Source organism: Pithys albifrons, chromosome 1, assembly GCF_047495875.1.
Source record: "Pithys albifrons albifrons isolate INPA30051 chromosome 1, PitAlb_v1, whole genome shotgun sequence".
In the NCBI taxonomy this organism is placed as follows: Eukaryota; Metazoa; Chordata; class Aves; order Passeriformes; family Thamnophilidae; genus Pithys; species Pithys albifrons.
In genome coordinates, this window is record NC_092458.1 from 118,049,140 (window position 1) to 118,167,864 (window position 118,725).

The 118,725-nt window shown below is 39.7% G+C and overlaps 2 protein-coding genes across 2 annotated transcripts; one reads left to right on the forward strand and one right to left on the reverse strand.

The window, feature by feature from the left end:
* Positions 1-264: 264 nt before the first annotated feature.
* On the reverse strand, positions 265-45,460 carry RPGR (retinitis pigmentosa GTPase regulator). Its single transcript, XM_071568862.1, has 15 exons — positions 45,254-45,460; positions 44,817-44,964; positions 42,516-42,641; positions 36,469-36,561; positions 33,598-33,660; positions 31,926-32,084; positions 29,683-29,832; positions 21,886-22,044; positions 13,957-14,112; positions 13,344-13,468; positions 12,059-12,241; positions 11,019-11,184; positions 9,581-9,687; positions 7,776-7,841; positions 265-6,764 (listed from the first exon to the last, which is right to left on the reverse strand). Exons 1-15 carry the CDS (start codon positions 45,458-45,460, stop codon positions 4,041-4,043), a joined length of 4,632 nt encoding a protein of 1,543 aa, XP_071424963.1. The 3' UTR covers positions 265-4,040.
* Positions 45,461-48,352: 2,892 nt separating this feature from the next.
* OTC (ornithine transcarbamylase) lies at positions 48,353-78,053 on the forward strand. The gene is made up of 10 exons (XM_071565426.1): positions 48,353-48,429; positions 52,550-52,688; positions 53,276-53,357; positions 60,947-61,034; positions 66,340-66,493; positions 73,677-73,799; positions 74,469-74,522; positions 74,634-74,783; positions 75,835-75,972; positions 77,948-78,053. The coding sequence occupies exons 1-10, from the start codon at positions 48,353-48,355 to the stop codon at positions 78,005-78,007; spliced, it is 1,065 nt and encodes a 354-aa protein (XP_071421527.1). The 3' UTR covers positions 78,008-78,053.
* The last annotated feature ends 40,672 nt before the right edge of the window (positions 78,054-118,725 follow it).

Here is a 118,725-nt window from a genome sequence, read left to right on the forward strand (position 1 = left end):
GAAATTAGTTGAAAATTTGCCTTTTTACATATACCTTGCCCTTTTTTTTTAGCTTTTTTCCAGATCTGTAGTCCCTGTTATTTCTGAGTTTGATTCTGCTTCCCATAATGCCATTTGAGAGGTAAGATCTCAAAGGCAGTGTCATGGTAGGAGAAAATATGTTAAAATTTATCTTAAAAAAATCCTAAAGCTAACAAAAACAAGGGGGAAAAAAGCCCCCAAAAGAATGAAAACAAGAACTAGATGTCCTTTTCTGTATGATTCTGAAAGGCCTCATTTTAAAGACTATCCATGTAGTTATTCAGGTAAGAACCAGGAACAAAAAGAAGTGAATGAAATTCAAACATTTTCTGTAGTTTGGGGAAGGACATTTTTGTCATTCAGCACCAATTATGCAAAGGAACTATTATCTGAATAAATGGTTTGATATTTTCAGATATAATGGAGAAACTTACCTGCTGAAATTTTGCAGGGTAAGAGAGGAGTTGTGCTACAGCACATTCCAGAGTCACCTGGAGCACCCTCACCTCCAACAAGAGCTGAGAGGCAGGAGCAGACTTGCACCCTGCCCCACTGAAGTGCCACAGATGTTTGTAATTCATGCCTGCCGTAAAAGGCAGTGTGTGCACCTGAAATGCTGTGAACATGTCTGTGAAAGTGTGCAGGGGAATTAAAAGTTCTAGATGAGCTGCAGAGGAGTGCTTTGAAATTCCTGCTTGCTTATTAATATTTTATGGAGGTCTAATGTTGCTGTTACCTACTGTATTGCTGTTCTTGAATTGAATGTACAGCTGGTTGATTGCTGGTTAATTGTAATTAATAAATCAATAAACCACTAATTATTTACTTGATTTAAACCACATAGCTGAACAGTTTTTCCGTGTGACAATCATTAGGAAATAAATTATGAAGAGAAAGTAAATGCTTTTTTTCCCCTAAGAATACAAAGACATCAAATGATGGTATCAAAAGATGGGTTCAAATAAAAAAACCAAGTTACTTCTTCAAACAATGTGTAAAGAAATGTAAGAATTATTTTTCAAAATACATATTGGATGTTAAGCTGGTTAAAATCAATTGGAAGAAATTCATGGAAGGAAAATGGCTGTTAACTGCAACTTACATCTGCTGAACCACAAATTATTGAATATACTGAATGTATCTGGTATACTGAATAATTACACAGGAGAAGTAACACTAGATGTTTGTGCTATTCTAATGGGTTTTTTTCAAGGCATTCACCAGTAGCTACTGGCAGAAATAATGATGTTAGGCTAATCCTAACCTTTGTCTGTTGCTTTCTCTACAGCATAATTTTTTTTCTCTAATAAAAACAAGTTCAGGAGCATTTCTGCCATGTTTCTTCAGTGCTGCACATAAATGTTTTTTGTATGGCATAATAAATACCAAGGACATACTGAATTTTTACAAAACCACACATAGCAACCTTTATAAACCCGTATGAGTTAAACTACATACAATTCCACTCATTACACTAATAGAGTTCCAAAGTCCCCTCAAAGCCCAGAAACATTGGCATGGTGTACAATTTATGTAACTATTCTGGGAAAACCCTTTTAGAAGTGCTGGAGCAATGCTCTGCTTTTCCCCCACCACAGGAATGATCCAAAAAACTACATAAAATCAATTCTCAAATCAATGAATTTTCATCCAGACAAAACAAAGAAGAGGAGATGCCCACGAGTTGGATTCCTTCACTCTTTCAGAAAGCTTTATGCTAACAGCTTGTGTTATGAGAGGAACAACAAATGGTCTTCATTTCCCTACGAATTTAGACTAAAAGCTACAGCCAAAGCATCAATGAAGAGATATTCCTATGTGGAATTGGAAATTACTTGTTTTAAAGTGCTCTCACTTTTTTCTCCCTGTCTCTAGGAAATATTTTTCACAAGAAATTACAGATTTTTTTCACAGCACAGTTTTCTGCCAAAGATGAACTCTAGAATCACAAAGAAGTAGATGACATATCCAAGAAACCCAGTTTTAGACCTATAAAAATACTTTTCAATATTACTTCAAGTTTAATCACAGTGACATCCTAATATTTCCTAAGAAAGACTGATTAACACATCATAGCTCCGCTTATTTTCAGAAGGAAGTATTTTCACAGGACTTCCATGATAAAGCAGCACTTCTGTGCAATAACTGACAGCTGTATTCCGAGAGCTGTTTATATGGGAAGTGCTAAAATATTGCATTCTATCAGAATATGAGCATACTTACCCTGTTCCAAAGACAAGTGCTGATGTCAAGACAATGTGTTCCAGAGAATTCCAAAGTTTGAAACAAATTTCACAGGGACAAAATCACTGGATTAACTTTTTCTTGTTAGGCACAGCACATGACCAAAGTGATCTTACCTTCAAATGCCGTATATGGATGGGGTGAGTAAGGCAGGAAGGATCAAAATGGACTAGAATCTACTGGCAAACTACTAATCTACTATAGGCTCTTTAGAAAATAAATTCTGGAGACATTGTGTCAAAGATAGTTTAATGCCAGTATCTTATAAAACAGTATTAAAAATGTTTCATAATCTCAACATAAGTATTGATTCCATTAACACTTTTATTGAAAGACATTTACTCATTTTGGTTTCTTCTCTCTCCTCATTTTCCCTCATTTTCAAAGAGGATTTAAGGAATTGTTTATCTAGAAAATTAATGTCAATACTGAGTTCTGTTTACAAAAATTTCCCAAACCACCCATTAGCATAGTATTTAGTTAACAATGCTGTATAATGATTCCCTATCTCTTCAGTTGCCAGTTCAACCCCTAACAGTCAAAACAGTAATGCAATACCTTACAAAAATAACTTGCCAGATTTGTGTATTTTTAAGGAAACTGCAGAAGTATTAACCTTGTCTTTTCCAAAAAGATTTCAGACTTTCTTGCCACTTTCTTTACTATTTCATCTGCCTTGGAGCTCTACCTCTTTTGAGAGACCACAGATGGAATTTTTTAGGAAGGAATAGCACAGATCTCCTCCACTGGGGAGAAGCTTTGGCTGATACCGAAAACATATATAAGCTTCACACACCAACAGAATATTCCCCTCCTTGAGAACCTTAGAGTTAGATGACTAATGTAATGTAGCATTTTGTAGGCAGATATAATATAGAAACTTTTGTGTACTGCACAGTATAAAAACGTAAAAACTGTTGTACAAATGTATTTTCAAATTTTTGTCACCAAGGGTGACAGTCAAAAATTATCCCTGAACAGATGTATTCTGACTCTAATGTAATCTAGGCCAGATTCTAAGACTTGTGCCTTTGCATATAATTGTGTGCTGAACACTAATATAAGAAGTCAATCTTAAGGCCTTTGAAAAAGCCCAGGCCACCACTCACCCAGGCCTGCATTTCCATTTACCTCCCATCAACTGACCTATGTAAATTTGGCAACTTGCCCTTTCTTTAATTTATGCTGAGTACTCAAACATTTTACCAATGTATGAACAGAAGAAAAATAGGGGGAATGAATATGGACTGACACTAAAATTTAAAAATATGTATATTTCCTAATTTAGTGACACTCCTTTCATATAAGGCACATTAACAAGTAAGCTGTCCTGCACCTATTATTGATGTATTGCTGATTCAAAGGCAAAGAAGATTACACTGTTACAATGTATAATTGATGTTGCAGCACGACATTACAATTTATTTAAAAGGCAATCACAGTTTATTGCCTCAGCAATTATTTTTTAAATCTGTGTCATACATGATAAATGTGACTGTGAAAGTGACTGTATCAAAAACTTATGATTTTTCTTATAAAAGCTTCGCAAATCTGAACATTTTCTTCAGTCTCTTTCAAGAAATTGGCACTTAAAGTATATCATATACATAATAATGTATATATATTATAGTGTATTATATATATTAAACATATATATAATATACATAATAATGTATATTGACTACATTGAAAGCTTCTTTTAAGTAATAAAAGTCAGTCTGCCACAGTTCCAAAGTATCCTGAACAGGCTTAAAATGCATGTCCAGTAGTCTATGCTACTTTAGTGTTAAATAATGAGGTAGCACATTGTTCCAAAATTGTTCTGATTTATGTAAACCATTTGCTATATGCTGTTTGGATTTCATGCTTTGTTTAGAGCTGTTTGGTAAAGCAGTACTTTGTGTCTTTTCTGGCTTCCTGGGCTTGCTTTTCTTTTGTGGAATCTTATTACTATAATTTTTTCTTTTATCTTTTGCTTTTTCCTCTTCCTCTTCTTCTTCATCCTCTTCCTCATCCTCTTCTTCATCCTCTCCCTCATCCTCTTCTTCCTCCTCTCCTACATCCATTTCCTCCTCTTCTTCTCCCTCTCCCTCATCACCTTCTTCCTCACCCTGTTCTCCTTCTTCTTCTCCCTCTTCTCCTTCTTCTTCTCCCTCTTCCCCTTCTTCTGCTTCTTCTTCTTCCTGCCCTCCATCTTCTCCCTCCTCTCCCTCTTCTTCCTCCACTCCTTCTTCCTCCTCTCCCTCTTCTTCCTCCACTCCCTCTTCCTCATCTCCCTCTTCTTCCTCCACTCCTTCTTCCTCATCTCCCTCTTCTTCCCCTTCCTCTTCCTCATCTCCCTCTTCTTCCACTCCCTCTTCTTCCTCATCTCCCTCTTCTTCCACTCCCTCTTCTTCCTCATCTCCCTCTTCTTCCACTCCCTCTTCTTTTTCATATCCCTCTTCCTCTTCCACTGCCTCTTCTCCCTCACCTTCTCCAACTCCCTCTTCTTCCTCACCCACTGCCTCATCTTCTTCCTCCTCCAGTCTCTCATCTTCTTCCAGCCCTTCTCCCTTTTCTTCATCTTCCCCTTCCTCTTCATTTTCTCCCTCCTCTTCTTGCTTTTCATCTTCATCCTCCTTCTCTTTTACTTCTGCCTCTGTTCCTTCTTCTTTCTCATCTTTTCTTTTGTCTTCCACTTCATCCTCCCCCTCTTTTTCTTCCGCTCCATCCTCCTCCCCTTCTGCTTCTGCCTCTGTTCCTTCTTTCTCCTCATCTTTTCTTTCCTCTTCTACTTCACCCTCCCCCTCTTCTCCTTCTTCTGCTCCATCCTCCTTCCCTTCTGCTTCTGCCTCTGTTCCTTCTTTCTCCTCATCTTTTCTTTCCTCTTCCACTTCACCCTCTCCCTCTTCTCCTTCTTCTACTTCATCCTCTTCCACCTCCTTAGTCCTCATATTTGCATCTTCTTCTACCTGTTCTTCTTCAGATACCTTTTCTTCCCTCCCTGCCAATGCTTCTCTTAACTTCTCCTCTTCACCCTCTTTGTCTTTTTCATTCTCCTTTTCTTCATTTTCTTCTTCATCTTCCTTCTCATCTTCTCCTTCCTCTTCTGCCTCTCCCTCTTTTTCTTCCTCCCCCTCTCTATCTTCACCTCCTTCCTCACTCCCATTTCTTCCCTCACTTTTAACCTGTTCCTCCTTTTCTTTTTCAGTGCTTTCCTCTTTTGCATACTTCTCCTCCATATCCTCCTTTTCCCCCTCACTCAGCATTTTTTCTTCCTCCATAGGCCTGCCTTGCTCATCTCCTTGATCTTTGCCATCTTCCTGATTAACCTCTTCAATCTCCTCTGCAGTCTCATTCTCACTGTCCTGCTCAGCCTGCGATTCCTCTCTTTCATCTTCTTCCTCATTATCTTTTTCCTCTTCATCTTTTTCTACTGAAACTTCATCTCTCTCATTCTTACTGTCACTCTCTTCTTTCTCCCCCAGTTTACCTTCACTGTCAATTGTTTCATCTAGTTTTTCTTTTTCACTTTCACCCTTTTCACTGCCTTCACTCTCTTCCTCTTGATCAGATTCCTCCACATTCTTACTTTCTAACTGCCCACCTTCATCAGATTTAGCATCAGAGTTTGTTTCTTCCTCATTCTGGCTTTTTAAATCAATCTCTTCTACACATTCTTTGTTATTGTTTGTAATTTGCATCTCCTCAATCTCACTGTCTCCTTTTTCCAAGTCCCTATCTTCCACTTTTTCTATTGTTCTGACTGCCTTCTGGATGTCTCTGCCTTCATAGTAGTCCTCTGCTTTTTTCCTACGCTTAAGCACATATTTTTCAAGATCATAACTACTTTCCTCAGTTGAAGATGATGACATACTTACAGATATTTTAAACCCTTTCTGCTTTGCACTACTTTCTTCTCCTTTGACGTGTATTCTTTCACACTTCTCAGATTTTTCAACAACATCCTTTATTTTGTTTTGAATTTCTATTGCTTCTTGACTTTCTTGCTTTCTAACAGGACTGAATTTTTCAACAATTAAGGAGTCATCAGTCTGGGGCTGACCCCTGGATGCAGAAGGAAGTACCTCTATTTTAAGGGATTGTTTAGATTTAATGGCTTTTGACTTTTTATTGGAAGAATTTGGTTTTTCAGACAGAATTTGTTTTTCAGTTGGAAGATTATAAGTGACATCCTCACTGAAAACTTCAGGATTATCCACATATTCCACTTCCCTTTTCTCTAATCTGGTTTTGTCCCCAGTCACTTGTTTAACACCCCTTTTCAAAATACTAACACTTTGTGCATGCTCAGATTTACCTTTGGTTGCAGATTTTTTGGCCACAGGCTTCCCTACAAAGGCACTGCTCTTTTCTAAATCTTGTCCTGGTGACTCTGAAAGTGAGGACTGCTTTTTTAAAGAGCCAGAGTCTAATTCTGAGTCCTTTGTAAAATCAGAATCCTTGTTTTTCAGCCCACCCTTACCATCTCTTTTCAGTTTCACATTTTTATTGTTCTTCTATTTCCACGCAAGAAGCAGAAAATTAAAAAGAAAGAAAAAAAAGTTAAAGACAAATGACAGCAAAAGAAAAAGGTTACAAAAGCATCTGAACAAGAAAAGGCACAATTTGTGGGAGGGGATTAAAAGATAGCATAGAAAGTAGAGTATTTCACATGAAATGAATTTAAGAGTGCACACATGAGAAGAATGTAACATTCTGTTAATGATCAATGTGCTAATTACACCTTTCTCACTATCCCAGCCCTCCAAGGGAATGCAGTAAGGACTGTGCATCCAGTACTACATCCCATTAGGCAGAGCAGATGTAATGCATGAGGCTGATGTGAACAGAAGGAAGTAAGTACAGTTCTCTTACACCTTCCTCCACTTTCCCCTGAAAAATCTGATGCATTCACTGCTATGCTGTTTCTAAGCAGTTTGAAAATCTGCTTTCTGCTTTAAATTTTATAATTATTTAATAAATTCTGCAGAACAATTTTTAAAATCTAAATGAAAGCTATAAAGAAATATAATAAAACGCTGAAAAGCTTGAATCCCTTTAGGAGTCAAATAAGAAGGTAATACAAAAGTATTTTAACTTCACAATTAAAATCAGCATTATTGCTCCTTTAAATATACTCTATGGTAAATATCTGTCAATAAAATTTTTATGTACACTATGTCCCAAAAGCCAATTGAAGTATTTTCACACCAACAAACCAGTAGAAATGTACTTTATCAGCTGAAGTTACACTGTGTATATGACAGTCTCTCGCTTTTTCAACTGGTGAAATATTATACACTCTTATCACAAACCACCCTGGATATGAGGAGTTCTATGTGCTTGCACAAATTGTCTCTGACATCAGCCAGCTTCTTAGAATTTCAGTTCATCGATATTCAGAAAATTAGCAAGAGGAGGCCTATCAAATTTGCCTAGCAAAAACAGTGAAGTGCTAGGATCATATAAGAATTCCAGATTTTTTGAACATCAATATGAGTATTCATGTATATAATTAGTTACAGTACCTTCTGTTTTTGGAGAGGTGATAATTCTACGGACCAGTCACTGGGATTCAATTTCATTGCATGTGTCTGCAAAAAAGTAAGATCTCTATTAAAAAATTGAATATAATTAACAGGCAAAGCAGCATCAAAGGCCAGTTCTACTAAACACAGCTATTTTATGAACATTTTATTATTATTGCACAGTTAGGTTTAGACAAATCTGTATGATCATTCCACTATTCACTTCTACTCCCTCATTTGCTTCTTATAAAGACAGAGAGTGGTAACCAGCTTAGATGGTCTGTAGAGACTGAAAGCCCTTTCTTACAGCCCACAAGCACATTTGAGATCCACCTTCCACTCATCAAGACATTGTGGCTACAAATATAACACCTTACTCCCTTATCATCACAACCTTCAACTCAGCATCCAGTTTGATACCACAGCTTTGAAAGAACATGTTCAAAGAAACATTGCACAGCAGAAATTTTCCTTGGAATCTCTTCTACATAAAGCAAAAAACCAAAAGGCAAGGCAAGGCAGAGTATTACTAGGTGGGCATGTATAGGGAGATTTTAGTTATCCCCTCCCATATATTTCAAATGACCAAATGTTCTTTGCTGTTGTTTCCTAACTGCTTATGGCTTAATCACCATATTCTTTTTCAACACAGTGAGCAAAAGTTATGATTTCAGACTCCCAAGCGTTTGTATTATCAATATGACATTAAAGGTTTTTCCTCCTCCTGTCACACTCATCAATATGATATGTTGCCACAGTGTAGAAAAATTGAGGCACTATGCTGTATCATATTATTTTCATTTTGATTTAAGAAGAGCACTCAATTTATTTTGCATTTTGACAAGTTTGCCTGATGGGCTTTTTTCAAATTTACTGTTTCATTATGGTAAATGTTTTGAAATTGATTCATGATAAGTACAAAACCAAAAAGGAGAGGGAAGTCTAGCACATAAAGTGTGCAACATGTAAATAAGGTCATGCTGTACATTGTATCTGAAAACATTTTTTTCTTGTAAATCAGGTTTTATAACTTTGAAATAAATGGTATGCACAAAAAGACTGCTAAATTACTAAGTACTTTTAAGTACAAGCAAATAATAATTCCAGTAAAATGTGCAATCCCTCCAGTATAACTGACAACATACTCTAAGCTGAACCCACAGCAAGTTGGCATTCCATCAAAGTTTAAAAAAAGGCAAAACCCAACACCACAGTGCACTGCATTAAGGCCAGGACATGTTCTTTCTGCTGAGAGAACAAAATATTTTGGACAAGTGTACAAGTGATAAGGTGAACATGTTTTTTAAGTAAAGGAGGTATGCAGGAACAAGCTTGGAGATCACCAAGTAATCAAAAGGTCTGCATTTTGGTCTTCTCTTTAATATGCTCCACCTGTACTAGACCTCTCTCAAAACAGGAAAAGAAAGCTCTTCTGCTTCATTTCCTGCAATTCTCTCTTGGAAATCATCAAGAAAATCAAGGACAGAGATAAAGATCATCATGTGGTATCCAGCATCCTTTTTCTTTCTTTCTGATTTCAGAGTTGAAGTGTGGGGAGGGACTGCATTACTTGGACTGCTTCAATCTAACACTACAACACTACTTAGGAAATTCAACATATTTTAGCGCTGTCTAATGAATATATGAAATGTATGCTCATTTTACGGTATTTCAGTACTTCTTGGTGTCACACAGGACATTGTGGGCTAGTCAGGAGTCCTGTACTAGAACCTGAAACATGATTTCACCTCTTTGTCTTCCCATGCATAAAAGGGATTGAATTACAGATTATTAGACTATATTACCATATTTAGGGTGTCTGTTGTGTCTCCAAGGTTTCTGTCAGTACTGTCATTATCTGAATCTTCTTCTGCAGAGACTTCACCAGGTTTGTCTTTTTGATGAGCATTTTCTACAAGGTAAAATAGGGGGAAATAAAAAAATGCCACTGGAAAATGCAATATATAGCAAACAGAATATGCCACTCTTATAAAATAGAGATTATTTCCAATTTACTGACATAGAACTAAAGTCTACAGATTCCTCATCCCCCAGCCTAAGGCACAGAAGAAACACTCTCATCTCCTTTTCATCTGTATTAACACTAGAGAGAGTTCAGCAATCTGATCTCAGTGCACTGTAGATCTCTAACCATTTATGCAGGCTTTCAAAGGATAAACATTATATGGGACATAGATTCTTTTGGATAATCTCTTTAATAACAGTATAACAACTAGACCAAATTAGTTGCAGTCTTGCTACCTACATTGCACATTATCTGTGTAATAGATGGAGAGACAGTGAATTTAACTCCAGTGCACCATCATAAAAATGCCCTCACATCATATTCAGGTTCACTTCAAATTTATCAGGTAATATGGTCATTTCATACAGAAAAAATCTGAAGTTTTAGACCTAGGAAGACTCTAAAGGCAACTCAAATTTCACTGCATTGATTTCCTGGAACCAGAAATACTAATGGACATGCTGGCTGCCTTATGAATAATCATCTTAATTCTAACTGAATTAATTACTTTCAAATTAGAATTGACTATCCAATAAATCTGAGCTAACCTTTACACAGACATACTGCACTTTTTCTGCATTGCTCTTCCCAGGAAATCACACATGCCCTGGAACCCAGAAAAGTCCAGAACGGGTCTAGGGCATCTGTGCAAAAGTCCAGCACTGTCTCAGTACTATGGTTATTCAGGCTTTTGCATTAGCTAAAATACAGCAAATCCTTATAATCTTAGATAACAGAGAGCGAAGAGTACTCTTGCATTTCCAAGTGAAGAGGAAAGGTCCTGTAAGAATTAGTAGGTCTCTTATCTTATTGAAGTTCTCTTGTAGGTCTTCCTGTCTTTAAGATTGATCCTAATAACATTTTTTTCTGTAATTCCGTTTTTTTGTTTAAAATGGAGAGAGCAGTTAATATTCTTACTTTTTTTGTATGAAGTCCTATTTCTAAAGGCTTAAGAAACCAGAAGTGCAATTTAGAAGTTGTTTTTTTTCTTTTACTCAAGCCTCCCCCAGATCTTTAAGCATGTTTGCCAAACATGAACAGTGGGAGGCAATTTCTCATCTGCATTTCTCAGCTTTCATGTCTTTATGCTGTCAGACCCTCCTGAGGTAAGACTGAGCTTAAACCTCCTTTCACGTTCACACTGAGCATTTGTTTACGAATGATGAGAGCCAAACCAGACTTATCAGAAAACAGCAGCAAATATGGGGACACTTCACCTTTTTCACTGTCTCTGTCTGTCACAGGTTCAGCTTTAGGAAGACTTGTTGCAGAAAAACTGAATGGGGTAGTGTTGCTTGTCACAGGCAATGAAGGTTTTAAGAAGCTTTCTCCCAGTGGTGGAAGAGTTTTTGCCATTCGAATAAACTGTTCTGGTGACCTTTCCTTCAGAAGATTAAAAAAACCCATTGAGAATAAGGGTAGAACAACAAAATGTAAGCAATCTTTCATACTGGACAGTGGTATTTTCTTTTAGTTGCTGATACAGTGTTGTAACTTTGTATACATTACAGAAACAAATTCTTCAATTATTCATAGTCCTAGAAAGTTGACAGCTACATAGGGAAACTTTTTTAGGTTGTTTCTACACAATAATTTCAAGAACTCTGAAAATATAGGCAAAGGAGAAAAGAGAACTTTAAGATTTCTGTTTAAAATAAAAAACTAGTCTCTCAAAAAACCCTGAGATATTTAATCCACAACATCAATACATTATTACAAAATAAATGCAGTTTTCAGAGAGAAAAGTGAAATACTCCAACTGATTGTGCTATTTAAGGAAATCACATGGAATGTGTAGAGGGGATAAAGGTGTAAAATCTACTATTTCAAGTAGCTACAGGATTTAGGGATATTTTAAGCTCATTGTGAAATGTTCTTATGTATTTTATAAACTATGAACTTGTTTAATATATTCAAGGACTCAGAGGGAACAATAAAAGAGTCAGGTTCTTGTCATCATTTAAAATATTTATAAGATTTTTTTAAAATGCAAAGGAACAGCTTCTACATTTTAAGAAAGAAAAAAATTGATTTTAATTTCACAGAAATAAACAAGCAAATCTGAGTAATGCATATTTTTTCCTGTATCAACTTTTGGGATCAAGGTAAATATTAATTTTTCATTTTATACATTAAAATTAAACACTTATTTTAAGAAGATATATTTATCTGCTGGTTAATATGCCATGATTTTAGCTTTAAAAGTGATTCTGTTTCCTAAAACAAGTATGGCAGCTCTAAACAGCTCTGAACTTACCCTCTGACGCCGCCGCATTCGTGCTGCTGACAGTTGTAAGGTGTTTGCTAGTACAAAGTCCCCACTCATTTTAGGGATAGTAGCAGTCAAAGGATTCTCAGATAAATTTTCTAGGAGTATTTCTTCAGATCCTTTAGGTCTTGGAGCAGCAAAAACCAGCATGTGACAACCACCACAAGCAACCTACAGCTCAAAACAAGGTCTGATTATTTCATTTGCAAGTATCAGTACAAGGTGTAATTTTCTTACATGCACTTCAAGGGGTTTAGATTGTAAGAAAAATGTAATCAAAATAAGAGATACCAAAATGCTTCAAATTTAGTTCCTAAATTACACCAGCAAGACAAAGGTACTTATGTTTTTAATGACTAGTGATCTATTTTGACTTCTTAGCTAAATACAATATATTTATACTGAACAGAACAAAAGATATGTCTATCAAATTATTGACACAGAAGACAGCAAAGATATTTCCACTCATTTTTAAGAGATTTGAGCTAATTATTTTGATGCAATTCAAAGGTGGACAACACTGATAGTTTCATTTACATACATCTAGATGCACAAAATGTAAAAAAAAACATATACTCTCCAATATACACAGGATAAAGATCAGAAGTTTCACTTTTTAAAAAGTTAAAAACTTTCACCACTTCTGATTAAACTTCCTTAAACTAATTCCAGTAAACAAACTGAAGTGATTAGCAGACTTTAGGCCCAAATTTTCCTCAATTCTGACTCATGTTAGAATTTTTCAAGTTGACAATTCTGTGGCATTTATTTCTTCTATACCTCCAAAAATAGATTAAATCAATTTCCTTAAAATAAAAGAGTATTCCTGCTTTCTCATCCCATTTGGATTCAAAAAAGGAACACCTCAAATTTTCTCAAGGTTTAAAAACATCCCACTGTACAAAAATTGTGAAGATTGAAAAAGGTGACACTGATGTTTTCAGAAAAGGTATCAATTTCCCCCTATTCCAACAATCTAAGAGCAATAAATGTCTCATTTTATAGGTTACCACAGCTCTACAGACCAAAACGCCATAGCACAAGACTACTGAATAAGACCCTAAAAAAGAGTCTATATGTGTAGACCAAGCCAAAGAAATTCTAAACTAAATGAACACTGTGGTAAATATATATAATTTCCACTTTTCTTCAATTTGTGTTGTCCACTAATTAAATATTATAATTCTATCATAATATTTTGATTCTGATTAATAATGTGTTTCCTAAAAGGGTAAGTATTTTTGTGTCTGAGAAGCATGAAAACAAGTTTTACCAAAAGGACTGTGAACTTCAAGAAATTATAACAGAGAGTGGGATCAAACAGATTTGTAAAACTCTCTTCTCCAAAGCCTAACTTGCCATGTCGTCCGTCTCCAAAGGTAAACATCAGGCCATTCTCTGTATGTGGAAAAAAAGAGTCAATACAAAACCAGGACAGAACCATTATAAACAAAGTCAGAAATAATTTTCTTCCAAACCCCAAAACTGAACAAGTATTTTTAGAATTTCAGCAGATGAATATGATTTAAAAAATATGTATATTTCAGGCAAAGTACTGTCTGAAATGTAAGTTAGTCTAGACAATCCACAAAAACCCCCATCCCAACAAAACAATAATATTTAAACTACAGAAAAACAAAGACCTCTAAACATGAATACTTGTTAGCAAGGCATGCTTAGGAGGCTGCAAGTCCCCAGGAGATACAGGGCACAGAGTTATGCTTGGCACGGATGTGAATCAGGAACTCCTATCGAATCTGGCTTCCTCAGTGGCTCATTTAACCTTTAGAATAGTACACATGTCTTCTGCTAGTGCTCATTTTATAGCAAAAGCTTTTAAGAGTACAATAGCTAGAAGTTCATTTCAGAAGTCTGCACCTACATACCTGCTATTACAGCAGTGTGATTTTCCCCACATGCAACGTTACGTATTTTATGCTTCCTCAAGTGTTTCACAGACTTCGGTACTGAAGATTCAAATACAGAAGTACCATGACCCAGCTGCCCATATTGTCCAAGTCCAAAAGTATATACATCTGTCTCTGAAATTGTACAGGCAAAGTTAATAAGAAATATGCTTATATATATATATTTATATAGCAACCTGCTTTCTATGAGTCAAATGGAAGGTAACTGACATCAGCATCAAAAAAGCAATGTTTAATCACTTTAAAATGTACCAACTAATCAATTACATTTATTAATAACAAGATACCACAAAATAAAAAAAAAGGAATCAAAGCATTAAAATATATATAGAAAAAAAATTTTTGAATTATTCATTAGGCAATATATTTTCAAACATTGACTGTGAAATAATCCACTGATCACATGCACACAAAGTATTAGTTAACAAAAAAATTAATGAAATTTACCTACTGCAATCAATTCAAGACCACAATGTTTACATATATGTGCATTTTCAAGTGCAATAGTCTCATCTTACTCTCTCACTACATGCATGTACACTGTATGACCCTAAATTTAATAGACAAGATCTCTTTAAACCAATGCTAATTTGAATGTAAGAAGAGACTGGAACAGTAATAGGAGAGGTTTCAGTATTCTGTTCAGCTACCAAATCAGCCCTGCACTCAATGAGAACACTATAATTGTGTTATCTTGTGACAGAATAATCATCTTTCCACATTTATATTTTGTCTGTTCAATGGTTTGCCTGTGCCAGGAAAAAGAATAAAAGCTTCTCCAAAGCAATAAAGATTCTTGGTGTGTCCATCCTTGGCACTCCATCACAACAGGGAAAGACTTGAGGCTTGGAAATCTTGATGAGGTCATGCTTGAAAAGAGAAGGTTTTTTGGGAAAAAGGAGAGGTTTTCCTAGAATTTTTTTCCATGCTCTTTTTTTCTTTTGCATGTGGGCAACAAAGGAAAAGCTAGAGAACTGCTATTTAAAGTACTTAAAAAATTAGTATGAGAACCTAGGAAAGATTGTAAAGGACAAAAAATATTCTATGTTAAGAAAAAAGAACTTGGGAGCAAGATATTGTTACATCATTCTTATGAATTTGATGCAGAATATGCCCACTTTGGCACCAGAGATGCCATGAGATAAAAAATGTCACCATTTTCAAAGGCAAGAGAGCAACAGCCATCTGCAGTGAAATGTGTGGAACACCAATGGACAGAGAATCTTTGCTTTTCGAGCACTTCTCTGTGGCCACTGGAACAGCAAATTAAGTTTCAGTGCCACAAAAGTAGTTTAAACTGTGCAATTCAATTCTCACAGCAACAACAAACTGGAGAAATATTAAAAACTAAGTATGTTACCATTCCCTCAAACTAGTCCTTCACTGCTGTCAGGGAGAGAGAAAGCAGATTACAAATCACTAACACAGTACACTTACTAAGTTATGGCAAACTTTCCAGTTTCAAAGGAAGCTCGATGAAATAGTGTAACACTACATATGGAAATGTTCTTTCTAGGAAAAGCTTTGCCCTTTCTATTCCTTTAAAACTGTGCTATATGAAGATGTCATGAATTCACACTCTAAAAAACCCAAAGTCTTTTTTTTCCAGATTGTGGATGAAAAATATTGAGTAAACCTGAGGCTTTTTTACAAAACGTTATGGTAAAGCTCCCTCTGCTGGAAATTTTAGTGCAAGAAAGCAACACCTTCTAAGGAGGTTTAGAAAGTAAAACAAGGAGAAATTTCCTGTAACATTGAGACTTTGTACTTGAGAACCAAGAAACCGCACCTGAAAGTCAGGAGTTTTCTCTAAGCAAACCAAAGTCTCATCTTCATTTTAGCAAATTACTTTCTCAGGATGGCTGATTTCATAAATTCTGTTTAGAAGCATTGCATTTTTCTTAATGTTTCTTTGGAAACTCGCAGATCTTATAATTTTCAAACTATATAGCTTTATCTGACTAACATAATTATTTTGAGTGAAGCTGAAGGTTTTTTTCACATTGTCTTTAATCCTAGCATGAAACTTGCAATGTCTTCTGCATTTGTGTTGAGGGAGATGTTCTCAAATGTTAACTTTAAAAGTGCAGGAAATATTTTCTTCCCTCTGTTTCTACTGCCAATGAGGAGAAAGGAGCAATCCTAAGCCGGGCTGGAGTGCCTTTGTAAGAACAATGATTTTTTCTCCTGCTCTTATAGAATAGGAGCACCTATATGTTGCTCCTTCTAAACTTGCTCCTTAGTCAATTCACAGGACACAGGAAGAGAAAAACCTTTCTTAAGTGATTTACTGCTCTGGTGCAGCAGTGAGGTCAAACTTCAGTAATAACCTTATTTAGCAGAAATGAGGTATTTCCTCTAATCTGTCTTTACAAATACGTGGAAAGAGAAGTGTATGGCAAAGCAATCTCATAAACTTAGTGATAAAATGACAGTGGTGAATCTCACCATTCTGAACTTGGATTTGTAAATAAATTTGCCTACAGTGTGAATCCCAATTCTTTTTCCTGTCCTCAGCCCCAGTAAGGATACGGTTGAATGAGACAGACCAAATGTAAAAGGGCAGATTTTGCTCCCTCATTCTCTGTCCTCAGTTCCCACCTGCACTTTGAGGCATGCAAACTTGTTTATGTGGTGAGCCTGCCCTGCTCAGCAAGCCAGGTTTTGGAAGGGTTTGCTGATACAGTTTCCTGTGGAACAGTCATGGCAGCACCAGTGGTACAAGGGGAGAGAGAGGACGGACAGTCACAGGAGAATGAGAGAAGCAGTGCTGCCTCCAGTGCATCTGTGAATCACAAGGCAGGCTTGGACACAGAAACAGCACTCAGAAGGAACAGAGCACAAATCGTGTCTTGGCCTCAAGGAAGGAACTGCTGCCTCCACAGCAGCAGGCCATGAGAGGCCCTTCAAAGACAAAGAGAAACAGTTTCAGAGCTTGCACAAAAGTCAATGGCTTTGCTGTCCCAAGTGACCTCCAGCACGCGAGTGCTGGGACTGCTTCTCCCTTTCTTCCTACATGTCCTTTTTTTGGAAGAACAAGGGTATTTCCCTGTATTTGTGTAACTTCCAACTTTGCAGGCATCTTTAGCAATCTCCAGGATCATTGGCAGTATCAATAAAACAGTTCTAGGCAAAACTCTATATAGGTTTTATAAATTTTTAAAGCCATATCACTGGCTGAAAGAACTGTGTGTTCAACACTCTGAGAATGTTTTTAAGAATCATGTATTCATGCTATGTATTTAAAGCTACAGATCAATTAAAAAAGTCCACAGACTAAAACAGAGCAGACAGGTATTCTTGTATCATAGAATTATAGAATAGCCTGGGTTGGAAGGGACCTTAAAGATCATCTAGTTTCAACCCTCCCTGCCATGGACAGGGACATCTTTCACTGAACCAGGTTGCTCAAAGCCCCATCCAATCTGGTCTTGAACACTTCCAGGGATGGGGCATCCACAGTTTCTCTGGGCAACCTGTCCCAGTGCCTCACCACACTCATAGTAAAGAATTTCTTCCTAATCCCTAATTTAAACCTACTCTCTTTCAGTTTGAAGCCACTCCCCCTTGTCCTGTCACTACATGCTCCTGTAAACAGTCCCTCTCCATTTTTCCTGCAGGCTCCCTTCAGGTACTGCAAGGCCACAATTAGATCACCTTGAAGCCTTCTCTTTTCCAGGCTGAACAACCACAATTCTCTCAGCCTTTCCTCATAGGAGAGGTGATCTATCCCTCTAATCATCTTGGTGGCCTCTCCACATAGATTCATTTCCCTTGAACATTATTATTATTATTATTATTATTATTATTATTATTATTATTATTGTCATCATCATCATCATCATTATTATCATTATTATAATTATTACCATTATTACTATAACTATTATTCCAATGGGCTACTCACTCTTATAATAGATTTATTTTTAAACATCTCATGCTAAAAAATATTACTGCAAAAAATCAGCTGTCAACACAATATTCAGTATTAACAGAGCTAGTAATTGGATTTGGAGATTTCAGTACAAATAGTATACAGACTTAAGAATGGTTTGAAAAATCTAGATAATCCTATGTGGTTTGAACAGTGGGTTCTGTCAGGAAAAGGTAGAGCTTTTTCATCCTTTTTATCCTCTTTCAAAAGGGTGCTGTGACTTTCTTTTCTTTTTAAAAGACCTTGAGACAGAAGACAAAAAATCCAACATTTTACATACTAACGCACTAATGTGCTGTATTGTTTTGTCAAACATTCTATTCTCAAAGGACTGCTTCACTTTTTCCTTTGAAGAGCTATCTCTGCTTTCTCTCCTTTCAGAGAATCAAAGGAGGTAATATATCCTTCTACAGGCAAGATTATTCCCAGAGGATCTGCTGTTATCTGAAAAAGACTGGAAGATATTAAGGCCACTCCAAATCATCTGTTTCTTCTTCTCCAATTTCCAGATTCACATTTATTATTATTCTACCTTTAAAAACACTTTAATGAAAAAGTACACAAATTGAGATGGCTGCTTTCTCATATTTCCTTTGAAAGTTACGACACCAACAGCTTTCATTTCCAGTAGGAAACATCTGCAAACACTGGGGTAGGGGGTGCATTTATTTCAGTCTCTGAGAGAACTCAAGTGGAATGAGGGACGATCTTCTCAGACTGGCTGACTGACTGCCATGCAATGACTAGGTTTGTGCTACCTCAAGGTGAGAAAGCTTTTGAGTGATAGAATTTTTAACTGCAATTCTGTTTATACTCTAGAACAAGTGCAAATATTAAAGGTAGAAGTAACACAAAGGTATGTAAAGAATATGGTTTTCAATATCATACTCAATATTCCTAAAACTTCTCTTTAAAATATTTTTTGTTCCTAAATGTTGCTCTCAACAATTTAATTTTTGTTCTCTGTGAAAAATAACTGAGTTTCCTAGTTTGGAATTTCAGACCAAAAAAAAGAATTATTTTAGTATATACTTTTTACCATTTACTGTGATACTTGTTGGAAAGATTCCAAACAGTAGCTTGATTTAATAACTCAGATAACAGTGGTTCTTACTATACAAAATTTCCAATAGTATAGATAACGGTCATAAAAAAGAAAGCAAATGAAGTGCTTTGGAACAGACTAATTACACGTAAGAGTCAGGAAGAAACTTGCCTTGTACTCTGTAAGATAACTGGATTACACTTTCTTCTAATTTGATAAACTCTAAGAAGAAATGATGGCAAGAAACGAGCCAAGACGTGCAACAGTTTCTCCACATGACATTTTTTCCTATCCTATTGCTGTGTTAAATGAGAGAGATGAAGTAGTGGAACATTCAATAGTCAGACACTCCTTATTTTTTTAGAGTGAAATGTCACATCCTTAAAAATTGGGAAGACCCTGAAAGGCTGAGAACCACATCAGTAATTATTGTGTTAGTAAAACCAAGCAGCAGAAGATGACATGTGAAATTCAGAATTTCTTCAAAATTCTACTAATTTCTTAATTTATGAAAATGAGCTTAAAACAGGTATAAATGTTTCATTCCTTTTTAAAGATATATCATCAGAATTGTCAATTTGTGGTCACAACACTTTATCTCAAGATGCAATTCAAGACTGCTTTCAAGTTGAGTTTCTAGTGCTAAGTCTATAATGTATGTATGTATGTCACACTCAGTTTTAAAATGTCCATATCTATCCCTTATGACAATTTTTTTTCTGTATTTTACTTTGAGTCAGAAATTTTTTATGATAACATTCTTTATTAAGTATCTCTCCCTTGAGAGTATTTCCACTATCCTTTACTCTTCACTCAAAGGGTCCTAGGCACAATTCACAGCTGTAACCTGTTTAATAAGAGCTGAATCACATTAAAAAACATTGATCTGACTTTTCATTCTTATCACAACTATTAATCTTTAGGAAATGTATTTTGTTAAAGGTTATTGTGTTCCTCTTCTGGTGACTCAACTAGATCTTCTGGCACTCAATACTTTGCTCATCAGCTGACAGCTAACCCAGCACTGAATTCCTTCTCTGCTTTCTACTACAAAATATATTTCCATAAGCAACTAAATCTTACCTACTAAGATGCTGGCTTACTATGGTATTTTTTTCTACTGCATTTGTTTTTTTGGCATTTATATTTTGCCTCTTCTAGCTCTTGTACAAATTACACGATAGTGATGATGGCATTCAGGTCTGCATCCTTCTACCAGATCTCTTTGTTTGTTATGATGAATTTTTATCACATGAAATACCATAAGAATGAAATATCTATTGCTTGAATTCAGATTTATGGTTAAAAAACAATCAATAATAATTGTTAATCTTTTTGTGCAGAACTTTGTAACACATAAAATAATGCTGCAATTTACACATTTGTTGGCCTTAAATTTATGGCAATTTTTTCACTAATAATAATAATCCAAATCACATAAAGAAATTTATTTTGTGACATAGAATACTGCCAGGGTAAGACTGTATGTTGGTGGAAGATGAGAGACAAAGTCATTGAAATGGAGACATAAATTTGCTTTATTCCCTGGATTGGCTATTGCTATTTCCTCTTCATAGTTTTCCCAAAGGAATTTTAACCTATCCAGAACCTTGGAGCCTGATTCATTACACACAACCTTTCCTAGAACTTCACTTCCACCTTTACTCTCTCCAATGGCTTACAGTACAATTACCACATCATATTACTTGACTACCTCCCTCAGTTAGGTTTTCAGTTTATATTCTAGAAATTTTAGTTACAGAATCTTGAAGGCACATCACAGGATTGATAAGAGATTATGCAGAATTTTCAGAATACAGATTTAAGGACTGATATCTATACATTCCACTTGTTTTTCCAGCTTTTTTATTTTGGTAGGAGAATAATTATAGGCTATACAGCCTTACAGATACTACATTCATTACAAGCCAAAGCTGGTATTTTTCAAACCATCTGCAGGCAAAGTCAAACTTACCTTTCCTGCTTCTCTACCACCATAGTTCAGGGTAGAACTTGTGGAGATAAACAGCTAGCAATGCTCTGCACAGATCTTTTGGAAAAGCTGAGTCACACCTGGCAGACAACTATTTAACAGTTCAGCAATACACACCTTCTTCCAAGTACTATACATGTGGCCCTGTGAACTAATATGTAACAGCTGTATTTGTTGATTTTTCATAACTTGTACATTATGTCAAATGCCTATATCTGTACTTGTTTCATATGTGTGCTAAAGATTCTGCTCAAAGGCACAAGCAAATTCTGTACCACAATGAGAGCTATTTAATCCACTTAGGAATCCAGTAAATAGTGACTTCCTAAATATTCAAGGTCATTTAAATTTCCCACAGAATGGAAACTTTCCTCTAAAATTTCCCCCCTCACTGCAATACCACTTTCAAGCTCCTTAGAGGAAAGAAACATTCATCATCTGTGTGGCACTAGGAGGTGCTGGCTTACTACAATTCCAGTAAGAAATGCCCTCGGACTACGTAGAGTTCTCTTAAAATGCTATTTATTGGAGCTAAGACTATTAAAAAAAACAAGAGAGTATCAATAACCTCCCATCCCTTCAGATGCTGAGAATCCCAAGCTGTGTGGAACTGAACAGGTTCAGCATGCTGTGCAGAGCTCATCTGTGGAAGGTTACCTCATTTTGGTCATTTGAGCTCTTAAAGGATTTTCATACAAGCAAAACAAGTCTATACATCATTTATACTGTCAAATAAAAAGGACATTTACATGGGAACCTGTTTGATAAAGGCAAGGTCAAGCAAGTGGTAGAACTAGTGGTATCAAGCAGAATCCCATTTACATCCCATTTCAGTGGGATATGAATTCTTTAGAGTAAATTGAATTTGAGACTAAATTATAGGGTTGTAAAAGAAAGACCAGTTAAATTACATACCTGTCAGTACCACTGTGTGCTCTCCACCACAAGCAACCATATTAACTTCTTCCATAATTCCCAGTACAGGCTGTGGGACTCTATTGTTCTTCAGCTGTTTGGGAAATAAACCCAATTTCCCATTTGCAGGCTCTCCAAAAGTATAGAGCTCACCATCTCCTGTGAAAATATGGAAGAGGGCATGGTTTCCAGCATGCACTCAGACTGCTACAGACACAAAACTATAAGACAGAAAAGGGTCTGAACATTACAGGATAACTGAACATATTTCTATAATGCCCCAACAGCTGTGCAAAGCACTCTGCTTTGATGGGACATGAAGGCACTACATTTCGGCTCCCTCTAGAACCACAATGTTTAGCCTGCAAGAAATGTAGCCAAGGGAAAACAAAAACACATACACCCTGCTTCAGAGAGGTTACAATTCCCTCTGTAACTGGTATTTATGTAAACTGAAGTTGCTTGTAAGAATCTGAATTAAAACAGAAAATAATTTTGCATGGAATTTGGATGGAAAATCCACACTTTCTTCTAAAAGATATAGAAAATTGCAGTAAAAGAAATTGTGTGTAGGAAAGTAAGAAAAGAACTGTATAACCAACAACATGAATATGGTAGTGGTTCCATACCATAACTTGACCAGAATTAAGTTTTTTAAAAAAAGGTTACTACTCTTCCTGTAACTTCATTCTAATCTGGACATTTGGAACGATGGCATTTGTCTTCCCAAGTCACTGTTATCTATAATGGAGCCCTACTCACCTGGGAATGGCTAAACACCTGCCATGGGAAACAGTAAATAAATTCCATATTTTGCTTTGCTGGCACACACGGTTGTTGTTTTACCTGTTAAAATGTCTTTACCTCGATCCACGATTTTTTTTCACTTTAACTCTTCTGATTCTCTGCCTGATCCCATTGGTGGGGTCCAGTGAGTGAATGGATGTGTGGTGCTTAGTTGCTGGAGTTAAATTAGGACACTATTTTACATGGTTTCTCTATTTTCCAAGACCTATTCTGCCTCTCACAAGAGAAAAGATTCTTCAAGTACCATGATCCTGGCCCACTAAGGCTAGTAGAAGGACTTACTACCTTTACTGAATGCTCTAACTGCAGAGGGAGGCACTCAGGGTATAACACCATCGTTGAGCTTTCATCAAGGTTTGATGGGACTCAGGCTATTGAGTCTATCTATTGAGTCTATCTATTCACAGAGCTCCATTCTCCTCAGCAAGACAATGAAACAGGATAGCAGTTGTATTTCCTAACCCTCTGTCAGAGACTGAAACGGTTAATGACTTATGGATTCTAAGAGACTTTTCAGGCTTTTGACTTTTGCATTATACCCCTGAGGGACAGTTGGGCCCATGCCTCTAGCCCTGAAGAGGCAAGAAGAGCCGTTGCCCTGCCCTCCACATGAACCTGGCGAATACTGGGGGTTCCCAGCCCGGCTGGCGACATTGCTTCATGGAAAACCACCCCCTGCCTTGGGGGAGGTGCAAAAGGCATGCTGAGGGTATAAGATGGACTGGTGACTTTGGGAATTTGGGTTCTGTTCCTTGCCCCCACTGTCTGCAGGACTGCTGAGATGCAACGCTGGATCCCAGGGCGGTGACTATATAACATTCTCATCTCTTCTTTTTCCTTGCTGTCCTGGACTCTTCTCCTGTCTTTCTTCCCCCTATGCATCTTTCCCCCCCCCACTAAGGTTATTTTCTATGTCACATTAAACGGAATTGTTAAATAAACACGGATTATATGGTGTCGTTTAACTTTAATCCACTCCAAAGGGAATGATTAATAATAACCTAGGTTTTACCCTCATCTCCTCCCAGGAGCGGGTTGTAACACCCTCATGATCAGAGGTGTAACTCCATCCTCCCAGCTGTCCTTATTTTTGTCATTCTGACATTTTCTTTCCTGCACACACAAACTAGCCCAATAATATCATAACACTTGGGTTACCTGCATTTGTCTGTGGAAAAATACCTTTCACAGAATCACAGAACCATAGGAAAGAACCACAGTGGATCATCTGTTCCAACCTGCCTGCTCAAGCAGGGTCATCTTAGAGCACGTGGCATTGTATCCAGATGGTTCTGGAATATCTCCAGTGAGAGCGACTCCACACCCTCTCTGGGCAACCTGTTCCAGTGATCGGTCACTGTATGGGAAAGAAGACCTTCCTCATGTTCAGGTGGAACTTCTGTGCATCACTTTCCACCCACTGCCTCTTGTCCTATTGCTTGGTATCACCAAGCAAAGCCTGGCCCATCCTCTGACACCTCCCTGCAGATACTGACTGACATTGTAAGGTCACCTCTCAGTCATCTCTTCTCGAGGCTTTCTTACATTCTTCTACATTTTTTTTCCTAGGAGTTGTTTTGCAGTCATTTCAATCTGTCTGTGTTTTTTAAGTATCACCAAATTATCTCAACTGCAAAAAAGTGTATTTAATTTAATTTCCAATGTATGGACCATGGTTAGGCTTTTCTGTTCAGTTTGATTTTCTGCTTTTATTCTGATCTTTATTCTTCTATCTACATGCAGAAATACTCTGCACAGGCTGATACTTTGCAATTACTTGCAGCAGCATAAATTTTCTATTCTAAAACAGCAGCCCAATTAAAAGGAGAAAAATTGACTGCAATGTGAGGTTTTTTGTAATCAAAGCATTCTGCTGACAGAGATATTTTATTAGGGATTCTAAGTGAAAAGAAAGGAAAAAACCTCAAACCAAAAAGAACCCTGCATTTTTTGGAAGGTAAGTATTGTTTTAATACTCGGATCAGGCATATATTTTTAGAAATGAATTGATAAACTCCCAAAAGCACTTGGGAGATAACTGCTTATGCAGTTCTCTTTGAAGAGACCCAGCAGTTCTTTTTAGAGACTACTGCACTGAAAAAATTAATCCAATCACAATCTAATTAATAGGATTAGAGATTCAAATGGCCAAGCTTCCATTGACTTCCCAAACTAATCAAGTTTGTTACATTTTTTCAACTTAATAATCAAGCTAACAAAGATAAAACCATTTACTAAAGCAATTTTTGAATCCATTATACATCCCTTTAAGCCAAATAGTAGTCTAAAAGCTATGAAGAATTTCAATAAGGCATAAAAAGAATCCAGTTAAATCCAGATACATTTTGAGAGCAGCACATGTGCCGTAAATCTGCTAAGGACATGACATTCTGTGTGCAGTACACCTGCATTTTAAGGACATTCTGTTCACAACAGAACCTGGTTATTTAGTTTTCTTTTCTCATATGAGTCACATTCTCAGGTGTTGAACTTTTCCTAACATGGCACATTTTCTGTATCACTAAACTTTAGGTCACAGGAGCATGTCAAGGAAACGGGCAAGCACACGGAAAATGTCTCTCAAAGGCAAATATGCATCCTCCAGATGGGAGCAGACAGGAGACCTGGTCGGTGGCAAATGAGGGGAGTGGACAAAAGAACTGGATCACTCTGTGATTCCTTGAACAAATGAACAACAAGAAAAACTATTTGTTCATGACAAAACTGGTTAAAACCATCTCAAATGCTGAAATACAGAGCATGGAAGTGGTGGTGGAATGAATGATCTTTGAAGCCACTCCTTAAAAATAATGACAAAATACATTGAAAAAATGAATTCAAGGAACCTGCAAAGGTCTCCATGAAAAGACATCATTTCAATGAGAATTTATCTTGACCTTGATTACAGTAGCAATTCAGGCAGGGGAAACACCAGAAGAGGTCTAATATATTCAATACCTTTCTGGCTCCACAAGTCTAATTCTGCTGTAGACACCAGAGCAGTGGTTAGATACACTGGCTTTTCCTGCTCTCCATCTCCTCCAGTGGACAAATGAGCTACACATGCTTGCCAAGCTTACTGCTTTCTGTTAAACTGTGTCCTACTAAGGGAGTGTGGTCAAAAGCACATCAAGTAAGGATCTGTGTAAGGCTTCTACACTCTTCCAAATGTCCTTCACTCTTACAAATGTCATTAATCAAGAAGTAAGAAGAAACAAAATTAATCTCATCTGTTTATGAGTTTCCAGCAACCTACCCTAGTGCAGCTCATTCCTGTGCTTTCTGATGCCCTTTCTTTATGTTAACAGTTCATCTCATGGGGAAGAAGTTGTATATATTGGCACCCATTCTGTACTATCAAACCTTTGCTCCAGTGTTTGTAAAACTTACAACAGAATCTGTTTTGTTTTCAATGTCTTATGAATTTTGCACAGTGAGAGGAAGGAAGTGACATTCCAAATAGTCAACTTAAACAGCGATAATTTCTAAAAATCCCTGTTGAAGCTAAATTTGGTAGTGTTTTCATCTTGTAGTCTTCTGTTTGGAATCTGGACTTTCAGGTAATCTAAGCTGATGCTTTTTTTTAGCATGGTAGGACACCTAATCAACTTGGTATTTGTCTGCAGAAATTATTTTAGGGAGCAGAAGTGTTTGATTATACTTCTCCAAAGTAAATGGCTCTGCTTTCTTCCCATTCTTTCCTGATAAAGCTGTAATTTTAGTACCTCATTTGTGACTCCTAAATTAGATACATGTTTGTATGTATCTGAAAACAAGAATCTTATGTTTTGATTTGACCATTTTCAGGGTTTTTTTAACTGATTATGTTACAGTGAATATTACGTTACAGGTGTACAGGGCTGCAGAAGATTCTGACTTGGGTCTATGAGCACAGATATTGATTCAGAAGCTTTAAATTTGTTTATATTAGACAAGAATTTCAGCTAATTGAAATTAAGGTCATTTAAATTAAGGATGATGTATGTAAATAATGAGTTTGTACAAAAGCTAAAAAAAAAAAAAAAGAGGAGGCCCAGAGGTGACCTCATCACTCTCTACAACTATCTGAAAGGAGGCTGTGGCCAGGTGGGGGTTGTTCTCTTCTCCCAGGCAACCAGCAGTAGAACAAGAGGGCACTGGCTTGAGCTCTGTCAGGGGAGGTTTAGGTTGGATATTAGAAAGAAATTCTTTACAGAGAGAGCGGTCAGGCATTGGAATGGCCTGCCCAGAGAGGTGGTGGATTCACTATCCCTGCAGGATTTTAAGATGAGACTGGATATGGCACTTAGTGCCATGATCTAGTAATCACAGTGGTGTTGGATCAAGAGCTGGACTTGATGATCTCTCATAGGTCTACTTCAATCCAGTTGATTCTATGATTCTATGATTCCAGCTCTTTGTTTCTATGTTGCTTTGTTTGAGACATAGCTCAAATACTGGGACCCAGCGTCCCAAGTCTGCAAAGAGAAAGGAAAGGAAACATACTGTGAAAAAGTCCTGAAGAGGGCTGGAGGTATTAAAAACTTCTATTCAGTGGAACTCTTTGAAGAATGCAAAGGAGAGGGAAAGCGAGCAAACAATTATCTTTCAAACACGAACTGTTTCCTAATTTGCGTATGGAAAGGAGTATAACATTCTAAATTTCAGAAGTTCTCTTTTATTAAAATACTCGGGATATATGCTGTTCTTCTATTCTACAACTACTTTGGTGCCAGTGGGACTCACATGTACATGGCAGAATACAGATGACTGACATGTTAGTAACAGAATTAACACTAGTAGAAGTAGAATTACTGTCTGAAAAGAAGGCCTTCTAAAAGCAAAAGTAAGGAAGGTGATAAACCTTTTTGGAACTACGAGGTGACATTAAACTTTGCTTTACAGTAGTTAAACACCCTAAAGACAAGAGCCTACTAAAAATCTTTTTAAAACTGTTTCAATGAAATAACAATTTCAGTTAAAAAAAAAAAGCTGAAATCTATACTTTACCACTGTTTTTATCTCAACAATCTCTTAATAATGAACATCCTGCCCTGGAGAGGGCACTCTGTGTCCACACTATGTGTTCTAGTATCTGTGTTAACGACCTTTTAGTTTTAAGCCAGATATGCCTGTGATCCTACCTGTTTGCTTAGCTTCTGGACATCTTATGTCTAACATAAGCATAGTAAGAAAGGGAACCACTTGGTGCCATGCTCATCAGTGAGGCCTGACAGCATGGAGTAGGTCTTACATCCTGCAACTATGCTGTATTATTAAACAGAGTATATTACTTGATGTTTAAATGTCAAAATGTAGTTCCATGGTATATAATAACTGGCAGTGAACACATTGTGTGACTATGGTACACTCAGGTTAAATGCAAAAAGTTTGTTAAACACTGGATACACATTGACACTAGTGCACCACAGGATCAATTCAGCAAAAGTACCTGGATGTCCAATACTAAATTTTTATGGTAGCTGAAGTATCAGTCAAATAAAACTGTCGGCAAGGGCCCAAAGGAGTAATAAAAAAAAATTTATACTTTCACCACATAAAAGGCCATGTGTGTGTCAGTAGTTTCAGTGAGATACACTGAAGGCCAGTTCAGGTAGGATTTGCAGATACTAAGGCTCTAAATTAAGATTTTCCATCTCATATTCAGGCCTTCTTAAGTAGTAACAGGTTCAACAACTCCTCATTTTCACAGGTGATAATCAGTTCATTTTCCTATTAATATTTTGAGAGGCTCCATTTTTCTTCACCAACCTTTTTTTTAATCCCCTTTCATTAAAAGTTTCCACTTCCTCAGAGCACTTGGCACACGCTGTTCTCTCTTTACTTAGATGCTTGTCCTCAACCCTTCTACTAATGGGAGCTTTTGTAACATTCCACTGCAGTCTCAGAGCTGCAGCTCTTGGCTCTAAGGCAGAGATACACACCTTCTTACTGCACCATTCTTACTCCCCCCATTTATTCTGAGTTCAGGAAGCTGCAGATTTCCTAACAGGTGCTGAGCACCTCATCAGTCCCAGACACTTAATTCATTTACTGTAATAAAGGATCTGTAATAAAAGTTGCACACTACCAGCATAATATCTAATTAATATTTGTCCACCATAGCAAGCTCTCATTCTCCTAACAGCATGTTCTCAGAAAGCAATGTAATACCGTATGTGGAAAAGTAACATTTATCAAGGGGTCTGAGAAAGGTATCTGATAGAATAGCTCCTGGGTACCCATTAAAAGCTTTACAATCAAAACTATTGATCCTTTGAAATCTTTAATTACTCTGAGGGGACCAAACTGTAAATTTTAATAATGTAAATCTATGTGGCTAAGAGGAATTCATGGCTCCTCATACCTAATACTATCAATACTGGCTGGTAAATTCAACCACGCTGTTGTTATTAAAAAAAGAGAGGAATCTTCACTTTGGAAACCAACAGACTGTTGGGAAGACAGAAGGGGAAAGAAACAGAGAGGTGTGTTGGTTTGGAGATCAGATAGCTCACTGTAGCATGTGCTTCTCCTCATACCATTCCTGTTTAACTGACTTCAAAACCTAAAAATTAACTTTGACAACAATCATGCACTGCTAGGCAATGAGATTAATTTTTCCTCATAACATAGTAACTCTATTCAGTGTTTATATTTCTAGAGAAGATTGAGATTATTTCATCATCACAAAAAAATGAATAATCTCAAAAAAAAAGACTTTTGAAACCGTAGTATTAAACCACAATATATGTCACAACCTTCATGAAGATATAATACAATAACACACTCATTCTAATATACTTTTGCACAGCAATGTGCAAATGCAGGAAATTAACTGCAGCTTTTTGCTCCCAATGTGATACAAAACTACAACCATGACTTTCTGCCACATGGCAGTTTTTAACAACTACAGCATATCTAGTTTCAAAAGTAATAAATGCCTTTACACAGGCACCAATTTGAAAACCACTGTCCTGTCTCCACTAACCTCTATTCCCATTCTCTTACCTGTTATGAAGGCAGAGTGATAGTATCCACAGGATACAGAAGAAACAGGTTTTCCAACATCCACTCGACAAGGGACACTGACACAGGATTCATTGGCCAAGCCAATCTGACCTTCTGAATTATCACCCCACACAAAAAGCTGCCCGTCCTCTGAAATGAAGACAGATAGTTAACAGATTTAAAACAAAACCTAATAAAAAGTTAATCTACCTACAGAAGAGTAGTTCAGAAACTGTGTATGATACTACTAAATGTCATGATCTCAGAGACATAAATATTTAGCACAATGCAACAAAGTAGTCTTAAGTAAGAGGGAATCCCTTAAGCTTGTCAAAAGTGATACAGAACTCTTACTCATCAACTGGTGTTAGGCTATAAATAGCAACAGAAAGAGTACTATGTACAAACATTCCTTCAGAAAGAGGATGTCTTGGGTTGAGCTGGCAAAACACCAAGTGTCCAAGACAGAGAGAAAGGGTTCCTCCTCCCCCCAGCCAGCTAAGGGAAAAAGAAGAGGGAGAGGAAAAAAAAACCCTCTGAACCAGGTTTATGCTGAAACTAACTACATGTATTTATACAGAAAAGAGAAAATTAAGAGGAAAAACTACAATATAACACACACTTACACAAGTTTTATATATATATAACAAGAAATAACTTCCCACTCCCCAATTAATACAAAGTGTATCACTCTAGATCTATAAGTACTCTGAAAGACACCCTGCAAGAAAGAGAAAGAGTAACAAAATATTTCTACTTCCCTGAACTCAAACAAAATGCAAGTAGCAGCAGCTGGTGCAGGGCCCAGCACAATAGAGGAGCTGCAAGACGTTCTCCTCTTAATTCAGCCATGATGGAACTGACCAAGCCACTCCCACACCAGCTCCTATCCCTTCTGAGATGGTGTCGTAATATGGTATGGAATACAACATTACTGGCTAGAAGTCAGCTGTTAGCTAGCTCAGCCCAGCTCAAGTCAGCTGACAATTCTAGGCCTAGTCTGAACTTTAAAACCTAATTTTTTGGCCTACTTGGCTAAACCCTAACAGAGGAAGATTGAGAGTGTAAGACTGTTCAGTTGCCAGAGGTCCATATGAAAATATTACCAGGAATTTAAGGCATCTTCAAATATCTAGGTGTGAGTCACCCCTTTCTCATTCTTTCAAACTTACTCTCTGTTCTGGCTTTCATCCCACTTATTCATGCCTTATCTTTCAGTTCTCTTCACAGGTGATTATATTGCCCAGCTTAATTTTGCTTCCCTTAAACTACCACAATACCTGCTGCAGGTTAATTAAGACCAGCCTCTGTTGATACAAAGACCAATAGGAGCAGTGAAAAAAAACAACCAAAAAACAACAAAAAAAGGTAGCAAACAACACGAAAAATCTCTTCCAGAAGAGATCAGATCTTCTCTCTGCATATTTCTTATTGACCGGAAGTAAGTTGTGAATAGAAAAATGTACCATCTACAGTGCTACTGAGACAGTGTTAGGAACTAAAATCGTTCAAAATTGTCTCAAAAGTATGAGGAGAATGTTAGCAATTGTTATAAAAAAGCAAAAACCAACCATGACTAGCATTCTGAAATTACAGCCTCAATAACTTACCCCAAATATGTACACAAACAGCTCCTCTTTATCAAGACTTTGAGAAAGTACATTATAGGGTAATAAAGGACCACCATCCAACAACTGAAAATATTATAACAGGGTGGATTTCAACATAATGGGATGGTATAATTTTGCCACCTGAGAAATAGGTAATGGGTTTGGACTCCCTCAGAATTAGTAAGGAATGACACAGCTGTGTGACCTGTACCAACAGGCCTGTACTTTGGTATATTGACAAAAATAGTTGCAGCTTAGTTTTCACAGGATTCATGCTTTGTAGATGGTGTCTGTGGAAATAAACTGAAGACTTTTTGCATTTTGAGGGTATTCATACTTTTTCTCTTTTGTAAGGATTTCTACTTAACTAGTCCAGGCTGAGCTCCCACTGCAGGCAATTACTCATGGAAAAGGTCTACTTTCACTAATATGGTACAAAGTTAATAAGACTTCCACTCCCTACCAGACTGTGTTAAAATAAGCAAGTGGTTATCAAAAAATGACTATGGTTACCACGAAAAGAAGACAGGGAGGATAGAAAATACACCCACATATGCAGACAGAATGCTGGAACAAGTGTTGGAACACCAGGCTGGACACACATAAGTAGATTTTACCAGCAGTTGCTCTTACCAGTTACTGCTGCTGAAGTGTATGATCCAGCTGCCAGCTGCTTGATCTTGTGCTGGTTGGTAAAAAAACTTACTAAATGAAATGTGGTCCTTTCCTCTGTGTCACCTAATCCCAGCTGACCTTCACTGTTACCTCCAGCAGCATACACATTTCCTTTTTCTGCATACAGAAAAGCACATGTAATACAAAGAATGAAGAACCTGGAGAAAGTAATTTAATTTTCAATGGAAAAACAACACAGAAATGTTGGGTCCACTGCCCTAAATTACCCTTGAGTTGACATGAGTAGTTTTTTTGTAGGAGGCATTCCTGCACATGCCTGGATCAGAGCTTCCTAAAAGCTTTACATGCACTTACACTGCATTCCCCAGTATTCTGAAGACTGATCTATAAAATAAATATAATTTGAAATTCTGCAAGAGTTTTAAGAAAATTACCAGCCCTGGCAGCTAGAAACAGTTCCTTCCACAAATAATGTGTATTTTGAGGAAAATAGTGAATTATGTCAGAGACAAAAAAACTGAAGCTGTATTAGTATGTAAGAGATTAATAAACTGATACTTTTGAGTACTGTGAATGAAATATATTTTTACCTAGTTTATTATTAGAAAATTTTACTCATTTTAATATTAAAATAACTTTCAATTTAGTTAACTATGTATTTGTTTCAGAATCTTAAAATTGAAGTTAATGCTGACAACTGGTATCTTTAACTTAAGAGAACTTTAAGGTTTATGTCTTTAATTTTAGTATGTTTCATATCTAAAGTGCTTATCTATGATGAAAAAGATAAGGCCTATTATTCACACAAATCCAGACAGAAATCTGATAAGCAACTGGCATACAATTTATAAATGGTCCTTGCTATATAAATGGCCACAAATGATCTAGTCAGTGTGTACACCAAAAGTGACCAATATTTACCCTGTACAGTCTTGCACAGTGACTGCTCTTAAAATGTTCTGGTTTTTTCTAATAATCTTATTTATAATGCTCAGGGTCTCCACATATATAAACTTTCTAATAATCAAACAATCCTCTTTATAACATTACTGAAACCTAAAGGACTGCAACCACAAAGATGGCTATACCATTACATAAATTACAGAAACATGGCAAGAATTTGCATAAATTCCTTGGATACTGTCTCTCTACAAATTTATTTTTACGTTTAAATTTCCAGTTTATTTATTTATAGCTTAATAAAGCAACTTGTCATTGAAATAGCAGGCTATGTTGTCTAAACAAAAATGCAACAAAATTTAAAGACTTGAAAACATGCAGTTCTACTATATTTACTCAAATATACAACTTCACACTAATAAATATTACTTGTCAAAGGTAAATTTGAGTACAGATGTATATAAAAACAATAATATACCTTCACAGGGCTTAAATGAAATATTGATAACTGTTAACCACACCACAAATGCCAGCAAGAAATTTTTCCCTATGTCTATTGCTGGCAAACTGCTATATAACATTAGTTTATAAATGCATTGGCTCAGAATAAATCAAATATTCTATAAACTGGATATGAAACTCCACGTTTTAGCAGTCCCATTTTCATTTATTTTTGTTTCCGCAACAGTCCTGGGCTTCCTGATGTAATTTTGCATGAAAGCAAAGGAAGAAATCTATTTCTAATATGTATATAATATAGGTTACATACCTGTGTAAACTAAAGTGTGGTTTCTTCCACAAACAGCAAATTTTGGTTTCTCTGGTTTTAAAGCTATGAATAAAAGTGAAAGGGGGGAAGGGAAAGTTATAAACAAGTCAGTAGCTGGTTCGACAACAGAATGCTCTGCTCTCCAGAGGGAGCTCTGAATGAGAATTTGTTGACTATTTGAACCTAGCACCCTAAGATAAAAAAAAGATCGGACCTTAAAAACTTAAGACACTCAACCTGATGATGGTTCAACACAATGCCACAACTCCTGGAATTCACCATTTATGGGATGTATGGCCAGACTTTGCGGACAAAGATTTGGGCAGGGCTCTCCCCACGTGGGTGTGCCCTTCCAGCCTGCGCAGTGGATTTTTAGGTGAGGCTCAGCGTGCGCAGAACTGGCCCCACCGTTTAAGTCCTGAGGTTCATCTGCCACGGCCGAGCGAGCTTGGACAGTGACAGGGAAGTCCTTAGGACTGTCACAGTACCTGGTACTAACCGGGGCTGACCCTGCTGAGCATCCGAGATCTGACGGGATGGGATGGCAGGGAGGCTTTGAACTGCCAGTGGATGGTCCACACTGAGACTCGGAACTCAGGACCTTGGGATTCAGAGTCCAGAGTGCTCTCCTTTACACCACAGGACCATCCTGTATTTATGGGATATGACTCAAATAATATATCAAGTTGCAGGATAAAATGCATTAGTTCCCTCTTATTCTCTTCCCACTATCTTAAATTGTTAAAACCATACCAATTCTTTTGTCTTACCATCCCTATCTCCGTTCACTATGCACACATTCCTTTTTTGCTAGACTTTTACTCTGTGCTGCCTTCTTACTGAATTCCTAAGGACAGGCCTATCTGGTCCAGTGCCTACATTTTTTACATTTACCATCCAGTCTCAATTTCAACTCAGTTACCATTCACCCATTGCAAATGCTTCTCTGCAGTCTGGTCGCTTTGAAAGACTGGGAATGCATGTGAGAGGAGTCAAGAATTATTTTGCTGGGAAAGAAAGAACACAGAGGTGCCTCTTCTCCCATAGCAAGTGCACTCCCATTTCAGAAACAAAAGAAAAAACAATCTGTCTTTTCCATCCTCTTTCCACTTACTGATCATTGCCAACAATTTATCTTCTCGCAGTCTTCTCCGTGTATCCTATACAATGCCCTTAAAACAGCATTATTTTTACATAATATATATTTGATTGCTTTTCCATTGCACTTGCCCACGACAAAGGCAACAACTATACCTTTTACAAATCCTTTTTCAGTCCCTCCAAATCAACTTCCATTAGCTCCATAACGTTCAGATTAAGGTCCCTTCTATCACCTACCACTTCATCAAATGAATGTATCTACTTACACATGAACTGCCTCTGGTCTATCACACAGACACAACCACAAATTGTCCAAATTCAGGTTCCTGTCTGTCCTATCTTACCTACCACCACCATCAGGCTGAAAACATAACACTTCCAATTCTGGCTTCGTCCTACAATATGAATTTGCTGCTTTATATGTCAAAACTCTGTCCCCAATTTCAGAGACAATCTTAAATCAGCTCTTCAGAACCCTCTGCTTCCCAACCTTCCTCCTACTTAGGCTAATCAATTGTATTTGATGAAAAATGCTGTATTTACAATGTTGCTGGTGATTTTTCATAACCAATTTCATTAGTCTCAAGTCAAATCCCAGGGGGTATTTGCTCAGAAAACATGCGCTCAAAACCACTTGGCTCCAAACAGAAATTGAAGTGTGTCCTTGCAACCCCATTCCCAAAGCCAAGTGATGACCACAAGCTAGTGAAAAAGTTCCAGAACTTTCTCCTGCTATCACCAAGAGAAGAAAGATACCCTCCTTGTGACTTTTTTCAAGGGATGCCAGATCTGCTTTCAATTGCTGTCATCTTCTCTTCATCTTTTATTCTCCATTGCAATTGGACAATAAAAACAAAACTTGACACCCAATCCATTTAAGCCAAGGTAAGAATCAATCTCTCACACGGCTGACAGAACATGTGAACCTGACAGTAGCTGCATTCTCCCTCTGAAGTGAAATAGAGACAGGAGCAAATAAAGGACAGTAGAATAAACTAAATCAGGAAGAACAGAGTTTGAACAAGAAGGATAATTTGTTTTTAACAATAAGCTAACAGATCGATCTGCTGGCGGAAAGGATGAAGATAAACATCTAATGGTGAAAAGAAATGTGTTAATGGGATAGATCTGTCTTGACATAAGTAGGGGGATAGGGAAAAGTATTGACTTAGTTTTGTTTGACAAGATAAAACCAGCTAGGAAAGATCAAGAAGATCACAGTGCAATGAAAATGTATTTTACAACACCTAAAAGAATATAGGCATTTATTTTACTGCTTCATACAAAGGTATTAACATTTATGCCCCCTTGGGCATTTCTTTTACTTGCTAAAAACGTGGCAGTACTTGTAAAAAGTTTCTGACAGACTTTTTTCATTTACAAACAGAAAAAGAGACATAAGGGTTACACAATGCTGTTGGAACTCTAACACATAGACAACAGTGCAGAAACCAAGTATCTCATTATTGTCTTTGCAGTAACAGTGAAGATGTGGTTTGTCAGAAAAGGCTAATAATACATTTTTAGCCCTCAAAAATAACAGGATTCTATATATCTGAAATAACCTTCAGATGCAAAAGGACTCAGAATCTGGAAGTGATGGAAAACTGATCAGGGATCCTTTTAAGCTACTTTATGATCTTGTGCAGTAATTATTACACGTGATAAGTAAAGATGGCATAATCAGTTATTTTGGAATTGCAACTTATGAAGTACCTTTTCACAAGGGTCTCCTTTCAAAAAGACAAAAAAAAGAAAAGTTAAACAAACCTTTAACGCACGTTGGTTTGCTGACAGTGGTCTTTGATCCTAGTCCTAACTGGCCCCAGTCGTTACTGCCAAACATGTAGAGTTTACCTTTCTCTGAAAAAGAAAAAGCACAGACAGAACCCATACAAGTGTTAGAACACCTCATTCAAGACAAGCTGGTCATTTACACTGTGGTATTAGTTACTTCCTTTTTAATGTGAAGTTTAAGATTAGGCAATTCAATACTTAAGTATAAACATTAATTAATAGCCTTGTGATTTTTCATTTCAAAAATATTAATTGGATTATTTAAGTCAGGAATCTCCAGTCAGAAGAAGGGACAAGAAGAGAATAAACATCCTCTCCTTTAATTGTAACACAGATAAAAGTGCTCTTCAGAAAACAAGATGTTGTACTCTTGGACAGACCCTGCAGTTCAGAAACCACAGTATCTATAGGCCTTCTTATAAAATACCGTGACATTTAACTGAGCACACACATCTTTTACTGCAAAGACAGGAATGAGGAATGCAGCTTTATGACTAATACAAGAACAAATTTGTAATATTCAGCTTGATTTTTAGGGTGAGATATTTCTTTTACTGCTAAATGTTTTCTCTTAAAATGTCTTAATTTTTAAATCTGCATATAAAGAAGGAAAGCAAAAATCCACCACGCAGTCAGGGAGTTTTGCAAACCTAAATGCAAACAGTAGGTTACAAATCTTCAACACAAGCAATGCCAGAATTCTTTCAGAAGTTCATGTGACCTGTCATTGAACTTCCAGGTTTGACCACGGCAAACAATGAACTACTGTAATTCTAAATAACCAGAAGATTCTGAGGATGATATACAAACAGATGAAAATTGTGTCATCAGGCATGCAAATTAAACAGACAAAACTGACTGCTAAAACAATACCTTAAAATTAATGCATTTAATTTCATTTTTTATACTATTACCTCTGTAAAGCTGTAAAATTCCCATTGAAAGATAAACCCCTTGTTCCAATGAAATCCTTGCAAAACAATACAAACTGATTTGTCAAAATAAAACAAAACCAAAACAAATACAAAAACCAAACAAAAACAAAAAACACAAAACAAAAACAAACGAAAACCCCAAACAGAACCAAACCACAACCAACCCCAAAAAACCCCCTTTTACCACTGATAAAAGGAGTTTACTTTTAATGAAGTTCTGCAGAGCTTTGTGAGTTAGGACTCCATCATATTGTCACTCTAGTCATCAACAATTATCACATGATCACAATGCACAACAGCAATTCCATGTAGTAATGGCAAAATAATATGTTTGTAATTTCAGTAGTGAAGATGCTCCATGAAAATTCTGATTGTGATTTACAAAGACTTTGAAATACGATATTGAAATGTTTAAAATAGAACAAAAAATTCTGTCTTGTAACATTATTCGAATCCAACTATTTTCTTAAATATAACCACACAGTTTGAAAAAAATAAGAAACACCACCCCCCACCAACAATTGGCAATAACTACTATCTAAAGTCCCAATAAAATTGTTAGATTTGACAATTCTTGGCATAATATGTGTCAATATTACATCTTTCCAAGAAAAGGGAAGGAAGTCTGAGGTCAAGTCTGTGCTCAGAGTGTTCTACTAATAGCATTTATAGCACCATCTCAATTTTTATAATGCAATCATGTCAAAGCACATGCAGAGCTGTCTGTCACTGAGAGCAAACGCACCTTAACAGAAAGAATTTTTATTAGCAAATGGCATCTGTCCTACATTGGTATTGCTTCCTCATATCCTTGCTTTATACTGTCTAACTGCCTTTATAGAACGGCAGTACTTCTGTGGAGTATGATCCCAAGCTGCCCTAATTCAATTTAAGCACATTCTCTTTTATACATGCAAAATTCAAACAGGTCATACTTTTCATCCTATAATCTGCTGTTTCTTATACCAGTCTTTAAATTCTCAGTCAAGAGGCTTAATAGATGAGAAGAATCTTTTTACATTCTTTTACAATTGAGTGACAGTCTTTTATAAATTCAGGCTTCCTAGCAGTATAACAGAAAATAAAAAAATATGGGAGGCAGGTAATTCAAACATTGAATGAAAACTAATAGGCACTACAGAGGAACCTGAGATTAGCTCAGTTGGCTAAAACTTGGTGCTAATAATGCCATTCACTGAAGAGTTGTATTTGATGATCCTCATGAGTTCCTTTCAACTCAGAATGTTCTGTGATTCACAATTCTGATTCAGTAACAGTGATAAGAAACCTAAACAAATGCCTGTAATGAAGCAACATTTCTGGGTCTCTACAGCAAATCAGGCTTTGGAACAGATATGATGCAATCTAAACTGGACAAGAAATATGACATAATTTTGCATGCAAAAGGCACTGTTTTCGTAACTGCACACTGAGATATCTCCAGTCATCACAACAGATGCACTGAAGTGAGAATTAATCCAACAGTAGATAAAAAGGCAAGGACTTTATTTCAAAACTGTAAATTCAGATTGCTCTTGGTATTTTTTATTTCCACTTTAGTGCTCTCACCCAGAGATTGTGGCCACTGGCCAGCTGGAACGGCTGATACAAGGCAGGTCCAGCAGAGTGAGATTATGACTCTGAGCAGACATGAAACAACAGGATATAATGAAAAGGGCAACTCAAACTGTTTTGGTGATGAAAACTCACTTCCAACACCAGTTTCCATCTTAGTACTGATGCAAAACTGGAGTGTTTCTCCAAAATATTTATGCACTGGCAGGTACACCAGCAGATGTCTCACCAACATCAATTCACGGATTTTAGGGAAACCACTTATAAACAGTTTTTGTGAGAGACTTCAGGAAGAGAGTGTCTCTTAACCAGTACATTTCTCATGAGTAGCTGCTACCACAAGTGTTTGATGGGAACCCCATTGGTCATGTGATTCTCATGGTTCATGAAGTGCTAATACAGGCCCCGATTTGGCAGCTGGGGAGAAAACACCAGCTGAAATCCCATATGCTTCATCATAGCAGGCAGCCAAGTATACCCATCACCTATGCTTAAAGGTATGTTTTACATATTCCCCCCTTTGCTTTCTGAATCATATTCGTGTGGGAGAGAAATAAAATGGGGAGACAATGTACAGACATTGAGCATTTACTGAAAGATTGTATTGAGAAACTCTATCTGAATAAGATATAAAAAGTAATATTTTGAACAGAGTATCATATGTCAGGCACCATGATTTTTTCTGTCCTATTTTCTTTTATTTTGTGGTATTTTTTATGCTATTTTGCAAATAAACTATTTTAACAGTTCATTAAAAATTCATATACAATTCAAATAGCTCTCAGAAAAATGGGAATGACATCAGCTTTGTCAGGCAAGTTGTGATATTCTCAAAATAAAAACTTTATTGAGCAACAAGAACAGTCATGCTTAGGACATTTCGTGTCACATAAAAAACCCCAGTGCATCAACACAAATGTGTACTAATCTTTCTCATTCTCCCTTTGCAGTTGATGCAAAAGATACTGTGCCATGTTCTGATGACCTGCTGCTAAGCAGAATGACCAGAAGAAACATGGTGTCAAAAATGCTGGAGAGATTCCAAGGTCTCTTTGTTGAATGTCTAATGCCTTTCTAAACCCCAAATTATGAGTATACTATCTTCCTGTGGTTCCATATGCACCTCTTTTCACTCCTACTTTCACAATTGATACTTCTTTCTTTCCTTTTACCCTCTTGCATTGGGTGCTTCAATTCTTTCCAGAGCATTAAGTTCAGAAAACGTGTCTTCACTCATCACCATTTTCCCCCTTGTGAACAGGATCAGTCTCTGATCAAATGAGGGCAAGCTGCCTAGGATACTCTAATCAAGGCAAATAAACAATAAGACAGTTGTTAAGAGTTCTGTAGGAAACACAATTTAATAAACAGGTATTGGAAGGAGATTCCTACAAATATGCATATCATCACTTCTTCACACCCGCTCCCAAGAGGTTGAATAAATTTCTTTACAGAGTGCAGTTACAGAAGATGCAGGGGATGGACTGTCAGTAGTCCTGGCCCAAAAAGTATAGAAAGGGAGGAAGAACTACTATTAAACATGTTACAAGTGATACTGGAAGATATACTGCTCATGGCTGTGTTAAAGACCTAAAGACCAATGCTTAAAAAAATTCCTGCTTGAACATTTTATTGGCATTTATGCAAATAGTAGACAGCAAATGAATAAAGAAACACAAATGCCAATCTCAAACTCCAGAACTGGAGAAGGAAATGTTTCTTCAAGCAGCTCAGCAAACCAACTCAAAGCCAGCAAGTAACCATCACTGGGCCTTTCTATTCCAACATACAGCCACAGCAGGTACATAAAATTCTGGACTCTCAACTCCTGACCTAGCAAGCCAAAGGACAGAATGTCTTGTATTTATTTTATGCTTTTCTTCATCAGAGTCAAATGAGAATATTGATGCTAGATTAGATGAAAGAAATATTTGAAAGGTTCTGAATATTTTGTTTGAATGCTAAATACTAGTTATTTTCATTAGTATTCAGTCAAGATTCAGTGTTAGATATAGCTGTTTCTCTTGGCCAAATCCAGCATTAAGGAATGTCTTGTATCAGTTTGTGTGATTGCTTTACTTATGATTGTTGAGATAGGTTAGTGTAAAATTGATATATTTCCATTAGATTTGAATCTACCTTGTATTTGCACTGATCCCTACAAACACAGGACCCACTCCCTCTTCCAAGAAGCAGAAAAAACAGAGGGAGAATTTTGTGACCTGTAAATAATGGCTAAAATGAAGCATGCACTCACACACCTGCTTGAGATACCTTTCCTTCCTCGGTGATGTTTGTCTCCTATCTCTTCCAGGTCAGATTCAGCTGAAGAAGCTCCTGGTTTCCCACAAGCTCTGTACCCTTCTTAGCAAACTCATTATCATCACGCACCTCTGGAGCGTTTATGTAGTTCAGTGTCAGTCACCAAGGGCTGTAATTCCACTGTATCATCCAACTCCATCTAACAGCAGAAATGTGAGGTGCACGTGGGCATGCACAGGTTTGAAGAACAAATGAGGGACAACAGTTTTCTTTTTCCTTCTTCATTTTTTTGTGTGACTCTTGCAGTTTCTCTACCTTTGCCTGTCATTGTTCCATAATTTACCTTCACTTTTCCCTCTACAACAACCTAAAAACCATTTTGGCACCAAAAAAGCTTTTTACTCATGCTTCTACAGTTCTTTCTTCTCAAAAACTTGGAGAAAATAAAGAGCCAGTTATCTAGAAGCTTCCCTGGTGATGTATCTGCCCACTACAACACCTAAGGAGAGCTACAGAGACATTTTTAAACAAGCTGCACATATTAAAATAACAAAGGCAAAGACTGGTGCTGCATGAAAATCTATGCAAGCTGACTTCTTCAAAGCTTTATCTAAGTAGTCACTATTACAGTGGCATGGGAATTAGGGGATTGTTGCTGATCAGGGTAACAGGGCTGGCACAGGCACATGCCAGGAGGCAATTTAGATCAACTAGTTTAAACAGAGAACTACACTGGTGTTCCTTTAAACTGTGTGCAGGCATATAAGTGTACATTTAAAGATAAAAATCAACAGGAAAATGTCCAAATATATAACCTTTTATCACACTGATCACCCTCACTACAAGAAAGGTTCTTTAGTGTGTCCAAAGAACAACAGAACTGGTGAAGGAGTACAGTCCTGTGAGAAGGGCAGAAGGAGCTGGGGTTGCTTAGCCTGGCAAAAAGGACTCTCAGTGGACATCTCATGGCTCTCTACAGCCTGGAAGGAAGTTGTAGTGAGGTGGAGGTTGGTCTCTTCTCCCAGGTAACAAGTGACAGGAGGAGAGGAAATGGCCTCAAGTTGTGCTAGAAAAGGTTTAGGTTGGATATTGAGGAAAATTTCTTTGTGCAAAGGTTTGTCAAGCATTAGAATAGGCAGCTCATGGAAGTGGTGGAGTGCTGGTGTAATGGCTGGGCTTGGTGATCTTAAAAGTCTTTTCCAACCTAAAATATTCTATGATTCTGTAAACTCCATTTGCAATACTGACCTGTAATAATAGCAGTATGTTCATCTCCACATGATATAAGTACAGGCTTGTCATTTTTGAACCAGAACTTGCTAGGAATATCTTCTGCAAATTTGCTCTTCCCAAATGTGAAAACAGCACCTGATTCTAAAACACAAAAAGATAATGTCAATTCTACTGAAAGCAAACTTTGTCTCAAATTTTGTAACAGTCATGTTCTATCAACTGAACATTTTATTTTCCTATCTTTCTCTCCTCCCTTCTCTCAGCCTTCAAAACATGGGTTTAGTACAACTATTGTTTTATCCGAACATGAGGAAGAACTTCTTACCTGTGAGTGTGACAGAGCACTGGGACAGGCTGCCCAGAGAGTTTATGGAGTCTCCATTTCTGGAGATATTCAAAACTGCCTGGACACAATCCTGTGTAACCTTCTCTAGGTGACCCTGCTTTAGCAGGGGGGTGGACTAGATGATCTCCAGAGGTTCCTTCCAACCCCAGCCATTCTGTGATTTTGTGATAAGACCATGATCAATAAACCTCTAACAATATCACCCCAAAATAAAGTCCAGGCCCTTGTAATCTGTCTGGTTTTCTCAATTCTTCCCACATTCAAAAGTGCCAGCAATGTTATTTCAAAACACAGAATGTTAACTCTTCATTCGTGTTTTGGTTAAGCATGTGGCTTGATACAGAAAACACTAATTTTATAGAAAAATGAATGAACTTGCAAGTTAAATAAATTTGCCAGACAATGTGGCAAAGCATATGTAGACCTACTATTTTAAAATGCCAAAGCCTCTGCTACAGGTATACATTTTTTTTGAAAACAAAACAAAGAATAAAACAAACATTTTCCTTGTACATTTTTGTCAACATGTAACAAATGTTAATAAATACACAAAGTAACAGTAGACTCCTTCTGAAAACATGGAGGCATCTTAATGTATTAAATTTCAATGAAAACAATTTCATCAATAACATACACCTCAGCTCCAAAATCCCAGAGTTCTCTCTTAAACTGTAAATTTGATACAATTTAAAAATAATTATTTTATGCAGAAGTTTTCTCTCTTTCCAAAGACATGTTATTTTATGTATTAGATGCAGGAGACGTGTGTAAATTGTATTTATTACCTCACTAGATGTTTTTCACTTTCACTTGCTTACTTACTCAACAAGCTTCTGTGCAGGCAAACTCAAGCTTTTCAAATTAAGAGTTGAGTTTTCCTTATTTTATCTAGACACACCTGTAACCACAGACATACTAAAATTAATCTGAAAACTCTGGTTTCTGTTTTAATCATCAGCCAGACAGCCATGCAGCACATCTGAACATGCTTAGTGATCTATTTGGCACTTGTGCCAGAGCTCTCTGTTTCATTTCTTTTCCCTTCAGAATATACATATGTATATTCTTTATCAATGTATACAAAAAGCTGTCAAATTCACAAATCTTGTTTGTATCTTGTTTGTTTCACAACTAAGTCACAACATTTCACAACTGGACATAACTATTGTGTGCAGTTGTGGGCTCCTCAGTCAAACAGGGACATGGTTTAATGAAGGGCAACGAGGATGATTTGGGAACTGGAGCATCCCACTTATGAGAAAAGGCTGATAGTGCTTGGCCTGTTCAGCCTCGAGAAGAGATAGCTGAGAGGGGACCTCATCAATGTGTATAAATACCTAAAAGGAGGTGTCAGAGGATGGACCAGGCTCTTGGTGGTAGCAAGCAATACAAGAGGTAATGGGCAGAACGTGATGCACAGGAAGTTCCACCTGAACACGAGAAAGAACTTTCCCATGCAGTGCCCGAGCACTGGGACAGATTGCCCAGAGAGTGTGTGGACTCTCCCTCACTGGGGATATTCCAGCACCGCCTGGGGCGACCCTGTGGAATGTGCTCTGGGATGAGCAGGGAGGTCGGACCAGATGACCCACAACGGCCCCTTCCAACCCGACCCATTCTGTGCAGTCACCGGTTTGGTAACTGCGCCCCATCAACTCTGAGAATTAAATCCCACAGGACATAACCGAGGCGGTGGTTGTCCTGGGCAACCAGCGAATGTTTGAACACCGCCCTGGGCCAAACCACGACACCAATTAATCACCAATACTCGGTACTAGCCTAGCCCCCCGGGTGATGCCCCCCTCCCACGCCGGGCTCTGAGGACGCCGAAGGCACCGGCCCTGCTCGGCCCCGGGGTCACCCTTGGCTCCCCCCGGCTGCGGGAGGCAGGCAGGGCCGGCCACGGGGCAGGGGCGGCCACGGGCAGCCGAGTTCCCCCGCCAGGCCGGGCCCGGCCGGGCCGCACTCACCGGGCACGGGCAGCTCGTCCCCCGCGGCGGGCGCGGCCATGGCGGCCGGGGCGGGCCGGGCCGGGCGGGCAGCGCCGCCTGGCGGCCCCTGAGAACGGCATCGAGCGGGGAGCGCCGGGATGGGATCGGGGACAGCATCACTGTCAGACTGGGATCAGGGAGAGCATCACTGCCAGGCTGGGATCAAGGAGACCATCACAGCCAGGCTGGGATCAGGGAGAGCATCACTGCCAGGCTGGGATCAAGGAGAGCATCATAGCCAGGCTGGGGGTCAGGGACGGCATCACAACCGGGCTGGGGGTCAGGGAGAGCATCACAGCCAGGCTGGGATCAAGGAGAGCATCACTGCCAGGCTGGGATCAGGGAGAGCATCACAGCCAGGCTGGAATCAAGGAGAGCATCATAGCCAGGCTGGGGGTCAGGGACGGCATCACAACCGGGCTGGGGGTCAGGGAGAGCATCACAGCCAGGCTGGGGATCGGGGACAGTATCACAGCTGGGCTGGGATCAGGGATAGGATCATAGCCAGGCTGGGGGGCAGGGAGACCATCCCAGGCAGGCTGGGCATCAGGGATGGCATCACAGCCAGGCTGGGGAGTCAGGGACAGCATCACAGCCAGGCTGGAAAAGACCTCAGAGGCCATCGAGCTCAATCAATGAGCCAACACCACCTTGTCAAGTAGGCCATGGCACTGAGTGCCCCATCCAGCCTGTCCTTAAACACCTTCGGGGGTGGTGACAATGCCACCTGCCTGGGCAGACCGTTCCAAAGTCTAATCATCCATAATGGGAATAAATTCTTCCTAATGTGCAATTTAAATCTCCCCTGCTGCAGCTTAAGATGGTGTCCTCTTGTCCTGTTGCCGGTTGCCTGGGAGAAAGAGGCCAACCCGCATGGGGCTGCAACCTTCTTTGGGCAGTGATAGAGAGGGATGGGGCAGGAGGCAATGGCTTCAAACTGAAAGAGGGATGACTAAGATTGGATAAATGGAAGAAATTCTTTGCTATGATGAGGCATTGGAAAAGGTTGCCCAGAGAAGTTGTGGATGCCCCATCCCTGGAAATGTTCAAGGCCGGGTTGAACCCTGAACAACCTGGTCTTGTGGAAGGTGTTCCTGCCCATGACAGGGGGTTGGAACTAGATGAGCTTCCAAATTATTCCATTCTGTGACTTAATGATAAGAACCACCTCCCTTGAAGGTCCCTGGTGAGTATCATCTCTATCAGAAGGTTGCTTTCTTGTCAGCATCCCTACATGCCTGGACATCATTTTTGTCTCCCTCCTCTGTAGCCTGACCCTGCCTGCAGCTCCCCAAGGAGCCATCTCTCACAGGGGCTCTGTTGCTTCACTGGGCTGCTGGTTCTGTTGCTTGTTTGCTGAGTGATTGGAGGGGCTTCAGCTGGGAAGAGTAGGAAATGGCTCTGAAACTTTGTTTTGTTAACACTGTGGTTCTGTGGTCCTAAAAGACAAGTTTCCTCTGTATGATGATCTCTTACAAGGAAATTGCTCTGTATGGTAACAGGATCAGGCAGTCCTTGTACAGGTAAGTGATGGGTTGACCTTCAGTGGACACCCAGGTCCCCACCAAGCCACTCTATCACTCCCCCTTCTCAGCTGGACAGGGAAGAGAAAATAAGATGGAAAACAATTCATAGGTTGAAGTAAGGCAGTTTCCTAAAGTGAAAATGAAAGGTTGAGTGCACTGAAGCAAAGGAAAAGAATTATTCTTTTTCTTTACTTCAAATAGCAAACAATGCTTGGCCGCTTCCTGGGATGCAGGGCTTCAGCACATGTAGTGATTGCTCCAGAAGGCAAACATGGGAAATCACAAATGCCTACCCTTCCTCCTCCTTGTTTTAGTTTTTTTATCTGAGTTGACTTCATATGTTATGGAATGTCCCTTTAGTCAGTTTGGGTGAGCTGTCTTAATTATGTCCCCTTCCAGGATCTTGCTCACCCTCAGCCTACTGATTGGGGGGAAAGTTCAAGAAACAGCACTGATGCTGTGCTAGCACTGCTCAGCACTAACCAAAAAATTTGTTCTGTTATCAGCACCTCTCTATCTGCCAGTGCAAAGCATAGCACTGCAAGGGCTGCTGTGGGAACAATGAACTCCATATCAGCCAGACCCAATGCAAGGAGTGACTTGACAAAGGCGCACTGGCACTGTCCCCTCCCTGTAGGGAATGTGAAGTAAGACTGAAGGCCTTGGCACCTTGACCACATTTCCTTTCTCTGCTGTTTTCTCTCCTGGGTGTCAATAATGACACATGAACAGTCCCCAGGGGGTGGGCTTGAAGGTCGTGGGAGTCATTTTCCAGATGACAACCAAGAGGGAAAACATGGCCCAGCTTTCTTCTCTTTCTATTCTTTCATTTCCTTCTTATTAATTTCTGTTGGATTTTGCTTCTGCCTGACATTTCCCATGGCAACTGCTGCATTTTCCAGGCATCTCAGGGTTGGTTCAGGTGTGAGGGGTCCTGAACAAATCCCACCAGGACCTATCACCATGCATGACTTTTTCACAGCAGCTCTCTTTCTGGGGGAAGTAATATGTGTTAATTATATGTTCTTCATATTGCAATTTCGTCATATCACTCTCCCTGACAGAAACACCATCACCTTGATTTACATTACTATGCCTCTCCTTACACTGAGGAGGAAATGAGAAAGTAATGAGGAAATGAGAAAGTAATGGTCATGTTTCAAAACCACCTACAGTGCAGGTGGCATAAAGTCTTGTCTGACAATTATATTTGAAGGTAGAAATGTAAATGAAATCACTTTAGTATTTAGCAATTGACCAACTTCAGATTATACAGCAAGCAATTTAGCATAAGGAGGAAAGCAGGCTGCAATATTTCAGTTTCTGGGCCCCAATGAGGGCTGGTTAACTCTACCATAGCATAACTGAAAATCTGGTAAAAAAACCAAACAAAACCCAGAAAAATGTACATTTTTTACTGTAGTGGTTCTTCATTCTCATCCGGGTCCTGAGGCATGAATAAGCCTTTATGCCCTTTCCAGCCCCACATCTGTGGACCCAAACCCCTCATTTCGGTTCAGTGTAGGGCCATCAGTCCCTGCCTGGGCTGTGCTAGAGCCAAGGAGCCCCTCATGGCCACAGTCTCATCCCTAGGGGAGCTGCCCTGCTCATGCTGCACCCTGCAAGTCTTCTTTTGCTTTTTTCTATTAGCACATGCTCCTGAACAAATGTTTAACAAAGATGAAATAGCTGCAAAGTGGTGTTGACACAGGTATGATATGATGGGCTCACACAGAAGAGCACAGAGGACAAACTGCAAGTGGTGCAATGGGCTTTGTGAGAAATCTCTGTATCTTTAGGATTTGACCAAGAAAAAGGTTCAGGTCAGGCCCTGCCTGGCCCAGCCCTGGCTGGAACAACCAAAGTGAAGACCTTGGTTCTTGGTTTCCCCTCTTTTTCACAGCAGCACAGCTCACTTTCTGCTTCATACACCTTTCTTTCTCATAACTTGATTTGTGGGACCCAGAGAAGTCTTAATGCAAATGGAAGATGTTGTTTAATGTGAGAAAATTTTTCAACATTGCAAAACTAACAGGAACCATGAAGCAGATACAGCAACAGTTCTGGTAAGCTTATCCTTTAATTTTATCTGGTGTTCTGTGACATTTGGTCGGAAAGCTAGAGACTAAAACAGCTGAATCCTGTGAAGGAGTGAGTGTTTTAGAGAAAGGTGCTGAGGTTTTGCTCTACATTTTTAGTGCCAATTTGCCCCTCAAGGCAGCAAGCTCTGTGGCTTCAGGAGACTGAAGAATTATCCCTTTTAATTTTTGTGGAATACCATTAATACTTTTTGTGGGATTTAGCAGCAAAGTCATGAAGGAATGTTTCTTCTTGAGGTCAGTGTATGCTGCAGGTACCGTAACCAATAAATAACAACCTGAATAAATAACAGGAAATTCTTCTGTATTTAGACAATTATCATGGTCAGTACAGGGGGAGAATTCTTACCTTGAAGCTACAAGCTGAATCTCTCTCTCAGTATGTTTTTGTCTGTTATACACTGGAGGCATACAGGAAAGGCATGAGGTGATACAAGGTTCACAGTTAAGCAGGTAGACCTGCTTCTGTGGCCTGACTCTGGGTTCTTTCTTCGGTCTCATAGCTGTGCCTGTCCCCTGTGATATAAGAAAAGTACCTTTATGACAGAGGTTCAGAAAGTTGCTTCTCATGCTTGTCACATCTCCAGAATCAGATTAAAATTTTAGACATGAAACTTAATTCCACATCTTATGTTTTCAGGTCAGCGTCAACAAGAATAACATTAACAGGTTATGTAACAAGTGATTAATGCTAGAAAACAATGTACAGGAATGTCATATCCACAGGAATTCTACTATGCAATAACTAATTTTTATTTATCCTTTCTACTTTGCAGTAGATGAAATACAAATGTTTTCCTAGTTCTGTAATTTATTTGCTACAGTTTTATGTAGTCCTGAAGCCTGCATGACAATTTGTTTCTTATGAATTTTGGATTTTTCACTGCTGGCAGTGTGTGAAAACTTTCTCTGGTTAGCAGAGGTGATGAAAAAGCAAGTTTGGAAGACAACTGCATTCAAGCTGGTTTTCCGAGAAAGTAATCCAATTTGTTTTGTTCCCCACATAACATTGTTTGTTATTTTCAGGTTTTTTTAACATATCATACCATTGGCATAAGCCATCACGACTGTCTGAGAGCATTACTAGGTAAACACATTATGGTTGATACTGCAGGACAACTTAATATGTATCTCTCTGTGCTAAGAGTCCAAAGTTACTGCTGTTCCTGCTCAGAAAGGAAGAAGCCAAAACTGCTTGACCTCGCAATTCTGCCTGTTGCATTTTAACTCTGTTATGTTGTCTCTTGCTTCTTCTCTGGAATTTATTTTTCTACTTCTGACTCTCTTTCAGAGGGTATGGACAACAGGGAGGAGAACACATTTCTTGAAGGTCATAGCAATAAAACAGAATCATGGGAATATAGACAGCAGGAGCAGATCTCTAGTCCAGCTTTCTGCTTGTAGTCTATCAAACAGCATAAGAGATGAGCTATGTCTTTGCTTAACCACATATTGAAATTCCTCAAGGGTGATATTTTCAAATCCTCTCTGGGTAACCCATTTTAGTGCTTCACTACCTACCAGTGGAGAAATTAGTGGTGAATATTTCTCAATCATGCTAATTGAAACATACCAATGAACAGAAGTCCCTGCTTGGCAGGTTGAGATTAGACAATCTGTAAGTCCCTGGAAAAAAACATAGGTTACAATTAGAAATATAAGGAGCAGCTCTGGAAACAATGCAGCAAACAAGAGTAGGGTGACCAAGCAACAAGCATTGAACCAATTTTAAAACAGGACAAGTATTTTTTTGTTCCCACCAACTGGATAAAACAGCAGAACCTGGTTCCATAAAATAATAGTTATAAAGTCAAAATTATAAAACTAATTTCCTTCAGAATATACACAGTTAATTTAGAGCCAATCCCTTGAATATCAAGTATAAGCCTTGGTCTTCAAGACTGGATTTCGGTAGCTTATCTTGGTTGTTGTTTTTCATGCTGTGGTGGAAACTACCCGACCCATGAATGCCCAGTCATTCTTATAATGTCAGGTATATTCTATTCTGCAGCGGATGAGCACTGAAGTACAGAACAAAATTTTACTAGATCTGTAACACTTGCTTCAAATTAAAAAAAAAATGGGGCATCTGTGTGTTTCCTAATGTTTGGAAGTTCTTTCCTTCACGTTCAAAACAAGCATGAGGACCAAAGGATAACACTGACACGAAATATTAACTTGACTTTCCCAATGATTGTAATGCTAATGTAGATAGGTCTTTCTGGCTTGGAAATGTACATTATTTTAAATGGTACTGCCACAAATATTTATTACTTCAGTCACACGCTTTAGATTGTATTTCACTTAGGGGTCACTTTTCAGAGACACTCCGAAAATATGCAGGAAACATTAATCTAAACCTAGGAAACCAGAAATCCACTTGATTGTCTGCATGGTACTACAGAAAAGTCCATCCCTACTGCAGTCTGTGGGCCTGTGCAGAGACCAGGTTCTGATGGTGCACATTGACAGAAATCTTTGTGGTGCTTTGTGCTTAGCTTAGTGGTATATCCTCTGGAAGTCTGCATAATCTCTGGAGCACATTGCCCTAGTATATGACAGTATATACTGAATTCCAGCAATATTAATCTGCAGGGCACATGCATGGGATACTTCTTCATACATTCTCCATGTTTCTGCTTTTACTCATATTTCTTTTCACTGTGAAAAAAAATTAGTAATGAGAGTGGTATAATGCGTATCTAATGCACTTTAAAGGTATTCAGAAGGAAAACACACAGGATTTAGATATCTTAGTTTAGGAAGGAATTCTGCTACATTATTTGATAATTCATGCAGCTTGTACTGTGATGTCAAACAGAGAGTAATAGTGTGTGGTACCATTCTCTCAAGAGCTGCTCTCTTCCTCCAGTTTCAGTTGGAGTCTATGTCACAAAATTCTGCAAACAAAGACTTTCCCTTCAGGTTTAACTAATATATGAACCCCAAATCTTTGGAAATTTTAATAGACCTATCCACTACCAGGGCTTCTATTCATTGGGATTAACAGAAGAATGAACAGAAATTCAATGTTTTTCCCCCTGAATTTTCCTAGCTGTGGACTCCAGGGCCTGGCAATTGGCAGGTGCTGTAACTGAACCCAGTCTCAGTGGTGAGCTATGGGGAAGCCTATTTGGAAATCCAAAAGCAATAGCTGCACTCAGTCCACTTGTTTGCATTGTTTTGGTCTCCATTTCATTAGATCAATCTAAAAATGCTGCCTTTAATTAAAAAGGCATGTTTTGTTCATACCCATTCAAACCATAGCAAGGGTGCAGTGCAGGCTGTGTAATGCTAAAGAGTCTCTAAGTACAGTCAGTGCCAGAGAAAGGCCTAAGTTGCCACGCTGTCTTATTAATCTTAAGCCTGTGGAAATATGGGCTTGGATGTGACTTTCATTAAGATACTTCATCTAAGCTAGAGGAAATTTGATTGTGGAACTTCTCTGGGTGATTATCAGCATCCAATTTCATGCGATTCTGAAGTCATAAACATGGCTGGAGGCCAGAATGTACTGAATAAACATACTGTACATGCCTGGAACGTCGCTTGTGTGTTACAAGAAAGACCACAGTACGTGGCTATTTGTTGGGGCTTTTTACCCTCTTCCCTAGTGTAATCAACAGATTTCATACACATTTACAGAAACGCCACCATTTGTGGTGGTGAGGATGGAATGTGGCAAGAATCTATTCAACTAGAAAGCACAAAGGGAATAACAGCACTACCATCCATTTCTGTTTTTCTGTCCCTCCAAAGGGCATTTTTGTGGTCGACATGTTCTCAATGTCTTTATTTGATAGGCAGCATGCAGTTGCCATGCTCATCTCAGAAGACAAAAGAAACTCTGTCTAATCTACAGTTTATATTACAATTTGAAACACTGTTACAGAGGTGGTTGATATAGTGCAGAAGGGCATGTTTTGCTTCTGTCTGGCAGTAGGAGTTATTCAAACTAATTAACACAGTCCATCAGTTTGACAGGCTGGGCCAAATGAGGGGAGTGGGAGACACTTTATGTTCTTGCTTACTGGTTTCAGTATAAGTGCAATTTAGTATTGAATGACAAAAAGCTGTTTTGACACAGGTATGGGCCACCAGCTCAAATGAATGTTCATCTGAAAGGTCGAGACCTTCTTACTTTGCAAAACTACACAGCAGAGGAGCTGAAGTATTTGCTGTGGATGGCTTCAGATTTGAAACAAAGGATAAAGCACAGAGGAGAGGTAAAATGCTCTAACTGTCATTTAAGTCACTGAGATGTTGAAATAAGTATTGTTCTGAAGAGTATTGGGAATGAGCCATTCGGCTGTCTTGTCCTAAACAAAACCACCTGAGTTCTTAAATACTGTAAATCATGTGCTACAAATCAAAGAGCCTTCCTGTGAAGTGTTCAGATATATTATTTAAATACTTCAGAGGACTTCATCAATGGAAAGGTTAAACAGCTTTGTGCAGCTAAATCCCTGTTGTCAGCTAACCTCATCCATCCACACATGGTGTACATGCAGCACTAAATGTAGGAAATGGAAGACACTTCCCTGCGTGGAATTAAATTAGTATCTGAGTTTTCCTTAATGCTAGTTCAAATTGAGTGCCAAAATGCAGTTGATTTTGCCCCTAGAACTACTTCTTTCTCTTTACCCTTTCCACTGCTAATAAACTTATTGAAAGGCAGGAGAACACAGCTATGATTTAAAAAACACCTTTGCAACTTTTCTAATGCTGAATTACATTGCAAAAGAAAAAGTATTTCATGTTATTGGTGTATAATGACTATAAAATTGAAACACCTTCATTTTTCATGTTTCAGTATTTGCCTTTGATGCAAGGAAAATCTTTGGCCATGATTTTTGAGAAGAGAAGCACAAGAACAAGATTATCTGCAGAAACAGGTTGGTCTGAGCAATGGCACAGTCAGATTTTGTATGTGACTATTTATGGTGAATATGTACTGAAAAACACTGCATAATTTTGTATTTAGCAATTCTACTCAGGAGAAACCTAAAGTCTGAAAGCAAAAATGGAGAAAAAATGGTACCTAATTGGGTTGCACCTTGCATATTAATGTCACAAACACATTGTTTCGATCTCTGAAATTTTGCCAAATTATTCCAAAAAATGACAGTTCAGAAATAAAATAGCAGGCAGAAGTAAGCATTTCTGGTGTAAGCTCCTTGTTGTACTGGCAAAATACAGATTTCCTAACACGTGTTTCAGTAAGCATCACAAATTTAATTCTGTGCAATCTCTAATAAATGTTTTTCTAATGCATTATGCATTACCATTGTCACATTTCAAAGTATGTGTTTAGGCTGGGATTCACAGTAATGCCTTGATATAAATTAGGGGGAAAAATTAATATGATTACCTACAGGGGAAGATAACTTGATGGAGACTTCAGGGTATTAGCCTAATAAGATCTGGCACTGGAATATTATTCTTTTAGGGTACAGTCCTGGAAATACTGAAACATGTACATATGATGTCTTTATTTATATGGTAGTTCTGAATTCAATAGGACTGCTGAAATAAATCATTCATTGGTTTACATGTTAGCAAACAATAACTATAAATTGGTGATGCATCAAGGAAGAGGCTTGTGCATTTCACATTTAAGTTGACCTGGCATTCCATAGGCTGACCCATCTCTAGTGAAGGGACAGGGAACTTGTTGAGTATTCGCATTTCTTTACAAGGTATAAAGGAGAAGGTAAAAATAATGGAAGGAAGAAGCAGATACAGTTAACTGTAAGGATTTCTGAATTTGCCTGCTAATTCATGCTCTTTAAGTAGGCTTGTTGCTTGCTGTTTTCTCCAGATAATCAGTACTTTATAAATGTGCATTCCCTCTCTGTGAAGACCACCCACCTTTTAAATCCTGAGTTTTAGTCCAGTTTGTAGTTGCCTGCCTTAATGGTACATGGGTAGGTAATGAATTCTCTGAATCTGTTTATCCTTTATTCTTCTGTATTCCAAGGGAAGTACTACTTAGTCCTTGGCTTTTGAAGGCTTCTGGAAGGAGGAAGCTCAGGAAAGTTCAAATGAATTAACTTAAGGATGGGAGTTAATGCACATAAATTCATCCGAGAGGGATTAAGCTCCAGTGAAATAAAACCAATTTATTTCTAAGTGAGAGCTTCCACAAGGGAGTTTAATGCAGTTTAACTTCTGTGCATTAACTTCACACCTTAAGTTAATTGGTCTTAAGTCCCTTAAGCTTAAGACTTTGTTTCAAAAGCAGACTCTGTCTATGAAAACTCTACACATTTCAGATGCTTTTTTAACATAAATGACTTCTCCTTTGGAATTACTAACTCAAAACAAATGTGAGGCCACATGTGTTCCTTTTAGCTATATAAGCTAATTTAAAACCAATTTTCTAATAGCCTGTGAAAGTAGACATTGAAATGGAGTGGAGTGCTTATATATAAAATTATTGAGGTATCTCAAATAACACTTCCCACAAGTTACACCTTCAATATCTTGAAGAAGGTCACTTGCGGTAAAAGGTTCTAGTGATGAGATTAAACAAACTTTGTAACTCTCAGGAACAGGCAAATGGAACTCAGTGGGGTTTGTTATAAAGAAGTAGAGACTTGGAAAGCACTGATTAAAAAAACTCCTCTGTGCAGTGTCTAGGAGATTGTTGAAACATTTTAACACTGTGGAAGTCTGTTCTGAATTCTTTCTGACGCTATGTCTGTAAAGAAAACCATTATTGAAAAATAAATAAACAGAATCACAGAATTATTAGGATTGGAAGTGTCCTCTGAAGGTTGTCTGGTCCAAATCCCTGCTCAGGCAGGGTCATCTAGAGCCATTTGTCTGGGACTATGCCAGAAGGCTTTTGAATAGCTCCAAGGATGAAGATTCCACAACCTTCTGGGGCAATGTGTGCCAGCACTCAATCAATCTTTCAGTAAAAAAGCTTTCTGATGTTCAGAGGGATCTTCCCATGCTTCAGTTTGTGCCCATTGCACTACTGAAAAGCACCTGGCTCTGTCCTCTTTACATCCTCTCTTCTGGTATTCATATACATTAGTAATATTTTCTCTGAACCTTCTCTTCTCTAGGTTGTGCAGCCCTCTCAGCTTTTCCTCATTTTAAAGGTGCTTTAGTCCCTTAGTAATCTTGGTGACCCTTTGCTACCATGGACCTTCTGACTCTGTCCGTTAAGTCCATGTTTCTCATACTGAGGAGCCCAAAGCCAAACACTTCACGTTTGGCCTCAGCAGTGCTGAATAAAGAGGAAAGATAATTTCCCTCCACCTGCTGGCAGTAATTTGTCTATGCAGCTGGAAAGACACACTGCTGCCTCATGTTCAATTTTCTGTCCACCAGGATCCCCAGGTCCTTTTCTGCCAAGCTGCTTCCCAGATGGGTGGCCGCATCATGCCTTGGTGCATGGATTTGTTCTTCCTCAGGTGCAGGACTTTGCACTTCTCCTTGCCAAATTTCATGGGGTTCCTGTTGGACCATTTCTCCTGCCTGTCATGATCCCTCTGGATGGCAGCATGACCCCTTGGTGTATCAGCTGCTCCTCCCAGTTTTGGGTCATCAGCAGACTTGCTGAAGTCACACCCTATCATCCAGATCATTAATGCAGATGTTAAACAAGACTGGACCCAGCACTGACCCCTGGGGTACCACTAGTCACTGGCCTTCAGTTTGACTTTGCACCACTGATCACCACCTCAGGCCTGGCCATTCAGACAGATTTCAACCCACCACACTCTCCACTCCTCCAGTCCAGACATTAACAGCTCGTCTATGAAGATCTTATGGGAGACACTGTCAAGGGACATAATGAAGTCCAGGCAGACAATACCCACTGCACTCTCATCTACCTGTCCGGTCATAGAATCATAGAAGTTTGTCAAGTCAGTCAAGCAAAACCTCCTCTTTGTGAAGCCATGCTAACTACTGATGATTTCCTTGCCCTTAATCTGCCTAGAAATGGTGTCCAGGATTAGCTGCTCCTTCACTTTCCCATGGATTGAGGTGAGGTTGGATGGCTTGTATTCTCTGGGTTCTCCTTCTTGCCCCTCTTTAACTTAGGGGTGACATTTGCTTTCCTCTAATCTTTGAGCATTTCTCCTAGTCATGATTGATCAAAGATTATGAAAACATTAATTGTAAGAGAGCAGTTGACATTTGTGTTTTTTTCAACATTCTGTGCCTCTGAACTGTTTTATTCTGATGACATTGTAACTGTATTGAATATTGTACAGCTCCTTGGGGTATAATACATTGCCTTTTTAATCTTGTCCAAATATGTATTTCTGAAACCCTTATTATTTTACCATTTCTAAGAGTAGTACTGATGTTGTAAGTTTACTGCAGAACTACAAGTAACTTTCATAGAGCAGTGACAAAGTAAATCCAGTTTCATGGAGCCAACTAGATTTATTGCTATCACTGGCTGCTATATTGGAAAGTGTGACATCTCTGCTATTGTACTGGAAAATGTCACCTCTTCGCAGTCAGAATCCCATACTCATTCTGCATAAAATCTTATGTACTTTTTGAAAACAGAAATATTTCACTTCGTCATATATTGCTTTTAAAATAAACATCCTCAGGCATGGCATAAAGGTGAATGCCCTGTTTTTGTTGTAACCTTGGTGTAAAATATTCTAATTGTCACTGTTGCTCTTAAAATATACAGCTGCAGTTATGTTTTAGTGAATGTCATAAATAAATCCAACTGTTTCACAATATGTCACAAGGCAGAAATGGAGAGGAAACAGTACAGGCAGGAAAGCTCAGTGTACCTTGTCTAGTTGTGCCCTGGAATATACAAGATCTTAACAGCTTTACAGAGGTTCACTGCCCCTGGCTGTGGTGGGATTACTCCCAACTCACTCCTGTTACACAGGGGGGTGAGAGGAACATGTTGTCCATGCCTGAAGATTACTACATACAGCCACAGAAATGATTGTATCATTCCATATGTACTAATATAGTGGGGAAGGTATTACATGGCAGGAATACAGGGTCTATTTTCTTTTGGAATGTCTAAGTATTGTTTAGCTTGACCATGGGACAAAGAGGGCAAGCACACTCTTTTAGCTTACTCTCCATTTAGAGGGGTAGCTTTAAAAGACTTCTAAAAACTGCTTATCAGTGTTTAGGCTTCTGTTTTAGGAATATTTTGTAGTTGCTGCTTGGAATAGTTCTTTTTTTATCAGTCTAAACTGAAAAATACTTTCTGTTTTATAAGTCTTGGCAGGCAATGAGGATATTAATAAATGCAAATCCATACATCTTAAAATAATAGAAAAGATCCTTCATTTGAGAAGATGACTGTGTATGTCTCCAGGTTACAGCAAGGCAGCCCCACAACTGTGTATCCAACATGTGAATTAGAGAATTCATTTTGGCCCCCTTGTCCCAGGTACCAGGGGCGGACTGGGATGGAGATTTCACCTATGTCTGTACAACAACCAGCACTTGTGTCATACATTAAGGAGTCTGCATAAGTGAACTCCATAATGTGCCACAGCATGAAGCATAAAACTGTGTATTTTGAAAACTCACGGTAGTGAGGAGTGTGGACATGAGATAATAATCTATTTGGTATGCACACTTAGTAGTTTGTTGAAGATACTACAGTTCATACAAGCATTTAGCACATGGCTTTGGATATGACCAGGTGACAACAAAGAGGATTAGATCTCCCTGTTTAACACAGCACTCTGCTCTATGTTTATTTGCTGAATTGGTGCCTGCATATCTTCAAAAGTCATCATTTTTTATTTTCTACTACTAGTTTGGATGAAAGAATCTGAAGCAAAGGTTCTGTCTCTGCAACTATATACAAAGCTAGTGCACAGAATTCCTGTATTTCCAGATGGAAAGTTTTGGATGGAAATATGTTCTCAGGCCCTGCACAGATGGCCGGTTCACGAGCAGAAAGCCCAACACATTAGGACTCTGCTATGTACACAGACTCCAGGTGGCAGCTCCAACCAGGCTGCCTGACGTCTGGCAATTTTGAGTAAATGGCCAGATTCCTATTTTTCTACCTGGGCATCACTTATAGAAAACACAACATGTCTGTGGGAGCCTGCCTGGACTGTGAATAATCTATCAAAATGAATGCATTTAAAGCCTAAAATGCCTAGCTGTTATATTGTGTGGAACTTGCAGGGATAAATCACTGACACAGTTGTATATGATTTCAAAAAATCCCCAAGAAGCCGGGAAGGAAAAGTTACTGCAAATAACATTTCATCCTTGAGGTCTTGATTTAAAAACTTGCATTCAATAGGTAAGATGTAATGTCTAGGCAACAGTTTGCATACACATTCCCATAAATACAGTGTTTGTATCTGAGCTTCAGAGAGGAGATGAAAGCAGCAAACCAACCTATAGATAGTATATTTATGGCAGCAGAAAGTAATAGTAGAATAAAAGATTTTTCGTTCTTAAAGGTTTGCTACATCTGATTGTAATCTTGTCAAGATTTGGAACAATCCTTAATGACAGCAACAGGAAGGCAAAAATGGGCCCATTCAATAAAATGAATATACACTGGCAGGATGGAGCAGAAATTTGTCCTTCATGTGGAAGTTGGAGCATCATTATTTTTAATTGGACTTCTAAGGAATTGAGGCAGTTAAAGGCAATGATTTGCCAGTTTTGTTTTAATCTATTGCATTTTAAACTCTAGAGACTGATTGAACTGATGTAAAGGGGAAGACCTCACCTCAACCCTGCAGCCCACATAAGATAGAAGTTAACAAGGGTTGCTCTGTGTAAGGAGCCCAGCTGTGGGGCCCAGACCTGCTGCCTGTATCTAGTTGTTTTTTCTGTGAAAGATTTCAGTGTTCAGTCCTGATTTAATCCTTTTTTGAAGAGTAGCTGTGAGATCAAGTTTTCAATCTTTGACACCCCTGTACATCCATCATGCTGAAGCTGCAGTGCTGAAGATGCCTCCAGTGCCATCTAACGGCTACAATCAGCCCCAGCAGCCTTTAACAATTTCTTCCCGCCCCCCGCCCCTCTCCCTCCCCCCTTCCCTCATTCTTTGGGGTTTTCCCTCCTTTTTTGCTTTTTCTTTTTTTTTTTTTTCAACAACACAAAATTTGTCAGCACCTCCAAGACATCACAGTATGGTAGAGAAAGGTCTCTTGTGCTGCATGCAGCCTTTCTCTTCCTGGCAATATAAACAAGACGTGTTTCTTTCCAGATTTTTGTCATGATAAGAGACTCTCTCCCACAGTGTACTCTCAACATGGTTGGTTTGTCCACACTAAGATTCTCTGGAAATTTCTTCCTTCATGAATATTAGCAACAGGACAAGATCTCCCTGACAATTTCTGTACTAGAAGCAAGTCTTTCTTACGTGGAAAATCTTCCCCAGCCCACGGAAAATGCTTTACAGGGCTACCTACAGCCCAGTTCAAATCCTACACTTTGTACATCCCCAGCTGTAGGATGCTGTGTCCTGTGCTAGGCTTATGCTAAACCATCTGTGACAATTCATAAAACCACCCTCCTCGAGCCCCATCCTCCCAATATGTGGCCACAATGGACTTTACACTGAGATTCAGCAGAAGGAGAATGTAGACTTGAACCAGGCAAAGGCAGGAAGACTCAAATGCTGGGAGAAAAAAGCTGTTTTCTTTCCTGTGTCAGCCGATTGCTTGTGATAGCTTTCTACTGGTGATGCAACTAAAATCTGGCAGAAGAGGACCTGAGAGTTGCCCTTAGAATGTAATTTATCATTGTCTGAAGCATTGTCAAGACACCTTTGAAGTTCCCCAAATTATTTTATATTCTTAAATGATCTCAAGTCTTTCTATGGTTTCCTATTCAGGAATGGATTTTTGGCCCTAATCCATCTGGTTTCTTGGATTACCGTGTAAACTCCTAACCATTGCAGGGTAGAGGGATGCTGTCTTTGTCTGAGATCGTTGCTTTTCTCTCTGTTACGTTATTATTTTTAAGGAGTTTGGTCATTTGTGCCCAAACTCAAGTTTGTTACAGGGTTTGAGGAGTCTTAGGGTTTTCTGTCTGAGTGACTACACATGAAAGATAGTCTACATTTGTGCAAGGATATGGAATTGCATGTAGTGACTCAAATGACCCTTCTAGGATGTAAAGTCCCTCCCTTGAAATAGAAATGCAACATGATGAATGGATTACCTGGCTTATAACAGGGAGCCAAAGTGTTGCTTCTGGCAGTGTGTAGCCTTGGAGTCTGCATGACTGTTCCTATGATCACAGATCAGAACTCATGCCTAAGGATTTCAGCAAGGTATCAAATTTGAATGGTTTTATTCCAAAGTACATTTATTTGTATCTTGTGTGTCAGATGCTAATTATTTTAGCATGGATATTATTAGCTATTTGAAACATTTGGGCATCCTGCTGAGCTTTGCTTTTATTGCTCTGAGTGTATTTTAGATCTTGGCTGCAAATATGAGGTGCTGGTATTAAATTCCGTATTTTTTTTAATTTGTCCTCACTATAGGATTTTCTCTCCTTGGAGGACATCCTTCCTTCCTTACAACACAAGACATTCATCTGGGCATTAATGAGAGTCTCACCGATACAGTGAGGTTAGTAAAATGTTGCTTGATTGATGTTTGTGGGTTTGGTAATTGATTAGGGTGAAACTGGTCTTACAGAATTTTGGGAGTTTTTTCTTTCTGGAAAATGTCAGAGGGTAGTTCAAGTTTCTTAAATATTTATAGATCACCTTATACAATATGTAGTTCAGTACACCATTATTCCATCCATTCTAACTGTCCATTGTCACAATGAGAATTATTTTGCATATAGAGTGTTGATCAGGGTTTCATTTACAAATAGAAACATTTTATGAACCTCACTAGTAAACCTCAACTGATGATAGCCCATGTACTCAATCAAGACTCAGATCTTCTGGTTCTGCTGTTCATGGAGCAAAATCAAAAAGAAAAGACATTATTTATGTTAGTTAGGCTGGCTGCTGCTGGGCCTTAGCCTGCACTGAAGGCCATTCTGACCCACCTGTTTCAGAAGCACCAAACTTGACTAACACTTTGCAGACAGTTTCTGATCTCATGTGTTCTCCTTCACAACTGTACGCACTGTCAGGACTGCTGTGGAGACTGGGCTATGGCTTTTTTCTCTTGTTTGCATCCTTGGAAGATCTTAATCATGCCCAGTGCCACATGCATGCAGGTATGGGTAGCAGTCTAACTCCTTGCTGTAGCAGGCAAGAACTCAGCTCAGGGTTTTTCTCCAGTGGATTCCCTCTGATGTTGCAGAAAGCAGGCAGAACATGAGGTCATATTTTGCAGATGCTCCTGCTCTTTCTCATAGCACCCCATTTATTAAAGACTCATCCTACCTCAGCATTGTTCTGCTTTCTAGGCAGACCTTTTGCAACCTGAGGTCAGCTCAGTCAGGCTCAGCTGTTGGAAGGTTAGTAGTGTCTGAATGAACAGTCCTTTTTTTCTCATGAAAGACATGCAGTGTCAAGCTCATCAGGCTCGATTCAAAATATGCAATTAAGCAGCTGAGTTCCATGGCCTCTGCTGAATACCCCAGTTTTCAGCCAGTGGGAGAGATTGTTTGAGAACTACATTGCTATTCTCTGTGATGAAATCCAAGAAAAATTGAAGAAAAAAGAGCAAACATTTAAACATTTTAAATTTTCCTTTCTTGTTTTTTTAACTACTGAAGTGGAAGGCATAAGGGTGTTGACAGTAGCAACTGAAAATTTCAGTCCCTTGAGACTTGAAAGTACTTAACTCTCACTCCCTGCTAGACACAGAACTGCCAGTATCAAAGTAAGCTCCAATGATAGAACCACAGAAAGATTTGGGTTGAAAGGAACCTTACAGATCATCCAGTTCCAATTCCGCTGCCATAGACAGGGACACCTTCAACTAGACCAGGTTATTCAAAGCCCCATCCAACCTGGTCTTGAACTCTTCCATGGATGGGACATACACAATTTCTCTGGGCAACCTGTCCCACTACCTCACCACTCTCACAGTAAAGATTTTTTTTCCTAATATCTGATCTAAACCTACTCTCTTTCAGTTTGAATCCATTCCCCCTTGTCCTGTCAGTACATGCTCTTGTAAATAGTCCCTCTTCATCCTTTTTGTGGGCTCCCATCAGGTATTGAAAGGTCACAGTTAAGTCAGCCCAAAGCCTTCTCTTTTACAGGCTCAACAATCCCAAAGCTCTCAGCCTTTCCTCATAGGAGAGGTGCTCCATCCCTCTAATCACCTTGGTGGCCTCCTCCATACTTGCCCTAAGAAGTCTATGTTGATAGTGTTCAGATGTTTGAACATAAGCCTGGTTTTAGTACGTATAAGTTTAAAAGATTCAAAAATTGCCTAAGTTTGTGGGCCTGCAAAGGAAACAGATTAATCTGAGATTTCAGTCAAGACTGAGGTATATTAGGCCTCTGTGTCCAGTTCAGCAGAGCTTATGTACTGCTACAAGATTCAAATACCTCCCTTCAAAAGAAATTCTTCATACATCTTGGGACATACTCAAAGCAGGACAGTTCTGACACAGAAACACATGTGCTCTGTATAAGTCAGTTTTAATTTCTTCTTCTTCCTAAATGGGATAATAAAGGCATGCTAAACCTTTCATTCACAGTCTCCTGAATGATCTTTTTTTGCACAAGCAAAGGGGGAAAGGTGGACAAGAAATAAGGCAGTAAATAGAAGTAAGCAAATCTTTCAGCCATTCTGAAGGCAACCTCGTTCTATGTAGAAAGTTCCCACAATATTCATTTCCTATGCAAGCCTTCAGCCCCATTTCCTCTGTCACTGCTTGCTCTTCCAGCACAAATCCCCATTTGTGATTCTGACCTGGGTATTTTGCTCCTGTGCTGAGTCACGGCACTCTGCTGTTAGAGTGGACTGGGGACTTTCCCAAGTCCTTACACAGTCCCACGTGTCCTGCTTCATTCCTGCTCTCACAAGGAGGAGTATTATTGACTTTGCATAATCAGGGTTGAGCAGTTTACCCAAAAGAACAACTTGAGTTTTAATTCCCTGGCGTTTCTTATGAATGAAAGATAACATCCCAGCATCATTCAGTTAATGTAAGAATAAAAAAAAAGAATGCCTGCAGTAGACCCAGAGGGTATTTCAAATATTTACAGCCATGTGTCTAAGGCTCTGAAGGCCTTAGAAGTACTTGAGGCTGAGACTTAAAGCAAAAGGAGCACAGACCTATAAAATTCACAGTTTTTATTAGAGTTGCTGCAAGTAGGGTTTGAAAGCATTGCTGCTGTGAACATATTTTTAGTGACTTACTACCTGCTCATAAATCAGTTCTTCCATGTTTCACAAGACATTTACATTTATGCTGACACGGGAACACAAAGTTACTGCCCATTAAGGAGCCCTCAACCTTTCAGAGCTGTTTAGCATGTCTGATACATTGTATGAAATGAAATACAAGTACTATATCTGTATTTTGCACTGTAGAGCAGTTCCACTGTGCACCACCAAAGCCTGGTGGCCATAAGGTTAGGTGACAGCACTGAAGAACTCATAGGATGACTTTATCAGTCCACTGAAGTTGCTAGAGGATGAATCTATGCATTTATGGGGAATGGGTTTACTTCTCAATGCTTGCTGAGAGCACATCCACCAAATGCCTTGTAAGACTATGAGTGACAGAGAACTAGTCTTGTCAGAATTTTAAACCTTTTAAATGGATATATATTTTCAAAATAAAAGCAGAACTGACCTGAATAACAGTATTCTATGCAAAATAAATGCAAATACCTCATTTTCAAATTCAGAGATCTGCTGAACCCAAAAAGGCATACTTTTTTGTTTGTTTTTGGATTCCTCAGAAAACATGCTTGAGAAAAAAAATCTGTAGATATAAAAGTTACTTTGAAAGGAGAGGTGTGCAGCATTCCAACACGCTTAATATTCCAATATAATATATTGCTAGGCTCTGGGATTTTTAAGTTCATAGTTTCACAGTCTTGCAGAAAGAATGAAAAGAGAGAAAGACCTTTTAGTTGATGATAGAATAAGAAGCTTAAATGTAAGGTCATCTGATGAGTCTGTGCTTACTCCTGCTCACCTTCCAGAACTTCACCTTTCCTTAAGATTCATATCTTTCAAGTTGTTTTTCCAATGCAATTCCAGCCTTATACGGTTCCCTTTAAACTTCAAACTACTCCTGTAATGAGAGACCTCCAGGTAAAGTCTGTTGGGTTTTTTTGCCATGAGTTTAATTTTTGTTTTGATTTCATGAAGAATAAACTCAGTTTTAACCTGGGTTTCTTAACATAAGATATGGTATCTAGGAATCCTGGCAGAAGAACTGTCTGATCTCTTGTTGGGAATTATCTCCTAAGTGTAGTATCTACTTTCTACAGACTAAAGATGAAACACCAGCACTTTTCACTAGCTGGTGATTATGACTGAGTTTCCTCTAATGGCATACCCTATAAAGGAACCATCTTCTTTAAATTCTTTATCAATTGTGTCAATAGGAATCAGCTGTCCTGACATCCTAAAAAGAAAAGAGTCTGAAGAAAATGGGCAATTTTCCAGTGCGATTGTCTCTTTTCATTGACTGGTGAAACTGGCTGTGTCTTGTTTGGGGTGGACACCTGTGAGATGTCTAACAAAAGGGACCATGCATCCCATTCCTGATGACTGGTTCAGAATAGAACAGATTTTCCATGATGTGAGCTAGCAAGAAATAATGGCAACACAGCAACTGTTCCAGTACATTGTAATCAGTAAATACTTTGCTCAGTTCCTCCTTTTCACTGGTAGCTGCTATTGGCAGTCTTTTCTTCACAGAGAGCTCTACAGGCAGTCTTGTAACATTTTACAAGAGTTTTGATTGGTGTCAGTAGAAAATATTTGTGACTGACTTCATCAGGAGACCTCACTGATCATGGCAATAGCAGCATTATTTCCACAAGAAGAGATACAAGAATTCTTCATGGTTAATCAGGAAGGCAGATATGCAAGGATTTTTTTCACACTCTTCTAATTCAGTCTCTTCCTTGTTTTGTTTTAATGTCATATTATAGATAACATGAAAACACACAAAATGCTACTTCAAAGTCATGCTTCAGGGCCTGATTAAAACATAGAAATGCAGGGAAATGAAGATCTTTAATCCATATTTAATTTAGCTTAAAAATTCAGAGTATACGATACTAATCCACTTTGCTAATCTCTATCTTTCACACTTTGGCAAATGAGGTTGAGGCCACAGTGGCACAGGGGTTCCTGCTTCCCCCTGTCCTTATACAGAGTTTCAAATTTGGACATACTTGAATGCTGATACTATGTGTATCACTACAAAGGTCTGCAGGTAGGAGAAACAATAGCCTGGTGTTGTTGGCCTGCTATTTCTGCGTTCATTAAGGTCAGTAAATAATTGTGCTAATCTAAGACAAATCTGTATTCTAATCCTCACAAAGGTCAGGCTACCACGCAGAGTCTGTAACATTCAGTGAATGCTGCATTTGTTCTTTTCTAAAAGACTGAAGAGATCTCATACCTTATCTCTTCTGAAGTTATCAAATTCTTCAAAAGTTACAGTTTATACAATCTCTTATCTTAGTTCAGATAGCTTAATGTGTATTGATGTTCCATCTGCAGGAAAATGCTAAAGAGAAAAAAACATAAAATAACAACAGCAGTTTTCGTTTACTTAGTATAGTCTGTTAATAAGTGAAACCACTTACTTATTAGCAGCTTGTTAAATTATTACATTTGAGTCTGTTCTGCAGGCATGATAAATTATTCAGATAGCTGAAATATATTGATTCATTATCATTTCTCATTAATATTTATGTATTGCATGCTGAAGAGTGCAACTGGGATATATTTATTATGTTTGACTATTTTCTACCATCTCTAGGGTTCTGTCCAGCATGACAAATGCAATCTTGGCTCGAGTTTATAAGCATAATGATCTGGACCTAATGGCAAAACAAGCCACGATCCCAATAATCAATGGACTGTCCGATTTATACCATCCTCTCCAGATTTTAGCTGATTACCTAACTCTTCAGGTAACAACATAAACAGCTTTTCTTTTTTGTTAAGTCTTGGTAAGTATTTGGGGAAGTCAGGTTCAAAACCATTCATTCTTTGGTTTTTTCGAAGTGCTAATTGCATGGCAGTGGTTACTTAAAGATATCTTTTCCCAGCAATATATTTAAGGACCTTTTTAATTTAAAACAATTACATAGTCCTATCAGCTGTAGTGGAACTGAAACTAAGCATTAAATGAAGTTTTTCATTGGAATTAGGCTGCAATTCCACACACACAAGAGATTTTCAGGGGCCTTTACATATTAAGAAAAAGGTGCTCAGCCAAAGCCAGTGGAAGTTCTTCCACTGACTTGAAAAAAGTCAGGAGTTCACTTTTGATGCCTCACTAATCGATGAACAGCTTGAAAGGAATCAGTATCCATATATTAGGAAATTGATTGAACAAATTTGTTTTGAAAAGCCAGTTAATCCTACCAGTGTGAATGCTTAGTGTTCTGGCACTGAAACCAATTTAAACTTTGCTCGCATCAAAGAGTACTCAAAAAAAGATTGCATTTTGTAGTTTTATCTAATGCAATAGTTGAATTGACAGCAGGATAACATTTTGCACATAGAATACCAGATGTTTATCTGTGAACAGAAGGACTGTGGTTTTACAATCAATTGAGGATCTGGCTTATAAAAGAGATTATTATTTTACTGCAGTGCTGGTTGAAAATTATGATGAGCTCCTCTGATCTTGTTTATTTTCTGAATGAATAAAAATCCCACTGCTTGAAAACAGGAAGGTAGAATAACTTCTTGACTCATTTGGCTGTGTTTCTCAGCTGTTGAAGACTTTTGCTATGGGACATACAGTATGTGGAAAAGATCTAGTGAGAGTAATATTAAATCATTTATGTTTTAAACTTTAAATACTGAAAGACCTGTGCATTTAGTAAAAATTACTTTTTTTTCTAATTTTATTTTTTTAATTGTAATACTCAAAGTGAAGAGGCCAGCAAAAATTGATGAACTTGAGAGTCAGATGCTTTGTACACCTCATGATAAGGGAAATCTTTGACATCACATTGAGCCAACCAGACATCAATCATTGTCATCAATTAATTGTCAGTACTGTGCACAACTGTAAAACAGGAGAATCTTATGGTTCTGTTTTGCAGTTTGTTCTGTCTTGCAAACACCCTATTAATCAGCATTTTATCACTTGTAAATAACAGGCTTTAGGAATAATCTGTGACTCGTAATCTACACAACTATGGATATCTCTGCCTCCAAACCTGATTTTATCCAGGCCACTGACTACAGCACGCAGGGTCAGAATGCTGTTGTCCTCTGCTCCATCTGCAGTCGATGAAGACTGAGCTTCTCAGTCACCTTCTAGAGATGCAGCTGTTTCTCCACTGATCTTAAGGGGGAAACCTCTGCTGAGTAGTAGAATAAATACATGCCGTGTTGCTCACTTTCTTCTCCCTCCCCTTTGTTGTGTCCATGCATAGGGCAGGCATGGTAGAAGCTCCAGGGGAACATGAGCCCACAAACCCATTCCTTGGTTTGAATACCCTGGGCAGCAGCAGCAGCAGGTGGGTAGGTGTTCTTGCTGCATCAAGCACCGAGGCAGATGCCTTTGGAAAGAGTGTCCCCTGCCCATTTTATCTGATGAGGAAACTGGACCATAACAGTCGGGGTGCAAACAGAAATGTGACAAAGTGAGCCCTTACAGAGATCACAAGGAATGGCTCAGCTTTTGGAGAGCCGTGGAAGTTGGTTTTCTGGTTTTTTATGTTGGTTTTTTTTTTTTTTTGTTTATTTGGTTTTTTGTGGGTTTTTTTGGGTTTTTTTGTTGTTGTTTGTTTTTTTTTTTTAATTAGCTGCACTTTCACAGTCAGCTTGATAAGCAGAGCACTGTTTCTTTCAACTGGTGCACATTTCTCCCTGTTTCCTTCCATCATGTTCCTTAGCCCCGGGTTTGTCAGGAGGTCTTTAGAGGGCAGCTGGGTGGCTCCCCCACTTTGCCAAGGGCATGTTGCTCTGCTGGTTTCTGACACACTTCCCATTCTTGCTTTCTTACTGAGGAGCGAGGGGCAGGCAGGGGTGAGCTCTCAGCAGCTCGCTGTGAGTGGTGGCCCAGCCTGCACTTTCCCTTTCTGACCTGCTGGTCTACTCCTTCTTTTCCTGCTTGCACTGTACAGCGAGGTGAATAAGACTGATCTTACAGTTAGAGGCATGTACTAAAATAGAATTTTAATCATATCATGAACTTTACCAGGTCACAGAAGTAAGATAGACACTTGAAGAAATGTAAGCCACAGGGTCTAGTTGCTACTTACTGCAATTAAATTCTCATAGGATCTTCAGCAAGATGTTATCCAAGTACTGCCTGCAAGATTAATACAGGGATGTGGAATAGTACCACTGATTATTTAAATGTGTTGAAAGTCCATATATAACACTTGGACTGTCTTCTGCAATGCAAAGGCAATTTATTTGATTTATACATATATGCAAAATACGATAGTGGCGCAGACTGCTAGCCTTATATTTAAATGTAACTACAGATGTTGTGCAGCTTATTTAAAAAAAAATCTGTTCCCTATCCCTGTAAATACTTTACTGGTCCTCTCTGCTGCCACTAAATACCCAAAATGGACCTTTTATTTTTGTTTTTTGTTCCTAATGCATTTGACAGTGGAGTACTACATGCATTCCTCATACTTAGCACATTTTTATTTTTTCATTTTCTATATCCTATTACTTTTTTTCATGTGCCCTCTTGAAACACCTTCAAGCACTTTTTCTTTGGTCTGAAACCGCATAATTGCCTGGTTTGTTGTGTCAAAATGTTTTCTTGCTTACAGCTTCTGATTCCCTTTTCACAGGAGCATCTTAGTGTAGTTATGTTAGTATAGTCCATTGCATTCCCCAAACAATGCAGCTTGTTTATTTTCAGGGCTGTCAATTCTCATTCTGTATTCAGGGTGTTTTCTGATCACAGAGTGTGCTCTTGTCATGAGTGTTGGGTGAGACTCCTCATGTTCAGCATTCTTTTGTCCAGTCCTTCCTCCTGGGCAACCTAGAGTCCCTCACATAATGGATGTATAAGGTGGCTCTGCCCTTTAATACCATGATCAGGGTTAATGCCCTCTATTATGCCAAGAGAATCATTTTTCTTAGCATATATGCTACTTTTTTTTCTGAAAAGTTGGACTGAACTGAGTTTGCTCTTGAGTTATACCCCACTAAAACCAGCTGCAAACATGTAAACAACCTAATTTTGAGGGTTTGGGGATTGGGTCTTTAAAGGCTATTGGTTTGTGTGCACACACTGAGCCACTTTACTTCTCTGTTTGTGCTGAAGACATGTAACAGCCATTGCAGATTGCACCTGGTGGTTCTCAGTGTCCTGGGCACAAGCTGACTCACAACTTCTGCTCTGCTCAGCTTGTCTGGAGGGCAGCATTGCAATTTGTATTCCAGACACAAGCTGTGTATTGACATTGATTCAATTGATACTAATGTCACTGGCAAAATCAGCTAACTTGTAGCTGACTGCAGGATGGCCAGACTGATAATTAAAGTGGATCCATATGCCACTAGCTTTTTATGTCACTGGTCTGAAGGGAATTTTCTTTTTCAGAAAGCAATGGTTAGCATAAGAAATGCATCAGGGGTTTCTTTTTAAGCAGCATAACATATAGTGTCATCCAGCTTGAAGAGGGTTGCCATATATTTTCAAGTTCTCCTCAATGTGTGACCCAAAGACTTCAAATTATTATAATCTTCAAATTCATCACCATCATCATCATTATAATTCTAAAAATTAGAGAGTCCAACTAAGATTTGGACTGATCCTCTAGAACATTCTGTTTCAATAGCCATGACAAAAAAAGTGTGGGAGTAAGAAAGATAACTGGCCCAGCATCTGCCTTAAGCCCAGTTTGAGAGCTGGTAGATCCAAGTCTGCCCAGTTTCTTATTTACTGGACTGCACTGTCTCCCATATGGCTGAAGCTTTGATTAGTCCCTGGCTTTCCGTTTTAAAACTTGACAGATTATTGATTCATTATTCTAAAGCTTGTTTTAATTGAGGACTGTTATGACAGTTGCGGTCAAACATTTCAGAATTAATCTATAACGGTGTCAGAGTTTCAGCCTCACTGGAAGCAAGTCCAGGCAGAGGCAGACACATGTCCCTAATTAGTTAACACAGTCTTCTCCATACATACAGCAGTGCCAAAACACTGAGCATGCTTACTTTTTCCCAGGGTTCAATAAACTGACACACTGCAGCCATGGATTAGAACAGAACAAAACATTGTAAAAGCAACATGAGGATGGGAAAGTTGAATGTAAAATAAGCATTAATTATTTAGCAGGGATTTTTCATGAGACTAGCAAAGCCAGGTTTTGTGGCACTACACAGCAATCACTATTTGGCCAAAAAGGAATCCGTAATGGAGAAGGGCTCTAGGCATTCTTAATATTTTTGGGGTTTGGTTTTGTTTGTTTGTTTGGGGTTTTTTTGGGGTTTTTTGTTTGTTTGGTTTGGTTTTGGTTTTTGGTTTGTTGTTTTTTTGTTGGTTTTTTTTTGAAGTCATGTTCCAAATGTGAAGAGAAACTGCAGAATGCCCAAGCAGGTATAAATCCTACATCAATACAACAGAGTATGGAAAAACCGGGGAGGAATGTGAGGGGGAAAATATCTTTAGAGGCTCTGGTGATCAACAGCTATTGTAAAAGTTCTGACAACCTGAAGTGTTGCCATCACAGCAAAACACTTCTAACAGGATTTTATCTGTTGTGGTTTTATAAGAAGATACTTGGGCATAGGGGTGAAATAAGTCTCATATGCAATAGCTTTTGTATTGCCTCAAAGCTTTTTGGTTCTGACCAATACAGTCATCTCACCTTCCATGCAATCTGAGGATGTGCAAGCAGTACCGTCAGTTACAGTGAGCTTCTCTTAGGTGAAGAGGTTTACTGCAGCAGAGCATCAGTGGCAGCAGTAAGCATAGGATATAAAATAGGCTTCACTAGCACACACAGAGCTTGATTCTGCCTTGTGTATGACTCCTGTCATTAGCAAAACATTAAGATCAGTTCAGTTATGTCCACTCTATAGAGTAGTCACTGCAGATATGGCTTTACAATTTGCAGGGCATACCAGTGATTATTATGCAGACATCTCCAGTACTTCATATTTTATCTGTAACAGCTAGTAGCTCGGGAAAACAGACAAAAGTATTGAGTATGCACTGTGCTTCTTTTAATGCAAAGTAGCAGCTGGCAATAAGGTAGAAGTTGTTTAACATAGCAGTATATTTGTGACTTTAGTCAATACTTGGAGCATTACAGTCTGTGATGTATATTTTTAACCAGTAAGATAAAAAGAAGTCCAGACCGTCTCATTTACTCCTGTCTGAGGGTTCATGTCTCAGCTATCACTGAGCCCTAAATTGGAACAACACCTTAAATAAATGCTTCAGTTTAGCCTTCTCCTAGGAGCACTATTGCTAGATGTGGAAGGACTCTGAAAGATCCTTGGAGACATGTAAAACTGTTAGACAGAAATAACTTCCATGTCCTCAAAGTTCTGATGTGGTAAATGCCCTTGCATCAAACCTTTGTCAATGAGCTAATGTTCCTAATAAACTTCAACTGAAAAAGTGATAGTTTTACAATACCACATGTTTAATTCTTAAACCTAGCCAGCCTAGGACTACTATGTTTAGAGTTTTGCAGTATTTTAATATAATTCAGAGTTTCAACTACAAATATTTTTGATTACAAATTGTGAACCCTGGCAGAAATGCTCATAACTTTTTTTCTGGACCAGCTTCACAACTATTTGTTTAGGAGCAGCTGCTGCCAGGAGAGGAGGTAGTCCCTGTCCTTTTCTTGTTCAGTTTTGTGGCATCTTTTCTGCAACTCCTTCAAGGTTCCCAGTTAGTACAGCTCTACAGTGTGGGTTCTTATCCTCTCTGACAAGCATTGAATCACATCACACAAAGTGTTGAAACACTGTCTGGCTTCCAGCTACTACATTGCGATTGTACCATGGCCCAGTTTGGAACTAAGAATAAAAGGATCTCCAAAAAGCCTTTGAAGCCATGAGGTGGAGTTGTACAGAACAGGCATAGAGAAGTGTTTGGTTATGTCTCCACAAACTTTTTGGTATCAACTTAAGTACCTCCAAACATGCATATTTAACACAAAGCCTGCTAAAGAGCCTCAAATTGTCCTGCTCTGGAATATGAAACTCCTATTACTCTTGATCCTCCTTAGGCCTTATCTGTAGTTGAGGGTCAGAGTAACTGCACATGAACAGGCTGTAAGTATCATCAGGCAAACCTATAGTTAACTCTGTAATGCTGTTTCAAGTTTGGGCAATCCACACTTATAAACAAATCCCTGCCCTCTTTGTCTGTGCAGGAGAATAAACGCTGCGGGCCATGAGTGGCACAGCTGCTTTCAGAGTGCTGCTCTTTTCTGTCCTGTGCAGCTGTGATGGTGCAAATGCACTCCAAAGGCGAGGCCACTGCCATGGCCACGGGGAACATCATGTAGAGACAAACAAGCCAGAGCAAACATGAATAGAGATATTTGTACAGTCTGGGGGAAAGTTGGAAGGAGTTCTATTCTAGGTATTGGGACTGTCTTTACATTAAGAATGTCTACCACTCACTGATGTTTATGAGCATCAAGGAATGGCGGTACAGCTTTGGTGCTAAAGGTACTCTCTGTGTGGGGCTGTATTTCTCAGCCTGTGCCTCACCATATGGCATATGTGCCAATGTGTCACAGAATCACAGAATATGCCAAAAGGATGATCCAAAAGGATCATCAAGTCCAACTCCCAGCCCTGCCCAGGAACCTCTCTAAGAGTCACACCATCTGCCTGACGGTATCATCTAAATGCTTCTTGAACTCTGTCAGGCTTGGTGCTGTGACCTGGGGAGCCTGTTCCAGTGCCCAGCACTGGAGGAAGCAGAAGCACTTGGGCCTTCATGTAAGACACAGAGGGGCTTTCCCTCCCTGACCATCCTGTAGGTACAGTAAATTCCATGCATGGTTCAGTTCAGGCAGCGTTTGAAAGTAGCCAGCTGCCTTTTCACCAGACCAGTCTCATCAATCCCTCTTGCCCAACAGCTTGCTCAGCTCATCTGGAACATAATGCCAGAGCTTCTGATTCCTTTGGCAGGAGTACTATGGTGGGCTGAATGGGCTCACTATCTCCTGGATCGGGGATGGAAACAATGTCCTCCACTCCATCATGACAAGTGCTGCAAAGCTGGGCATGCACCTGCATATTGCGACTCCCAAGGTAAGGAAGACATGCACATAGAGAGAGGAAGGCTAATTTTGCCCATTCTTGTCTCAGCCACTCAGGTATTTGCCAAGCGCCTTAGTTGGTGTTGCTTGCATATATTTTGAGTGCCAGTTTTCAGAATCAAGATTCAAAATCCTGATCCAGTTATTTTGATGCAAAGCAGGGGTAGTTCTACCAAATCCAGCTTCAGAAAGGCTGAGGGGAATTTGTGGTAGCAGTATAAATCAATTCCATTTGATAAAGTGTTACAAAATCATCCAATTTCGTCTCTCCCCCACCAAAAAAAAAAAATAGTTTCAGATTGATGGAAGTGTTGCATCTTGGTTGGTTCAGATTGATGGTGTAGCATTTTAGAATGTTGCATTGTAATACAATATAAAATATAAAACAAATAGTTTAGAAAAAAATTAACAACATATTGGTATTTCATTCTGTAACTGTTGAAATACATTTTTCTTACCTTATCAGAACACTTTCCACCCCTTTATCTCCAAAATAAACTTTCAACAAAATCAACATATTTTCCCCAGGCTTTTCAGTTCTGAAGGATGTTCTTCTTCCCATGACAAAATAGTTCAATCAGTACTTTTCTAACCAGTGTTAATAATCTGTAAAGATCTTATTCATTTTCCATGGTATGTTACCTATCATCTCTTATTGCAGGGCTTTGAACCAGACCTCAGAATAACCAAAATAACTGAACACAACTCCAAAAAGGTAGGAGCCTAAGAAATAGCCTAGTAGAAGAGTTTGAATAGAGTTTATTTTCATTATAAATGAAGTTGAATTTCCTTGTCTTACTGATCATCCTTACTTTATTCACATTAGTATGGTACCAAGTTACTTCTGACAACAGACCCTTTGGAAGCTGCAGACAGTGCCAACGTCTTAATTACAGACACATGGATAAGTATGGGCCAAGAAAAGGAAAAGAAAGAAAGACTAAAGGCCTTTAAAGGCTATCAGATTACAATGCAGGTAAAAAAAATGAGATTTAGGGGGTTTTGTTTATGTTTTTACAGTTTGCATTTATAAGCATCAACAAAGCATGAGTTTGGTGGGGTTTTGAGTGGGGTCATGGAACAATCTCATGAAAACCTCCTCCAGCTTAAAAAACTCACAAGGATAACAAAGTTTGAGTTGTCTTATACACTTCACATCGCTCGGCCTCTTTCAGAGCTTCCCAATGAGACCTAGCTCCAGAACACGTACATCAGAACTAACCCTTAACTATCTGGCCTAAAAGCTATGTTTAATTTTGCATCTCCTCTTTGCTACCAGAAGTGATCCCTTATATTTTATTTAAAATGAGCAGCTCACAGATTAACTCTTAAATGCCTGGGCATCATTAGGGGCAATTTGAGTATATCTGTCAATGAAAAAATCATTAAATATGTATCTTTAAAATCATCTAGTTTAAATGTTTGTCAGCACAAAATCAGTTAGAGAAAATATAAAATCATAAACTATCAATTGTCTGAAATAAAAAGGACATTTTTCTTGCTGGTAGAATTACTAGTTTAAGTGACTGCACTTTAACATAAGTTCACTAAATATTGTTGATGAGCATGTCTCTAAACTGGCCTAAAATTTAATTCATTTTTCACTGGCATTAGATCAATATATTATGAGTGATAATATCAAAAGAAAAAATTACAGCCTATTTAATCATTGTTTAGTATGTTCTTGTTGCAATTATAGATAGTGTCATATTTACTGCATTCAAATAAAGATTGCACTTTATTGATCCACTGGATCACTGGAGTTTTTACTTCCTTTCTAAAGCCAGAGAAATAGGAGTGAATATTTGACTTCCGTCAAGCCAGTATTGAACTCTTACTGACTTGAATGGAGATATTCCCATCTTATTCACAGATGAGGTATTATTTGAAGTCTGTGAAATTCTTTTGAGTTCATCATCCAAGTAACCAGAGTAGGAGTTAATATAAAATTTAACCTTTATACTTGTTAAAGATTCTATTAATGTCCTCACACATGTCTTTATTTTTATATCCTTTTTAATCTACAGACTGCAAAATCTGCTGCCTCCAACTGGGTTTTTTTACATTGTTTACCCAGAAAACCAGAAGAAGTAGATGATGAAGTATTTTATTCTCCACAGTCATTGGTTTTCCAGGAGGCTGAAAACAGAAAATGGACAATTATGGTAAGAACAGAAGACATCAGTAGTTGGAGGGTCAGCTCCTGTTCCCCCTTGCATTACTGGCTTGAATTCAGCTTGACTCCTCAATAAATAGTAAATATTAAAACACATACTTCAAATGAACCCCGTAGCACACCACAATTTTGACTACAAGCAACATATATATGTAGCATAAAATACTACTGGACTCAAATGTTTTGATGATAATCTGCTGTTACTTGACCCAGCTTTTACCACTAAGTGAAATCTACAATATAAACTGTAATGTTTTGTGATTTAAATCCCTGAATTTACTCTAAATATCAGCTCAACTGCTCAGTTTTAAAATATGTAAAAACTGAGGTCCCAGGGACTGGTCTTAGAAACTAGTGTCCCAAATACTTAAAGGTAGTTATTTTCTCTCAGGAAAAACTGCTGCTGATAGCAATGGGAACTTTCCCTGAGAAAGTTCTGGAAGAGCAAAGATTTGAAAGACCCTGAAAAGTTATGGTGTGGGTAATATTGTGTGACTCATGGGAACCATGAGAGGACACTTGGCATTTAACATAAACTAACTCCCCTGTCAGAATTCCTAGAAATTCAGAAAATTACTGCCAGATCTCAGTAGTCTATTCTTTATTTTTGGCTTTAGAACCATCATGTTGACAAAAGCTAGTGAAAACTCACAGGGGTTAAAAAAAACCAGAAATGTCATTGTCATAGCTCTGAGATGAACTCTAGATGTGCTCCAAGAGAATAAATAATGGGTTGAGTATTGTGTTTACTATTAACTCAGATTCTGAACATCAAAATTATTAGCAAATTTGTGCTAAATTCATAGTTTGAGTCTTAAAATTCAATGAAGTTCTCTTATTTTTTTATTTCAATTTTTCAATGCTTCTAATTGCCCTAAATATTATTTTTTAAAAGAAAAGAAATGCTGTACTTTGAGTTCCAGATGCACATTTTCTGTGAGGGTAGAGAAAAATGTCATCTTTGTATTTTATGAAGCTATAAAAATAATATATGGGTCTTTTCTACCACTTTCAGCTCAGAGAGCAAACTGGAGAATAAATTATTTGCTTGGCCATAGATCCAAACAGGGCTGAGTGCAGCTGTGACCTGGGTAGTAGTGGGGGGCTGCACAGCTGTGTATTTGGTCACCTGTGTGTGCCTGGCATGACCTGTCACACTGAGCAGTGCTGAAGGGAAAGGGAGAACAGGCAACAAGATCACAACCCCTGAAGAACAGTCATAAATCCAGTTCTGGGCCAAAATAACAATTTGCAGTCAGAGACTGCTGTGAAATCACAACAGTGTGAACCAGGTAATACCCTGTCAAAGCCAAGCAAGCACAGGGCTTGTTATGTACACAGGTGTGGGAAGGGCAGCAGAGCGGCTGCAATGCCATGTTTTATTTAGCTGACATTCCCATTACTCTCATTTCACAGCTGTACTTAAGGCTGGGCAGGGAAGGCAGGACATGACAGGTAGATGATACACAATCAACCTCAGCAAGGATTTTCCATGTTTTACCACAGAAAATATGGCTAAACTGGGATAAATTTCAAAGTCCTTATACTAATGTGGCTCTCAGTGATGCTAATGGAAGCTCTGCTGAAATCCATAAACAAGCCCAAGTGGTGTCTGGGTACCTACAACATCTCCTAGAACTAACTGAGAATACAATACAGCATGACAAAAAGGCCTCAGCATTTGATCTAAATGATTGTCTGAATTGCTCCTAAGCTGTCCATTAATATACTTTGTCCACACTGAGAAAATCTATCAGCTACAATACAGAACACCCTAACTGATTTTCAGCTCTTTCCTGATTCATCATCAGAATGTCTAGCATATAAATCTAAGTGTGCAGTTTTTGTCAGAACAATAATTTTCAACACAAGGCTTCAGAACTGGAAAATATTTCCCCCTTATTTATTTTTATGGAGTATCTGTTTCCAATGTGATTGGATTTTTTCTTTTCTTCCTCCTCTAGGCTGTCATGGTTTCCCTGCTGACAGATTACTCACCACAGCTACAAAAACCTACATTTTGATGCTTGGATTCCTGCCAAGAGAAAAATATTCTTCATTGGCAGAATATTCTGGTCTGCAAATACATAGATCTTCTTCAGAAAGGGTCAAGGCAATGAATGATTTTTTTAATAAAACCATAAAGTTAGCTGTATAATGTTGCATTACATTCTTGAAAATGTTCAGGACAATAAACACCATTGCAGAACCTGCTTTTCATCTAGATGCTCCAAGCTGGCTATCTTTTGTAGTGATCAGCATCAGGGAAAATGTTCCAAGGTTGTACCTTAATGTTTGGGACTAGCAGCAGCATAGGCATGCCATAGTCTACACATAGTTGTGTTGGAACTTGTATAGTGTGATATGACAGACATAAACTTCTCCCTGAACTTGTCCCTTTATTTGCTGATCTTGGGAAGTGAGCAGGAGAAACAATACTTCGGTTTGCCTTGGTTGTCTGTACTTCCTGGGCACGCTGGCTCCTGTTTCTGTCTTCCAGTCAACCTCCAAATCCCAATCCTGCTTGACATCAAAAATATAGAGACCTTGTGTGTATTATCTTTCTCCATGACGTTCCTGCGGGCTGGCAAAGAGGGATATTGCTGTGGAATTGGAAAAGAGGAGTTTCAACAAAGTTGTATGAATCAGAGATAAACAGTCAGAAGGAACTGGTTCCATCTTTGCCTATCTGCCCTAAACCTTCATTCCCCAAACAGAATTCTGACTAAAGAAGCAAATTTTCTATTTCTTTTTTTTTTTTTCCTGAAGCAAACATAAGGGGCATCACATGATGAAACTTAAAACAGCTCCCCTGTAGAAAGAATTTACTGCTTTTTTTTTGGCACTGTAACACAGTGTATGTTTCAGATAATCCTTCTCTGTCATAAACAGGTTAATGACATTTGTAGATTTTGTGATGGCTGGGTGTGTACTTTTAATATTTCAGGTAAATCTTTCTTTGTAAATACTTGCTTTGTTATTTCTAAATAGTTTCAAAAATACGATGGTTTTTCCCCCCACTGTAATACTGGGACAACATCTGTGATATTAAAAAAATTCTACAAATGGATTACATTTTCTGACCAGCTGCAAAACATTATTTAATTTCTTTCAAAATTAGAGTTCACTGCAGGGCCACACAGGTCACTGAAATGAAAATAAAGATACCTTTTTTCTACCTACCTACTTACAATTGATTTCTTGGGTTTTCAGGCATTCGTGTGGGTCTTGTTAAGATTAACATTTTCCTTTAACAACATTACAAGAGTTTCAATAATTCAGTGAACATTTACACTTCAGCAGTCATCTGACTACATCAATGATGCTGGAATAGGGTACATGCTACAAATAAATGTTTCACTTCCCAGTTCAGTCAGTATGTGGAGGAAAATGCACAGAATACAGTATATTCCTGGTTGTAGTAGGTTCTGCTTTGTAAATTATGTTCCAGTTTGGCAAGATATGTAAAAGTATGTTGGTCCTTTTGGAGCTTTTCAAGTGCTTAGTGTTGTAGATATCCTTACTGACCTAATTTTAATGTTGTCTGAAAGTAAGACAACTCAATTTTCTAGTCCTTTCATAAAAACCATATTAATATCAGTTTTATTGTGTTGATTAATGCACTATCAGTGAAGTCAGGCAGATTTACAATAACAAAAGTCTATTGTTAAATGTTTCATAGTGAACAGTTTAACAACCACCTGCTCCTCTTTTGCTTCTCTGTGCTTTGATTAGAGCTAATGTGCATCTCAGTTATTGATGGCTCTTTTTGTACTTAGGAATCTGAGCAGGATGCCAGGCAGCTGAATCCCCTTGACATTTTTATAACACATGCCCAGATCTGTTGCATAGCATGTGAGTAATGGGGTCCAACATTTCCAGGAGGGTAATTTCATGTGGTTCTATTCCTCTGTGAAAATATGCAGCAAAGGATGACAGTCCTTGCTGTGTCTTGCACAAACTGCTCACACCATCTGATGTTTTCTGGAAGTACTGGATGGACTTTATGCACATCCTGAGTGCTGGACCATTGTGTGGAAGCAATGAACCTGCTACACCCTTTTGCATATGCCATACCCAGTTTGTGTGCTGGGAGCCAAACACATCCCAGCAGGGCAGATTTATGGAACATGTGCAGACTGTCTACACAGTGCATGCAGAGCAGATCTGACACTTCCTAGAGGCATTGGGTTGGTACCAAATAGACTTTCACACTTCTGCCTCAGGGACCCAGAAATACGATGCCCTGAAGGGTTTGTGTTCTGCCTGTAGGGACTCTTATTCACTTGTCACAAAGCAAAACAGCGCTGTGAGGCTTAATTCCCTTGCACAGGTTAAGCATCCTGCGATTGCTGAGTGGTAGCTGGAGTAGTGTGCAAGATAGCATTATTATGCCATCCAGACTCCTCACGAATTCATTACTTGAATTTACAAGAGAAGACTGCAAATGTGGTGAGTAAGGGAAACAGCAATAATGTAGAGAGATTTTCTAGGAGGGAAAAACAGTTATCAGCATTCAAAGGGCTTAAAACAATTGCATACCAGGTACCAGTCACTAATGGCTTACAATGTTTTTCATTACATTTATTATGCTTTAATCAGTAGAAGTGCTGTTTTCATTGCTGAGTGTGCTTGAAGAATAGGGTGTTGTTTTCTCCATGTTTTTACAGAGATGCTCCTGCCCGGGTCCTGATAGCCTAGTCCTTTCCTCCGCAAAAGCCCTGCTCTTTTTCTTGATTTAGAGAACAGTCCTGGGTCAATTTAGGTCTATCAAGTCTTACCCACGTATGACTCATTCAGTAACCTCTTGTTTTGATATCTCACCTCACGCATTTGCAGTGCTGTGCTCTGGTCCCTCTCTGGGACCGTACACTGGTGGTGGCAGCTGCCAGCCTAATCGAACCCCTGCTTAGAGGCACAAAGGGTGGACTGACACCCATGGCCCTGTTCCTCCTCATTGCAGGGCTGGTGTAGTGCTATTGCTTGTATGGGCATATACAGACCTCACAGAGGGGCAGGCACTGTGGTTATGCTGTGTCCCAAGGCAGTATATCTGTGCTGACTAAAGCCCAGATGCAGATTCAAAGCCAGTACTAAATCTAGCTTTGATATGACCAGGGTCTGATCCCAGCTGGGTCTGTGGCAGGGAACAGGGGCCCAAAGATATTCTATAATGTCATTTTAGACATCTGAGAGTCTTGGAGGTATCTGCACAGACCTGGCAGATGTGACACAGGACCAATGGGGCACAGAGCATAAAACTGGTGGCCAGTAAGGGCATCCTATGGTACCTGAAATGGCCCTATGTCCATTTCAGTGCTTTGAGGCCTTATCCCTCACTGTCTTCATGGCCCTTAGAGGATCACTCCTGTTCTACACCTGGAGTGAGAAATGCAGGATTGCTTATTAGCATTTCACATCCTCTGTAAGCACTTGTTCTGTAGCCTGTTGCCAGCAGTGCGGGGATTCTTGGGTTACCTGCACATGATCTTCCTAAAGTGATCTAACATTAATTAGAGATTCTGTGGAGAAAGAGGTGGAAAATGCCTCTCTATAATTGTCTCAAGGAGAAAAAGCAACATATTTTGCCTGTGTGCTACAAAGCTAAGAGCACAGTAACTATAATAGGGAGGAGGTCTGCGGAAAGAATTTGCAAATAATTAGTGTTTGAGAATATGAGGAACAGTAACTCAGGAAGGACTGAGTGTAGAGCCTGGAAAATCAGTAGGGAACAAATAAAAGTAAAAATTCTCAAGCAGAATTAAATATTTTATTTGAACCCACTTACATCAAGAATGACACAATGTACAGCAGATTTACTCGTTGTCTGGTATCAGAAGCAGTCACCTGTGAAAGTTTGAGCTGCTAAAAGAGAAATACAGGAATAAGTAAATAATAAGGAGGTACCAAGGTTTTTTTCCTTGAAGTCCTCCAGAACTCTTGAATTCATGTTTACCTCTCATAAGACAGGCTTGTAAGTTAGGCATAATTATCTTGCTGCCTTTCAAATTTCATGAGAGCGGGAGTAAGAGCTGCATGAAGAACTGAGCAATGCACTGAGCTGATTATTCAGTTTGGGGAAAGCTTTCATGATTGAGTTGAGGTGTATTGAGCTAAGTTTTGTTTTCCAGTAATGTGTAATGGTGGTGGAAAGTATGAAAAACAGACTTCACACAAAGGGAAACATTTCTTCTTTCTTCTGGTTCTCCCGTTTCTCAGCTAATCACTTGGTTAATGTATTGAGCAAATAATCTGTGCTTTTATGATTTTTTGCCATGGCTATTTAGCCTGCTGCCTTTCAAATGCAGAGCCCAGAATTTCTGGGTCTTGCCCAAGGTTATGTGTACAGAGACACTTCATAAGCCACTATAAACATTTCATTCAGCCCAGCATTTTCTCTCATGACTAATGGGACACAGCTATTTGCAAGGTTATTTGATTCTTACACAATCTTGTTACCAACTTTTTGAAGAAATCCCTAATCTTTGTGGCCTCTCTAAATGATGATGATCCCTTCCATGTGTATGTGTGTAGGGGATTTTTCTCTACGAGCAAGAAATTGAAGATGACTCCATTCAGACAACAGATCTTTCACAATCAGAGTCAAAGCATTGCCTGCCCCTGCCAAATGCCTTGGAAAGCTCCCTGTGGTTTGCATTATATGTTAGAGGATTGACAAATGCTGCTGCTCTCTAATGGGCCTGTTTTGAGGGGATTGGCACTTGTGCAAAGTGGGCTCCAACTCAAGCATGATATATCTAGAAAGAATGACAAACACCAAAATTTCCAAACTTTGCTGATCAAAGTTTACTTGGCTGAGCCAAAACTTAATTTCAGCTGTAGAGAACAGCAGTGATAGCTGGAGAAGATTACTGAAGAGCTGACAGAGAAGATGCAGGTCATGCTTACTGATTTAAGCACAAAGTAATATTAAATAGAGGGAGAAATCTTAGCTACTCACAATCATAGAATTGTATAGGAAGGCACATTAAAGATCATCTAGTTCCAATCCCCCTGCCATGGCCAGGGACACCTTCCACTACACCAGATTGCCAAAGGCCCCATCCAAACTGGCCTTGGGCACTTCCAGGGATGGAGCATCAACAAGTTCTCTGGGCAACCTGTTCCAGCGCCTCACCCACCCTGAAGTTATGGGACTTCACAGGTCCCTCTCCATCTCATAGTCAGCAATGTCAATGATGTTGCACCTGACTGACTTCTGTCCTCTCCACCAGCCTCATCTGGCATGCCAGCTCACTATCTGAAGGTGAGGTGAATGCTCTTCACAGAACATGCCATGGTTCCACTGCTGGCCAATTTGGACTCCTGGAGGAGAAGCACTTCATGGCTCCCTTGCTGCTCACACGGCCTATTCCCTGTCAGTGGGAAGCAGGGTGGAATGTGCAGTCAGTTTGCTGTCCCAGCCGTGAGAGCTGGGAACCCCACCATGCCCCCAGGTATGGCCCATGTGATCCACAGCCCTGCTGCACCCATCTGAATCTGGCCTGGGTGTTGCTGTGCTAAAGGGTTATGTTTGACAAACTGCTGCCACTACTGCCTGTGCTCTCCATCAGAGACAGTGCTCTTGGGTGGTTGTTGCTTTTGCTTGGGTAACAAAGAAAGAAAAGCTTGATTTCCTGGAGTAAGAAACACTGTAGTGTGCACACAGGAAAGAGATGCTGTTGAGTTCAACTATGGGCAGCTGTGCAAAAGCCTTGGTTTAGGTGTCCCCCAGGTATGTGCAAGACCCAGTTCAAGAATACAGGTATAAGAGTGCTCCCCTCACATGCCCTTCCCAAAAGAGCACTTGCAGTGCTCTCCAGTGGTGTAAGGATGGCATCCACACTGCTCTGATCCCCTGGGAGACTCTCCTGCATGCCTGGGCCATGTTTTCTCCATGGGCAGGTTTCAGCCACAGCAAGGCCATTGCTGTTTTGTGCAAACTGCTCAAGAGCAGCTTGAGCTGTCCCACTGATGGGCTGACCCACATACTGCCACCTCCTGCACTGCTGGGGGACCAGGCTGCCCCAGGACTTCCTGCCTGGTGCTGTGGGGCTGAGCCCCCACCCCACTACAGCCTCAGTGGGGGCAGGCTGCCCCTGTCCTGCAAACCTGGCATATGAGGCACCCCAGGGGTGATGTCCCACAAGTCGTGCCTTGCACTTTCCCCAGGCAGACTAAAATATTTTCTAATTGATATCACTTGAAGGATATTTGCTTACTTCGGGAATTAAACTAATTGAACAGAAATGTCTTCTGGCACCACAGAATCCCTGCATGAGTCACCAGCAGGCTTACAAGACCCACTCCACAGCTCAGATTTCTGACTTCAATCCCAGAGCAGTTTTGGGGGATTCCTGAGGACAGGTCACTAGAGGACAAATGACACATGAACCTTTCCAGGGTGGCGGTTTCCCCTGCAGCCTGGTAGCCCTGCAGGCTCCTCTGGGGCACTGCCATCTGCAAGGGGACACAGGCACCTCTGAAGCAAGCAGAGGCAGCACTATAGGAATGTCTAAAACACTTTAAACTCAGACTGACTTCAAGCAATAAAATATCTTAATCCCAATTCAGCAATTACAGAACACACCTCATGTGGTGATCTATATATATGCCTTATAGGCATATAATCCTATAATGGAGACCTACCGATATTATGATCTACAGAGGAAGAAGAAAGAGCTTTCAGAGCTCCATCTCTTAATCCTCTGTGCAGTGACACAGCTGGGTCTTTCTTAAGTCCATTTGTAACCCTAAATTTCCTGTGTTTTGTAATTACAATGCTCCATGTTTTTCTTTAAATTTTTCACACATTCTTGCAATGGGAGGAATTTTTAAAAGTGTAGCCAAGTAATTTGATTTTGAGAAGTGCTGTGGAGCAGACATGGGTAGATGTATATAATTTGTCTCCTACCAGCTTTATGAATGTCTCTCTCTCAGGAAAGGTAACAATTCCATCCAGAAATAAGTCCATTAGACATGAGATATCAGAGTTGTGAATCACTGGGCATTTCAGAGAATCTTCACAGCAGGAGAACATCTGAAAACTGCACCAAAGAGAGGAGTTTAATTCTTTTTATAGCACTAGGGAGGAAAATGCAATCAAAAACACCTATAGGAAGTTGCAGTACAGCAGAACTATATATTTTACTAGTTGTTTTCCTGGGAAAAGAAAACCAGGAGATTACAGTTATTCTCCCTGCAATACTGTTGATTTGCTCAGGGTGGTAACTAGGATTCAAAAGGCTGAAATTAAGGGCTCAGGAAAGCATGTTAAATAAATTCCTCTGAAAAACTCTATTGTGGTGACCATGCACACATTGCTTTTAGATATCCATATAGCAGGAATAACTAGTTCTGCCAAAGAAAAGCTTTTCTGATGTACTGAGAGGGCAGTAAATCCAATCTGTATGAGAGGTTTCTAAAGACAGAATGGATTCTGAAATCTGGGGGCAGTCAGTTACTGCCACTTGGAAGGTTTTATCTCTGACTTAATGAGAAAGTCGCCAGTTCCTTGTTATTAACCCTGCAGCTACACAGAACTCCACTGTTTCAGTGGGGATGACTTCCCTCTGACAAAGGAGGTCCTGTGAGATTGTCATAATTAGGCAGGGCAGTTGCTTCACCTGTAACTTTTAGGACTTGCTCCTTTCTACAATGTGATAAAGCTGCTTCCCAGTGCTCGCTGTTGATGCTCAGGACCATGGTGTGTTTTCATACTGTTCCCTATCACTGAGGTGGACAGAAGGATCAGAAGCACATTTGTTCTGAACACTGTATATTGCAACTAACAATAATCAGGGCTCTGCTGAGTTGCCAGGTTAATTTGTAGACAGGGGAACTGACCTTTGGGAGAAATATATTCACAGAAATGACATGGACCTTAAGCACTCAAAATCTCTGAAAGCAAGCTCATACTGCTGTCTCCAGATTGCTGCTACCTGTGAAAAACAGGTGTCAAAGGCTATTAAAAAAAAAGGTCCTTGTAGGTTGTTAGCTAGGCAGCTAAAAGAGTTAATCTGCAGAGTATTTGTCTTATGTGGCTTAACAGGATTAGCCTCTACATCCTGAACATCTGGACTGTCTCCAAAAGAGGTAGCGAGTGCCTTTCCTTGAGGCAGTCCTCTCTTTCAAGCAGTGGCTGGGGAGCCATTGTTCACAGAGGTGCCTGGCTGCCTAATACCATGGTGAAGATGGAGAACTTGTATTACAGTGGCTGTTCACAGAAGGAAACACAGGACATGCTTAAGCACATGCTCCACCAGGAGGGCACATTTGACAACTAAACCTCTGTAAAACCTAGTGGCAGTTTCTTCAGCTGCAGTTCTGACAGTATCAAAACACTTTGACAAGTCAATTTTTCATGGTATAGCTCAGTTTTTCTGTAGGAAATGTTTTACTTCTCTTTTTTCCTTTTATTTTATTTTTTTTCCAAGAGGCTGCTGAAAGGAGTATGTGTCCTTTAACCCAGGTTTTTACCTGGCAAAGGGACAGAGACCCAAATACCTACAATCTTTGGGGGTCCTTCTTCCCAAGCATCTGAGTCCACGGCTACCTGATACCCCAGGCTCCTGGTGTGAATACCCTGGAACCTCCTCCAGTGTTTGGCACTGAGGAGCTTGTCAGGGGACTGCCCCATAGCCAGGATCTTCTTTCTGTTTTTCAGAGACTTTCAGCACAGTGAGAATTATCAAATTCATCTCTACAATGGACTGAATGCCCCTCCTCTGCCCATTCCCAGCTCCAAGTCCCAGGATCCCCAATGCATATCTCAGCTTCTCAGGACCCAAGAATGTAACATAGTGTTGAACAAAGGTGTGAAATGAGAAATTTTTTACAGAAAAAACTCTTCACTCTTAAATAATGAATAAAAAGTAGTGCTCCATTTATGTCATACATTGTCTGTAACCATGGGGAAAAAAAAAAGAGAGAAAAATGATCCTACACTTACCTGAGATGAAAATTTCTGGAACAGATATCTGGGTCTGTAGAGAAACGTCTAGATGGCAAAGATGTAGATGTCCAGTTTGGCAGAAGACTTTGATAAAATCATTTATGACGTATTTCCTGCACCTGCCTTGAACTGTCAGGAGGTCTTCAACATGTCCTTTGTAATTTCCTATCCTTTTTTTTTCTTTATCTTCAGTCTCTGCATCCACAGTGGTATTGTGATTTCAAGTGAAATCCAAAAGGAATGTCCATCTGGTCTTTGAATGCCATTTTGCATTAAGCTGGTTGTTTGCCACTCCAAACATTTATTTAAATATTCCTGTGCATTAATCCACACCAAGTAATAAACATGTGCATAAGTGTAAGAAAGTATAGGGAAAAAAGGACAGTCTTGAGAACTGTGCTGAGGTGATCTATGTCCTGGCTAGAGAAGATGTGGGGTTGGTAAGTGCTGGGCAAAAGTAAATAAGAGGGGGAAAATTCACCAATTCCTACCTGCCTTCCACCAAATAAATCACAAAGGCTCTCTGTCCCTCCCTTGAGCTACTAGTTCATTCTGCTCTCCCCCCAGCCACAATGAAAGAGGCTTTTCTTCCACTTGAACTGACCTTTTGCAAACATTTCCCTTTCAATTAATATCTGAAATGTCCTTGTGGACTGCTCTTGCTGGAGACAGCAGGGAGATGGCTCTCTGAAGCCACTCACACAAGAGTCAGGACAAAGAATAATTACCTGAATTCGTAAGGTTAATTCCAGTCTAGTTGAAGGCAGGGACAAGTCAACTAGAGGTCTTCTTTGGAGAACAAAATGTTTGTCTTTCTGGACTCTTAGGTCTCTCTGTGCTGGCTGCTATCTATATACTGTGATTATTCCCTCATGGACTGTTGAGCAATTACTGTGTTTTGAGCACTAGGCTTGCTGTCCTCGTGTCATTATCAGTTTTATAGCCCAGTGTGAGCCTCCCAGAAATGAGGCTTTGACTGGGGCTTGACCTGGTTCACTGGACTGAATAGAAAGACAGCAGGCTGGGCGGGGGCGTTTGGCAGTGGGGAAGTTGTTGCCTGAACAAACTGAAAAAAATTTATTAAAAGAATACATCAAAAACTTGCTGCATGAAATCTTAAAGGTAAAGCCTGGACTGACTTAATATACAGTCTCAATAAAAAGGACCAAGATAACTAGAAGAGGTAAAAGAAATGCATCAGATTAATGGAATCCAGTGGGTTGCATTGAACACTTTCTTGTCCACCCTAAGTTTCTCTGGGTTTTGCAAATTCTTGCTAAGGGGACAGTGTTACAGGCAAATTACTGACTGGACAGATTGGCTATGTGATATTCTGTGAAATGTTTGGGTTTTCACAGTGCAATCAATGATCTGGGGTTTGTGGCACTGCTATGTCAAGTTAGAAGTGTTAACAGTGGTGTCACTGTCAGGATGGTTGATAAGGTTGGTTTGTGAAAAAAGATATGATCCTTCAAGACAAGTTTTTTGAGACACAGTGACAATTGTCTCATGCTCCTGCACAAGTGTAAGTGAAATGGGACTAACAGTGGCCTAATGCTTGTGCATTCTTTGGGGGGTGGCACATATGCGATGTGCCATGTCTTCTTCCCCAACTAACAGTGAATATCTTTTTTATGTCCTAAAACTCTTTTTGGTGTTATCAGTTTTACCCCCTTGCTGAAATCTTTTCTGTCTTTACTTTGGCAATTCTGCCCTTCTCAAGACCTCTTTATTCTTGTCTGTTTATTCCTTTAACACTTCTTGGCAGTGGTTTCCTCTGTTCTTCTTTGCTTTATTAAACAGAATCTCACAGTAGTTGGTCATTGTCTCTGCATTCTGACTACATGCTCTTATGTGCTCATAAAAGAGTTTCATTAACCTGGAAGTCATCTTATTAGGCTAAAACATCAACATTCTCTGCATCTTACTCCTCTTCCCTTAATCATCACCGTTCTCTTGGACCTCAACAGCTTCTCATTGACCACTGTCCTTGTCTTTCACCTCCTTTGGAAGGTGAATTCCCACAGCCTGAGTTACTTGCTGTGCTGAACATGGTCTTCATAATAATCCACTGTGACGGAAGTTTATGACTCCTTCCTTCTATTGGCTTTCCTGTTATGAAAACCTTTAAATTTTATGTATATGCCCTAATATAGTAATTTCCTTCCCTGTTTTATCCCTCTCTGCTCTTGCCTTCCTTATAAATACATGAAGCACAATTTTTCTCTTTTCCCTTTCCAGACTTCTATCTGTTTATTTACTTTAATGCCTTGTTGATTTGCATTCCCTCCTATGCCAGAAATCCTGTCCTCATTTGCCTGGATATCCAGTTTCCCACTGAGTGTACACATGCTTTCCTCATCGTGGAAGGGAGCCCCTTCTGATACTAGTCTTTAAAATCTGCATTTTGCAGGTATTTTCATCATGCTGCCTACACAACAAGGCCAATTAAGCATGACTGTGCAGGCGGCCAAGGAAATAAAAAGACCTATTCTGTGTGGGTTTTTACCCCCACATTTACATGTATGTGCCTGAACTATTCATAGATATGACGTGATCTATTTAAGTGGGACCCAAGTATGTGAGGAGGAGGCAGTGTGAGTTACTGTGTAAAGAGCTGGACTGTGACTGAGGTTTTGATGCCAGCCCTGTCACTGCTTTGGCATGCTCTGGAAAGTCACTTGTTTGTGCCTCTGTTTCCCCACCTTTGAAACAGAAATAATTGTGCTTAGCTTGTTTAGTGAGTGCTTTGAGACAAAGTAATAAAATATGACATGTAATAACCAAAACATGTTGTTTTCCCTGTCCCATTCTTTCTCATTATGTGTCACATGGACTGGCTTCATCTCTGGCTAAATTAGTCCATGGACATCTGAGGGAATCCTACATTTTCCACAGTATGATGGCAGAGACATTGCAGTGCTCCGTAACTGGAAGGTCATAATGCAGCACAAATTAAAAATTGTAACAAAAGCATCTCTCCTGGACCTATGGACAGCGCTATAAAAAGGAATGCTAAGTATATGCACTATATAAAATGGGGATCTAAAGCAAGTCCTTGTGACATTTTATAGTTGGATGGTTGTCTGTAAGAGACCCCATATGGGATGTAAGTGGCATGTATTGCTGCCATATGCTTGGGGAAGCAAGATCCATTTGTTCTTTTAGAATAGAGAAGCCTGCTGAATTCAAACCAGAAGTAAGGTATACATCATATTCATCCCAGCTTGTGTTAGGACTGTACCAGTTCTTTATTCTTTTTCTTTTGAATGCTACATAAAGCTCAGTCTGGTGTGGCTGGGGCTTCTGTCACAGGGAGTCTGTGTATCATTTTTGAAGGGCCTATCACATCCTGGTTGAAAACTGTATTTTCACTCAAAGGGAAAAAATCCATATGAAGCCAAATTTAGGCATAAGCCTGACTCCATGAATTTCCTGACTTCATGAGTGTTCCATTCACTTACGTGAGGGCTGAATTTGGCCTGGGAAGCACATTAGGACACTGGATTGCTGTTTGAAAGCTAAGAAGTTTTTGTTTATTATTTTAAATATTTTATACTTCTCTTGAAATTCACAGCAAAGATAGGTAGAATGGGTAGGGAGCATTGTCTGGGTTTTCTCTATTCTCTGTTTCTCCTTTCTATCACCTTGTAAATTTTAGGGTTCTATACAAGAATACAGGAAACAGCAACTGGGGAGGCACTGAAACTGCCAACTGAACACCTCCATTAATAAGATGCACTACGTGCTGGTCTGACCTGGCCCTTGCTGTAATTCAAAACCAAGGCAATTTTTGCTTAAGCAATTGTGTTCTGAAAGGAGCAGTTTAGGCCCTTAACAGTACCTGTGGTTTCCTAACAGCATCCCTTTCATTTAGGTGTTCTGGGGTTTTTTGTGGTTTTTTTTTGTTTGTTTTTTTTTTTTTTTGTTTGTTTGTGTTTTTTTTTAATTTGGCCTTGACCACAAGAATCTTAAAGCAGAAACTGCATGACCCTGAGAGGATATTTCCTTCAGGAAAAAAAATACCAGGGTGTCAGATTTAAATTTTCTTGCAAGATTTATGTGCTGGATCACAAGCAAATTGTTTTGCTTCCAGAATACCTATTACATGGGTGTCACTTATGGCTATGAGGCTTGCAACCACTCAGCATCTGCGTCAAACAAGATGCCAGTGTGCAGATGCCTCTCACCCAACTTCAGACCTCTGCACTGCTGACACTTGGCCGTGGGTTAGTCATGTTAGTTCCCCTTGTAGGCTGGAGGTAGAAACAGACATTTCTGAGAGATGCATTTTGTTCTGATGTGAATACCCAAAGCAGTCCAAGAGGTAATAAGTCTTAAGCCCAGCTATTGCTTTCTCCTGCCTGTGAATAGAGTATTTGTGACCACTCTGTATATAGACACCTTCAGTGAGAGAAATCCCTCTCACACTGTTTCAGTTTGGGTTCCTGAAGTTAATGGCTCCTTTGAAAACATGTGCAAATTACTTCCTTCGGTCAAAAACTAAGTCTGGAACACAGACCTCAGTGAAGCTTCAGATGACTCAGTTCATATGCTGGTCACATCCCTCTTTCTGTCTCTATCAGGTTGCCATCTCTTTTTCATTGCTTCTTTTTTGATAATGTGACCAAATGAACACTTTTACTGTGAATGTTTGAGTCACTTGCTGTCTTTAATTTACATACTGATAAAAGTCATAAACCATGAAATAGTTTAGTCGTATATCATTCATGTTTCTACCTTCCTGCAGGGATTTGAATATGTCTCCCATGAAGAAATTTTAGGCAGTTTACCCACCTCTAGGCAAGGGCAAAACATTTCTCCTCATTCCCTAACGTATATATGGACCACCAACAGAGATCATTACACTCACTGAACTATTTATGAGAGAAAAAGAAAGAGCAAGCCAAGACTGTTAAAAAAAATCCCTAGGGGGAAAAAAGAAAAAAAGAAGGAAAAAATGAAAATAAAAAAACCCACAATAAATTGGTAAAGAAAATGCAACTAGAGTGGATTAAAAGGAAGTTTTCTAGGAACGTTGCCTAATGGAGCTTTTTGAGCACTTGGACCTGTGGTATAGAGCAGGCACCTCAGGTCTTGTCGTGTGCTGTATCCCTTTGGTCCCATTTCTGTGCCATGATTAGCATTGCTGTCTGTCTCACGACTGAATCAAAAGTAGAAGTGGTCAGAAACCAGACATCCCATCCTCAAGAGGGCTGCAGGGCTTCAAAATTTTGTTTCATTTTGAATCATAAATAAAAGTTACTGTCATTTTTTTTTCATGGAGGGAAATATTCAAACACTAAAGTAAAATTGTTTCCTTTGGCTTAATAAATTAGACTTCATTTTGAATTTATGTAAAATAATGGTGTAACACAAAAGCTGTGGAAAAAAGGGAAGAACAGACTATGTCAATATATTTTGCAAATATTTAAAGAAAGCCATATGTACCAGCAAAAAAAATCATTTTTATCAAACCAGTATTTTCCACCTGGAAGAAAAAAATCCCTCTAAAATATCTCTGCCTTGTCTTTCCAATACATTCAACTACTAGTTAACCAATCAAAATTATGTACCTGTCATGCTCCTCTTTCGATTTCCTTTCTGGAAGAAAGAAGGACATCCAGTGATTTATGGAAGCCTGTGAAGACCAATAGGCTTTTTTTTCCAGTGGCGATCAGCCTGAAGATTTTTCATCTTTGTGTCATGCCAGGATTTAGGCTTCAGGGACGAAAAGAAAAGTTGGTGGGAAAGTGAGCAGTGAGGGACCATAAAACAGCTGTGCTGGATGGTTGCAGATAAGCAAAGCTTGTCTCATTATTTAAAACCAAACTAAGCTGAATGTCAGATAATTGTATAGCATCATTTTTTGTCATCATTTCCTTATCAATATGTTGTGGGGGCCAAGCATCCACTGCATTCACACTTGCAAGAAGAAACACCTTAGGTAGCAAACAAGTAAATTCCCACATCATTCAGGAAAGTAAATATTTCCCTTTCCCTCTATGAGTCATTTGTCCTATCCTCAGTGGTCTCTTCAGATCAGCAAAGTAGAATAACGTACGTGACTGAGCATTTATGAAACTCTAATAACTTGCTTAGGCCAGAAAATGAGCTTGTGCACTGTTTGATAATCCAGCAATTACTATTAATCCTGCTAGTTTCCTTGAGGAAGAAACAATGATTACAGGAAAGTCACACCACACTGCATTAACAAACCATTCAAAATGCTATTACGAAGTGGATAATATTTTACAAACAGTTCTGTAAATATATCCCTGGGCAGGGAGATTCAAATCAAGACTTAAATTAGGGAACACCTCCCTTGATGAAAAAAATATGTTTCTGAGAACAGCTGGCGCCATTTGCTGAGATAAATCAGATGCTGCTCTCAACTTTATAGGTTGCTAAACCCTAGAAATATATGGTATGTCTAGGATCTGTTGGCTGCATTCTTGTGCTATGAACACAGACACTATAGTTCACTAACAAAACTGATGGCCCCAGCAGGCAGTGTGAAAGCCATATCTTCTTTTTTCATTCTTACTGATTAGAGCTGAGAGAAAACTGCTCTGGTGAAATCTCTGGAGCTGTCTGATTTCTCCCATATTAGGCTTGAGCTGAAAACAGCCTGGGTCTCCAGCTGCCGTTACCGTTTTGGAAAGAAAGTAAAGGAAATGTCACTGAGAAGGCTCCCCAGTTCTTACAAAGACCCTGGAAAGACTAATGGATTTTTAGGAATGCTGTTTCAAGAAATAGTCTTAAGGACCACTAAGTCCCTCATGTCTTCCTCATCCCCAAGTGGATAATAAATGCATCTTCTTTACTGGACATTGCCAATTTATCTAAAGGAAAAAAATTACATGGCTTATATTTAAGATGAAGAATGGGTGCTGTAGGTAGGATGAGTATGATGTAATCAAAAACTACAGGCATAAATTAATAAATACAGAAGGGAGATCTCAAAATATATATAAGACGTCACAAATGTAAAATGAGGGCACGTCACAAAAGAATAACAACATGCTGCTTTGCAATGTAAGTTCAAAGTTCAGAGGAAGATCCACTTCCACGTGTTGCCAGAAAAGATAGAATCACAGAATCACAGAATATTCTGAATTGGAAAGGACCCACAAGGATCTTCAAGTCCAGCTGTAAAGTGAATGGCCCATATAGGGATTGAACTCACAATCTTGGTGTTGTTAGACCCAGGCACTGACCAGCTGAGCTAATTTCAGGATGGGAATGATCTGCCCAGTTCACATCTTTTTTCACTTTCCTGAGTCTTGTATTTCTTGGGTATGGTGGCTGCAAAGGCAGGGGCAGGCTTAATTCCGGTGAGATGCACAGTGTTTTCTTATGGAGATCTTCCATTTTCTCCTTCTATTGTTCTGCTTAGTCTGTGTTACTATTCATGTTACAGTTGTTCTTCTGCTAATCCGTAAACTGCTTTGAAATTCTCCCGGTTGAATTATCAGCCAAAATTCAAACTGTTGCTTTTGTTGGCAGCTAAGAGAGACATCACAACATTGCATTATACAGAAGCATTTAGCCTTCTATTCTCAATCCCTTGTTTTATTCACCCCTCATTTCTTTGGCTGGCATAGACAGCAATGGCAAATATCTTATTAGTACTCATGGGGCCAATTTTTCCACTGCAAGGTATGTGGGAGATGTTCTGCTCAATTTGTGATTTCACTTCTGAATGTTCAGCATAATTCTTTTATCAGTTCCTCTAACTTTGCCTCAGGAGGAAGGGAATTGTTCTAAATTGTTATCAAAAGCCATTTTAGCCAGTTGAACTATTATGCATATTTAAAAAGAAAGCTATTTATTTGTTTCCTTCCAGTTTTGTTTCAGCAGTGACAATGATGTAGCCTTTTGCAGTTTCCTAGTGACTGATGTAGTGGAAGGTACCACAGATGAGCTCCAACACACCTGCAGTGACAACATGTCTTTCTCCATTTTTGTGCCAAAACCAGAAAAATCACACTTTTAACTAATGACATTTTAGGATGGTTTTAAAAGCACTATCAATTAAGTTAGACAAAAATCCCTCAGTTATAGAAATGAACTCTCTGTTTGGTAGCTTGAGTTGATGTCATTAGGGTAATATTAAGGTTTCCAGAGAACCTCCTAGTGCTAATGGCAGCATGCAGGGGAAGCGTGGACCTGCTTGTTCCTGTGCAGGTCAAGAAACAGATAGAATAGATACAAGAAGTATACAAGAAACAGCATAAAGGAGATACATCTATACATCTCTATTCATATAATTTCTTTCTTCCACTCGCTTGACCCCCCTTTTACAAACCAACACACATATTCTTCCACCCCTTTTTAGATCTTGCAGATTAACTTATGCTGATAATGAAAAAAAACCCAAACATTTCAAAAGGACAGAGAAGTGGTGGTATTCTTCCACCTACTGGAACAAAGAGACTTAGGAAACTCTATAATGATCAATACTAACAGAGTACTAACAATGGACTGCATACTCCAAGAAAAGATCAGGACAAGGACTGTCTTTGAAGTGTATATGGAAGAGAAGAAGAAGAGCATTTTGTTTTGATCATTATAGAAAAAATATTTTTTCCAAACTCTCAGAAATCAGGAAAGGGAAGGCCTCCACATCTTTCCCACAGTTCCTCTTTACAGACTGGAAAGAAAGCAACATTGGACATGTCTCTGAGGATGAGCTGTGTGCAGTTGTTCTCACATAGGTACAGCAACACACCAAAAAGCTTGAAGCAGATGGCAGGCATGTGGGTGGGAAGTGGATTGCTGAGATTCCAGAAGTAACAAAGGAGAATCACTGGTTATTAGAAGAACTGGAAATGTGCACAGGCACAGCTTCATGTGTGTTTAGGCACCCCTTGCTGCACAAACATATGAGACACAAATGCTCTGGAGGGGTATCAGCTGGTGGGAGGAATGTGGTGGGACAATAATACTCTGAGATGATTAATAGGTGCATGATGAGAGTTGCCAATTATACTTATTCTTCTTCTATGTGTTATGAATCATCTGGTGCATCAGAAATTGAGAACAGATTGCAGTAGAGTATGAAGTGCTCATGACTGGGTACTACTAAGCTAGCATAGGACATGCTGGCACCACAGTGAGCCCTGCAGACCTGCTCTCCTCTTCTGTCAGTGACTAAGACAGGCAAAGGGTGTCACTACTCCTCTCTGGCCAGCCCAGGCATGTTTCTGGAATTTGGGCTGTGATGGCAGAATGCTAATGTGTGTGCCGGGTCCTGCACTTTGGCCACAACAACCCCCTGCAGCGCTACAGGCTGGGCACAGAGTGGCTGGAGAGCAGCCAGGCAGAAAGGGACCTTGGAGTACTAATTGACAGGAAGCTCAACATGAGTCAACAGTGTGCCCAGGTGGCCAAGAAGGCCAATGGGATCCTGTCCTGTATCAAAAATAGCGTGGCTAGCAGGACCAGGGAAGTGATCCTTCCCCTGTACTCTGCATTGGTGAGGCCACACCTTGAGTACTGTGTTCAGTTCTGGGCCCCTCAGTTCTGAAAGGATATTGAGATGCTGGAGCGGGTCCAGAGAAGAGCAACAAGGCTGGTGAAGGGACTGGAGCACAAGTCCTATGGGGAGAGGCTGAGGGAGCTGGGGTTGTTTAGCCTGGAGAAGAGGAGGCTCAGAGGTGACCTCATCACTGTCTATAACTACCTGAAGGGAAGTTATAGCCAGGTGGGGGCTGGTCTCTTCTCCCAGGCACTCAGCAATAGGACAAGGGGGCATGGGCTTAAGCTCTGCCAGGGGAAATTTAAGTTGGATATCAGAAAAAAATTTTTTACAGAGAGAGTAATCAGGCATTGGAATGGGCTGCCCGGAGAGGTGGTGGATTCACCATCCCTAGAGATCTTTAAATGCAGATTGGACGTGGCGCTGGGTGCCATGATCTAGTAAATGAACTAGAGTTGGACCAAGGGTTGGACTCGATGATCTTGGAGGTCTTTTCCAACCCAATCGATTCTATGATTCTATGATTCTATGATCTGAGTCTTAATTCAGCCCCAGATCTGGAAGTGGGAAGAAGGCACACACAGAGATCCAGAAGCTGGGACATACCCTTGGGTGCCCCAGTAGGGGCACAAATCTGAAACTGAAATTAGTAGATGGATTTATTAACCAGTAATTCAGTTTTGAAAAGCCAGTGTTCTCAGGATTCTACTTTTTCACCAGTACCTTCATCAGAAATCTATAGCACAGAGCAGCTTGGGATACTCTACAGAGCCTGGCAGAGAAAGATGCATTTGGTGCAAGAGAATGGCCTACATCCTGCCTAGCAAAAGGGACAGGGAATCACGTTGCTGTCCGTTTCTACATTCCCATTGTCAAGATGTTTGTGCATGAGCACATAAACAGGGTCATCACATAGAGAGCAGGAACTGTGTTAGATCTGATGGAACAACTGGTCAGGGGATGGAATTGAGAACCTAATCCTATTTAATATCCTCTTTTTTCCATTCTCAATGTCTGAAATATCCCATGGAGAGTCCTAGGCAGTGTCAATGTCATCCTCTGTCACTAGAGCCAGCAGGAGGTACTTACACACAAAGACCCAAAGAGTGAGATTGCAACTCTGCATATAATGTTCTCTGTTGTGTGCATACACTCATACTCAGACACCTGCCCCTGAAAATAATGCTCAAAATGAAGGAGAAGATTAATCCAAGCAGGTGTAAGCTGACAGTGACATGAGGCCTCTCTGTACTGCAAGGCACTGACTTTTTGAAATTGTGGCCTCAGAGTGGGATACCCTTACACTGGGGCCCAGAATCTTGTTCTATAACATGAAATGTCTTTTTTTTTTTCTTATTTGCAGCACTCTTGCTATAGAAACTCCCACTTAACATTGTAGATTCCTAACACCAGGAACGTGTCTGTCGACAAGTATTTAAGGAAGGCATCTCTGAGTCTCCACAGGCACGCTGCTTCTGAAGATGTTGCCTTAGAAGATCCAGGGATATGTGCAATATGCAGAGTATTATTCCAGGGATGTCAACAACACAAGGGGCCAAGAGGTCTCCTGAAACCACTCAGAAGAAAACAAAGGCAATCACTCATTTTCTCTTGGTTCTCATACCTAGGTTATGTAACTTGTCCTGGTCACTATTATTTTTGTCTTCCCATCCTGTCCCTGTAGCAGATGGTTCATCTTGTGTTAATTTGATTCATAAGATTTCTGGGATAGAGAATGGATCTTGCTGTGCTTGCAGTGTGTACATCTGGCATTTCCTAACTTTCAAGTGCTTGACTATGCCACCTAAATAAATACAGATTTTGTATAGAGGTATTTGCAATATATTTGTGTAGCTATATTTATATTAATAATGTATCATTAAATATTGCAATAATTTGAAATGCAAAATTATGAGAGGTGGATATGAAAAAATTATAATGCTGTAAAATGTAGAAAATAGCAATATATTTACAAGATAACTGAATTGGGTGTTGCGGGGGTAACTACATACAGAACTTTTAATTTTCAACTGTCATTGCAACTTTCCTATTGTTTCTTAGCATAAATTTTTTTGCATGTTTTGGATTTTTTCAATGTCATTCCCCATTTTTCCCCTTTAGTAGAAAATGATGAAGAACAAATTATATCTAACTGTAGCAACCTGCTGTCATCATGAGAAGTACTTGAACCCCAGGCACAGACACAGAGGATGGGACTCAGCTCCAGAACCAGACCCCTAAGTTTGGGTGTTGCTGGAATATCTGTCTATACATGAACAACTTACCTCACTGGGGCCTACAAGGCTTCCCTAAAATGGGATATCTGGTGTGTTCACAGCTCTCCAGGTCCTACTAAATGGCTCTCCAGTGACAGGAACATGATCTGAGACACCTACCCACCTGCAGTACCCATACTTCAGATAACTATGTGTAGGTGTCTGAAATTGAGGATGAATAGGAGCATCTGAATGTGTTCTCTAATCATGGACTTCTGGTGCTTCATTAAATAATCTAGAGAATCCCATTTACTCTCCAGGTACCTCCACAGAAGACTGAGGGTCTCCTGCTTTTCCTTCAGTCCCACAGAAATGTGTAAGACAGAAGAGGGTATCTGAAAAGACATGGGACAGTTATGTTTGGACAAGAGAACTGAGCCCCTCCAGGTTGAGGAATGGATATACCCAGGACTGCCAAGCTCAGAACTCTCCATACTTATTTTCTGGAGATAGGAGGTCCCTGCAGCATGTGTGGGGAGTAAGGAGCTGAAGGGAGGAGGAATACTGGTGTAAAACATGGTGCCCCAGAAGAGAAGGTGCTCTGCTGCTGTGTATGGGGCTCAGGATAATGTATGATTGCTTGCACAGGGAGAGGAGAAGGCTCCTGGCCTGTTTCTCTTCTCACCACTGATTGCTTCATCAGAGATACTGAGGCATCCCAAGAGGAGTAAGCTGAGTGGTTTTGCTACAGCCACAGCCTATCCTCAGAAAACTGATGCTGTCAAGGAAGCAAGTTTTTCCCAAAATTTAAAATTAAGTATGATTTTTTGGGGACAATACACTTTTTCACAGAAACCTAACAAGAATTCCCCTCTTCCAGACAAAAGGCTTTGCTGCTGTGGAATATCCAGCTCTCCCCACCTCACAGCAAAACACTGAATATGGGAAAGTTTCTGGTGAAATGCCGTGATGGTCCTTTGTGATGAAAAACATTAAGCAATGTAAAATGACAAGGCCCTTATCCACTTCTCTTGAAGTAATCAGAAAGTGGTATAGGCTTTTAAGAGAGGATAATGAGTATAGAGTTGCTTATCACAGACACGATGCTGTTTGCATGGGTGCCTGACAGGCCAATCATCTTGGAAGTGATGAGTACTGCTGTGCCAAGTCCCTGCACTGGCTTCTGTGACTCACTGAGTCTGGAATGAAAATCAGCTGCTGTGATGGAAACCACAACTCTGTGAACTCTTTTCAGAAGACACTAATGAGATTTTGCTTTGGAATTATCATTACAAAATGGAAAGTCCAAGGAGGATAGAAGAGACAATTTCTCTCTTGCAAAATTATAACCACATCTGCATAACTAAGTTGAGGAAAAAAGTTGATTAAATATTAATTTAAATAGGGCACCACCTGACTTCATAAAAATCTGCTCCTGTGCTGGACTAGAATGTGCTGGGTTTGTGTAAGGACATCTCTTCTCAGTCATGCTACAAGCATGTCTATAGCATCACACAGTTTGATGTTCTGTCACACGTCTTCTGAGCTGATAAAGACCTGGTGCCATGTTCCCAAAATGTGCCCAGTTGACAGGTGGTCATTTCCATGACTGTGTCATCCAAAAACACATCCTGACACAGGGACTTGCTTCTATCCTGTTTCACTGCAGATGACATGGTCACCTAGTTATATTCAGTCTGGAGATGTGACTTCAGTGAGATGCTGTGCCCTCCCTATTAATGACATCCTCTGCCAGAAACCTCCACAGTAGTTGAAAGCCTCTGTGACTTTTTTTGAAATGGGATGTTAGAATGTGGATTTTGCTTTCTCCCAGGGTGCTAGGACTTCATCCTAGTTTCCTGCAATCAGAGGGTTTGTGTTTTGTAAGCTGCTTACAAACCACTGTGTTAAGAGCTACTAATGATAGCTTTTGGTACCCTCATTGCTGGGCATTTGCATGGGCAGCTGTGCAGGAGCTGGAACAGACTCATGGCTCTGCTGTGGTGGTGGCAGAGCAGCCTGAGTCAGAGGTACATCTTCCAAGCTCCCTCAGCACACCAGGTATGGATGGCTTTATTTTTCTTTTTGTGTAGCCTGTACATGCTCAGGGCTGGAAAGCAATTCAGAGGTCTCTGGAAGGTAGGCTGAACATTGTGCTTCAGCTGGAATAACCCATGAATCTGTCTCTGCATGATGTTGAACTCCAGATGGGGCTGAGGACAAACAGTACATGAGGCCACTCAGGCACCAGCAGGAGGACTGGTATCTGTGCTTGCATTAACTGCTCCTGTGAGCTCTTTCTTTGGGCTCAGCCAATGTTCAAATGTCCTAAAAGCCTGTGAGTTTAGGCTTTTATAGAGTCTCATTTGAGATCACATCAGCTTTCCTGATGAAATTTTTCTGGTCTATATCCTGAAGCAATAGCCACTATACATTTTTGCCCATGTTGTAATTAATGCCTGACCGACCAGGAAGTCTCTGGGAAAGTCCCTTGTATTGTCTCCCTTTCTATTTCTCAGCTGCCAAGTTTCAAACTTTGGAAGATGAGGCCATGTTATAATGGAGCAACTTGTTACACTGCCTATTAGTGAAAGGCCACTGTGAACTCTGCAGCAAAAATATTGGAGTGCTGTGAGAAATTCAATAATCTTAGTCATAAAATATTAGGGGGCTAAAAATTCACAGTTCTTTGTTTAAATATTGTGTTTTCAGCAGAGCACAGAGCTGCCCATAGTGTGCTATTAAAATACAGTTAGGCAGAATATTACATCCTGATGGAAAACCATAACAGCAATAGCAGAGGAGCTGTGGCATAGAACCAAATCAAACCATGCATTTTGTAACAGCTCAAATGCACCCTGACTCTGATTACTACATTACTGCTGTAGCTACTGCATGGACATGCTGGGAATATACAAAGAGTCATTCTGACTGTTACTCAACCCCTTTTCTCTGTGGAATGACAATTTCCCATTTTTCAGTCTCCAGTATGCCTTCCTTTCTGTTCAGATGTGCTTAATTATTCAGGCATATTTAACTATTTGTCCTACTGTAGCATGATTTGCACCTCAAGAAACTCAACACAGTAACTGCCATACCAAGAAAAAGATGTCATTGAAGACACCCTCTTCCTTTTCTAGTGGAAAACCCTTTTGTTCAGTTTTATGTTCCCAGCAAGACAGAAGCTTTGCTTTTTTCAAAGTATTGTTTCTTTTCTGTAGCTGCTGGGTACAGTACACAGCTATTTCTGTCTTATTTTCTTCCTGTCTTTTCTGTGCATTTCTCCTTATAGCATAGACCCACAATGTCTGCCATCAGTTCTCCATGATTTTAATCCAAGTTGGCACTATTCATCCAATATGAGGCTCTCCCACCTTCCATCCCATGGTAGCCCATGTGGATATGCAATACTATATAACAGGTTTTCCTGGTTTGGGGCTGCATTCACAGCTGCCTCTAAGGGTTTCTAAGCTCCACCCTTCCTCGGGTGTAGGGCTGGCCCTCTTCACAGGTGACTTGCCTTTCTCTTGCTGCTCCCTTAACAGGAGCCTTGCTTGCTGACCTTCCTTCCTCACCTTTACTGTGCAATTATCCTTCCTCAGACATATTCATCCTCAGCCCAATCACTTTGGTTTTAGGGAATGTCTGTACACACACACACACACACACAAACTCATGTTCAACAGCACCATCAGTACAGTCAGTGCTGTCCGTGTGCCTGCTGCTGAATGCACTTGTTCCACTGTCAGTTTGCACAACCACATCCATGTTGTTATTACATGAGAAATTACCTCCCACTCAGTCAAGTCCCTTCTGAGTCTTAATCTCCCTTAGCACAGGAGAGAGCTCATGTCTCTCCCCAGAGGCTCCATTTCAAGGTCTCTTTGAATCCAGGAGGGCCTCAGTGAATACACTAACCTTGCCCAGAATAAGCCTCACATGGAGTATTTCAAACCATTATGACCTGTCTGTTACAGGCTTTTCCTCTCCCTAGTCTTGTCCTTCTCAGCCTGCTCAGAACAACCCCTCAGTGGAGAGAAGACAGCCCCCTCCAGGTATTTTGGCTTTTCTGGGACAAAAAATATTGTACTTTTTTTTTTTCCCCCAGAAAAATAAATTACTTTTGGCGTTGTGCAGGAAACAAGGCAAGGGTGGAAAGATGGCCATTTATCTCAGTCTGCCTCTCTGGCTTCTTCCTCAGGGACTAGGCCAGAAGAACCAGTTGGTGGCTCTGTATTGCTTCCTTACTTACTATGATTGTGGTTTTTTCCTACAATTCCTCTGGAAAAAGATACTGCCTGAGGCACTGTCTATGGCACCCTGAATCATGCTTTACCTGAGGCAGGAGGATCTCAAGGGCAGCATTTAGGTTAGGAGACAGAAGACTCCTGGTTCTCTCTCCACTCCAGTACAAGCAAACTGGTCTCCTTTTCCCTGAGTTCATTTGCAGCAGTTTTGCTATTTTTCTGGTAGAGGACAGTCACTGAGCCTTTCAGATTTTATCTTCTACTTCCCGAATAGAGTTATTGGCAGTGCACAGATTTGAGAATTTGAGAAATTAGCGACATTTCTTGAGTTAGTATCTGTAGACTCACCAAAACTGTCTATAGAAATAAAATATCCAGTAGAGAAATTTATTATAACCTTTTGTTGTCTGAACATTGATCCTATCTGGTCATAAAGACGAGCAGCTGAGCATGCAACTCTCATCCATTCCCTTAAATCCTCCCTATGGCTTTTGGAGTATGACTTTTTTTCCTTTTAGCTGGCTAAAAATATTAGGACCCTCTTCCCTCTGACTGCTGTAGCCATAAGGAAGGAGGTCCTTCTGAGCTCCCCACAGAGTAGGTGCTGCTCTTCTCTAGACCATGGAAACAACCCAGCATACATCAGACAGAAGAGGCAGGATAATGACAGGAATCTACTCAATAAGCAAATACAGTTCCCTCAGTGGTGGTCCGTGGGTCCCCACAGCACAGACATTGCTTTTTCTCAATGTTCCTGAGAAGCAGGTCAGTATGAAATGGGAGAGTGAAGCTCTCTGCCTGTTTCCATCCGTACACACCCACACCCCCACACCCACACACCCACACCCACACCCACACCCCCACACCCCCACACCCGCACACACACACAGACCCACCCACACACACACACACACCCACACACACCCACACCCACACCCACACCCACACCCACACCCACACCCAGAGTTCATGTCATGATTCAGTGTTGAGAGCCAGATACGAAGCAGTATCCATTCAGCCCACCATGACTGATACACTTGACAGCATAGAAACCTTCTATCTGAGCCCTGCACAAAGAGTTCAACCAAACCCTCGATGTGTTTCAGTTATAAATCATTAAAAAAGGAGAATTTATTTGTCTTAGTCTGAAACTTGAAAAGAAATTAAGAGACTGGCATGAGATTACAAGACAAAAATTAAATGAGTTTTGAAAGTTAGACTGAGGACAGATTAATCTTCAGACCAAGCTGTTTCCAGATAGGCAGAACCTCCAGGTAGGTTTAATGTAGCAATTAGTGGGAAAACCACACCATGCAATGCAAACAAAGAAAGGGAAGAGAGAGGAAGAAAGAAGGTGCAACTATTTCTCTGCTTTCTAGGCATCTAGGGAGTCTCATATTTCTGTAACAGCCAGCTTCAAGGCATATATACTTTTTGCCATGAACACAGACTTCTGCACATTGAAAGAAACAGTTATGTTTTCTATACAGACTAAGAAATAAGAGTTAGAAATAGTCCATAAAGTCAAAGATTTCTAAATATTCAATAATTAAATCACAGTACTTGCAAAATACATTTATTTCAGAGCAGTGCCTGAACAGTAATTAATAGTCATCATAACAGCTGAAAGTGTGTATAAATATTATCCCTGGTTTCTAAATATGAGAAAAAGGGGAGGCCCTGAGGAATCAAGGCTACTGAGGGGTTATTAGGAGAGCCAAGAAAAGAAAGTGGGTACCTGTGGACCTCATCTCCACTGGACAGAATAATGGATTGTTCTTCACACCACCGGAAGGTGAGCACAGACTGCCATTGGTGGGGAATGGGAGAACATTGCACATGCTGCTTTAAATGGCTACAGGAGCAGTGGGCAATGACACCATGGATTCTTTGCCTCCTGGTCCCAGGTTTAGATAATAACATGCCCATGCATCTCTCTTCAGCAAAGGAAGTATGATTCAGTCACCAGCAACTCAGGGCAGAAGTGGAACAATTAACTCTGCATTAAAATTTTTTTAGATATAAAATCTATGTTAAACATTAATACTGGGAAATAATTTAACTATTGCACAAGAGCAGAACACAGCATGAAAGGACTTTATGCACGTGGGCAAGTTTGTGAACACAAAGTAAAATCCATGCCCCACTGTAGTCAGTAGGATCCAGATTTTATCTGCTTGGCTTTAATGAATTTGGTAATTTGTCCACAGATCTTAGTCTGTAGAGGACACCACGTGGTTTACCACTCTCATTATTAAAACACAGGGACAAGGAAAAAGATGGTGGACTTCCATTTCCTAGGATAGGTTAGTAATAATACATTATTTCCATCATCCTGCAAAGAGGTAACATGAGTGCTTCACTAGCCATCCATGTTAATCCACACATTTCTCCTTCAGCACTGCTCTCAGAACTGTTATGGCAGAATTTATACTCTGCCAGAATCACTTCTCTGAGTGAAAAATGGTTATACAAGCAGACAGCACAGGAGCTACGTGTAATTGTGTGCTGCTCTTCATGTGCACTCCCAGTATTTTGTTTTCAAAGGCTGGCTACAGGGCATCTCTGGCAGATTTCTGCTCTCACGTGAACATGCTGGTGGCTCCAACCACCACAGCAGAGAGCCGTGCAGGCAGAACCCAGCCATAATTGGGCTTTCTAATTTTAAAACCACACTACATTAGCACTAGTTGAATTTTGCAGGGCACTGAAACTGATCTCTGCAGTAAAACTGCACCCATGAATGCTGCCCGTATGACCCTGTTTAAATTGCAGCACCACAGAAAAGACAAAGTGTTGTGATTGCTTTTATTCCAGTCTCTACAACAGATATTTTCCAGCTTGGTGTGTTGTTAGGAGGGAAAAGAAGAATAATCCTTGACTGTCTTAGCTGTGTCAGCAGAAGCCTCTGGTGCAAATCGAGCTATACTGGCCAGAGTTCACATTTGCTGGGATAGTTTGGCTTGCTTATAAAATATAGTTTTGTTTTCTTTAGAAACACAAAGAGTAGAAATTGTGATACAGCTACACACCAAGAGCAAACTGTGTTCAAATCAGTGTACCTTTATTACTATGTAAGTAAAGTCCTAGGACCAGCACAGCTCCTGACTGCCACACACGAGCTTTGAGAAACTTGAGCAACTGCTTTAATATGTGACCAGATCCAGCTGTCACTCACTTCCAGTTGCAAAGGTTAGCAATGTGAGGCAAAGGAAATGTCACCTCTTCTACAAATTACCGTCCACAGCATTAGCTGAATACCTTAATGTGTGGGATTGTGAATGGGAGCAGATGCAGTAGGGTGCATGCAGCCTTCTGCTGACTCCGAAAATATTGGAACTTTGAAAAGAGGGACAGAGCAGGCAGCTGGAAGCAATAACATCTTAAACTGCTACAGCAAGGGTTATTGTTTGACAAAGACTTTTGTAATGAATTCGTATAAATTGGGTAGAGAAATATAGATGATAATACCATCTGCTAAAGCATCAAGCAGCAAGAGGAATATGTGCAAAAATTTCTTTGTGTGCCACCATTTTCCCAGGATTTATGCGTCTGAAACCCTAGTGCTTTCCCTTTTGTGCTTTCCCTTTTGGGTCAGCCTCTAGCAAGAGAAGGGCGATGTTTTCTCAAGCTTTCCTGTGCTTGCTGCTAAGGAGGTCTGCAGACTGGGTTTTTTCTGGTGCTTGCCTGTGTGAGCAGGGTACAGTAGAACCCTGTGGCCTGTTATGATAGGCGCCTAAACACGCACAGAACCTCTGCCCTTACCCTAACCCATATCTGGTTGGAAGGTGAGAGTGATGAAGCCAGAAGCAAAAGAGGCAAAAGCAAAATGGCTCCAGTTAACCATCCAGAAGGGGCACCAATGCCTTCTCCCAAAACACTCTCCATTCTACTCAGTGACCTCTTTTGTTATTACTGACATATTACAAGGAGCAGAGCCTCCTTCTGCTTCCTAGATGAGACTCAGACTCTTTCTAGTTTTCTTGTTGAACCCCATTATTTTTGAGAGCTAAACCCCATTAATAATTGCAGATGGTTTCCCTGTCAACAGGACGGACAGAGGGTTCCTCACACTCTCTCCCTGGCTCCCCTCCATGCTGAGGTTGGCATACTCTCATATCAGACAAAACCAGATCTCAGGCTGAGGAAAGCACAGAGACAAAGCTGTTCACATTCAAGGCACATTTTCCACTCCGTAGTCTTATTATACAGTGAGATGGAAGATGAAGAAAAAGACACGCTAATGCCACTGCCTTTTCTTTAAAAAGCTGCTGATCCTACTCAGAAAAGCAGTACCTCTGGTGGAATGAGTCATTCAGCATTTCCTACTCATTTCTTAAATTATCAATGGAGAGAGAGATAGGCTCAATCAAAGATACTGAATTCATATCTGGAAGCTTCTAAGGGTGCTTTCTGCTGTCTCTTAATGGTACAGAGAATTTGATTTAAGAAGGCTGGAATAAATGCTTCTACACCACGGGCTAGAGGTCTGAGAAGGAGGCTGGTGCTGACCTAAATTAGATCATAGAGTCACAGAATATTCTGAGTTGGAAGGGACCCACAAGGTTTATAAAAATCTAGCTCCTGTCACTGCACAGGACAGTCCCAAGAATCACACCATGAGTCTGAGAGGGTTGTTCAAAAGCTTATTGAACTCTGTCAACCTTGGTGCGGTGACCACTTTCCTGGAGAGCCTGTTCCAGTGCTCAACCACCCACTGGGTGAAGAACTTAATACCTTAGGGTGCTTGTTTATGCTTGGACAACACTAACTCGGCAGGACAGACTATAAGAGTACATTTATGGTGCTCCAGCCACTGACTGGACTTCAGTTCATAGGACGAGTCCTGAGCCAGACTCAAGGAAAATACCCTGAATTTCACATAGTAAGGATGTGGGTTCCTTGCTGCCAGAAGACCACCCCTCTGTCTCCAAGTTCTGCCTCTGCTGCTCCTCCTCATGGGCTGATGTGAACACAGCCTAGGTTAGCAGAGCTGCAGCTGCTGTGGCATTTACCAGGCAGCACACTTGTGGCTCATCCTGCTGCCTTTCTCCCTCCTCTCTTACCACTGCTTTTTTTCCTGCTTGCTCTTCTCTCTTGCTCCCACTCAGCAAGCTGCTTGTCTTCCAAGGATAGTTTTGCCCTCCAGGTCAGAGCTGCTGCTAGCAGCTGCTTTATTTCTTATTAGTGTTTGAGGAGTTCCCTCCCTGCCTCCTAGGTCTGCCTACAATGGCTGCAATGACATCTCTATAAAATATCTGCACCTCCAGTCTAATGACACAAGCTAGATTTCAAGTCTATTGAACTAACAGGGTATCTTAGCAACAAATATTTATTTTAATAACAGCATTTCCAGCCATGTTAAACAAGCACCTACTTCAACAGTCAGAATGCCCTAGAACATTTTATTTTGTACTGTACCACAACCCATTTTCTGTTGGCTCATCCCCATTTTAAAGAGTTACTAAAGTCAATACCATTGTCCCAGAGAGGCTGTGCTCAGTGTCCTCCCAATGTTTTAGAACATCAGAAAATAAACAGGTCACTGCACTCCTGGTACCACCCACACAGGTTTGATGTAAGGGCTTTCCTCACTTTATCTGCTAGAAATTTCTGATTGTTGGTTATGGAGATCTATTCAGAGGAGTGTTGTTGAACTGATTTGCATTGCCTCTTTCAAAGACAGCAGTACTCCAGCTACTTCCCCAGCAATGACAACCAGGCTGATGGCTGCTCTTGTCACAGTTTATCCTTGACTGACACCCTCTCCTTGAAGCAGTCAGGCAGCAACGAATGACATCTCAACTAACTTTCCTGATATCCCTTGTTCACGCTGCTCACCCAGTTTCCAATGAGGTTTACCATCCATTTCCTCTGACCCTTATTAGGATTCTGGGAAGGATTTTTCTTTAAAAGAAATTTCCTCTTGAAAATTAGCTGTAGTGAAAACATTCACCCATCAGAAATAATTGCTAATGTAACCACCTAGCTTTGCTGGTTTATTGTCATTGTAAATTTTGCAATTACCTTTTTCTCTACCCTACTAGCTAAACCAAGACACTGACTGTGACATCAAACCATAATTTGTATGGTCACTGTTATAAATTTATGGAAGCAAGTAATAGTTTGTCTTATTGAATAAAATAACACAGCATGAAATTATAGTAGCTTATCTTCATATTCCTTGGGTAGCACAACGTTGCTCTCTGATGATTTGAAAGCTCTTTATTTTTATAAACCTTCTAGTATCTGCTTTTGCACTCTCCTAGTGAGATATTTTAGTGAGAGAAACATCCAGAAACATTTTTCTCAGCATATCTCTACAGAGAATAAATCCAACCATTCTTATTCCCAGCACTCACTGGGGTTCAGTTTGGTTTCAGGAAGGGAATGCAACACTCATCAGAAAGCACAGCCTCTTCTAGCGCACATTTTCCTGGGGTTTGTCAAGCAACATTCTCCAACTCTCCCTATTTTTCTCTCCCACTAATTTGTGTGTCCCCAGCAGTGAATCAAGTGGTGTCTGAGCAGTTCTGCTTCAGGGTTTCAGCATGGTCCAGCCTGGGCCATTGTGCATTTGCCTGGCCCCTGGAGATGGTCCAGCACAGACCAAGGGGCACTTTCCCAGCTCCCATGCACAGCTGCTGGCTCCTCACTGAATTGCTCCTCTGTCATGTTGACTTTAGCCCGATTATTCTCTCTTCCACCTGTCACCCTCCTCCCCCAGTTACAAATGAGCATTTGTGTATGTCTCAGGGAGAAACACCTTTCACAGTTTCATAAAAATAAATGTCAGCCTGCCACTGAGTTAATCAGAAAGTTCTGATGAGGACAAAAGCTGTTCTAGAGCTGCCATCATGCAATATTTAGTGATCCCACCTGTGTTAGAGGGTGGACTTGTTATCCCACAAACTGTATGCATGAGCAGGGAAATTGGTAAAGACATCCATCACTCTGAAACAGCCACAAGACTTTAAGAAATGCTTTGTCAAGAATCAGTGTTTATACCTGGATAGGTGAGCGCAACTTGTGTTGAAAGAGAAATATAAATCACCTCTCTCATTCTTTCTTGGAAAGATTCTAAGTCCAAATCAAACATGTGGTGTCACCTGTGCTGCTCCCCAAACACGTGAAAGGAGTGTTTTGGGTAGGATGCCAGATAGCTTTGGTCTGAAAGCAAACAACTCTTCCTCTGATTCACTTAACGTAACTTCATTAGTGACAAGGACTGAGAGTGAAAGTGACAGCCTCATCATTTGCTTTGATTGCTCATTGTGTTAATTTGGTATGGAAGCACTTTGAAGCTATTAATCTATTGATTCATTTTTACTTGAGAACATAATTTGATTACTATTTTTTGCATTTTATTAGCTTTGTAAATAAACTAAGTAGCACACTTGCTTTCAATTTATGTTTGCTTTATTATTCATTTTGATAAATTCTATTTAAAAAGCTATAAATTCCATTAAAAAAGCTTAGGTTAGACCATACCAAAGGCAAGCCTGTCTAATATGGCAACAGCAAGCCTATCCATATATCCAGCATATACAGCTGTGCTCTGGGTCTAGCAGTCCTTCTCATTCTCCTATCCATAAAGCACATCTGGCTACTCCAAATGTATCACAGTCCTATTTTCTGATGCATGAGCCATGGTTTTTGCAGCTGCACTAACCAATCTTTGCCTGTGTCCTTCTAAGCCAGTACCAGCCCCAAAGTACACTCCAGTTTTTCTAGGTGGAGCTCTTCTTTCCATTCACCCAGAATCCACTTGTACAGCCATGTAAACTAGGGCAACCTGAATTCATAAACACAGGCAAGCTGTTGGGTTTTTTGCCTGTTTTTAGCACTGCTGCACAGTTGAAGGAGGAAAAATGGATGCAAGCTAGGCATTTAACTTCCTGCTCTCCAAACACAAAGAGGTTTTCACTATTGCAGAGATGTTAATTTTCAATCTCCAATTCTAAAAGAATCTGACATCAATTGTAAGGCAACACCTCTTGGGATAAATTTGCTTTTTATGAGCTTCAAAAGAGGAGATGCCATGTAAACTATTGTGTTGAGTGCTGCTTCATAAACTGGCCTAAATTTAGGTTTTGTTATTTACAGCTACAGCAGCAATGCGTTTCAGAACACCGGTTGGATTTTAGCTAGGAAATTGAAGATGAAAGATGTGACCTTTAAAACTGTGACCACTTTGTCTAATGAAAGTATAGTCAACTCTTCTTCCTTGCTCCTATGAAGGCTGACCTTCACCCTCCAGGCTTTATACCATTGTCACCTTCAGTTTTACACAGGAGAATGAAACATTCATCTCTCTGCAGACTATCAGTATTTTTTGTTCATAGACACTGACAGTGAGTCATGAATTAGATAATCAGTTTTGTATATAGATCGAAATTAGCAGAGAAAATGATGGAGAAATGTCTCCTCAAATATTTGTGCCTAAGCAGACAGCAATCCTGCTCAGCCAGGCTTAAATCCCTTTGTGTTTCAGCAAACATTTGAATTGCTTGTTCACAGGGATATTTGGAGAGGGACCGTTTATTAGTGCTTGTACACAGACAAATCCATGCTGCAGGAATTGGTATCAGTGTGGTTTAACCCTCACTAGGTGGGCAGGGAGTGTTTTGGGAGGGTGTGGGAAAACACAGGGAGATCACGGAACAAAGCAGCAATACTTTTTAGCCCAGATCCCCATGACAGATGTCTGGTGGGTGAGGAAGAGGGTGAATCCTTGAGATGAGGTGAAGTCCTTGACCAGAAACATGATGGTTTTTGTCTATCCCAGGAGCACAGAAAGAGGGGCCTGGACAGGAACTGGGCAGCTAAAGTCAAGCTCCTTATGTGCCATCCCTGCTCTAGCTCTGACCTTAAAGATATATGAAATGGACTTGTTTGGAAGGAAGAGGGAGACACTGATAATGTTTAGTACATGGTTCAAAATCTGACTCTTCTCAAATGAAAGGGACAACTACCAGCTCTGCTGTCCAGAGATAAGTGTGGAAAGAGAACTAGGTATCTTGGCAAGATTTCTGCTGGAGCTGAATTCAAACTGCAAGCTAATACATCATTCACAAACTCTTCAATCCTTGTTATCCTCTTTGCTATCTTGAATCAAAGTCCTCTGTCTTTTGGAGTTCAGTTCTTATTTTAGCTGAGACATTTTTCTGAAGAACAACTCTCCAATTTAGTGACAGGCAATAAATTAATAAAAGGATAGGTATAAATCATCACTCATTATTTGAAATAGCTCTGCAATAACTCAGGTCTATAAGCCTTAGCTAATGTTTCTAATGTAATATTCTGCCATGAGATATAACTTGCTTCATACAAATGATTTAGTAATCTAAGCATAGATGTAGAACCAACAAATATCCATTAAACCAGTATGTCTAGATACAATGGTGTGGATTTATGTATCACTAGATATCATGGCAACACTAAACATGATTTTGGATTGGTAGCTTCAACTTTAAACTGTATTCAGTTACATGTTTCCTGTTCTCATACTGTATTTGTTTTCCATTGAGCCATGTGCATCATGAGCTCTCTCACATGAGATTTCTGGGTACAAACAACTAATTTACATTGTGGTGTTCTCAGCCATCTTTTTGTTAGGTTGTTATTGGGACTTAATGCCACACCAAGGACTCAGGATTTTTCTATGCATTTGAACTGGCTAGTCATCACTCCAGGAGTTTATGTGTGATGTGTGAGAAAAGATACCACTGAGGTCACAAAAAAAACCCCATAGGCTATAGACACAATTACCATAAATCCAGTTATTTTATTTCAATTGTCCATGGCATTCCCAACATACCCCCATGCACTGTCCTTTCTGTGTATTAGAAATAATACTACACTTGCCATAAGGTAGTAGCAATTAGCAGAACTATGGTTGGTGGTTACTTTAGGCAGCATTTTTTCTTAGGTAAGCTCTTAGATTTCTTCTCAGCAGTTGTCATGGTGGACCTGAATTGCTGTGACATCTCTCTTGGTCACAAGTTATAAAACTCACGAAAACTGACTTAAAACTACCATAAAATAATCTCTTTCAGTCAAAAGCAATGGGAAAGCATCAACTGGTTAAAGAGAAAAATGTAAATGAAATTGAAAAGCAAATGCTGAGAGGAGAGGGTATTCAGCCAGGACCTGACTCTTTTTGTGCCTGATCTGTGTTTTTCTCTGCCACCTTTCCCTAGATAGGAAAGAGTGATACACTTCTTGTCGTATCACCTGCCCATTACCTAGGGAGATAAAATTCCTCAATAAAAAAATGAAATGCAAGGCTGTGTGCTTTCACAACTAAGCCTTATTTTTTAAATTCAAACTCCTCACATGCTCAGGCAAAATAGCATGCAGTACTTAATCTACAGACTTCTTATTCCTGAATTTTGAGTTGATAATAAGCATGAACAATTCCACTTCTGGAAGAAAAGAGTCAACACCAGTGTTGCAGAACACACTCTTGGATGTATAAAGGTTCCAGAAGAGACCATCAGCATTTCCCTTCCTTGTTTTACTGTGCCTAACTAGAGGAAGCTCCCAAAAGCTCAGAAAAGTCTGGCACCAAACAGCTCTAAACTTGCCTTATCATCTACCTTCCAGGTTTAATTTCTCTCTGCCCTCCCTCTACTGCACTTAAGGCTAAACAACTTCTTTTTAATAAGTGTTGATTACAAAATGTCCTGGTCCCATCCTGCTTAGGCTGTGCGAATATTCTCTTGCTCATCTGTTCTGAACTTGACCCTTATTCTGCATCCAAATTCAGTGATACAGCCATTCATCAGCTTGATTTTGGCAGTGTTATACATGCCCTCTGAAACATCGTTTTTGGCAGGCTCTCAAAGCACTAGTGACTTTCAGCATACAAATCTCACTGACTTGCTGCATCGTCTCCTTCATGATCCTTGATCAGCAAGAGCTCAGGACCTTGGCTGAGCAGCATAACCCCCAAAATAGTAGGTTTGACAATACAAGTCTGAATAACAATTAATATGTAACCTCAGTGACAACAGTTGGTATGTGCTCTGAGGTGGCTTTTCTCAAACTGTGTTCAGGTGAGCTGGTCAGCAGGCAGAAGGTGCCCAAGAAGCACATGCATCTGGTTCCTAAATTAAACAAATGTTGCTGTTAGTTGAATTGTCCCACCAAGAACTGGAGATGGTAACTGCAAAGAGTGGTTCTTTTTTGGCTTTGAGAAGCAATAGTAATGACTCTATGTATTTTTGTAATCTTTGGAAAATTTTAGAAGCATTTCTATTCTTTTTGACTGTTTCCAGTTGAGCATTATTACCCTGTGCTACCAATGGGGAAATGGCAGCACAGAACAGACATGGGGCTGTCCCAGCCATTTAAATTTTCTACTTGGAGCACTAGTCCTCAAGCTCTTTCTCAGGTTGCTGGACCTCACCTCTTTAAGTTCTCAAGGCCTCCAGAGAAAAGTACAAGGTGCCCTGGGATCCTTATATGCAATATGTGAGTGTCCCTGCAGCAGTTCTTTGGGAAAGCAGTAGGAAGTATTTGATTGCTGCAGTGCTTTATATAACTCAGAAACTAAATATTCATATGCAAGGGCATCTGGCCCCCCGGTACCTGAAGAAACATTGTGGGGATCTGCTTAAGTCCACTAAGGCACAACTGACACCACTGCACCACCAACATCCCTCCTCAGAAACCACTGCAGAAAAAAACCCTGGAAGAACTACCTGGACACTGGCACCATCCTCTCCTCTCCCTCGGAGGGAAACCTTGGGACCAGAAGTGATTCAGCAGAAGACAGTGCAGTGCAAAATTGATTTACTTGGCAGAGATCCCACTGCAGGTCTAAAGCTGCTGTACAACACCTCTTTCACTGAAAGTGAGTAAAGCCAAAACCTTTGCCTCTCACGGAAGAGGGATACCAAACATGATGCCATTTAGCATTGTTTTCTGTAGATAATATCCTAACCTAGCAAGCAGGAGTCAGCCTTCACAGTAACCCACACCTTTGTTCTTTCAGCCATGCTAACTGGAGTCTTTGTTTTCATCAGTGGTCTGAGAGGCAAATCCAACCCTTGCCAGAACAGGTCTTTGTGCCCTGCCCATTTAATGAAAGAGGAGACAAACACTCAGATTACAAATACCATTCTTCACTGAATTGTGCATTTCATGCCACTAAATAACTGTAGTAAAAGCTGTGTTTTAAGCCAATAAAACTTATTTTGTGATGATGAGCGATCAGGTTCTGGAAAATGTATCCAGAAATTAAACAAGTAAAACAGAGCAAACAGCTCTGTCCTATCAAGGTCATTTATATCCTGTTAACTAGGGGGAAAAATCCAAACAAAAAACCCAACATGTACAAGAGACATCTGGAAGTGAAAACTAACTAAAACCAGACTAACGACATAAACAAGAGAGAAATACAGCCTCCAGAACTGTGTGGCTGAGCCTGATGGATATCACAAACTAAATTGCTTGAGGTTTTTATTTTTAAAAGAACTCAACAAATCAGAGAGGATAATTTCCATTTAAAGCCATAACTTCTAAATTCAGAGATTTGTGAGGGCATAAAAGACACAAGCACAGAGGAAAAAATCATCTGCCAACAGTTCTACATGCATGTTGGTTCCAGAATTAATTGAATAACAATAACCATTATTCAAAAATCATTTTGGTTGCCAAAATTCATAACTATTATTTACAATCTGGTGTATGACCAACTACAGAATTAATTGAATTTAAAAAAACCCACATACTAAGATATCCATACATAAAAAGTCATGCACAACTATTTGGAAAAAATAGTTTTAATTTTAATATTAAAATTGACAGTAAAGCAACAAAATCTCCCCCTGTAGCAATATTGTCTTATGCTGAGGGCATTTGCTCCTGGTAGTGAAGGAATTTTAGGGTTTCATGCATTTCCTCTAAATGTGTGAGAAAGGCTGTACATGTTCCTAGCTGAAGAAAATCTGGGCATGGTTTACACCTCATCGCTGACCTTGAAACCATTTTACTATTTTCTTGCCTATCTAGCTATGAAATCTTCATCCAAATTGCAGTGGAATCTGCCATCTGTTTGATTCCCCTGCAGATCTGGGCAGAGCAGATTCATGATCTGCTTCCTCGTCTTTAATAGAGAGCATTTTATTGAAGGTGTTATTGCTCAAAAAACTGGTGGAATGTTGGTTTATTTTTATTTTCAGTGTTAGCAAAAATATCTTTATGGAGCTTTGATTTGGCCATATTGCCCCCAAAACCCACCAAAGCAAACATTTACTAAAATAATGGCAAGCTAAGCAAAGAGGAAAAGATCAGGTATTGAATTATATACCATTAGATCTTATGCACCAATGATACTGCCTGCCAAATTCAGAGTCCACAACATTTTAAACCCAAAAGTAATTTTCAAGTACCAGACTAGTTTTGAAGTGCTGACAGATTAAAATGCTGTCTTGCTTTACTTATGAGTTGACCCAGTTTGACAGAAAAATCTTCAGGAGAAAGTAAATGTAGAATTTTGTATCTTATTTGGTACTATTTTATGGTCTACAGCAATGCTCTGAAGGTCAGTAATGTTACCCAGGTGCTAAAAACTAAATCGTGCATCAAAACACATTCCAGAAAGGTGTACCTGGTTCTTTTACTCCTGTATGGAAACAGTGAAGTCTTTCCCTGTGGTACTGCTTCTGTAGTGCACCCACTCTATGCCTATTTTGTCCTGCTCCTGCACAGAAATAATACCATGTATTTCATGAATATTATAGAGGTCTTCACTGTACTTCTGAAGCCATCAGAACAAAGTGAAAAACAGTATGTAATTCAGTTTGGTTTTGTGTGACTTGTGCAATCCTTGTAGATCCTTTACTTATGTACGTTGTGTAACTGGCACACGACAATCTCCCTAAAGGTAATCTCTGGGATAAAAGATCCTGCACAAGTCTGCAGGCTGGGCTGGGGCTCAGAGAGGGCTGTAAAATGCAAGGGGGAAGGAAAAGACCAAAATGAAAAAAGAGAAGTCAGAGAGACTTCATTTTCTAAAGCCTGTAAGTTCTCAGGCACGAAAGTGATGAATAAGGGACTTGCTGAGTTCTTCTTCCCCTCAGGGTACATTCAACACAAGTGTCACTGGGACACTTGCAGTCATTCCCAGGGACTGAAGGCAAACTTTGCACCCTCTCATCCACGAGGCCAGAACAATGGCAGGAAGACATGGGATGTTCTGGTACTGATCTGTGACTCTTAGGCACTGGCTCAGAAGCCCCAGGAGGAGCTGGACAACATAGGGGATTCTTCAGAGATTATTTCCACAGTGTGTTGCAGTGCTGATATTTATGCAGCCCCTTTTTTATGTTTTCTTTTGCCATATGAGATTGAGTATTGAATAGAAATGACTTTACATCATGAAAAAAAAAAATTCAAATGAGTCCATAAACCATTTATCTCTGTTCCTAACGCAGGTATATTTCTGGAGGTTGTCCAGGAAAAGAAGAAATGTTAACAAACAGATACAATTCAAGACAAACATGGAAATGATACATTTCAAAGACAATAAATATACAAAATCTTATCAGCCTTCATTATACATGTTTAAAAAGGAAAGTCCTAGCTGTTTCTGTGTTAATTAAAACTTTTCATATCTACAGTCAGAGCCTGGATCCGGTGTGATTGACCACCAGTGTGGGTGACCTTTGTGCCTTATACATCAGTGACATTGAGACCAGGGCTTCCCTGCCCCACTCTGCGCTGGGGACAGTGGCACACGTACAGGACCTGATCTCCTTGCCCTGATGCTTGTTGCTGATACTGCTGTTGGTTTCACCTGCACGCTGGGCTGAGCAGGCAGTTTACACAGCAAGGGGCTACGAGAGACTGTAAGGCAAAGAGGAGGGAAGTGATGATGTACAAAAGTAGTATGAGAGGTGGAGATGTCTTTAAAAAGAAGCCACCTTAGGGGCAGGATATCAGAAGTGAAGTTGAAGAGGTACACCCTGGTGTTACCCACCAGCGTTCATAAGGAGAGTGGGGGATCATGGGGCAAGATGTCTTGGTGCCTTTCCTGTGCACCTCCCTTGCCCTTCTGCTCTCAACTCCCTTTGCCTTGAGCTCATCCTTTAGCTTCAGCTGCTAGAACATATGGTGCTTTGTTTCCAGTGCCAGCAAGATTTTGCGAATAAGCTCCGTGTGCTTCTTGCATTTCTTGAGCCGAGTCCATCTCGGGTGGGTGGCCGGCACAGGCACAGGCACAGGCTTGGCTGCAGTGTAGCTGCAGAGTAGCTTAGGCAGACAGCATAAGTAGAGTGCCCAGCTTAAAAGCTCAGAGAAGGGTGGCCATTCCCACCAAGGCTTCCCACAGTGCTGCCTCAAATGTTTGACTGAAGTGACACCTGCAACCCTTAGCTAAGCTGGCCCTGAACCCAAGCAGTCAAGCACCTAGAAAGGGTAGGAGAGTGTTTTAAGGGTGTGTCAGGTCGTGCTTGTTACAGCTGGTAAGACTGACACAAATTGAGTCCACAAGAGCTTGCTGCTCCTCTGCTTAGAGGAACAGAGCTCCTCACCCAATGGCTTAGGAAATTCTTGTATTGTTGGGGAGGAAACAAGGCTGTTTAATGAAGGAACCTGAGAGAGACAAGCAATGAGTATCTCCAGGAAACAGTGCTAAGATTGCTCCTCCAGAAGGAAGGGATGTGGGTGCAAAGCAGAAAAATCTTTAGTGAGGGAAGAAGAGCTGCTCATCTCCACCTCCCAGCTCATCCAAGAAACAAGCAGTGTCTGAGTGAGCTGTCCATATCCCTTACACTCCCCAGCATCACAGGAAGCACCACATCTGCTCCAGAAAATGGGAGGCTCTAAACTG

Coding starts and splice junctions, on each gene's coding strand:
- RPGR (XM_071568862.1), bottom strand. CDS start 45,460: ATGGCCTCTGAGGTCTTTTCCAGCCTGGCTGTGATGCTGTCCCTGACT. Junction 42,642..44,816: donor GGACGAGCTGCCCGTGCCCG/GTGAGTGCGGCC, acceptor TTTGTGTTTTAG/AATCAGGTGCTGTTTTCACA. Junction 22,045..29,682: donor TCACTCTGCCTTCATAACAG/GTAAGAGAATGG, acceptor ATATTTTCACAG/GAGATGGTGAGCTCTATACT.
- OTC (XM_071565426.1), top strand. CDS start 48,353: ATGTTGTTTAATGTGAGAAAATTTTTCAACATTGCAAAACTAACAGGA. Junction 74,523..74,633: donor CTGAACACAACTCCAAAAAG/GTAGGAGCCTAA, acceptor TATTCACATTAG/TATGGTACCAAGTTACTTCT. Junction 74,784..75,834: donor GCTATCAGATTACAATGCAG/GTAAAAAAAATG, acceptor TTTAATCTACAG/ACTGCAAAATCTGCTGCCTC.